This window comes from Schistocerca americana, chromosome 8, assembly GCF_021461395.2.
Source record: "Schistocerca americana isolate TAMUIC-IGC-003095 chromosome 8, iqSchAmer2.1, whole genome shotgun sequence".
Taxonomy (NCBI): Eukaryota; Metazoa; Arthropoda; class Insecta; order Orthoptera; family Acrididae; genus Schistocerca; species Schistocerca americana.
Genome location: NC_060126.1, coordinates 53,656,476 through 53,800,654, shown reverse-complemented (window position 1 = coordinate 53,800,654; position 144,179 = coordinate 53,656,476). Strand labels below are relative to the sequence as shown.

At 42.5% G+C, this 144,179-nt stretch overlaps 2 protein-coding genes and 1 non-coding gene across 5 annotated transcripts in view; 2 read left to right on the top strand and 1 right to left on the bottom strand.

The window, feature by feature from the left end:
• The window catches only part of LOC124545482 (chromodomain-helicase-DNA-binding protein 7-like), a 139,206-nt gene extending 81,549 nt beyond the window's left edge, over positions 1–57,657 (bottom strand). For 2 of the 3 annotated variants that reach the window (XM_047124414.1, XM_047124416.1), the window contains exons 1-3: positions 57,405–57,656; positions 56,998–57,264; positions 27,851–28,168 (exon numbers count right to left, since the gene is read on the bottom strand). In XM_047124414.1, the coding sequence (XP_046980370.1) occupies positions 27,851–28,168; positions 56,998–57,264; positions 57,405–57,488 (669 nt within the window). In that variant the 5' untranslated portion in view covers positions 57,489–57,656. Of the gene's footprint in view, positions 1–27,850; positions 28,169–56,997; positions 57,265–57,404 lie in introns of all 3 variants that reach the window. The other variant, XM_047124415.1, reaches the window with a different exon arrangement.
• A 15,232-nt stretch (positions 57,658–72,889) lies between these two features.
• LOC124545155 (eukaryotic translation initiation factor 4E-like) lies at positions 72,890–114,297 on the top strand. Its single transcript, XM_047123988.1, has 5 exons — positions 72,890–73,020; positions 73,225–73,394; positions 73,478–73,655; positions 99,982–100,121; positions 113,568–114,297. The coding sequence occupies exons 1-5, from the start codon at positions 72,991–72,993 to the stop codon at positions 113,680–113,682; spliced, it is 633 nt and encodes a 210-aa protein (XP_046979944.1). The 5' UTR covers positions 72,890–72,990; the 3' UTR covers positions 113,683–114,297.
• Positions 114,298–131,086: 16,789 nt separating this feature from the next.
• Trnas-uga lies at positions 131,087–131,161 on the top strand. Its single transcript has one exon. It is a non-coding gene; the product is annotated as a tRNA-Ser (tRNA).
• The last annotated feature ends 13,018 nt before the right edge of the window (positions 131,162–144,179 follow it).

Genomic DNA, 144,179 nt, shown 5'->3' with positions numbered 1-144,179 from the left:
GAATTGCAAACTGAAGTACCACAGTTGTAGACACAACAGGAGGAGTTGCTTTTGTGTGTTACTATTTGGCTTATACACGGTCCAGTCATATTAATGTGACCACCGCCATGGTTCAACATCAATGTGCAATCATCACTCGCACGTCACTCATGGTAGCACTAGTGGTGGAGAGTATATAAAGCATGTTGGAGGGATGTAGAACACAGTGCAGTCGTCATAATACATAAACGGAGCAATTTATCTGGCATCCAAAAGAGCACCATCACTGGCTTTCAGGCCAAGGGTGGAAGCATTTCCAAAACAGCTAAGTTTGCAAACTGTTCACGTGTCGCTGCAGTTAAGTATACTGTGCACGGAGAAATGGTGGTATCCAAAACAGACACCGAAGCAACTGTGGTGCATAGATGAAAGGGTTTCAACAACAGCTGCAGAGATGTGTATGGGTGAACAGATGTGCAACTGTCGAGCAACTGACTGCCCAATGAGCCAAGAGGCTACCAACAGTGTCTCCTCAATGACTGTCCAGCAAACATTGCTGCATATGAGCCTCTGCAGTCTGGTTCACACATCCATGCTGACTGCTGTTCGTTGGCAACTAAGTTTGGAATTTTCAAATCAATACCACAACTGGACACAAGAGGTGATCTTTTCAGGTGAATCAAGTTTCTGCTCCATCAGACAGATGGCTCTGTCGTGTACAGTGTGAAAGTCTGAAAGCAAGCAACCTGCAACAATCATCGGGAGTGACAGGGCCAGATGAAGGAGCATTATGTTCTGGGGAATGTTTTCATAGCATTACTTGCATGATGTCATCGTTCTGGATGGCACAGCAGATGAACACAATTATGCATCTGTCCTACATGCAGTTCGTTTTTCCTCCTCAACACAATAGCATGTATCAACAGGACAATGCGACACACAGCTCACAATGTATGTGATGGTTCGAATAGCACCAGGATGAGTTTACTGTACTCCCTTCACAACCAAACTCTATTCCTGCACGTCTTGTAGAGTTCCACATAGCAAATTATGGTTTAAGTCCAATACTACAGTTTTCTCAATGAGTAATGTGTAATCATTACGAGAGTTCAGATTTTGCATATTTTGCATATCATTTTTTTACGGTACCTTGTGTTGTTTCTTCATGAATTATGATATTTTGGAGGTACAAGGCTACTTTAATTTCAAATTTAAAATGCCACATATTTGCATATTTTTGGCATTTGAGCATATTACTGTCATATTCAGACGAAATGGTTGTAAAGATGCATATTTTTACATTTAGAGGTAATATTGAGGTTCATTTTGTTCCCTGACAACCCAAGAACCTTCCAGAATACTAGGCCAATAAATTTCCAAAATGAGATAATACATGACAAGCCATCAGAATAAAATCATTTCAGGTAAATGTGGGTAGGTTATGGAGGGAAATTATCTTATTTTGCCATTTAGGTAGTCTCTCGGATAAGGATGCTAAAGACTTGTGATGGTTCTTTGTTGTAAGATGGATTATCGGAGGAGAATCGTGCTACGGTATTTGTTGTCTGCAGTTAATGTGTGTTCACGTCGCTCACCTGATCTCTGCAATGCGCCAACTATGCTCCACTAGTTACTGTTGGCATTTCGGAATGTGAATCATTCTTGCGTGTGTTTCCGTGCTGTTCACATCGACGCTTTTCTACCTTCTTCAAATTATGAATATGCCCAGGCCAAAAACCAATAATTTATGGAAATGGATCAAAAGCGATTGTGCGTACATAACAAACGGAAAAATAATATTCTGCCAACTATGTGAAAAAGAGGTACGTTTATCTTTTCCCCCCCCCCTTTTCCAACAATATTTCCAAGAAATTAAAATAATTATTAAGTTCATTTGTAAATTTGCGTGCATGTTTTCTATGGAGGAATGGGAGGGAACAAAAAAAACCTTTAGGAATTACCTTCAGCATTCTTGCAAATCAGAAAAAAAATGTTAAATGTTATGAGGGGATCAAACTTCCAATTTTTAGAAACTTATCTGTAGTCTTAATTCACTGTTTTGAGTGACCATCTCGCGGGTACACACTGTTCTCTTACATTTTTGTACAACTGTACGTACTTACTGATATTTATTCACTTCTCCAACACTTTAGGCCAGGGTTGAGAAAAAATTTCAACTGGATCAGCATAAAAAGACAACTCAGCACCAGAACAATGTAACCAAGACAAGTTTAAAAACTTCACAGCAACCACTGATCTCTTCATTTTCGAAGCATATGGACGACAAAAATGAGTTCAATGAAGATCTTTGTGAGGCTTTAATAAAAGCAAACATCCCCTTGAACAAACTGGAGAATGAAAGATTAAGGGCCTTCTTGAAAAAAATACACAGGAAAAGATATTCCTCACGAGTCAATGCTCAGAAAGAACTATGCGGGCCCACTGTATGAAAATGTGAGGTTTTTCAGTAATTTTTTTTTAACGAAGGTATGTGAAAGTCAATGGATATAATTTGGTATATACATGGGCCAAAATAATAGTAGTTTAATTAAAAAATAAATAAATAAATTTAAATTATGTTCGAATGTTTATTTTTGTAAAATGAACATTTTTACTTGAATGTAAAGAAAACTAAATTTAAAGTGAGTGAAAAGAAAAAGACAAATGAAGAAAGGACTTTATGAGGAGACAGTCTGTCTCGAATGTTCATCACGGCAGAAAAGAAAGTAAATTTATTTTTAAAGAATATAATTTTTTTGTGCAAATTAAACAACTATTATTTTGCTCAATGTATATACATAAGAAAATAGTCAAAATATAGGTAGGTGCTAAAATGGATATAGTTTGTTTTCGTGTATGTGTCTCCTACATACTGTCCTCATGTTTATGTGTATTTTTTAAATTTAGTTTCTCTATTACAGACATTGGAGAATATTAGGAAAGGCATTTGTGATTCTCCAGTCTGGCTATCCATTGACGAAACCACTGATTCTTGCAGTCGGTATATGGTGCACGCCATAATTGGAAAACACTCTGCCAATGAGGCTGGATGAAGACACCTCATACTGTGTGAAGAAGTGGAACGAATGACACACGCCAAGATTGCATGGACAGTGCAGGAAGCAGTGTGTATGTTTTGCCAATATTGAATAGTTTAAAATAAATTATACGTAATATAAGGGTGCAGTTTTTCACATCATATCCTGAGCCAATAATTAGTTTTTCACATCATGTCCCAAGCCAATAGTAAAATAATAAAAAAAATTTGTAAAATCCTTTGATTTTCTTTCAGGCGTGCTATGGAGAAGTGAAGATCAGAAACGTGGGGAGAACGAGGTTTTGGCCATTGTGACAGATAGTGCCGCATATATGGTGAAGGCCGCAAAGTCTAGTCGGATGTTTTACCCTAAAATTATTCACCTCATGTGTCTCGCTCATGGCATCCATCGAGTCGCTGACGAGGTCAGAGCTGCACGCACTGCCAGAGGTCAACAGCTTTATATTTTCAGCAAAGAAGGTTTTCATCAAGGCATCAAGTCGAGTGAGAGCTTTCAAGACTGCTCACTCTGACTGCCCACTGCCACCTGAACCAGTCTTGACGAGGTGGGGAATGTGAATTTCAGCTGTAAACTATTATGCAGACAACCACAGAAAAGTTGAAGAGGTATGGATGAGTATGTAGTTCTGGAGAAGTTGAATAAGCAAAGAAAATGAACACAACATAGAATTCCAATATTACGCTTATTTCTCTGTACAGCAGTTTTCAGTTGAAATCGACATTCAACTAGATTACTACTTTCTTGTTCCAGGTCCTAAAGGGCTTTGAAGATGGCGAAAATTTAGCCATAACAAAAGCTATGGACACCCTGAAGAATTCCAGCATGTTACATAGCCTATCTTTCATCCGAGTGCACTTGGGTGGCCTTCCAGACCTAATTGAGAAACCTGAGACTCATAACAAGGAAGATACGAAGGCAGTGGCTCTCATTGTAGGACTCAGAACACAGAGCAAGAGTTGGCCAGGTCAGATCGGTGAGAGACTCAGAAGAAAACTGGATGCAGTTCTTCATAGAAATCTTGGTTGGCCTACGATTCAGAAGTTCGCCCAGTTACTGGAAGGAGAGAAACGCTCTGAGAATCTAGATGATTTCACATCGTCTGACGTTGCTGCTCTTAAATTTTTACCTGTAGTGTCATGTGATGTTGAACGATCATTTTCAAGATTGAAAATGTTATTACCTGACCACAGGAAAAATTTTCATGTAGAAAATACAGAAAAAATGTAGGTAGGTCAAACAAACTCTAATTTTTATAATTTACCAAACATATTGTGTACGCACCTATATTATACTTCATTTTATTCATTGAATTATAGCCATTATTGAAAATATTTAATGGTTACTCATTAATTTTCCCAAGTAAGATGTATATTTTAAAGAATTGATCTAAGAGAAGGCATAATTAAAGAATTTTAGCTGCATATTTAAAGGCATATAGTGGAAGTAAGAGCATATTTTAACTGCATATTTCGAAGAGTTTTGGTGCATATTTCATGAGTTTTAAGTGCATATCGATCCAAACACTAATTATTATTATGCTACGCTATCCAAAGGGGAAACAGAAATTCAGAATCATAAAAACAACTTTAACACAAAAGAAGAACAGTTTAAATTAGACTAGTTGTGAGCCTCAGTGCTAAATAAAGCAAGTAGGGCTAACTCTTCCACACTACATGATCGACAGCCCATGTCACCATGACACAGTGATGTTAGGAAGCAGTCTCACAGCATCATGACCCGAGTGTGGCATTGATGCATATAAAATAGTATAGCATGCTAAGAATTTTTGAATTTGAAGCTACTATCTTGAGTCTTTATTGCCACAGAGGAAATCTCCAGCACTGGGTGATGAAACATTGGACACAGAAATAGGTATCAGATAACAGCCTAATGTCCTCATAACATAAATCATCTATGATGCAAATCCAATAAAATCTCTTCAGTTTACAAGCCATGTCACTTCAAGTAAAACACTTGACTTTTCAATAACTGCCTGCACCAACATCACATTTGAAGTTACAATCATTGACTGCTAAGGCTGGCACCAGTGTTCTACTTATATAGTTGTGGAACACCGTGTCAGCCTGGCAGTCAGTGATTTTAATTCCTGATGACAATGGTGGAGGCCGCTATCGAAAGTTAGAGTGTTTTATTCAAAGTGATGATAACATAATCATGGCCAACACTTGTTTTAAAAATCATGAAAGAAGACTGTATAGGTGGGCAAGACCTGGGACACTGGAAGGTTTCGGATTGATTATACGTAGGTTGAAACTTAAATAGTGGAAACACTGCTGTGGAGACACTACGCAATGGAATCTACTATTGTCGCTGATAGCACACGTTTTTGACATACCTACCTTACCTCTGAGCAAATGGACTCGCCTGTCCCACGTCACCAGCGTGCGCACAGTCGAGGGAAACGCAGTCACTTGTGAGCGAGCGGTCCAACATAACAATGTCAATATGTTTTCGAAACAGGAACAACGTAGTTGGATCAAGACTGAATGTGGCAGATGTTGTACAGCACGTCAGTGTCATCAAGGCCTTCAAGAGGCATGCAGAGAATTGGCAGTGCCGTACACAACTGTAGAACGTTGGGTAAAAGCCTTCAACGAAGGTCTGCAAACTGTGGCAGACATGCATCGGGCAGGTTGTCCTAGCGTCTCTGAAGAAGATGTGCTTGCTGTTGCCGCGTTAGTGGACAGTGATCGACACCATACGATTTGTGAGCTCGCCCACAAAACTGCATTAGTGCATATGACTGCGCTTCGCATCCTGAAGGAACGCCTGGGCATGCAAAAAATTGCATCACGATGGGTTCCACATGACTCGATGGAAATGCGGAAATGGATGCGTTAAGACACTGCTCAGACGAACTTGGAGCGCTATGAGTGTGAAGGAGAGTCTTTCTTATGCTGTATTGTAACACTGAATGAGACATGGGCCACATCGTACGAGCCAAAACTGAAACAGCAATCCAACGAATGGTGTCATTATGGAGGGAGGAGGAGGAGGAGGAGGAGACTAGTGTTTAACGTCCCGTCGACAACGAGGTCAGTAGAGACGGAGCGCAAGCTCGGGTGAGAGAAGGATGGAGAAGGAAATCGGCCGTGCCCTTTCAAAGGAACGATCCCAGCATTTGCCTGAAGTGATTTAGGGAAATCACGGAAAACCTAAATCAGGATGGCCGGAGACGGGATTGAACTGTCGTCCTCCCGAATGCGAGTCCAGTGTGCTACCACTGCGCCACCTCGCTCGGTGTCATTATGGGTCGACGCGAAAGTCGAAAGTGCATCAGAACCCCAGTATGGTGAAAGTGATGGTGATTCTCGTGTACGACTGTGATGGTGTTACCCTAACGCATTATGTTTCTCCACGACAGACCATCAATGCACAGTGTTATTGTTTGTTTTTAGAGCATCACCTGAGACCAGCTTTGCGAAAGAAGCAGCAACACTTTCTGCACAACCCACCCATCATTTTGCACGACAAAGCGTGGGCACATACAGCGCAAGCTGTGGCTGTTCTGTACTGTCGATGGGAGTGGGAATTACTGTACCATCCACTATACTCCCTGGACTTAAGTCCTTGTGACTTTGGTTTGATTCCAAAGATGAAGGAACCACTTATTTGCATTCACTTCAGACCTGTTCCAGACATTCTCAGCATCAACAGAATAGGCTCTGCTAATGGTATACTAAGCCTTCTGCATTGCTGGTAACTACTTTGAAGGACAGTAACAGGTGCGAACATGTAACTCGTTTGTATCGGTTGTGAATAAATAGTTTCCACCATTTAAGTGTCAACCGTCATACAATGGTACGACATGGTGATTTTGAAACCAGATTTTAAACTTTAAAGTAATTTCAAAGGTAGCAATAGGCTCTGATAATAATTTATTGGTTATGAACTGCAGACTAAAACTAAAGCAATTTTAGAAAGGTAGAAAATTAAGGAGATGGTACCTGGATAAATAGAAGGAACCAGAGCTTCCCGAGGCTTTCAGAGAGAACAATAGGCAATGTTAGACTGAAACGAAAAAGGAATACAACAGAAAATGAATAGGTAACAGAGATGAAATAGGTAAGGTTTACAAAGGATCACATAGGTGAAAAAAGACAAGGCATAGTAGAATTACTTGGATACTCATGAAACATTGAATTTAATTGACAAGAGGAGAATATATAAAAATATAACAAATGAAGCAGGTACAAAGGAATAAAAACGCATAAAAATGAGATTTGTCAAAAGCGCAAAATGGCTCAGCAGGAATGGCTAGAGGACAAATGGTGGGCTGCAGAAGATTGCATAACTAGAGGAAAAATAGATGCTGTGTACTGAAATTAAAGAGACCTTTGGAGAAAAGAGAAGCAATTGTATGCAAATCAAGATCTCATATGGAGGACCAGTACTAAGCAAAGAAGGAAAAGCTGGAAGATATGAGGAAAAGCTCTGTAAGAGCTCCCTGCCGCCGTTGGATAAGCAGCTGCAGCAGCAAGTCATATACTCCTAGCTCACTCATTTGTTACATAGTTTAATTCTTAATTTCTTTGCGTGTTTTTGGTACTTGCATTGTTTAATTAATAAATTTTGGGCATATTATAGTATTTGAGAGTTGTAGCATCGCATTTTAGTACCTGAATAGTGGAAAATCGCGTAGTCTCCTTCCGCCGCCGAGCAGTGTGTCAGCAGTGCGCAAGTAGCAGCATTACTGCATTTACTAGGCAATCTTGTATTTTAATAACCGTTTAAATTTTGTGTCGATTTGTTTGCGCTCTCTGTAGATTAGTTCAGACGTTCTTTGCACAACAGTTTTTAGCATGTATAGGGACTGCAACTGCTGTGTTTGGATGCAGGCTGAGTTGGCATCCCTTCGCTCCCAGCTTCAGGCAGTGTTGGCTTCGCTCACACAGCTTGAGGCTGTTGCCAATGGGGATCACTGTGGGGGTCCAGATTGGGGTTTGTCGGGGACAGCCAGCTCGTCCCACGCATCCCCTGATCGGACTAAGACTGTGGTTGCCCGGGATACTGCCCGCATTGAGGCTGATCCCTCACCTGTGGTAGAGTGGGAGGTCGTTTCAAGGTGTGGCAGGGGGCGAAAGACATTCCGGAGGGCTGAACGGAAAGCCTCTCCAGTTTGTCTGACGAACCGGTTTCAGGCTCTGTCTCAGGCTGATACTGATCTTCGGCCTGACATGGCTGCTTGTCCTGTTCCAGAGGTTGCCCCTCAGTCTGCAAGATCCGGGCAGTCGCAGAGGGTGGGCTTACTGGTAGTTGGGAGCTCCAACGTCAGGCGCGTAATGGGGCCCCTTAGGGAAATGGCAGCAAGAGAGGGGAAGAAAACCAATGTGCACTCCGTGTGCATACCGGGGGGAGTCATTCCAGATGTGGAAAGGGTCCTTCCGGATGCCATGAAGGGTACAGGGTGCACCCATCTGCAGGTGGTCGCTCATGTCGGGACCAATGATGTGTGTCGCTATGGATTGGAGGAAATCCTCTCTGGCTTCCGGCAGCTATCTGATTTGGTGAAGACTGCCAGTCTCGCTAGCGGGATGAAAGCAGAGCTCACCATCTGCAGCATCGTCGACAGGACTGACTGCGGACCTTTGGTACAGAGCCGAGTGGAGGGTCTGAATCAGAGGCTGAGATGGTTCTGCGACCGTGTGGGCTGCAGATTCCTCGACTTGCGCCATAGGGTGGTGGGGTTTCGGGTTCCGCTGGATAGGTCAGGAGTCCACTACACGCAACAAGCGGCTACACGGGTAGCAGAGGTTGTGTGGCGTGGGTTGGGCAGTTTTTTAGGTTAAATGGCCTTGGGCAAGTACAGAAAGGGCAACAGCCTCAACGGGTGCGGGGCAAAGTCAGAACATGCGGGGACCAAGCAGCAAACAGTATTGTAACTGTAAACTGTCGAAGCTGCGTTGGTAAAGTACCGGAATTTCAAGCGCTGATAGAAAGCGCCGAAGCTGAAATTGTTATAGGTACAGAAAGCTGGCTGAAGCCAGAGATAAATTCTGCAGAAATTTTTACAAAGGTACAGACAGTGTTTAGAAAGGATAGATTGCATGCAACCGGTGGTGGAGTGTTCGTCGCTGTTAGTAGTAGTTTATCCTGTAGTGAAGTAGAAGTGGACAGTTCCTGTGAATTATTATGGGTGGAGGTTACACTCAACAACCGAGCTAGGTTAATAATTGGCTCCTTTTACCGACCTGCCGACTCAGCAGCATTAGTGGCAGAACAACTGAGAGAAAATTTGGAATACATTTTGTTGTGTCTAGACAAGACAGCCTAGACACAATGAGAGGAAGCCGAAAGGCACGTGCTACACTCACGCAGATGGGCGTGAGGTCTGAAACAAGATACAGGCGATTGTGGCGATACAAGTGAGACTCTTTAGATACATGCAATGTTACTAATGGCGCCTTGCTAGGTCGTAGCCATTGACTTAGCTGAAGGCTATTCTAACTATCTGCTCTGCAAATGAGCAAGGCTCGACAGTGTGCATCGCCAGCTACGTCGTCCGTACAACTGGGGCGAGTGCTAGTCCGTATCTCGAGACCTGCCTTGTAGTGGCGCTCGGTCTGCGATCCCTGACAGTGGCGACACGCGGGTCCGACATGTACTAATGGACCGCGGCCGATTTAAAACTACCACCTAGCAAATGTGGTGTCTGGCGGTGACACCACACATTTCACATAAATTTTCTCAGCATGTTATAGTCCTAGGTGGAGATTTCAATTTACCAGATATAGACTGGGACACTCAGATGTTTAGGACGGGTGGTAGGGACAGGGAATCGAGTGACATTATACTGAGTGCACTATCTGAAAATTACCTCGAGCAATTAAACAGAGAACGAACTCGTGGAAATAACATCTTGGACCTACTGATAACAAACAGACCCGAACTTTTCAACTCTGTATGTGCAGAACAGGGAATCAGTGATCATAAGGCCGCTGCAGCATCCCTGAATATGGAAGTTAACAGGAATATAAAAAAGGGAGGAAGGTTTATCTGTTTAGCAAGAGTAATAGAAGGCAGATTTCAGACTACCTCACAGATCAAAACGAAAATTTCTGTTCCGACACTGACAATGTTGAGTGTTTATGGAAAAAGTTCAAGGCAATTGTAAAATGCGTTTTAGACAGGTACGTGCCGAGTAAAACTGTGAGGGACGGGAAAAACCCACCGTGGTACAACAACAAAGTTAGGAAACTACTGCGAAACCAAAGAGAGCTTCACTCCAAGTTTAAACGCAGCCAAAACCTCTCAGACAAACAGAAGCTAAACGATGTCAAAGTTAGCGTAAGGAGGGCTATGCATGAAGCGTCCAGTGAATTCGAAAGTAAAATTCTATGTACCGACTTGACAGAAAATCCTAGGAAGTTCTGGTCTTACGTTAAATCAGTAAGTGGCTCGAAACAGCATATCCAGACACTCCAGGATGATCATGGCATTGAAACAGAGGATGACACGCGTAAAGCTGAAATACTAAACAACTTTTTCCAGAGCTGTTTCACAGAGGAAGACCGCACTGCAGTTCCTTCTCTAAATCCTCGCACAAACGAAAAAATGGCTGACATTGAAATAAGTGTCCAAGGAATAGAAAAGTAACTGGAATCATTCAACAGGAAAGTCCACTGGACCTGACGGGATACCAATTCGATTCTACACAGAGTATGCGAAAGAACTTGCCCCCCTTCTAACAGCCGTGTACCGCAAGTCTATAGAGGAACGGAAGGTTCCAAATGATTGGAAAAGAGCACAGGTAGTCCCAGTCTTCAAGAAGGGTCTTCGAGCAGATGCGCAAAACTATAGACCTATATCTCTGACGTCGATCTGTTGTAGAATTTTAGAACATGTTTTTTGCTCGAGTATCATGTCGTTTTTGGAAACCCAGAATCTACTATGTAGGAATCAACATGGATTCCGGAAACAGCGATCGTGTGAGACCCAACTCGCTTTATTTGTTCATGAGACCCAGAAAATATTAGATACAGGCTCCCAGGTAGATGCTATTTTTCTTGACTTCCGGAAGGCGTTCGATACAGTTCCGCACTGTCGCCTGATAAACAAAGTAAGAGCCTACGGAATATCAGACCAGCTGTGTGGCTGGATTGAAGAGTTTTTAGCAAACAGAACACAGCATGTTGTTATCAATGGAGAGACGTATACAGACGTTAAAGTAACCTCTGGCGTGCCACAGGGGAGTGTTATGGGACCACTGCTTTTCACAATATATATAAATGACCTAGTAGATAGTGTCGGAAGTTCCATGCGGCTTTTCGCGGATGATGCTGTAGTATAGAGAGAAGTTGCAGCATTAGAAAATTGTAGCGAAATGCAGGAAGATCTGCAGCAGATAGGCACTTGGTGCAGGGAGTGGCAACTGACCCTTAACATAGACAAATGTATTGCGAATACATAGAAAGAAGGATCCTTTATTGTATGATTATATGATAGCGGAACAAACACTGGTAGCAGTTACTTCTGTAAAATATCTGGGAGTATGCATGCGGAACGATTTGAAGTGGAATGATCATATAAAATTAATTGTTGGTAAGGCGGGTACCAGGTTGAGATTCATTGAGAGAGTCCTTAGAAAATGTAGTCCATCAACAAAGGAGGTGGCTTACAAAACACTCGTTCGACCTATACTTGAGTATTGCTCATCAGTGTGGGATCCGTACCAGATCGGGTTGACGGAGGAGATAGAGAAGATCCAAAGAAGAGCGGCGCATTTCGTCACAGGGTTATTTGGTAACCGTGATAGCGTTACAGAGATGTTTAACAAACTCAAGTGGCAGACTCTGCAAGAGAGGCGCTCTGCATCGCGGTGTAGCTTGCTCACCAGGTTTCGAGAGGGTGCGTTTCTGGATGAGGTATCGAATATATTGCTTCCCGCTACTTATACCTCCCGAGGAGATCACTAATGTAAAATTACAGAGATTAGAGCACGCACGGAGGCTTTCAGACAGTTGTTCTTCCCGCAAACCATACGCGACTGGAACAGGAAAGGGAGGTAATGACAGTGGCACGTAAAGTGCCCTCCGCCACACACCGTTGGGTGGCTTGCGGAGTATAAATGTAGATGTAGATGTAGAAGACAGGAAAAAACACGAGGAGAGTACTATAGAAAGAGAAGCAAAAATATGTGAAGATGAGATGGGAGATACTATACTGTGAGACGAATTTGTCAGTGCACTGAAACATTTCAGTGGAAACAAGGCTCCTTGGGTAGATAACATTCCCTCAAATTTATTGGATCCTAAGAAGATCAAACCATGACAAAATTATTCATCTGGTATGCAAGATATGTGAGAGACACAAAATAACTTCAGACTTCGGGAACAATGTAATAAATCCAATTTCAAAGAAGGTAGGTGCTGACAGGTGTGAATGTTTTTGGACAGTCGATTTAATATGTTGTGGTTGCAAAATACTGACACAAATAATATTACAAAAGAATGGAAAAAAGTGGTAGAAGCCAACCTCAAGGAAGGTCAATTTGGGTTCTGGAGAAACATATGCAATATCGACCCAACAACTTATGTTAGAAGATATGTGGTAGAAATGCATATCTATGTTCATATGCATCTGTAGATTTATTGAAGGCATTTGAGAATGTGAACTAACTACATTCTTTGAAATTTTTAACGTAGCAGGAGTAAAATACAGAGACTGTAGGATTATTATAACTTGTATAAAAACAAGGCCACAATTGTAACGTTCAAAGAACAGGAAAGAGAAGCCATAGTTGAAAAGGTACTGAGATAAGGTTGTAACCTGTTGCCAATGCTACTCAATCTGTGTATTGAATAACAAAGGAGAAATTTGGAAAGGGAATTAAAGTTCAGGAAAAAGAAATACACACTTTGCAGTTTGCCAATAAAATTTTAATTTTGTGAGATGCACCTAAGGACTTGGGAGAATAGATGAACGAAACGTATAGTGTCTTGAAAAGAGATTACAAGATGAACATTAATAAAAGTAAAACAAAGGTAATGGAATGTAAAAGCCAATCAGACAATGTGGAGCGAATTACTTTAGGAAATGAGACACTGAAAGTAGTAGAGGCGTTTTGTTATATGGGCAGCAAATTAATTCATGATGGCCGAATTAGGACAGATATAAAATGCATGCTAGGAACAGCAGTAACCGAACCCGGTAATATTGAAGTGTAAAAGTTTGTGTGATCAACATAGACTTGTAAAATAAAATGACAAAATATGATCACTGACTCATCATCAGACTTTATGTCTTCAACTGATAAAGAAGATGCTGAGTCGCAGACAGACACAACAAAAAGATTGTCACAAATAAAGCTTTTGACCAGTAAGGCTCTCGTCAAAAATAGAACACACACACACACACACACACACACACACACACACACACACGCAAATGCAAACGCAACACACACGTCTGCAGTCTCAGGCAACTGAAACCACATTGTGTTTGTGTGACTATCTATCTCTCTCTCTCTCTCTCTCTCTCTCTCTCTCTCTCTCTCTGTCTGTGAAGGCCTTGTTGACCGGAAGCTCACTTGTTTGACAGTCTTTTTTTCGTGCCTATCTGCGACTCATCATCTCCGCTATATGGTGAGTAACAACTTTCCTTTTCATAACATTGTTAAATTCCATCCTGGATTTTCCATTGTTTGATTTTCAACTGATAAAGAGGAATCCATTAACAACTAATATAAATTTAAGTGGTAGGAAGTCTTTTCTGAATGTATTTGTTTGTAGTGTCACTTTGTGTGGATGTGACACATGGACGACAGGTAACTGAGACAAGAAGAAGATAGAAGCTTTTGAAATGAGGTGCTGTAGAAATATACTGAAGATTAGATGAGTAGATTGAATAATACGAAGCGGTACTGAATCAAATTGTAAAAACAGAAATTCATGGCACAGCTTGACCAAAAGAAGTGTTCAGGTGATAAGACACATGTGAGGCAGCAAAGAATTGTCACACCGGCAATTAAGAAAGTGCGTGGGGAATAAATACTGCAGAGACCAAGGCTTGAACACAGTAAGTAGATCTGATGTACTTAGGTTGTGATAGTTATGCAGAAATAAAGAAGCTTAATTAATGTGGGGAGAAACTTCAAACCATCCCTTCAACTGAAGTCCAGAACAACATCATACACTAATCATGAACAAAGTCTTCAAACCAAAGAAAAGGCCCATTGGAATATTAACTAAAAATAGCAACTGAGTTTCCTATAGAGGCTTGTTTAAACAGCTGGGGTTCTGACTGGATAGCGTGGGTTCACCTACCACAACAAGAAAAACATCAGCAATTACCACACAAACAACAGCATTCATAATCATGGAACAAGAGTCGCATTAAACTTACATTTACCAAGAGTACACAAATAAAAGACACAATTTTTGATAAAGGAATAAAGCGTACAATAAATTGCTCAAGTAGAATAAAAAGATAACTAAAATTCAATCACTTCAAAGTCTGTTAAGAAATATTTCTTTAATAATTTATACTATGGTATTTACCCGATTATAAGATGAGGTTTTTCCCCAAATTCGTCATTCAAAAAATACAAGGTCATCTTATATTCACAGATTAAACTATTTCTGCTGAGGTAAACATTTTTACAGTATTTTAACAGATTAATGTAGGGGTCACCTTGCATTTTTAGATGAAGCTTTGGCAGCTGTGTTTTGTACAAATTTATTTTGAAGAGTTCTGAAGGGTAGAGCTTAGCAAACAATACTTTTGTTTGAATAGATTTACTGATATGCAGAAGTGCTCTATACAGTAACAACCTCGTTCTATCAAGCTTGTGACGTCTGCCTCGCAGTGCTTGTGCAACGGATGGATACAGAAACCGCAAAGTATGCACTACTGTTTAAAAGATTGACAACTTTGTGAAATACATGCGGAAACAGCATTAAATTCTATAAACTCACCCACTTTGCTGCATTTCAATAGGTTTGGAATAGAAGTTGTCATACATGTATGAGTACCATATGCATACATTTATGCGGCTTCTGAAGTAGAGGTAATGTTCAAAGGCAAAAATTTTGTCCTTCAAAAACAGTTACACAATTCTGAACCCAAGTCAGTATTTCATCTGGGTATGAAAAACCAATGATTTACGAACTGTGTCGCAAATGACAATTTGGTAGCTTTTCTGGTATTAGAATATCAGGAGAAATGTTATCAGCTTTTAATCAGCTTTAGAACAGGATTCTGACATCCAGATGGCACAAGGAAAAAAATTAACCCAGATATACATGTTTAAAAATCAAACCTATCACATTAAACTGACTGTAATTGCTCTCGCAAGAACAAATTATAACAGAAAGACCCACTGTGGAGATTGCACCAACAGACAGAACTAGATCGCAGGACGAGCAGAAGTTTGAGAATGGGATTGAATCATGATTGTAACCTTTTATTTATGTATTAGTTGCTGTTGTTAAATATGACCTGCACCCTAGAAGATATACCCATCTGTGTTTCACTGTTGCTCAAGCACAGAACTATGGAAGGCTTTAAGGGGAAACAGTAACACGAGCTTACGTGAGAAGTATAATGAGTGCAGGGAGGGGAGTTGCGAGTAGGCAGCAAATTACTTCTTGCTGCCACCCAAGTGAATTTACACTGCTTACTTCGGCTATGGTTACCATATTTAAACTGTGGTTTACCTGGATCCATTTGTACTCAGAATCGACATGACATATGACGCAATTGAATGGGAGTGTGTCAGGTGGTTTTCTACACAGCTACTGAGAGAGCAGAGGGCAAGATATATGTTTGGAAGTAAGAGACGTGGTAACATTCTCACATCAATATAGAAGTGAAATCCACTACATATTTGGAAAAAATCTGTGTTCTCAAGTCTCACCGTAACGAAAACCTCCAAAGCTGTGCTATCAGGGTGATATTATGATGATGATTAAAAATTGTGATGCCATAGACTACAGATTTTTGTTTAAATAAATCTATGATTTTTTTTTTTTACATCTCCCACGTTGCTATGAAGGAGACACACTTCTGTTTTACCTCTAGTTACAACTAGATGCCTTTTCTATTACAGGTGCGACAACCATTTTGTAATGTGCAACATTTAAGTAAACATCATAAAATATATTTAACTTAATGCAATCAGTTGTTCAAATAATTTAGTTAGCATTAATCCATCTTTCTTATCATAGTTTTAAATTGTCTATGGGACTGTAACAATATGCCGATAACAAAGAGATGCGTCTGGCCAGCAGAAATTGTCAATGCTGTTAGTGCATATTGCATGGCCAGGATATCCAAGAACCTTGTCTTCTCGAACACTTAGTTCAGGGATTTCAAAGCCCAATACCTTCAAATTATTTTGTCATTATTTCAGTTTCAACCAACATAGTCATGGCATCCTTTTGTTAAACAGGCAATGGCACAACTTCCAATATTTTCACGATAAGATTACAGGTCTTCTATCCAGTCCCACAAACTTACGCTGTTGCATAAGTAAGATGCTTCTTTATAAATGATTCTCCCATTTGAGCTAAACTCTATGCAATAACTATTTTTCAAGTCCAACCACTACACCTTTCACAAAATCATCTGGCCCTCTTTTCATGTCACCCCTTCTTAGTAAAAGAACAGATATAAACTGATGACATGCATGAGGGAGGAAGAAACAGTTATAAAGCAGAGAAAAATATGGTCAGAAAATTAATGCAAACAATTTTTTGTTTATTTTATTTATCCTACCACTATCAAAATCTAGATAATCAATAAATGGCAAACAGTCAGAATATATTAAAAATATTTTTTTTTTCAAGGAGCCTCTTAAAAAGGGGCGGGTTGGGGGGGGGGGGGGGGTTGTCTTATACTCGGGTAAATATGGTACAAAGTATTATTTAGATAACACAGAGTTCAGAATGGTAGAAATTCACATTATTTTATAATAAACAGTTATAGTTCTTCAGTAAGTTGTCACAGTTTAATGATTCATCATCATATCCCACACTGTTCCATCTTATTCAACAGCTTGGCAATTGAGGCTTCTCAACCAAGTACCGTCATTTAAATTATTCTCCTCTTTGATGCCATCTCTGAAATGTCTCCTCTACTTGAAGTCAGATTTATCTTTATACACACGTCTTGGTCGCCCTCTTACTTTTCATCTCTGAGCTTCAGACTGTACGTTAGTCTTTGTAGCCTGTGAGCAACCACATGTCGCACATGTTATTTTGTCTTTTAGTCTTACAACTTAAGCCTGCTTGCAGATTTCCTCCACGTGTTTCCAATCACGCTAAGAACACACCTCATCACAGCTGCCTGAATTATGCCAATGTCTTTACTTCTCAAGTCCATGTTTCACAACCACATATGTCAAAATGGGCATGTAATAGGTTTCCCAGATGACACTTTTACATTTGAGTGATACAGTCGTGTTCCATATTCGGTCTTTAATGATATGATAGAATTTACTACCTGCTTTAATTCTGTGAGAGATTTCTTCATCTATAGGAGCAGTACCCGAGACAACACTGCCAAGATATCCAAAATAATCTGTCATTAGTAGCTATTTTCCCACCATTTCAACATGTCCCATTGGTTACTCATACATTTACATGACCAGTGCCTCACTTTCCTCCCGGCTGAAGATGAGACCAGCTTCTGCTCAGGTGTTTATTTGATCTTGAAGGTCTTCTTTAGAGTCGGCCCACAGACGTACAGCATCAGCAAACAACATAGCATTCATTTCTTCCACCACCAATAATTTGGTGTACTTTCATTGGATCTTGTTCATTAAGGTAAGAAAAAGAAGAAGAGACAGGACTCCACCTTCCCTTAAGCCACATTGTATGATGTAGTTTTGAGTCATTTATAAGTGTGTTTTGACTGTACTGTGGGTATCTTCATACAAATTCTTAATCTTGTGCACCATGTCACCTTGCATTCCAATTTTCTTTGTGTTTCCCACACCTTTTCCCTGTTCACAGCACCAAACATTTCCTTTATATCCAAAAAGGCTAGTCACAGGTCTCAGGTGTGCTCGCAGTATTTTTCCATTAATTAAATCGCAAAAATTAAATTGTTGTTGATCTGCCCTTCCTGGTTCAATACTGTTCCACCAAAAGATTTTCTTCAATGGGGCATCTTCGCTTATGCTCTACAATTCTTTCATAAAGTTTACCCACTTGAGACATTAAAATGATACCATTATAGTTACAATATTTCTTTCTTTCACCTTTCTTTAAAACTTTGATTACTAGAGACCAGATTATATGCATTTGCGTATTTAGCTCCTTTTCACCAGTTTTTGCATATTTTAACTAAAAGCTAGTGATGATGCATATTTTCGCTCTATGTTTACAATATTTTAAAAATTTAGATGGGCGGTCTCTAGCTCGATCTAGTTTTGATGTCTCATAGATTGACCACGACCTAGAACTGCGTGCAATTGCTAACCGAGAAGCCACAGAAGAGTAACAGGAACAGGCAGAGTGTCAATGCTCCTGTGCCTGTGTCGCCAGTTAATCCCCTCTGCTGTCATACGTATGTGTCGGCAACAATTAAACCACGTGAGCTTTTAATCGCATGTCCATTGTTTCAGTTTAGCTTTTTATTTACTTGTACACATCTTAATGCGTTTACAACATGTAGTCTGTAACATGTTGTGCAACATGCCGTCCGAAAAAAGAAATGTTGTTTCGTGGATAGCTGAATATCCTGGAACATTTACAAAGGACGGAACTGTTTTACATTGTCGAGTTTGTGAGAAAAATGTTTCTTGAAAAAATAGATTCAAATAGACCGGCACGCCAAGACAAGCCTTCAAATCGCAGGAATGCAGAAGCAAAGGCAATGACAATTTCTGACAACAGCAAGTTGCAGTAGCAGGATTTTGTCCAAAGGTAACCAAAAAAGGCGGTTTACCATAGATCTTTGCGAAGCATTCACTGCAAGCAATATGCCTCTTCACAAATGTACAAACCCTATCCTCAAAGGCTTCCTGCACAAATATTGCTTAAATCAAAATATACCAGATGAATTAACATTGCGTAAAAATTACACACTGACAATTTACATAAATGTTGTGAAGAAATACGCAATGAACTCAAGGACAGCATTATCTGGACGTCAGCTATGGCCATTACATTGCAAAGTTAACTATTTGTACTTTAAAAGAAGAACCTTCTTCTTCCTATTTAGTAGCCTGCAAAGAACTCGAGAAAGTAAACCATTCTACAATCGCCAGATTTGTGAATGTGGGCACTAGAAAAATATTTCCAGAATCTTCTGCAGATGAAAGGGTGCTTGTGTTTATTTCAGATGCTGCTCCCTATATGATCAAAGCAAGAAAAGCCCTCCGAGTATTTTATCCCAATTTGATTCATGTGACATGCTTCGCTCATGGAGTACATTGCCTTGCTGGAGAAGTGTTGTGACTCGCCGATATTTCAAAGTGCCGCCGCGCAGTTACGTGCGTCCTCTACATGCGGCGCTGTCTGCCAGCCATGCAACAGCCGCGCCATCTAAGCGGCCAGGCAGCCAGCGGCCGCTAGACTTGGACTCAGTGCTGATTTGACTGTTAAAGTGTACACACATCTTACTTTGTTTACTTGATCTGTGACATACATGTATTGTGTCGTCCTAGAAATATATTTGTTCAACTTGACGTTATAACAATTGGTAATGAGGTAGTGAATTTTTCTTTTTCATCGTTGACCCACAGGTTTCCATGGTTAGTTTAGAGCAGCTATTGCAAGGTCTCACTGAACAGCAAACGCTTCTCACATCTGCGATTCGTGATTTCGTCGCGGAATCCAATGTAGGGCGTCTCTCGTCGTTGTCTCTACCTCCTTTTCCTCCTTACGACGGAAGAATGGTCTGATTACGAAAAACGTCTTTGACAGCACTTCTTGGCATTTCATGTCACGGACGACCAAACATGTAAGTCTCTGTTCCTTTCATGGATTTCACCTCAAATGTATCGGTTGTTGTTGCAGTTGGCTCCTTTGAAAGATCCTGCGTCTTTGTCGTTTGCTGAAATGTGCCCACTTCTGTTCGTATATTTTCAAAAGCATACGCATGTGATAGCCTTTCGTGTTGCCTTTTATCGTTGTCAAAAACAACCGAATCAATCCTATCGCGCTTGGGCTGCTGAACTTCACGACCTCAGTCGAAAGTGTCAATTTGTTACTGATGTTCACAAAGAATACTACACCGATTCCATGGTACGGGATGCTATTATCCGATCAGCGCCCGACATTGAAGTTAGGCAACGTGCCCTTCAGTTGGCAAATCCAACTCTAGATGAAGTCCTATCCATCGCTCAGTCTTTTGAAATTTCTCATACCGCTGGAGCGCAAATAGAGGCATGGGGTTACGTCGGGGAAGTACAACCTCTGTGCGCTCTTGACGAAGCGTGCGGCGTGTGCCCGCCGGCCAACATGGCCGCAGTACGCTCCCAAGCACAGCCTCAGCCTAACCGTAAACAAACCTCTAAACAACTGCAGCAAAACCCATGGCAACTTCCTTCATGACCACGGTGTTTTACAAAACATTACCGAGAGGATCGTCCCCAACATTGCAAAAAGAAGGGTCATGTGTCATCCATTTGCAAATCTGACCGCATACCTGACGTTCATGAATGTGATGCTGATTATGCTTCTGTGTTGTCTGTCAATGGTACTTCTTCCCTTTCAGGGAAGTTATTTCTCACTGTCCAAATCCTTGGTCGGGATGTTCGTATGCAGGTGGATACTGGTTCTGCTGCCACTATCATCAATTCTCAGACATATCTTCAGTTGGGTTCTCCAATCCTATCACCTGTCACTAGGCAATTACGGATGTACAATAAACAGAAGATTTCTCTCTTGGGACAATTTAATGCTGAGGTATCTTACAAATCCGTCGTTCGCACTGTTTCCATATCTGTGGTCCACCATAGTAACATGGAGAATCTTTTTGGTTTCGATGCCTTTCGCGTTTTTGGATTCTCCATAGATAACTCTGTCAATATCGTCCCTGATGCTATTCCTTATGCTAAATTGGATTCCTTGGCGAGGACATTTTCGTCCCCTTTTTCTCCTGGGTTAGGCCATGCAAACGACTTTTAAGTTCATATCACGCTCAAACCCACTGCTCGGCCTAAGTTTTTTTGGGCTCGGCCCATTCCTGTGGCCCTTTGTGATCGGGTCAAACGGGAGCTGGATCGTCTCACTGCTTCGGGGGTCTTGCTTCCTGTCACTTCCAGTGAGTGGTCCTCTCCTGTCGTTGTCGTTGCTAAGCCCAATGGTGATATTCGTCTCTATGGCGATTTCAAAGCCACTGTAAATGCTCAATGCCTCATCGACACTTACCCTATGCCCTGACCTGAAGAATTGTTCACTAAACTTGCTGGAGGCCAGTATTTTTCTAAACTTGGCCTGTCAGAAGCTTATCATCAACTTCCTCTCGACACTGCTTCCCGGCAGTTTCTGGTCCTTAACGTGCCTTTCGGCCTCTATCAATACCAACGATTGCCATTCGGGGTTGCCAGCACCCCCACTCTCTTTCAGCGATTCTTGGAACAATTACTGCTCCCTGTTCCTGGGTGTATAAATTACATGGACAACATTGTTGTCACTGGCTCCACCACTGAAGAACATCTTCATAATCTCCACACACTTTTTCATGTCTTACAGACTGCCGGTCTTAAGTGTAATCTTCAGAAATCAAAATTTTTTCAGGGATGTATCACGTACTTGGGGTTTCAACTCTCTCGGGACGGTATTCGTCTGCTTCAGCAAACTGTCACTGCGATTGATGCCCTTCTTCTCCCTACATCTCTTAAGGAACTGCAGGCCTTCTTGGGGAAAATAGCATACTATCACAGGTTTTTACTGTCTGCTGCTCCGGCGGCTCAGCCGTTGCATCGCCTGTTGCATAAAAACGTGCCTTTACACTGGTCCGCGTCATGCAATGCAGTTTTCTAGAAATTTAAGACTATGCTGATACAGGCCCCGTGCCTGCCTGCTTATCGATCTGGCCAACATCTTGTTCTTACCACGGACGCCTCTCAATACGGGGTCAGTGCAGTCCTTGAGCACCGTTTTTGTGATGGTTCTGAACAACCCATTGCTTATGCCTCCAAAACGCTCAAATTGAAAAAGAAGCTTTGGCCATTATTTATGCTCTTCATAAGTTTGGTGTTTTTCTCTAAGGATCCAAATTTCATCTTGTTACGGATCACAAACCACTTGTTTCCTTGTTTCATCCATCAACGTCACTTCCTGACAAGGCTGCACACCGCCTCCAGCTTTGGGCTCTTTACTTGTCTCGGTTCAATTATGAGATTCATTTCCGTCCACCTGGATGTTGCCGAGCAGCGGGTTGTGGACAGGTTCCCCATCACCGGGGACCGGCTGGCAACTGCTACGGGTTCTGATCCTACCCTCTTCAGGGTTTTAAGCTGTATTCAGAAGGTTTGGCCAGATCATCCGTCTGCTAAGACATCTGATCCGTTGCGAAACAACTACACTTTGCGTTACCGCCTCACGGCTAGGGATGGCGTTATCCTCCTTTCCATCGACAATGCTTCGCCACGTGTTGTGGTACCTGCGTCTTTGCGGGCTTCGGTCTTGCGCCTCCTTCACCAAGGGAACTGGGGTCTCTCTCGCACAAAACCTCTTTTGCGCCATCATGTGTACTGGCCCAGCATCGGCTGTCTCTCGCACAAAATCTCTGGCGCGCCGTCATGTGTACTGGCCTGGCATCAACTCTGAAATCGCACACATGGTCGCTACCTGCGGCCCTTGTGCATCACAGGCCGCCGCCCCGAAGTCATCTTCGTCACCGTGGCCTTCGCCTGAGAAGCCCTGGGAGCATATTCATGCTGACTTTGCGGGACCTTTTTTAGTTACTTATTGGTTCTCATTATTGACGCCTACTCTAACTTTCCTTTCATTGTCTGTTGCATGTCGCCTACCACGGTGGCAACCACCAATGCTCTAGCTCGCATTTTCTCTTTGGAAGTCCTTCCCTCTACTCTTGTTACTGATAATGGTCTGCAATTTGCCTCTTCCGATTTTGCAGATTTTTGTGCCCGTCATGGAGTCACACATGTCACGGCCCCTCCGTTCCATCCACAGTCAAACGGTGAGGCTGAACGACTGGTCCGCACATTTAAGGCTCAGATGAGGAAACTCCTGACTTCTTCTGCTGCTGATGATGCGCTTCTCCAATTTCTGGCTTCTTACCGTTTCACCCCCATGGGCGACCACAGCCCGGCTGAGCTCTTACATGGCCGACAGCCCCACACGCTACTTCATCTTCTGCAGCCTTCCACCTCACGGCCGCGGGTGTCTTCGCTTGGCCGGTTCACCGCCAGCGACCTTGTATGGGTACGGGGAGGATATGGCAGGCGGCCAAAATGGAGTCCTGGTCACATCTAAAACACCGTGGCCGACGCCTGTTCGAAATCCAGACAGACACGGGTGTTGCAGTGCATCATTCGGACCAGCTTCGGCCTCGTGTGCCGGCAACATCTGTTCCGGATGCTGCTATACCACCTTCGGCTCTGCCTGCCGCTAGGGATCTTGGAATCTTTCATTATTCACAACACAGTCCTCTCATCATCATATCGGTGCCAGCACAAGAACTGACGCCACCAGGAGACGTGCCCAAGCAGGAACCAGATGACCATCATCTGTCGGAGCAACTCTACTCGCCTCCTCTTCCTACGGACACCGACACATCGCCCATGTCTCCTGTTATAAGAACCGGACTTGCGCAACGGGCACATTGGTGCGTGGGGCCCCAGCAGATTCGACCCCCACGTCTCCTGTCATCTCGACTCGTTGTCATCGGGGACACTTCCGTCCGTACGGGAAGCCTCCTCCTCGAGACTTTACGGCCAGTCAGACAACACCTATGGACGTTAGCAATCTACTGGCCACCTCCATCAAGACCAGTGCAAAAAATTCAAAGGGGGGAGAAGTGTTGTGACTCGCCGATCTTTCAAAGCGCCGTCGCGCAGTTACGCGCGTCCTCTACATGCGGCGCTGATTGCCAGCCATACAGCAGCCGTGCCACCTAAGCGGCCAGGCAGCCAGCGGCCGCTAGACTTGGACTCAGTGCTGATTTGACTGTTACAGTGTACACACGTCTTCCTTTGTTTACTTGATCCGTGACTTACATGTACTGTGTCGTCCTAGAAATATATTTGTTCAACTTGATGTTATAACAAGAAGTATGTTCCACATTTGTGAATGTAAATAAACCAATTTCATCCACGAAAAAAGTGTTTCTAAAGGCTCCTGCTTGCATCAAGACCTACGAAGAAAAACTACCAAATGTGCCTTTACCTCACAAACCAGTGGTAACTCGTTGGGTTACGTGGGTCGAAGCTGTGTTGTCTTACATAGAACATTTTGAGGCCATTAGAGGGGTAGTAAAAAAACTGCGATAGTGCAGAGGCTTAGTCATTTTGCCAGTGCAAGGAAGCTTTTAATGATTCCGGTATTAAAAAAGACATTGCTGTGATTATCTCTCGTTTTTCCCATATACCTGCATGTATTAAAGAGCTTGAAACTCAAGGTTTGGTGTTGAATGAATTTATTGAGTTAATGAATAAAATTATTCTAGCAAACTCCTCATGGCCGGAGGTATTCCCAAGAAAACTGAAAGAAAAGTCTGAAAACATTTTAAACAATAATCCAGGCTTTGAACCCTTGTGCCAAATTGATAGTTTAATAATGGGATGGGTGAACTTTTACCAGAAACAATAAGTGCCAACATAGCACCCAAATTCAAACACTGCCCAGGTACCTCAGTTGATGTAGAACAGTCCTCTTCTGCTTATAAAAATGTTTTGAGTGAACGAAGACACAATCTTACTACCGAACATTTGGAACAGTACTTGGTCGTTTATGTTTATGTCAGTAGAAAAATGTAAAATAAATTGCCAATGGGGCTTTGGTCCAATAGTATTAATTAATAGTTAGTGCTGATCAAAAAAGTCATGATTGTATGCTGTTTTTTAAATAATATATTATGGGGTTTTTGAGCATGTATCTCGGCATGCGATACATCTCGAAGTTGGTCCTGTACATATCAACTGTTTCGGTGTGACTCACTCGCATTGCATCCACTTGTTACCGACAACAATAGCCAAGAAGGAACAATTCTTGAAACACGGTATGTGAGCTCATTTTGCAAATTTTTAGAAAATGATCCCAGAAAGGCCCCCTTCCTAACCTCTACCACAAAGTATTCAGAAAATGATATCAGCATTCTAAATGTATCGATTTTTCACATGATCAGCACTCTTCCTAGTAACTGACATGCACACGCATTACGCATTTTTCATGTATATTTCAAGGTTTTTATGGTGCATATAATCCGGTCTCTAGTGATCACAATGCCTATTTTGTCAGCTTATGCCTTTTCTTCTTTTCATATCTTGCAAAAGTCTATAGGTCCACTGTTTTCCAGCAACTCCCATGGTGCGGATCATTTACCCAGTTATTTTATAAACGTTATTCACCGCATTGTGGCAATTCGCCTACCCTCTTACAGTCCTGACTTGGCGACAGCAGATTATTTCCTGTTTCCAAAAGTGAAATACTTTCCCAAAGGACACCACCTGTGCCGCCAAAGAAACTTGCATGTGTGCCCTTAAGGATCTCCTGGAATCCACCTAAAAGTGCCTTTGGGCTGCAGAAAAGCTACTGGCAGTACAATGCTCGAGGGCTGTACTTCGAAGAATTTTGAGCAATACTTCAAATAAATCTATTTTTCCAAAAGTTTTCCTGAAAATTTTTAGACAAATCCTGTATTCTACACCGGTGTGTGTGTGTGTGTGTGTGTGTGTGTGTGTGTGTGTGCGCGCGCGCGCACACGCATGCACGCGTCATCTATTTTTGACAAAGGGCTTAGAGGGTGAAAGCTTATTTGTGGCAGTCTTTTCGTTGTGCCTATCGGCAACTCAGCATCTCCACAATACGGTGAGTAGCAACTTTCCTTTTCATAATATCGTCACACAGTAAGACTTCCATGTTTCTTTAATATTGTCATTATCTGCGATAAGATATCCATTTAAGTAAAAGGCTTAGCAAGTCAGCTTGCGAAAATATGAAAATTGCTTTCTCACCCAAATGAGGCCTCTGACCAAACAGTTTAATAATTCTTACTGTAAAATCCTATCACCCAGGATCTGTAATGAGAAATTCTAGCCTCTTTCCATTCTACTGAGCTGACTGGTGTGAGGTGCTGACTCAGCTTTATCAGACTGGACACAGTGACAAGATGAAGAATATTGGCCACCTTAAGTGAACAACTCTGACTTAGTCTCTGTGGCAGCTGGCCAGTGGCAGCACTTGAAGTAAACTAGTGTGTCACAGTGGCCACAACAAATCTATATTCAAAGGGATTGTCAGAATTTCTAAAGGTCTTTTCTGCTATTCCTGTAATAGTCTGGGCAATATCACATTGCAGAGACTTATTTATCTATATCTACAAACTGCTAACCACAGTGAAGTGCATGGCAGACAGTATGTCCAACTATACCAGTTATTAGGATTTGTCACATATGGATTGTGGGTAGAACAGTTTTTCACATATCTTTATCAGAGCTGCAATTAATCTAATCTTGTACTCAAAATCCCTATGCAAGTCATACGTAGGGTCTGAAGTACATTCCTTGAGTCATCATTTAAAGCCCACTCCACAAACTTTATAAATAGGCTTTCTCGGGATAGTTTATGTCCATCTTCAAGAGTCCACCAGTTCAGTTTCTTCAGCATCTGTGTGACACTCTCCCACAGGTCAAACAAACCTGTCACCATTTGTGCTGCCCTTCTCTGTATACATTCAATATCGCCTGTCAGTGCTGTTTGGTACGGATTCCATACACTTGAGCAATACTCTAGGACCGTTTGCACAATTGCTTTGTAAGCTATCTCCTTTGTATACTGATTGCATTTCTGCAGTATTCTACTAATAAAACTAAGTCTACAACCTGCTTTACCTGTGATTTAAGCTATGTGATCATTCAATTTCATATCCCTACAGAGTGCTACACACAGGTATTTGCACGAGTTAGTCCTAGGACAGTACATTTTTTTCATTCTGTGAACTTCACAATTTTACACTTCTGACCATTTAAAGCAAATTGCCAATCTTTGCACCACTTTGAAATATTATCAAGATCTGACTGAATATTTATACAGCTTCTTACAGACAGTACTTGATTACATATAACTACATCATCTGTAAAAAGTCTAAGGTTACTATTATTACTGTTAATATTATTAATAGTGTAACACTACTTTTTCTCCATTGCAATGTAAATCCACAGGAAACACTATTTCTAAAGAACAGTGACTGTAACATTGGCCTGAAAATGACAAACATGTTGCCATGTTTCCAGTAATATATAACTGAGATATTTTTAAAGACTTTTTTCAGAATGTGCTCAAAAGATATCAGAGAAATCGAAAGAACATTAAATACATTAAATAGTGTAAAAATCTGACACTGAATAACAACAATACAAATTAGGATAGAGCGTGATTCACCATATAGAGCAAGTTTTCAGCAGCAGACTGACTGAGCTATCTGACAAAGTTCTTCAAATTTATGGAAACATAAATATTCATACATGCTCAACTTACAAACACACACACACACACACACACACACACACACACACACACTTATAAATACGCCTGTCTGCCATTCGCCACTCAGCACCTCCTCTACGTCATGAATAGCAATTTACTCTGCCATATTTTTGTTAAATCTATTAGAATTGTATATATAAAAACAAGATTATAAGAATGTATACGTACAACAACAGAGACAGGTGCAGTCACAGCCTTCCGAACCACGACGATATTGTTTCCTGCATTGGGATCCTCCACCTGGTTCGGATCTATCTGTGAAGTGTCACCGGTCCCCGAAGAAGAGAGGGCATGAGGATGAGAGTGAGGGTGATGGTGCTGGTGTTGATGTTGGTGTTGGTGTTGGTGCTGTGGGGGATGCGCCTGATGTTGCTGGGCTTGTGGAGGCGGTGGTAGGGGTGGCGGAGGAAGAGGCGGCGGCTGCTGCGGCGACAGAGGCTCATGCTGCTGGTAGTGAGGCAACCAACTGGGCTTCTGGTAGTCCCTCTGTTAATATAAACAAAATTACTGCAGATGGGCTTCTTTAAGAGAACAATTAGATAAAAAGACTACGGTATGCAAGCAGTGAGAGGTAAGAAATTGGTGTCACTAAAAAAAAAAGTGTGTGATATTTTTTACCAGCACATTTTCAACTGTTCAAAGAGAGTGGGAGGAGGATGCAGGTAAAATCACATTTTACTTTATATTCAAAAATTGAATTATTTCAGAACTGTTTGCTAATTTAAACAGGAACTTAAACATCACAACACTCCAACGAAATATTTACATTTAATCTCTCGAGTGTAAGCTTATCTGTAGCCTTTCCAACATTACCTACGAATAGTTCAATTAAAACTATTAGACAGAAACGTTTCTTCTTAAAGTGTCACCCCATTCCACAAATTGAAGGCAAAATCAAATATGGAGGTATCTGCCAATTCAACAACCAAAGAAATTAATATAATCATTTGTCACTAATCCTGAATATACAAAGAGGCATCCACTTGTCCAAAACAATTAGTAGGCTGTGAAAGAGCTCACCCAGGCAGTCTCATAGTCACATACAACAGTGCATGTTCCTAGGAAATATAGAACTTTTCTCAGAAGAAAACACAGCACTTTATTAAAAAATTCCAAACTGGATGCATACTGGAGTGTATCATTTACTTTTTTCTTTTGTGTAAGTTTTTTTTCACAGTTGACCGTAAAATTATTTGGTACAGAGCACAGTTTGCAAAACAGGAAGACAGTGGATAGAAGCATAAAAAACTGATAGAATCTTTTTAAATTTTGGTATTCAAAACCACAGTTATTAGCAACATTTCTTACACTGGTAAGACATATGTGGTTAAAACATTAGGAACCCAAGGCACAAACTGATTAAACTCTTTGTTAAAATCCAACTGACTCCATATCATGCTCACTTACATTAATGAATATATTCAAACAAAAAATACACAACATTAAAAGCTGTTAATAAAAACTTTGTGTAAGACATTGCTATCTTTAAAAGGCAATAAGCATAAATACTGCTGGGGTAAATGAAAAGAAGCAAATCACTGATAACTAACTGTTTGGATCAAGCATCCCTAGTAATTCAGAGTAGCAGACACAGAAAACTGCAAATCTCATTTGTCATTATTTCACCATTAGCATTAGCTGAAGTACAGGAAAAGTCAGCAGCTTTTGCCATAGTATAAAATGAAAAATACTTGGTGGACTGATATTTGGGCACCATTCTGAGGGTCCTACCAACTACTGTAGAAGGCATGTCAGAGTGACCAGAAAGAGGTACACCACAGCTAACAAACAGATGTCGTAAATTCCTGCTCACTTTCCTCCAATTTGGGGCCACTCCTATACACAAATAGACACACAGGACTCTCTGCCTAAACAGCGTGAACACAAAAATCTGGGCTTGTAGATGGAAAGATGTGTCCAGTACTTCAGAGCTGCTTCTCTGGTTGGTGCATGTGACAATTATCACTAATCAAAACGTTAGAGGAATTTATGTGCAACTGCACCTCAATCTGACCCAGAGCTCCCAAAAGCCGTGAACAGTTCCGTATCGACGATGTATGATTTGCTTTACAAGCATATCTTGGGGATATAATCACAGAGCAGCTGAGGCTATTGCCATAGCCGACCTCTCCCCTGGCTCGTCCTATTATATTACTGCAGTACTCATTTAACATACGATGAATATGTACTTAGTGCAGTGACTGCCAGCAGTGTGTGGGAGGCATAGTGCACACTTGAGGTGGCTCTGTGACATTCTGGGGAGTAATGACAACATTACGAAAAGCATAGATTGCTAGTCACCATATAGTATAGTTTCTAAGTCACAGACAGGCACAACAAAAGACAGTCAAACAATTAAGCTTTCAGCCAATAAGGCATTCATCTGAATTAGATAAAAAAAAAAACACACACACACACACACACACACACACACGCACACGCGCACGCACGCACACGCGCGCACGCACACACACACACACACACACACATGACCACAGTCTCTGGTTGCTGAGGTCTGGTCTCAGCTGTGGTCATTTGTGTGTGTTGTCTAATTCGGATGAATGCCTTTTTGGCTGAAAGCTTACTTGTTTTATAGTCTTTTTGTTGTGCTTATCTGTGACCCAACATCTCCGCCATATGGTGAGTATCAATCTATCCTTTTCATAATATTTGAGCTCATTCACTCACGTTGCCATGAAAATGGACTAAGTTTCAACATCCCCAGTGACCAAACACTGCCCCCTCTTCTGCATCTTCATGTTGAAGAAAACTGTGGTCGGTAATTGGAGAAAACCACAGGTAAGTTCTGACTACGAAAAAGGATAGCAGAAGTGAACAAAAACCTACCATCCATTTGTTGCAGAATCTCATAACATGTTCAGAGTTGAAACTTAATGACATACATCAAACAAAATGTCATCCTTTTATTGTGTTAAACCCAACACATGCTTTTTTTCCTATATGACATCCTGAAAGCCAAGGATCAAGGCATTCACGAAGATGCAATATTTTTTGATTTTGAAATGTGTATGTCCCAGTATCACAGCAACGCTTATTGATGAAAGTATGATCAGAGGGAGTAACAAGCAAAATTTGGGACTGGCTCAAGGATTTCTTGCTTTGACTACACAGAATGTTGTGGATGGAGCCATTACAGATCTAGTAGTAACTTTCAGCATGTTCCAGGGAAGTGTGTAGAAACCCTTGCTGTTCATGCTCAACATTAACAACCTGGCAGACAATATTTATAGCAACCTCAGACTTATTGCAAACAAATGCAGTTATCGATAATCGAGTACTTCCTCAAAAAAGGTGCACAAATATTTAATCAGACATTGATAATATTTATGCCACAACTCACACACGAAAGTTTTCCAGTGGTCAGTAGTTGGTAAGCACAATACTTGGCCTCACTACTGATAACACTGTTTGTTATCAACAATCACTGAGCTGGAAACATTTTTGACCTGGATGCCTCCCCACCATTTGGATTCTCCAGCAATGATGAGGTTCATGTTGTCTCTGACACAGCTCCCTTCCAGGAACTCAATGACCTTTGTGCTGCTTCTGTGCCCATTTTCGAACCTGGTCTGGAATGTTTGTTATCAACAATCACTGAGCTGGAAACATTTTTGATCTGGGTGCCTCCCCACCTTTTGGATTCTCCAGCAATGATGAGGTTCATGTTGTCTCTGACACAGCTCCCTTCCAGGAACTCAATGACCTTTGTGCTGCTCCCGTGCCCATTTTCGAACCTGGTCTGGAATGTGTTACAGATTTCTAGGCTCATGTCTCTCTGTGTTCATGCACAGTGGTCTGTTTCTGTTGAGTATGACCAATTCCAGTCTCCTTACAGATGGCTGTTAACCTGGAACTCTATAGATTCCATGAGGCTGAGGCGACTGAACAGACAGTTAGAACAACTTGGGCCACACCGATGGAGGTGTTTTGGCAATCCAATGGCTACCTCAAGCTCTGCGGAGGCTGCAAGTCAACAATGTTTAGAAGAGCTCCTCACACAGGCTGTCAGAGGAGAATATTTTTCTGAGACAGACCTTACTGATGCATATTTGCAGATTCCGATGGGCGAGGAGTCGCAAAACATGGTGTTTTATATATAATTGCTTTGGCTTATGTAAGTACAACTGTTTGCCTTTTGGGGTCTCTTCAGCTCCAGCAATCGTTCAGATATAACCAGAGTATTTAACCATGTCCATACCCACTTGCACAAACTATCTCAGTGAATTAACTGTCACAGTTCTACATATCAAGACCACCTGCGAAACCTTTGCATCTTATTTACTACATTGTGTGATCCAGGACTGAGTGCCACTTAGACAAATGCCACATTTTCAGGAGCAATTGGAATAATTGTGTTGCTGCACAACAAAGAAGGGAGCCAGTCCATTGGCCGCAACTTCATAGCTATCAACTCTCTACCCCACCCTCTAAACTTACAGGAGCTGTGAAACTTTATGGGGAAGATGAACTATTGTTCTAAGTTTCTCCCCCACGGAGCCAATATCGTGCATCTGCAAAACCATGTACAGAAGAAAAATTTTCACAACAGGGCTGCCTGTAAGCACACTCCACGCAGCTGAAGTATATGCTGCACTTGGCACCCTGCCTTACACCACCTTTCACTTTTGCATCCACTGATCGTGGCAATGGATACCTCTCCATATGATAGGTGTAGTGTTGACGCATAGGGATGACAACGGTACTGAGTAACAGATTGCCTACACGTCAGAGATGCTAAAATCCACTCAAAATAACTACTCGTAGATAGAATAGGAAACTTTAACATTTGTCTTTGGTATTAAGAAGTTCCACATTTATATTTTCTGGACTACATCCACATTAATTACAGACCACAAACTGCTGGTGGTGATCTTTGGGCCGCACTCCCGTCTTCCAGAATGGACAGCACAATGGCTCACATGTTGGGAGATCTTCCTCAGCTCCTACAATTATACCATTCAATCAAAGCCCACAGTGCAACACATCAATGCAGACACTCTTTCTCACTTACCTGTGGGACCAGACCCAGTCTTTGACCAGCACAATATCTCATGTTTTCACGCTGACACAAGATGCAGACAAGTATTGGACAGGTTCCCCATTACAGCTTCACAAATCACTGTAGATAAGTGCTGTTGCCCAATCTAATAGTGAGTTGTGTACTATGTGCTCCCCAGGTAGCCCACACAATTTTCGAAGAACACCAATCTGGAGCTCTGGGCCAGAGTTTGCCTCTCCAGCTGTCTGTCAGTCACCAATGACAATGATCCGATCGACACTGAGACAGATACTCACCTTGCCGTCACCCCTACCACACTACAGCCCCAAGTTTTGTACCCAATCCGTCAGGGGCAGCACAGGGGAGTGTCACTGATGAAAGCCCTAGTGCAACAATCTGCTTACTTGCCAAGGTCAAACACAGAAATGGAAGCTGTGGTGCACAGCTATTCCACTTGCGCCCAGCATCAGACCATTTAAGTTAAATCTAATCTTTCATCTGTCCCAGACCCCCTTCGCCCATGAGATCACATTCATTTCAACTTTGCGGGCCCCTTTCTGGACTCTTATGTGGCTCACAGCCGTGGACACCTACTCCAGCATGGCATCCACCATTAAATACGACACCATTAACGCATTTGTCAAGATCCTCACCACTAAAGGGCTTCCTTGATCCAATGTGTTGGGCAAGAAGCCCCCAATTCACAGTGAGAGATTTCTAACAATTTTGTACCTCAAATGGTATCGAGAACCTTTGTAGTCCACTATTTCACCCATCCTCCAATGTAGAAGCAGAGTGATGATACAGACATTTAAGCAGCAAATGTTAAAAGATGTGGGAATCACCACTACCCCAGCAGTGATCACGATGTTCCTGAGCACATAATGACTGCTCCCATCCACAACTGCAGCCTGGCAGAGCTCCTCCACAGGAGGCAACCACAAACTAAGCTCAGTCTAATTGCACCACAGCCTTGGACATGGCATACCTGGCAATATCTTCCCAGCACAGCAACACGGACATACTCGTATGGAGTGAAATACACATGGACACCAGCTACAGTGGTTGCCACCTGTAGTCATCACACTTCTAGGGGTTTGGAATGCCGTCACACTGACCGACTCCATCCTTGCCTCCTGACTGCAGTGCCTCCTAGAGGTCACCCTGCCACTGAAAGCCAACCTGTGCCATTTTCATAGCCACACAGGTGTAACTTGGGACTCCAGAATGTCAGTGGTGATTTCTGTGGACACAGGCATGGTGGCTAAGATCTCCACACAGCTTCTGCAACCACAGCTTCTGAGATGGGACACCAACCATACCACTAGTTCAACTCACAAAACACCTGCCTGGATGCATCCGGCCAGAAGTGATAAGTGACCATTTCAAGGTGCAGGAGGGGGAGATCTGGCGTCCCAGTCTGGTGACTTCAAATGCACAGGGGAAAACATGGATCTCAACCAAGACCACTAGGCAGAACTGCCTAGCAATGCCATAGCCTGACCTTACCCTGCTGGAGTGTCACAGTTCTCTCACTGAAAAATTAGTGATTAGAGCAGCCCTGTTAAGTTCTGCTGTGCTGTCACTCTGCTTTCAGTGGTGTATTCGCCTTGCAATCTTATCATCAGTTGTAATGCATTGTTGTACCTCAGTTTCTGTACAGTGAACGTGGAGGATGGGGTTCTGTGCTACTGACACACAAAGGTGGTTGTTCACAAAGACTACCTTTGTGGAGTGATGATCCACAGTTACTGAATTTTGGGTCTGTCATACAGCTGGATGACATATGACCAAAGAGTAAGCATCAGAAACAAATAATGGGTGATGGCATGTAAGATTTCACACAGTTGTGACAAAGTCACTAAGGAAGTATGCGACTGTGTTGAAAAATATGTGTAGTCTGCAAAATGTTGAATAAGTCACTGAGGGAAAAGTCACTGAGGGAAAAGTCACTGAGGGAAAAGTCACTGAGGGAAAAGTCACTGAGGGAAAAGTCACTGGCTGAATGCATCAGTAAATGTGATTGATTGATTGAGAGGGTTTATGCGACCAAACGGCGAGGTCATCAAACCTGTGATTCTGAAGTTACTCACAGAAGAAAGGGGTCCATTGAAAGTGGACGTATCCAGTCAGAGGAGTCAAATTATAAAATAATGAAATTAAAACGCACACAGTAAAAGGCATAAAAAGTGAGACCAAATCTAAAAACTGGAAAAAAATCAGTCTTTCCATGGGGGGGAGGGGGGGGGGGGGTGTCATGGGGTCCCAGACCGAAAAGACATGAAGAGAGGACCCAACCACAACCACCCTACCCCTGCTCCAGAGGTAAAGCAAAGCCTTAACCATCCGTAAATCGTCTGCTAGTATTAAAATTAAGGAATCTGGAAGACTATACTTAGCATGAACAGCCAAAAGAAGGAGACATTCCACCAATATGTGGGATACTGTCAGTCTGGCTCCCCAACCAACAGGTTCGTTCCGCAACATGAAACAATGAGTGAGCCTGGTATGACCAATGAGTAGATGGCATAAAACTGTGGACCACTTCCAAGAGGAGCGGAAGGAAGAGTGCCCAACTTCAGTAGACTCCTTGATCGTGCAGAGTTTATTGCTATGAGCAGTAGTGCAGCAGATGTCATTTCACTTTTGGGCAAAGACAGATTTGGAGTAGATCTGCTTATCCACAGTTGGAATCATGAAAGGGAATGGGGACTAAGTATCTGCTTCTCTAGCCAAACAGTCAGCAGTTCATTCCCTTGGATGCTCACATGACTTGCGACCCAGAGACAACTGAGCAGGTGACAAGGCCAAGGGCAGAGTCATGGATAGCAGAGACTGAAGGGTGATGAGAGTAGCATCGCTTGATAGCCTGCAGGCTGCCTTTTGAGTTGGAACAAACTAGAACACTATGGAGAGAAACTTGAAAAACAAAATGGAGGGCTCTGTGAATGGCTAGAAGCTCTGCTGTGAGCACACTAGACATTCCCTGCAACAAATGGTGTTCTAAGCCAACAGGACTGTCTTAGAATTATCAGCGTAAAAGATGGCGGCGCCCTGGAACTTTGCAAGGATGGCATGTACAAGACACCTGAAAACCGTAGGGGCGGCAGAGGGAGTAAGTGGAGATGGAGATCCCGACAGAGGGAAGTTTGCATGCCAATCAGCAACCACGGGCATTTGTCAGGAGGGAGACACCCCTCATTTGCAAAGAGGACAGGGTACATGGTTGGTTGGTTGGTTTGTTTAAGGAGGGGAGGGGAAGGGACCAAACTGCGAGGTCATCGGTCCCTTGTTTCTGGTAAAATAATTACACAATGGAAAGAAGAAAAGAAAGGAGATGTACAGCACAATAACAGGAGAATGGAAGAACAACAGAAAGACAATCAACACTACTATGGACAAAACAGGAAAAGGAAACCACAGAGAGAAGCAAGAAACAGGTAGAAGAGATAAAAACAAGAGAGCAGATGACCATGTTTGGCCGACCACAAGAATAAAAAGGAAAAGCCAGCCACTCTGCCACAAATTAAAACATCCAGCCTGAAAGCATTAGAGTGGAGAACACAAAGGGACAAAGGACATGCGCGAAAGTTATATAGAATGATAAAACCAATCGTCACGTATAAAACGCAAAGCTAAATTAGCCGATGAGGCATTGTCAGCTAAAATTAATGGCAATGAATCTGGTAACTGAAGAGGCTGTCACAGAGCAGCCGAAGAAGGATAGCTCACCAAGATATGGGCCACTGTCAGCCAAGGGCCGCAACAACACTGAGGTGGGTCATCATGGCGCAGGAGGTAGCCATGTGTCACCCAAGTATGGCCAATGCGGAGCTGACAGAGGACCACAGAGTCCCTGCAAGTTGGCCGCATGGAAGTCTTCCACACATTCGTAGTCACACAGTTTGTTGTGCATATTGAGGTTATGCCACTCCATCTCCCAAAGCCGCAAAACATTGTGGCATAGTGCTGAACGCAGGTCAGTTGCAGAGAAGCCAATCTCCATAAGCGGTTTCCACGTAGCCTGTTTGGCCAGCCTGTCAGCAAGTTCGCTGCCTGGGAGTCCGACATGACCTGGGGTCTAGACAAACACCACTGAATGAGTGGACCAGTCCAGGGCATAGATGGACTTCTGGATGGTTGCTACCAAAGGATGACTTGAGTAGCACTGGTCGTTAGCTTGTAGGCTCCCCATGGAGTCAGTACACAGAAGAAACGACTCCCCAAGGCATGAACGGATGTGCTCAAGAGCATGAGGTATAGCCACCAGCTTGGCAGTGAAAACTCTGCAGCCATCTGACAAGGAATGCTGTACCTGCGGGGTTAACTGACTCCTTAGGGCCATGTGAAAGGTCCACCCGAGGCCACAGCCTAGGTGTACACCATGGAGGTGTACGTGAATGGACCTCAAGTATAGGCTAGGACTCCAGTTCGGAAAGAAGGAATTGGACACGAACTGCAATTGGAAGCCCTGACCTGGGCCGCCAATGTGGGAGACTGTAATTCAGATGCACAGGACAACTACAAATGTGAGTAATGTAACTAGCCAGCAGCTGTGCATGCCTAACCTGCAAATGGAGGGACTCCGGCCTCCACCAGGACGCTGGTCACTGGACTCGTCATAAAAGCTCCTGTCGCTAAGCGAATGCCACAGTGGCGCACTGGGTCAAGTAAACGTCGAACCATAAACCAGACTCCCATAGTCAATGCAGGATTAAACAAGGGCTCTGTAGAACTGCAGCAGTGTAGAGTGATCTGCACCCCAGTTGGTGCTGCTCAGGTAGCGGAGGGCATTAAGGTGCTGCCAGCACTTCCACTTAAGTTGACGAAGGTGAAGAAGCCAAGTCAATCAGGCATCGAAAACCAGTCCTAAGAATCGATATGTCTCCGCTAGAGTGAGTGGATCGTCGTCAAGGTAAGGTTCTGGTTCCGGGCGAACAGTATAATGCCGACGAAAGTGCATAATACATGACTTTGCGGCCAAAAACCGGAAACCGTGGGCTAGAGCCTATGACTGCGCCTTGTGGATGGCTCCCTGTAGGCGCCGCTCAGCAACACCAGTACTGGTGGAGCGGTATGAAATGCAGAAGTCATCTGCATACAGAGAAGGTGAGACAGACAGCCCTCCAGCTGCTGCTAGACCATTAATGGCCACTAAAAACAGAGATACACTCAATACAGAGCCCTGTGGGACCCCATTCTCCTGGATATGGGGTGATCTATGGGAGGCACCAACTTGGACACGGAAAGTATGATGCGAGAGGGAATTTTGGATAAAAATCAGGAGCAGCCTCGGAGACCCCACTTGTATAATGTGGTAAGGATATGATGTGTCGCCAGGTCGTGTCACAAGCTTTTCGTAGATCAAAAAAGATGGCGGTCGCGGCGGAAGCTGCCCTGACATGGAGCCAGTAGGCCATGTGACTCCAGGACCCACCCCAATCCCCAACACACCATACTTTCCAGCAGCTTACAAAAAATGTTGGTGAGGCTGATGGGCCGATAGCTATCCACATTAAGCGGGTTTGTGCCAGGTTTGAGCACCAGAATGATGGTGCTCTCCTGGCCATTGTGACAGAAAGACACCATCATAACAGATCCAGTTGAAGATGATGAGGATATGTCGCTTGTAGTCAGATGAGAGATGTTTAATCATCTGATTGTGGATCTGATCTGGTCCAGCAGCTGTGTCGGGGCAATGTGTAAGGGCAGTGAGGAGCTCCCACTCTGTAAATGGGGCGTTATAGGACTCACTGTGGCGTATAGTGATCGAGAGGACTTTCCCTTCCAGCCACTGTTTGAGAGGGCGAGAGGCTGGGAGGTAATTCTCTGATACATAGACTTGAGCATAGTACTCAGCAACGTGCTTGGCAATCTCGACTGCATCGGTAGATAACATGCCATTTATGTTAACACCAAGAGCACCTGTTGGGGTCTGGTACCCAAAAACACGTTTGATCCTTGCCCTGACTTGGGAAGGTGACGTATGACACCCAATGGTCAAGATGTACAGGGTGTCCGAAAAGTCTTTCCCTGATTACATAAATTGATAACTCAGGCTAGAAGTAAGATACAAATATGAAACTTGGGTCCAATTGTTTACAACTATCAAAGTTTTTTTTTTTTCTGTTTTAGGTTCAGTGTACGTAAGTAGTGGATGAGGTGCAGTGCCCAAGAAGTCATGTTAACCAATCAGGAGAAGGCACAGTGTGTCCTGTGGTACCATGAGACACGATCACCAACCACAGTGCATAGACACTTCCAGACAACATTTGGAAGGAATCCACCTGATGTCAAGAGCATTAAAGCCTGGTATGAGAAGTTCAAGATCACAGGATCGATTGCTGACCTTCCGAGGTCTGGTCGACCAAGAACCTCAGCAGACAGGGTGGAAGCTGTAAGGCAGTCTTTTCTGCAAAGTCCGAAGAAATCGGTGCACAGGGCCTCACGTGAATTACAGCTGCCAAAAAGCTCTCTCCATGACATTTTACACAAACGTTTATTGTTTCGTGCATACAAAGTGCAAATCGTTCAGGCCTTGTTGCCCAATGACAGTTACACGTCGATATGACTTTGCGGTCGAAATGCTATCATGTATTGAGGACGAAGATGGTTATCTCAGATGAATTGCCTTTTCCGACGAAGCGACCTTTTTTGTCAGTGGAGTAGTGAATCGCCATAATGTGCGCATTTGGGGTTCACAACCCCCTGGCGAGATCAAGGGGTGCACCAGAGGCAGTCCAAAGGTGAATGTTTGGTGCGCGCTATTGTACGATCGAATTATCGGGCCATTATTCTTCTCTGAGGCTACCATCACATCTGCAGTGTATCTGGACATGTTGCAACTGTATGCTGTTCCTCAGCTGCTTCAGTATCACCCCGATGTCTTGTTTCAGCAAGACGGTGCACCGCCTCATTGGGGTTTGGACGTCCGTGCCTAGCTCAATATGAACTTTCCTGGGTGATGGATTGATCGTGATGGGCCAACGGTTTGGCCTCCACGCTCTCCTGGCATAACCCCATTAGACTTCTTTTTATGGGGTTATGTCAAGCACGAGGTCTACCGATCTTGAAACCCTGCAGCAACGGATAACCACACTCGTTGAATCGATCCCTTCAGTGATGTTGGCTAATGTGTGGACGGAAATTGAATATCGCCTAGATGTGCTACGTGCTACCAAGGGCGCTCATGTGGAAGTTTACTGATGTGTGAAAAAAACTTTGATAGTTTGTAAACAATTAGACATCAGTTTCATGTTTGTATCTTACTTCTAACCTGAGTTATCAATTTATGTAATCAGGGAAAGACTTTTTAGACACCCTGTATCTCTCCCAACATTCCTGCTTCCGTCGTTTGATAAGTTGACGAACACGGGCACAGAGCCATTTAAGGACTATGAGGTGCTCCAGGGAAGGGTGCCGCTTATGCCGCTGTGTAGGTCGCCGACGCTCCTTAATTGCTTCAGCCACTTCCGGTGGCCACCAAGGAACTGCCTTTTCCCGAGGGCACCCTAAAGAGCGAGGGATCGCGTTTTCTGCCACAAAAAGGATTGTTGTAGTCACCTGTTCAACCATCACATCAATGTTCCCATGCGGGGGAGATTCAATGGTGACAGCAGAGGTGAAAGTTTCCCAGTCCGCCTTGTTTAAAGCCCATCTGGGCAGGCATCTGTGGGCCTGACACTGGGGCAGTGACAGGAAGATGGGGGAGTGGTCACTACCACACAGGTCATCATGTGTTCTCCAGTGGATAGATGGGAGAAGTCCTGGGCTGCAAACTGATAAATCAGTGACCGAGTAACTACCATGAGCCACACTGAAATGTGTGGCAGCCTCAGTATAAAGTAGGCAGAGGTCAAACTGAGACAGTGAAGTTTCGACATCTCTGCCTCGGCCAGTAAGCACAGTGCCACCCCACAAGGGGTTAAGGGCATTAAAATCTCCCAAAAGTAGGAAAAGTTTAGGGAGTTGATCAATCAGTGCAGCTAATATATTCAGGGGTACTGCACCATCTGGAGGAAGATATACATTGCAGACAGTTATTTCCTGCATCATCCTTATTCTGACAGCCACAGCTTCAAGAGGGGTTTGAAGGGGCACAGTTTCACTACAGACTGAGTTCAGGACATCAACGCAAACTCCACCTGACACTCGATTATAGTAGCTAATGTTCCTGTAATATCCCTTATAGTTGCGGAGGGCAGGTGTTCGCATTGCCAGGAACCAGGTTTCCTGGAGGGCAATGCAGAAAGCAGGTGTAAAGCTTAACAGTTGCCGTATCTCAGCCAGGCAGTGGAAAAAACTGCCTCAATTCCGCTGGAACGCCTACATCCTGTACTGGAGGATGACATCGTCATGAGATTGGGAAGGCACAGAATATTCAATGGGGCTGTTTACACCTCAGAGTCACCTGCTGCCACCGACTTATTTGTTTTGTTTTGGTTTTAGGGCGCAAAACTGCTATGGTCATTAGCGCCTGGTCCGTGACTTAGGAAACAGTAAAAACTGAAAATGGAAACCAGCAGCAATGGGAATGAAACTCAAAAAATTGGAGAAACTAAAAGCAGAAGGAAGGCTTAAAAATCCACTACAGAAAGGGGTTGGTTGTCCCCCAAAAAAAGCTTCAAATGACTGACGTCATTTCACTGGCACTAATAAACTCGAGAACGCGATCGGCCGAGCGCGTGTCATCTGCTAAAATTGACGATATATCAGGCGACAGCTGTAGACGGGCGCGTAACGGAGTAAAATAGGGGCACTCAATTAAAAGGTGTCTTACCGTCCACAGCTGAGAGCAGTGGGGCCGAGTGGGGGAGGATCGCCGCTTAAAAGATCTCGATGGCTAAAAAGACAGTGCCCTATCCGGAGTCTAGTTAAAATTACCTCCTCCCGACGAAGCGTTCAGGAAGAAGAGGTCCAAGCACAGGGAAGAGCTTTCACGTCCCGCAATTTATTATGGTGAAGTGTCGACCAATGTGCGTGCCATAAAAGAACAACATGACGACATAAAATGCTCCATAGATTGGCGAAGGGAATTGACTGAATAGCTGGCCGATGAAGAGAGACTGCAGCCTTGGCCGCAATATCGGCCGCCTCATTTCCACAGATACCAATGTGTCCTGGGAGCCAGAGGAACGCCACCAAGACGCCCCCCAGGTGGAGCAAGCGCAGACAGTCCTGAATCCGGTGGACCAGAGGGTGCACAGGGTAAAGAGCATGGAGACTGAGGAGAGGGCTGAGAGAATCTGAGCAGATAACATACTGTATCTGCTGATGGCGGCGGATGTAGTGGACAGCCTGGAGAACAGCGTAAAGCTCCGCAGTACAAACAGAACACTGGTCGGGAAGCCGAAATTGATTTGGGATGTCGCCAACAATATAGGCACTGTTCTCGAGCCATCAGTGTAAATAAATGTGGCTTCCTTCATTTGTGCACATAGAGCAGCAAATGCCCGACAATAAACAAGTGAAGGGGTACCATCCTTGGGAAATTAACAAAGGTCACGGAGCAGGCAGATCTGGGGACGGAGCCAAGGCGGTGCTGTACCCCAAGTTGTCAAGAAGGTTTTAGGAAAGCGGAAGGAAAGAGAATGGAGCAGTTGACGGAAGCGGACTTCTGGTGGTAGTAGGGAGGAGGGGCGGCCTGCATACCCTACATCAAAGGAGGTGTCGAAAAAAATGTCATGCGCTGGATTAGCAGGCATGGAAGACAGATGGCTAGCATAACGACTCAGAAGGACTGCTCGCCGATTGGACAGCGGAGGTTCAGCAGTCTCAGCATAAAGGCTTTCCACAGGGTTGGTGTAAAAAGCTCCAGACACTAAACGTAATCCACGGTGGTGGATAGAGTCGAGACGACGAAGAATAGACGGCCGAGCAGAGGAGTAAACTATGCTTCCATAGTCCAATTTCGAGCGCACTAAGGCGCGATAGAGGCGGAGAAGGACCACTCAGTCCGCTCCCCAGGAGGTACCATTCAGGACACGGAGGGTGCTGAGGAATTGCAGACAGCGAGCCGAAAGATAGGAAATGTGGGAGAACCAGCACAATTTTTTGTCAAACAAAAGACCTAAGAATTTAGCGACGTCCGAAAATGGAAGGTTGACAGGTCCTAGATGTAAGGAAGGTGGAAGAAACTCCTTACGTCGCCAAAAATTAACACAAACGGTCTTACTGGGAGAACAACGGAAGCCGGTTTCGGTGCTCCAAGAGTAGAGGCGATCGAGACATCCTTGAAGACGTCGTTCAAGAAGGCTGGTCCGTTGAGAGCTGTAGTAGATCGCAAAATCGTCCACAAAGAGGGAGCCCGAGACATCAGGAAGGAGACAATCCATAATTGGATTAATGGCAATAGCTAGCAGTACAACACTTAGCACGGAGCCCTGGGGTACCCCGTTTTCTTGGGAGAAGGTACAGGAGAGAGTAGTGTTCACCCGCACTCTAAATGTGCACTCTGCCATAAATTCGCGGAGAAAAAGGGGCAGCCGACCTCGAAAGCCCCAAGAGAACAGTGTGCGGAGGATGCCTGTCCTCCAACAGGTATCGTATGCTCTCTCCAGATCAGAAAATATTGCTACTGTTTGCCATTTCCGGAGAAAATTGTTCATGATATAAGTGGAGAGAGATACAAGATGGTCAACTGCAGAACGATGCTTTCGAAAACCGCATTGGGCAGGTGTTAAAAGACTGCGGGACTCCAGCCACCAAGCTAAACGGCAATTCACCATACGCTCCAAAACCTTACATACACTACTCGTGTAAGAAATGGGGCGATAGCTAGAGGGGAGATGTTTGTCTTTTCCAGGTTTTGGAACAGGAATGACTATAGCTTCCCGCCATCGTCTGGGAAAAGTATTGTCGGTCCAAATTCGATTATAAATGTGAAGGAGGTAACGCAGACTATGGGTTGATAAATGCAGCAACATTTGGATGTGGATACCATCCGGTCCTGGGGCGGAGGAGCGAGAAGAATAGAGTGCATGTTGGTGTTCCCGCATGGAGAAAACAGTATTATAGCTTTCGCGATTTTGAGAGAAGAAAGCAATAGGTTGCACTTCCGCTGCACGTTTCATTGGGAGAAATGCCGGCGGGTAATTTGAAGAGCTCGAAATCTCAGCAAAGTGTTTACCCAAGGAGTTAGAAATTGTGACGGGGTCCACTAACGTAGCACACGCGACGGTGAGCCCAAAGACCGGGGAGAAACTAGACGTGCCTGATAACCGTCAAATCCGACTCCAAACTTCCGAGGAGGGAGTGAAGGTATTAAATGAGCTAATAAAGAATTTCCAGCTTGCCTTCTTGCTATCGCGGATGACACGACGGCATCGTGCACAGAACTGCTTATAGCGGATACAGTTGGCCAAAGTAGGATGGTGGCGGAAAACGCGAAGAGCACGTCGCCGCTCACGTATTGCGTCACAGCATGCCTCATTCCACCAAGGAACTGGGGGGGCGCCAGGGCAATTCGGAGGTGCGTGGTATTGAACGTTCCGCAGCTGTAAGAATAACGTCGGTAATATGTGTGACCTCATCGTCGACGCTAGGAAAGTGACGGTCATCGAATGTCGCTAGAGACGAAAAAAGTGTCCAATCGGCTTGGGCAAACTTCCAGCGTCACGGGCGCATATAGGGCAGCTGAGGCTGCAGTCTAAGGACACATGGAAAGTGATCACTCGAGTGTGTATCATCAAGGGCGAACAATTCGAAGTGCCAAGCTAGCAGAACAGTACCGACCGAAAGGTCCAAATGAAAGAAATTTGTCGTGGAGGCAGACAAAAATGTAGGGACCCCAGTGTTGAGGCAAACTAGATCCGCTTGGTGGAAGACGTCTAGCAATAGTGAGCCACGTGGACAAGGATGTGGAGATCCCCAAAGCGAGTGGTGGGCATTGAAGCCCCCAACCAGTAAATAGGGGGGTGGAAGCTGACCAAGAAGATGAAGGAGATCAGCTCGTGCCATTGGTGTGGATGATGGAATGTATACAGTACAAAGAGAAAAGGTATATCCAGAAAGGGAAAGACGGACAGCGACAGCTTGGAAGGAAGTGTTTAAGTGGATTAGGTGATAATGGAGAGTACCATGGAGAAGACTCATGAGTCCTCCATGGGCTGGAGTGCCTTCAACAGAGGGGAGATCAAATCGGACGGACTGAAAATGGGGGAGAACAAAGCAGTCATGGGGACGCAGCTTTGTTTCCTTTCCTGAAGACAGAAGATGACCGGCGAGTAGGATCGTAAGAGAATCGACAATTCATTCCGATTGGCTCGAATGCCGCGGATATTCCAGTGGATAATGGACATAGGGTGAACAGAAAATGGAGGAATGTGACCAAGGTTGCCGTCAACTCAACGACTGCTCAGAGCTTGCGACCGACGGCATGGAATGGCATTCAGCCGAAGGCAGAAGATCCTGATCCATAGGTTGTTCAGGAGCAGCTCCTGCCACCAGCGATTGGCCAGTTGATCGGCCGCCAGCAGTGCGCCTCGGCGACACAGAAGACGGCCGAGGGCAATTTCCGCCAGGTGGTGCTGTAGATGAGACACGCCTTGGCGGAGAAGGAGATGAACTGGGTTTCTTATTAGCCTTCTTGGAAATATGATGTTTAGATGAAGGAGGAACCGATGGTTGTGAAGTTGGGGTACGTAAAAAATCTTCATGAGTATGCTCTTTTTTCGAAGTCTTGGTGTCTGACTTTTGGGCTCGAGATTTAGCAGAACCCGATGAAGGGTGAGCCGTAGAGTGGGCAGGCGAAAGTGGTGAGGTTGAACGGGCGATCTTTGCGCTGGCTGATCTGACAACCTTGGCACTAAAGGTGAGGTCGCAAGTCTGCATGGCCGCCTCTTTTGTTGGCCGAGGAGAAGCAAGGACAGTGCTGTATTTTCCTGTCTGAGGCACGGTGGGCTGTCGACTGGCGAATAATTTTCGAGCAGCAAAGGTCGACACCTTTTCCTTCACTCTGATTTCCTGGATGAGCTTTTCGTCCTTAAAAACGGGGGCAATCTCGAGAGGAAGCAGCGTGGTCACCCATACAGTTTATGCAGCGAGGGGATGGAGGTGGACAAGCACCCTCATGGGCATCCTTGCCACACGTAACACATTTGGCCGGATTGGAACAGGACTGGCTGGTGTGATTGAACCGCTGACACCGATAGCAACGCGTAGGGTTTGTGACATAAGGGCGAACGGAAATTATCTCATAGCCTGCTTTGATTTTGGATGGGAGTTGAACTTTGTCAAATGTCAAGAAGACAGTGCGGTTTGGAATGATGTTCGTGTCAACCCTTTTCATAACTCTATGAACAGCCGTTACGCCCTGGTCAGACAGGTAGTGCTGAATTTCGTCGTCAGACAATCCATCGAGGGAGCGTGTATAATTGACTCCATGTAAGGAATTTAAAGTACGGTGCGGATCCACCTGGACAGGGAAGGTGTGGAGAAGTGAAGTACGCAGCAATTTTTGTGCCTGGAGGGCACTGACTGTTTCTAACAACAAGGTGCCATTCCGCAATCTGGAACAAGACTTTACAGGACCTGCAATTGCGTCGACACCTTTCTGAATAATGAAAGGGTTGACCGTGGAGAAGTCGTGACCTTCATCAGACCGAGAAACAAGGAACTGTGGCAACGAGGGAAGAACTGTCGGTGGCTGAGACTCAGTGAACTTACGCTTGTGAGCAGACATAGTGGAAGGTGAGGAAACCATTGCGGAAGAATTCCCCATGATTACCGGCATCTCCGATGGCGCGCTCCTCCCTTGTGGGGGCCCTCTCTGAGGGCACTCCCGCCTTAGGTGATTATTCACACCTCAGGTCACACCTCCTGACAAACGGACGGAGGGACCAATCGGCACTTTCGGAAGGTATCAGCTCGGGTAATCACCCCTCCCTGGGCCTGGCCGTTACCAGGGGGTACATACGTGTCCTACCTGTCTACCCGGGGCGGGGAATTACGCGTGACCCCGTCACTGGCCACGCACGAAAATGCGTGGGTCGGCCTTCAGACACGCACAGGGAGGAAGAAAGAGAAAGGGAAAGGAAAGAAGAGAGGTCTCAAACACCGTAGCGGAGAAAAGGGTAAAGAGAAGAGGGAAGGAAAAGAGAAGGACAAAGGAAGGATGAAGGTGAAGAATGCGTTACATTTACGAGCGTCCGTCTCCGGATGTAGGCCACAAACCATACTCCCAGAGGGGGAGAAAGGGAAGGAAAGAGCCAGTGGTGCGGGGGGGGGGGGGGGGGGGGGGGGGGCAGGGGCGGGGGGGGGGGGGAGATGGGGGATAGGGAAGGATGTGGAAAAGGAAGGTATGCAGCCCGGAAAGGAAGGAGGGCCACATTAGCTCGGGGTCCCGTGCTCGCTACGCATGTATCCACAAAAGAGTTGTGGACCCCCTGGGGGGACCGACTCATTGCCTGAGTAGTCTATAGCCATTGTGTCTGAGGGTCCGGTGAGATCTAGGTCCTCAGCTGATGCCAGACTCTCCACCTCATCCACAGATGCAGAGCTTGTAGGTAGTGGTGGTGTGGGTGCCACCACAATTCCCTTGGGCTTGGGGATCGTCTTTTTGGATTTCTATTGCTGCTCCTTGGGTTTCCCTGGCTGGAAGGACTTCACTGATTCAGTCTCCAGGACTGAGGATGAATGTGAAGCCCTGCGACCTGCTGCTTTTGGGCTCTTCAGCCACTGACGTGTGTCATCTTTCCCACAAGCAGAAACCTGGGAAGGGAGTGACCCGAGGGACCCCTTCCTAGAGAGAGGAGTCAAAGAAGACTTACAGACTTACACTTCTACGGCGCAGAAGTGGGGACTGATATACCCGATGGTTTGGGGGAGGGGGGGGGGGTTGCTCCAGAAGTAGGTGGTGCAGGAGCAACAGGGAGGGAAGTACCCCCAACTTCAAGGGGGCAGGTGAGGTCTTCTGGCTCTGAGAGGTGACTGGGGTTAGCAGAGCTGATGGAGCTAGAACTGTTGTAGCGGCAGCATAAGACAATGTCATACGTACAGGATGTAGGCGTTCCAATTTCCTCTTAGCTTCAGTGTAGGTTGGTCGGTCCAGGATCTTGTACTCCATGATTTCCTCTCTTTCGGGAGAATCCTGCAGTCCGGCGAGCAAGGCGAATGGTGCTCTCCACAGTTGACACATATGGAAGGCAGGGCACATTGAATATTGGGATGTGATGGGCATCCACAATCTTGACATGCGACGCTGGAAGTACAGCGGGAAGACATATGGCCGAACTTCCAGCATTTAAAGCACCGATTTTGGGGGAGGGATATACAGCTTTACATCACAGCAGTAGACCATCACTTTGACCTTTTCAGGTAATGTACCACCCTCAAAGGCCAAGATGAAGGCACCAGTGGCAACCAGATTATCCCTCGGACCCCGGTGGACACGCCGAACAAAATGTACACCTCGCCGCTCTAAACTGGTGTGCAGCTTGTCGTCAGACTGCAAAAGAAAGTCTCTGTGAAAGATGATACCCTGGACCATATTTTAGCTCTTATGGGGCGTGATGGTTACAGAAACATCCTCCAGCTTGTCACAAGCTAGTAACACCCGTCACTGGGCAGAGGATGCTGTTTTGATCAAGACTGACCCAGGTCTCATTTTGGACAAGCTCTCCACCTCCACAAACTTCTCCTCTAAATGATCAACAAAAAGCTGAGGCTTCATTGTCATGAAAGATTCCCCATCAGCTCTCAAACATAAAAGGTACCGGAGCAAATACGAGCCACTGCCATCCTTAGCCCGAGGTTCCTCCCACAGTGTGGCCAGGGAGGGGAACGATTTGGGGTTTTACTTCTGTGTGTTGAATTGAGCCCGTGAACACTTAGAGACTGCTGGTGTTAGACCACCAGCAAGAGATGAAGTACTACGCTTCATCGCATGTCATCCACCCTGACGCCACCCAGTCCAAACAGGAGTGCTCCCCATCGGCGCCACCCAGCCGCAGCAAAGGCTACCTGGCAGGATGGCCATACAACGGACTGGCTACCGTGCTGGATATCAGGTGCAACCAAGCAAACAAGTCCATCATCATCGTCAGTGTAGAAAACGATACTGCATAGTTGATGGAAAAATACGCACCCAGGAGGGTGACTCGCCCAATATTTGGAGAATGAGCAGAAGTGGAGATCCACATCAATGAAGGATGCGATAGGTCTCAGCGCATGATGGACACGATGCACCATGTAAGGCGCCCTTCCCCAATTGGCTCACTCTTCGGGAAAATTTTGAAAAATGGAGGTCAAACCATACAGGGGACCATCACATAAAGGCCGAAACGTGATAGACTCCTTTTAGTCGCCTCATAAGACAGGCAGGAATACCTCAGGCCTATTATAGCCCCCAAACCCGCAGGGGGTAGGGTACCTGAGATGGTCAGGGAAATGGCGAATGGCAAATGTGTAGGAAACCAGGAATCGGCTCCATCGTATTTGTAGAGGTGGAATCCCTGCTTCTGCGAGGAGACTGTCAACAGATCTAGTGTGAAAGGCACCAACAGCCAGACGCATCACACAATGCAGAACAGGGTCAAATAGTTCAAGAGAGGAAGGAGCCAATGTACAATAAACCTGACTACCACAAACTCATCTGGACAAGACCAGAGCATGGTAAAGATGGAGAAGAGTGGTACGGTCTGCACCCCACAATGTGTGGGCCAGGAGGTGGAGAGCATTAAGCTTCCGCATGCATGTACTCTTTGGGTGGCGAACATGGAGCAGCCATGTCAGCTTTTTATCATAAATAAGACCCCAACATCTAGGAGCTGGTTGCCTAAATAAAGCTATGGATCGGAGTGTACTGTGGGTCAATGACAAAAATGCATAACCCACGTTTTGGAGGGAGAAAACTGGAAGCCATGGGCGGTGGCTCAGGCAAAGGCCCATCGGATGGCATGTTGGTGTCGGTGCTCAGCAGATGTTACAGAGTGGGAGCTGCACCAGATGCAAAAATTGTCGGCATACTGACGGGTAACCACAGGTGCAACAGAGGTTACAAGCCCACTGATGGCTATGAGAAAGAATGTGACAATTAGAACAGAACCCTGTGGGATACCATTCTCCTGGATCTGAGGAGTGCTGAGTGAAGTGCCAACTCGAACCTGGAAGAAATAGTGGGATACAAATACGTGGATAAAAATTGGAAGGGGGCTGTGAAAGTCCGAGTCTTGGAGGCATGTATGCCTTACGTAGGTCAAAGGAAAGCACGACAAGGTGCCGGCAGTTAGTAAAAGCTTGTCAGATTGCTGTTTCCCATCTAGGTAAATGGTCAGTTGGAGGAGATTGTCCTGCCCGGAAGCCACACTGATATGGGGACAAAAGGCCCCTAGATTCGAGTATCCAACATAATCTGAAGTGAACCATCCTCTCGAGCAGTTCTCAAAGAACATTCATCAGGCTAATTGGGCGGTAGCTGTCTAGAGACATTGGGTTCTTCCCGGGCTTAAGGACGGGGATAACTATACTGTCTCGTCATTGTGATAGCACCCATGAACTAAAGGCTGTTGAAGACCCTGTAGAGATGTTGCCTCTGGGGAACATTCAAGTGTTGGATAACCTGGTTGTGGATGTAATCCAGACCTGGGGCCATGTCTTGTGAAGAGGTAAGAGCCTGCAAGAATTCCCATTCAGTGAAGAATTAATTATAGGGCTCAGCGTGGCGTGGGTTGAAACAGAGGGGGTCTGTTCAACTTGGTGTGTCTGCCAGAGAAAGGTAGCAGGATAGGAGGACGACACCAATGCCGTCGCAAAGTGTGCCGTGAGGTGTTCTGTAAAGACCAGTGGATCAGTACACAGAGCACCTTGGAGGTTAAGACCCTGGACAGCTGACTGTTGCTGGCGGCCAGGAAGGCTACGAAGCTTAGACAAGGTGTATACGCGGACAAGGAAAAAAAATTCCCGGGTTTTTCCCAGTTAAAAATACACTTTCTCCCAGGTGAGTTAAGTGACACACATTCCCTCGGAACTGTAAAAGTATCAATCCTTTGAATGGTTACCCTTTTATACATGAGCGTAGAATTTCCCGGCACTTTAGAAAACGAAACTCAGGGGGAAAAAAAACACGTTTTGGGAAGATCTCCGATGTGCAGCAGCATGTACGCTCCATGTTTTCGTATTACGAAAGTATAAATTTGAATTCCACCAGAAAGCGCATGTTACTGTCTGAAGCATTGAAATTGAGATTGTGATGCAATTTTGTAAGCCAGTCATAGCTCATGACACATGATCTTGCCAGCTGATGACAGCGGGTATTCAGAGCATAGGACACATGTTGTAGTCAGCGAATAGCAACATCATTGTCAAGTAAGGTGAACGCACTAACAGCAAATGTTAATGGTTTAAATTAATAGTGTTGCTACAAGAAAAGCAAAGCTTTTACATATAATATTGGTCTCTAAGATTAATAAGCTGCAAAAGAAGCTAAGCTTTCACATATAATGTTGATCTTTTATGCGCGTGTTACCCTTAAGACATATAAAACAAATGTGTCAGTAAAATTTTTAATAACAACATAAATGTCTAATCTTCTGGGCTCAAAATTCTTCCAAATGGCTCGTCATCAAAGAGTTGATTTTTAAATGAGAGTCAAACGCTCTGATATTAAGAAATTCATCGTACATTCTGGCACATAGTTCATCTTGCGTAAAAGGAAATTTGCTTTGAAAGCAAACGCTTTTCAAATCGCTATTTTACCGTGACCTGTTAGCAACAGGTTTGTTTCATCGGTTGCCAAAGACTGTCAGATAGCAGGCGTCACCGCACTTGTGCAGCTAAGATGACGTAGGAAGCCCGTATGTTCGTACATGTAAAATATTAAAAGATCTTGCAGTAAATCATAAAAGAAACAAGACATAAGAGGATACCCCAAGAGTGCATTTTTTAAAAGTAATTCTAACAACGCTGATCATTCACAAACCCAGTCAGCCACATAGACAAACAGCAATTGGCATTCATCCGTTCGGCTTTATTCCGCTCAGTTCGTACAGCCTCATCCTCTTTTGTCTGCAGGAAAGTTTATTTCTAGATGCAACGAGGATTCCCCTGGCAGAGACATCAAGTACACTATGCATGCATTCAAAAATCAGCTGAGATTTATTCAGAAATCAATTTAGAATGTGTTAAAAAATATTCAAAAACCAACAGGGATGCGTTTAAAATCATATGAACAATCGATAGACCAACGTGCACTGGATGCTAGGTGCTTTGTGAACCAATGTTATTTTCCTCAAGAATATGAAACGAATTCCCCCCCCGCCCAACAAGATCCGGGCCCACTGCGCATGCACAAATCAGGGGCAAATTGGTCGCCAATAAAATTTTTCCGGGTAGTATCTGGTTGCTTGCCGCTAGCGCTTACTCAGCCAATGGCCACATTTCTATAGCCAAAGGTGAGAGAAGGTACAACTCATACGCGACTCAACTGTGCATGCACATAAGCCTGCTCGTAACTGATCAAACGAATCTAATGTAAACAGATGTGATGTCATGCTCATCGATGGCAATTTGTTGTTATGAAGCATTGCATAGTCTTCCTAGAGCTTTTGACACATTTTGCTGTTGGCATACACTTGTATGAGCACTGTGTTTTGTTGTTGTTGTTGTATGTGGCGCATTTCATTTGCAATCCAAGTTTTATTTTCGTTTTTTTCTATCGTTCATGTTTTATTGCTGCAATATTATTCTGCAGTAGCGGGATACAGTAATATCCTTTGTTAGAGTATCAGTTCTTACCAATCAAAATCACACAAATTTAACTGAAAACTTAAACAATGAAAAATTCCCTGAATTTGAAAAAATTCCAGGGTTTTTCCTGGTTTTCTTTTGGATGGAAAAATTCCGGGTCTCCCAGTTGTCCCCAAGGAAGGACACATGGCACTTCCAGCATTATTTTTGCTCTGCTTAATAAGGTAACGAGCCTCAGCACACAGAGACGCTTAAAAGCAAGGAGGCCGGTCTGTGGAGGGTGTCGTTTAAATCGTTGAAGCGCCTGAGGATGGTCCTGGATAGCCACTGCTACGTCCTTAGTCCACCATGGTGCTGGTCAATGATGAGAGGGACTTGTGGATAGGGTGATAGCAGTGTCAGTGGCATGAAGAGGAATGGCAAAGGCACCTTGCACGACCACATCAATGTGATCTGTCACAGAGGTGTGTGCCTGGTGGCAGCAAGGGAAGAATATAATCATTGGAAAGTGCTCACTGCCACAGACATCACCATGGGGTGATCAATGTAGGGAAGCTACAAGAGCACAGGAGCAGATCCTGAGATTGACAGCAGTAAAAGTGCCATGAGCACCACTGAAGTGGGTAGGGGAACCATCATTAAGGAAAGACAAATCGAGATCTGTAATAAGTTGGTCAGTTAGGAGACTCTTACCCACTGAAGTGGCACTCCCCCACAGTGGGTGGTGGGCACTGAAGTTCCTAACCACTAATGATTCCAACTATTGCTTCCAGGTTGGTACATAGGGGGATTCAGTCACTAATGACATCGGAGTGAACCAAAGTGCAGACCCCACTGGACGCTACCCAGGGAGCAGCATGTTCCTGACAGAATGCCTGATAACCATGAAATGTTAGAGAGTGGTCATCACTGAAGTGTGTTTCTTGAAGAGCAAGACAGAATGCAGAATAGGAGGAGACAAGACATTGTATTTCCAGTAGGCGTCGGCAGTATCCATTACAATTCCACTGGACGATTCTGTGGCGAGAATCTAGATTACGCATAAAGAAGCTGAGAGGAGATCATGCCACTCGGTCAGTGGTTGTCACCAACAAGAATGGAGTGACATCCATAAATAAAATGTTAGACTCAGGTTGCAAGGGGGGAAATGGCACCTCTGCGGGCAGGGGGAGGGGGGGGGGGGGGGGGGGAAGGATGTTACAGAGGCAAAAGTTGAAGATAGTGACAGTGGATGGAGTCTCTCATATTTTTGGCAAGCCTCAGCGTAAGACATGCAATCCAGGGACTTGTACTCTTGGATCTTCTTTTCTCTCTTGTAAGCTGAACAATGCTGCGAGTGAGGGAAGTGGCGGTCATGACAACTGACTCACACAGACGGCAGGACGCAGGGACTTCGCTCATGGAGTGGGTGTCCACAGTCAACACACAGAGGATCCACCATACAGTGGGAGGACATTTGTCCAAAACACAAGCACCAAAAGCACCTCACTGTTGGTGGGACATATGGCTTCATGTCACATCTGTAGCACATTACCTTAACCTTCTTTGGGAGGATATCCCCCTCGAAAGCCAGAATGAAGGCACTGGTACAGGTGCAGTTGTCTTTGCCGCCCTTCTGTACACGTCAAACAAAATGAACACTGTGTTGCTCCAGATTAGCGCGGAGTTCCTCTCATCATTTTGTAGGATGAGGTCTCTATGAAAAATCACTCCTTGGACCATATTCAGATTGGTGAGGAGTCATAGACACTGGGACATTGCCAAGAAGATCACACGCACAAAGAGCTGCAGATTGGGTGGCAGAAGAAGCTTTGATCAACAGGGAGACCAACCGCATCTTACGAAGAGATTCCACTTCACTTCACCAAACTTGTCCTCTATATACCACAATGGCTTTGTGGTAGTGTATGTGTCACCATCCATCCCAGTACAGACAAGGAAGCGGGGAAAGTGTTTCATCCCAAAACAGCGAGCCTGGCCCTCCTCCCTTAGTATAGCCATGGAAGGGAAGGCTGCCAGGTCATATGAAGCAGCATTCAATGATCCTTCACCATTTGAAGAGACGGCCATTGGAGAATGGCCAGATTTTTGCAGTTTGATACGCTTCATGCACCGAGCATCCACCCTGATACTACCCATTCCGAACAGGGGCTCTTCATGGGTGCCACCCAGCCACAACACGGGCCGCCTGGCATGGTGGCTGTTACCGGGAGTTCCAATGCCCCAAGGAGACAAGCAATCACTCCTTGGCATACAAGGGGCAGTAACAGCTCACGTATCAGTCGCGTGATCCCTGTGTTGTCAGGAGGCTCACTCGGATGGGTACATAACAGCCCTACCACACGTGGTTACACGTGTTTAAGACCTAGCAGGGTCTGCATCCAGTGCCTGCTAACTCATGGAATAGTATTTTGGTATAAATGGAATTGTTGTTTAGGCACACTGTATATATGGATTCAAAAATTTATGTATACTTACACAACCTGCCCTATACATATACTAATATCTGCTGATGATCACAACCTACTTCCTGTCACTAGATTTGTTTCCTATAACTAGCATTAATGTGGCATTTGCACAAGGCGTTTAAAAGTTTTACTACTGATCAGGCAAGAGACACACCTGAGAAGCCAAATACTGCAGAGTAGTTTTTGTGCTTTCACAGTGAAACACAGTTCACAGATAACACGCAAGCTGCATTGTACTGTTCTTTTGTTTCATTGTTACAGCTGGTAACTGTGAAAGATACAAATAGTTTATGTGAATGCCAGACCCAGATTTTCCTACAAAGGCTAAAATATTTGCAAATGCACAACCCACTGTATAGAACATGTAAAAAGAACCCATGCATGCAGAACTGGAATTCGTCTTTGTAATCCATTTCTATCACATTAAAGAGGTCAAAAAAGGAAATGAAATTCACAGATATGTTGTTGAAGTTTATATGAAAATGATGTGTCATTATAATGCCAATTTCTTCTGAAGTGTACTAAGAATATCTACACAGTACTAGCAGGAGTACTACCTTCAGTGTAAGTGTTTACATACAAATGTTCCTGCTCTTCCTTCTGTTTTATCTACTCCAGAAATTACAAAACTGTCAAATGGCAAATAAATATATGAATAAATTGGACAATAAAGTTAACATCTTAGCTGTTCCATTCACACTTTTAACCAGCTCTGGGATTTTTAAAACTGCAGTTAAATTCAGTACCTCACCACTGCACTTATCCCAGCAAGTGACAACCTCTTGGGTAAGCTGCACAAACTTGTAAGCAAAGGTGGTATACTCCTATCTCTAATTCTGTTACAATACTGGTAATCCCATCAGTACAATCCATATCCAAAGACATATTAGAATATTATGTGGTCTACAGATGTGTAATTCTAATTGCTGTACACAAGACACCATGATTTTATGTATGAGAACTGGAGTAGAACTACATTTCTCCCTTTCTTACCACTCAATATTATATCTACACGCCATATATGGGTTTTTCCTTGTATGTACAGAAGGATTCTTACTGCCAGAAGCAGTCAATACAGAAAAAGAATAAAGAAAACTAGTATATTTTGCAGACTTTTCTTCTGTGTTTCTGAATCAGAATTTCTTAGCCCACAAACATGACCGTTAGCACAGGTATCTGTGTAAACTAAAAGTTCTAAATTTTGTCAAATGTAAAAATGTTCTGTAAATATGTAAACTGTTTCTGATAATTACTACTGTTACACATGCTGTAAAGATATATTTCAATGATTACGTGTTTTTAAAACCTGTAAATAGACTTGCAATGTGTTTGTTTTGTCTTACCATACTGTAAACATTAAATTAAGTATGTGGAAACTGTTTGTTACATCGTCTCTTGTTTTTTATTTTCAAATACAGCTATATATAATGTGTATTATTCAGTGTACCATGAAAGAACTGGCAAAAAAGTAAGTAAATAAACTTTATGGTAGAAATGTGTATAATAATTAATTCTTTTTTAGCACAGATTAAACCTACACAAAAACACAAGCAATTTAACAACAACAAACATTACTTCCATCAAAAGAAATCGAGACAAAAACTATAAAAGGTATAGTGATCATTTAGAAAGTTATTTGCAATTTTAACTCAAAGAGCAACTCAGAAAGACAGATGGTATAAGCACAGTAAATACGTAAAACCAAGACGTTAACATAAACAGTACAGTTTGAGCAATAAGACTTCTCTAATTCAATTATAACACATATTCCAGAGCTAATATTTATATTACTCTCTTCGGTATTTATCGCACTTTGATCAGTATGATAAAATGTCAAATAAACGAACACTAAATTCACATGAATTAGCATTTGATCTAGTGAATTAATGTGGTTCAACTACTCATAAAGTTTGTTTATTTCTGTTTAAACCACATAGAACAGGTGAAACTGTTGTTTGTATTTCAAAACAAAATCTGTAGGCTATAGAAGTACTTGGCAGACTAGCAGGATAGATGTTAACTTATTGTTCGCCCTGTCTTGCTTGCACGTTAACAAATCTTACACAAATAACACGCTGTTCAGACTCACTTCATTTACGACGGTTATGTGATGATGTAAAACATGTATGATACATCGGACTTACCGGATATGGCTGTTGCAGAACCTCATAGTATCTTGGTGGTGCTACTCGACCCCCCCTTCCATTGCCTCTGAAATACCCTCGTGGGTTATATGCTGGCATTCCTCTCGGTACCGCTCCGCCTCTCCACGGTCCAGCTCTTGCCATTCTCATACCACCACCTCTCATATTAACTTGCACTCTCGGCGGCTGCCATCCATAAGGCAGTGGTAAAGAGTAGTTCCCAGGAATTTTCGGAGGTGGTCCTTCACTTTCTCCATTCTCTTCTATCTGTTGACGAGATAAACAACATACTGACAACAACATAAACATACATTAACCTCAAACAAAGACCCAAACATCAACTGATTACATTCCACACTATTTAACATTAAAAACTCCAGGAAGAATGCTATATCTCGTAATATTACCTTCCGTTTCATAACTGTGTAATTAAGGCTGCCAGGTTCGGGATACCAATAGGCAGAGTTTTCATGAGAATACGAGAGCGCCATGCGTAAAACGAAACACAACACAGAGTTACCAGACTGCTTTCCATTACTACTGACTGACTCAAGAGTGTATTGACATTTGAAGACGCTGTTTATTAGAACTGTAAAGTCGCTGGGTAGATGAAATTCATGCGATTAAACAGCAACTGGTGCGTTAAAACTGCAATAAGTGAAAAAAAAACGATAACAGCTGATACTTAAATTCGGTCACCACACATATTGTATATACGACGTAAGTCATGGTACGCCGCTAAACATGATCCTACTTGTTCACACAGTGGGTACAACAATCAACTAAGGTTGCAAGCGTCGTCGGTCCTGCTGTCGCCCTCATCACAAAAGGAAAGAACCATAATAATAAAACGTACTTAAATTATGATAATTGTCAATAATAAAAATCGAGATAAATCATAGTAACATTAAGAAGGACCAGTCACTGTACAATGCTTAATTCAACACAAAATTGTGTCCTTGTGAATGGATGAGCACAAAATTATTCAAATGGTAAACACAAACAGAGATACATACTTCTCAAACAACAGTAGTTATTTTTTGTGTGTCCACAAAAAAGTTTCAAAGTATGATCACCAGTCAACCTAACAACTAATAGACATTTTGTTACAATAAGCAGCTTTTTATCACTTTACAGCTGTCTTTGAAGAAAAAGAATTACATGGATGTCCCAAATTACACAGATCAAGTTTTTCCAAGATTGTTTCTCATTTTTCTGGAGGACTAACACAACATTGTGTTCCAGAAGAATTTTAGGAATGTCAGTACTAATGAAGATTCCTACGATCAATTTCTCCTCACTCGGCCGATGAAATTTGTCTTTCAGGTACTTGAAAGCGTCTCAATCCTTGTTCACTCCCTTTGAAAAGTTGTTCATGAGGCCGAGTCTGATATTTAAAGGCTGCAGACTAATTCTATTTCCATCTACCAGTGGAACATGCTGGACATTCATACATCTGATTCATAGTGCTTCCCTTGGAGACTAGTGTTTTCTTCTGTAGTGTTCACATTTATACCGACTGCCTTCTCATATAGGAATCAGCAGTATTTTTTGTATCCCAGCTCCATGCACAACAGTATTGCAATCACCTTGAGGTCTCCAATGATCTACCAGTTGTGTGGTATTTGCTCTTAATTGCTCCCAGAAATAATTTAATATTGTTATATATTTCCTTCATGTGATAGCATGCCACACAGGAATTGAAGGCACAAAATTCCCACTATGTAGCGACACAGCTTTCAAACTAAGCTTTGATGCGCCTATGAGTAGCATTCAGTTCTCTAGTCCCTGCATCACATTCAAAGCTTTCATCAAGCCATTCACATCATTTCATGCATTTAGGTTATTCTAATTTTTAAAGTTCTGAATGAAATCATTATCCTGTGTCCTGTACATTGACACTAAGTGTGTGGGTCTATAACATTCCGCTGTTTCAGCATATAACCTGAAATCTCAGCTTTGGTTTTTGGTAAGTCTACATCTCGAATAAAATAACTTAGACCACCATGAGTGGCTCATTTACTGAATCAGCTAGAAAGCAGAATTATCTTCTTTCTTGATTGATCTTTGTGAATAGCAGGTACTACATTGAAACAACAGTTATATGTGTGTTTGGTTGGCTCCCTCCAAATCATAAGGATACCGAAGAGCACTGAGGTTCTTTGATGAATGTTCGCAAAACGATACACAGGGAGGAAAATCAGACTGGATACAAAATAAAGACCCTTCGACTGACAAAATTTTAATTGTAAATTTCTGAAGCATTCACAACAGCGTTCCTGAATTTACACGCAACCAGAAAAATTGAGCGCTCAAATTATGCTCAGAGCTGGGAGCTGAATGAAACTCAAAATAGAAAGCACTAAAATATTTAATGAGGCATGGAATGTATATCAGAGAGACAGATGAAATGCCATGGGATGGGGAGTGTACATTGCAGTCAATGGAAATATTGGTTCTATTGAGGCCGAAATTTAATCTGGATGTGAAATTGTCTGAATGCAAGGAACCAGTGTAAGTGAACTCAAGGTAACCATCTGACATCTTTACCACCCTCCCAATTACTCTGCAACAGCTGTAGAAGCAATCAAAGAAAGTCTACGCTCAGTAACGTGGATATACCCTGACCATGCGAATATTAGTTGCAGGTGACTTTAACTGATCGAGTATAGTCAGTGGGTTCATTGCAGGTGGTACACACAGTTAGTCTTGTGAAGTAGTTGTGAATTCATTATCCGAAAAAATGTCTTGGTTAGTTCGTTCGATAACGCACACACTGTGGAAATATTTTAGACCAAACAGGCTTGACATTATCGACTGTGCCAGTGATCATGATGTCATCATCACAGCAATGGCTACTAAGGTTAGTACATCCAGCTAGAAAGCTAGGAAAGTATTTCTGCTAGAAAGATCACATAAACATTTATTAGCATCGTTTGTAGACGATGCATGGACATGATTTACCATAGTTCCAATATTATAGACATAGAGGTTCAAATGGTTCAAATGGCTCTGAGCACTACGGGACTTAACATCTGAAGTCATCAGTCCCCTAGAACTTAGAACTACTTATACCTAGCTAACCTAAGGACATCACATACATTCATGCCCAAGGCAGGATTCGAACCTGCGACCGTAGCGGCCGCGCGGTTCTAGACTGAAGCATCTAGAACCGCTCGGCCACACAGGCCTGCAGACATAGAGGAATTATAACCAAAATTTAAAATGATTGCAAATTGTGTTCTGGAGGAATATGTCTTGAGTAAATGAATTAAGGACGGGAAAGACCCATCAAATGTGTGAGTGACTCGAAGACTTCTTTAGTAATAGAACCAGATGCACTGCAATCGATGGCGAATATCCATCAGACATCATGCCTATGGAAACCGGGCTTAATGAATTTACTTTGATATTTTTAGCAATAGATGGGTAATTTTAGAATTCTTAAAATTTTGTCAAATATACTTTCTAATTTCTATTGTAACAGAGAGCAGGTTTTTCTGGCACAATACGCTAAGAAAACACAGATTGAGACATACAGCTAAAGTGACGCCACAACTAGTGGCATACTGCTGTGGCACCATGAGCTATCGTTCACATAGGATGCCACAAATTCTAGGCAGTTATTATTGTTTCCACTATGGCGCCCACTGAATGAGTATTAATGTTACAGAGCACGTTTTGGCATTAGAACCACGACAAGAGTTAAATACAAGGAAAAAGAAACCCAAATGTTGGACTCAAAATTAGATTTTGTGCAGCAATAAAATAAGGTCAACAAACACATTTATAAAAGAAAGATGGGAGCTATTTTTTCAATATCTAATCGGTCGTGAAATTAAAACTACAGTGAAAATCGTGAATCTTTGAGCAGATGTGTTACACAGTTTCCTAGCAGGGCTGTCTACCGTGTCACATCACACTTGTCTGTTCACAGTGAGCATATATACAGGGTGTTACAAAAAGGTACGGCCAAACTTTCAGGAAACATTCGTCACACACAAAGAAAGAAAATATGTTATGTGGACATGTGTCCGGAAACGCTTACTTTCCATGTTAGAGCTCATTTTATTACTTCTCTTCAAATCACATTAATCATGGAATGGAAACACACAGTAACAGAACCTACCAGCGTGACTTCAAACACGTTGTTACAGGAAATGTTCAAAATGTCCTCCGTTAGCGAGGATACATGCATCCACCCTCCGTCGTATGGAATCCCTGATGCGCTGATGCAGCCCTGGAGAATGCCATATTGTATCACAGCTGTCCACAATACGAGCACGAAGAGTCTCTAAATTTGGTACCGGGGTTGCGTAGACAAGAGCTTTCTAATGCCCCCATAAATGAAAGTCAAGAGGGTTGAGATCAAGAGAGCGTGGAGGCCATGGAATTGGTCCACCTCTACCAATCCATCGGTCACCGAATCTGTTGTTGAGAACTGTACGAACACTGTGACTGAAATGTGCAGGAGCTCCATCGTACATGAACCACATGTTGTGTCGTACTTGTAAAGGCACATGTTCTAGCATCACAGGTTAAGTATCCCGTATGAAATCATGATAACGTGCTCCATTAAGCGTAGGTGGAAGAACATGGGGCCCAATCAAGACATCACCAACAATGCCTGTCCAAACGTTCACAGAAAATCTGTGTTGATGACGTGATTGCACAATTGCGTGCGGATTCTCGTCAGCCCACACATGTTGATTGTGAAAATTTACAATTGATCACATTGGAATGAAGCCTCATCCGTAAAGAGAACATTTGCACTGAAGTGAGGATTGACACATTGTTGGATGAACCATTCGCGGAAGTGTACCCATGGAGGCCAATCAGCTGCTGATAGTGCCTGCACACGCTGTACATGGTACGGAATCAACTGGTTCTCCCGTAGCACTCTCCAAATAGTGACGTGGTCAACGTTACCTTGCACAGCAGCAACTTCTCTGACGCTGACATTAGGGTTATCGTCAACTGCACGAAGAATTGCCTCGCCCATTGCAGGTGTCCTCGTCGTTCTAGGTCTTCCCCAGTCGCGAGTCATAGGCTGGAATGTTACGTGCTCCCTAAGACGCCGATCAATTGCTTCGAGCGTCTTCCTGTCGGGACACCTTCGTTCTGGAAATCCGTCTCGATACAAACGTATCGCGCCACGGCTATTGCCCCGTGCTAATCCATACATCAAATGGGCATCTGCCAACTCCGCATTTGTAAACATTGCACTGACTGCAAACCACGTTCGTGATGAACACTAACCTGTTGATGCTACGTATTGATGTGCTTGATGCTAGTACTGTAGAGCAATGAGTCGCACGTCAACACAAGCACCGAAGTCAACATTACCCTCCTTCAATTGGGCCAACTGGCGGTGAATTGAGGAAGTACAGTACATACTGACGAAACTAAAATGAGCTCTAACATGGAAATTAAGCGTTTCCAGACACATGTCCACATAACATCTTTTCTTTATTTGTGTGTGTGGAATGTTTCCTGAAAGTTTGGCCGTACCTTTTTGTAACACCCTGTAGATGCATGGGAAACAATGTCTCCCACCAAGTGTGAAGTTCTGCTTAGAGATCTCGCCTGATTTTATACAGCCCATATTACGTAACTGTCATGTGCTTTCTTCTTCATGACAAGTCTCGACCACCCACCACTGGTATAATCAAGATGCTCCCACAGCATTTTCGATGGCAAGAGTTTGATCGCCCACCATATAGCCAGATTTGGCTCCCACATGAATAGTTGTGTATGAGGACAGCGTTTTGACACAAACACGGCTTTTATTGTATTCGTTAATGTAGGCGTTTCGATTACTTCTAATTTTCAGTTTCACAGCTGCCACATCACGCTTGCGGGCTATTTCATACATTCAGTCCACAATTTCTACAATGCTTGGTCTTTCGAAACATAATGTGTATATGGCTCACATTCTTAATTCTATATTAAGTACAGGGTGATTATAATTAAAGTTAAACTTTCGAAGCACTGTAGAAATAACACCACTGGTCAGAAAGACGTCAAATTGCAAAAGAATATTATCGGAGATGGGGGAAAACGTATGGCAGAAGAAAAATAAATAGTTGCAAAGTGTAGCAATAGATGGCGCTGTATGCATCATAATATAAAAGTGGTTGAATACAAATGAGAAATGAATCATACAACAATGCCTAAGCTGTATGTTTGATGTTATAAAGCTGTACTACTCAGTGTGCATAGGTGTACAGATGTGATACAATTAGTTAAATAGGCACCATGGCAAGGTCATATCACATCGAATGGGAAAAATCGGTTTTTAACTATCCTGAGGCAAAAACCGCATAAAAAGCATCAATCACGTCGGTTTTTAATTGTCCTGAGGCCAAAACCTGCATAAAAAGCATCAATCAGAATAATTTCTGTGTGACTGGTCAAAACGTGTTCAATATGCTATGCACCGTTTTCTGCAACAAGTTGAAATCGAGAAACAGCATGTTCCACAACCGATCAAAGTGTGTGTTCAGAATGTGCTGCAGAATGTGTGCCTTCAATGCAGGTAAATTTGCAGTGAACACAACATGTTTCAGATAGCCCCGCATCCACATGTCACACGGATTAAGATCAGGTGATCGGGATGGCCAGGCTGCAGAGAAATGGAGGCTGATAATTCTAGCATTTCCGAAATGGCGCTTCAGGAACTGCTTAACTGAGATTGCAATATGCAGAGGTGTGCCATCTTGCATAAATAATGATCCCAACGACATATCCACGCTATTGGAGAGCTGGAATGACGTGGTTGCACAAAACATACTCATAGGGCTTACCAGTGATGGTACATTTAACAGGACTGGAAGCACCTGTTTCTTCGAAAAAATATGGCCTATAAATAATGGCGTAAACCCGCACCACACTGTGGTACTGGTTGATTAGCGTGTGGATTTTCCGTTGCCCATACTCAACAATTTTGTGTATTGACGTATCATGTCAGAGGCAAGTGGGATTCGTCTGTCCAAAACATCTTTCACAGCCAATCTTTGTCCACTTTCATGCGAGCAATTAATTCTAAAGCAAAGTTCTCTCTTGCTGCCAGGTCAACAGGAAGCAACTTGTGCACATGCGTAATTTTGAATGCATAGTGAGGAAGGATGCACTGTGCTCATGGGTACGTCCAGTGTTCGGGCAATTCTCCATGCACTACACATTTGCACACCACCACTCGTCTCCTACCGCATTGCTGTGGCCACAGCTTCCACTGACATAGAATCAATTCGTTTCCCCCCTCTACCAGGTTGCACACCAAAAGAACCAAAAGAATTTTCTCCAGACTCACAGCAGTCATCAGACCAATGCCTTTTTTGAAACCCTTCAGTATCCGACACTTATGCAGAGCGACGTGTGCAAATTCACCGCTCTTGCAATACAGGTTTACAAACAGAACGCGATCCTGGATTGAGACGGTCATGGCGAACTTTGCGGACGCGAAAGGAAGAAAAGCCATGTACCCAGCGTGTTTATATCAACTTCAATGGGTCGTGTGCATGACAGGTATTTTCATTTATGTATTCTTACACATACAGCGCTACCAATTGATCAATTTTCACACTATTTTTTTTCTTCTGCCATACGTTTTCCCCCTTCTCCAATAATATTCCGTCGCAATTTGACGTCATTCTGATGAGTGGAGTTATTTCTACAGGGTTTTGAAAGTTAAACTTTAATCACCCTGTATATTCATCACAAACTCTTTCGAGAGTATGGGATTTTTTTGTTTGTAAATTTTATGAACGAACTTGCACACACACACGCACATAGAATATTACTGTTATTACAATAATCCCAACGTAATCTTGATGTTTCTAAATATGGCCACCAGGGACCAGAGAGTAGTCGTGGAAAACTAGCATCATCACAACATATGACCAAGTTGAACTTTCTCTGGCATCACGAATGTGATGGTCACTTGAGTCTTGCTACTGAAAATTGGGCGTTCATGAATGGAACTATGGAGCATCTGTCATGTGCCACTAGCTGTAGTAACTAAATGCATGTATGGACAGTTGCATATGTGAACCAGCTTAAATACAGATTTCCACATGCGACTAAAGTGATACCATGGCAAGTATTATGATGGCTGATATGGCAGTGGTATCATGTGCTGCTGTTTCCATACACTTCTGTCAAAATTCTCTTGACATTGTTTGGACAGCCAATGGAGTTGTGATTCAGACAGTGACATTAAAATGGAGTCAGTATACAATAAAAAGAAGAGAAAGCACAGATGTAGGAAATGGTTTTTGCATAGAAGTAACACAGGGTCAACAAACACATTTACAAACGAAGTAGGGGTTTGGAGGCCAATCTGACTGGGTGTTATCGGTTGCCAAAATAACCTCTACATACCATATCTTACATTTGCGGACGACCTGTCGATACTAACAGAGGATGAGCAGACTGCAGTAAAACAGCTGTAAATGCTCTAAGAATGTGCAGAGAAAGTAAGTTTACAAATTTCATTTGAGAAAACTCAATCATTTTGTTCAAAAGCAGAAATTGCAAGCCTGAAAACAAAATATGGTAAAATTAAGAGGGTCCCATGCTTTAAATACCCTGGAGAATTCATTGAACCGACAGGTATTGAAAAAAATCTCACAGCAACATTACCTCCAAAACATTAAAAAAGTATCAGTGTTAACGCAAAACCCCTAAAACAAAAAATCAATGTCAAGAGGGACAAAAATTAATTCGACACTACAATATCGCCATAAACCCAACAATCCTCTACACAAGTGAAACACTAACCCTTAACAGAAAACAACTTGAAGACATCAAAAAACAAGTGAGGAAGGTCACCATGAAAATTCTAGAAGGTTGACATTCCCAAAATGGTTATAGGCTACAATCAGTTAAAACAACAGAAAAGTTTTCAAACATCGAAACTTATATTAGGAAAAGGTGAATGAAATTCTTTGGCATCTCAAACGACTATCAGAAAAACGATTGAAGAAGAGCGTAATAGATTATGTAACTTCACTTAAGAATTTCACACCTTGGCTAGATGAAATTCGAAAGGACCTAAATAATGCAAACATAAGAGCAGCTGACATTCTAGAAAGAGACACCTTCAGACGCAAACCAGATAAATGGGAAGTTATATCACAGCAACCAAAAGAAAAACACTACAGACCAAAGCAGTCGGATGACTGTAAACAAGCCTTTTTGGAAAGAAGGAAAGCTCATTGGAAGAACAACAAGAACTGAAAGGAAAATTGATCGAGTTATTTGCTTAATGTCATCTATTTCTGGGATTATTCGCCAATAATATAAACTCTCTCTCTCTCTCTCTCTCTCTCTCTCTCTCTCACACACACACACACACACACACACACACACACACATAGATTCGACGTTCTTGTGTGATGTGCTGAATACTGAGCCATGAAGGTTCATTTAAAGCTTATATTTTCGCTCCTGTGTCGCAAATTAGTCAGAGATGACGAATTATTAAAGCTATCCTACACCTAATTTTTGAATTATGTTTTCTGAATATGCACAGAAGGATACTGTATTATAGAATGCGATTTGATATTCAAGTTTCTTCATTCTAAACTAAGTCAAAATGTATTTACATTGCCACCAGTAACCTTGTCACCTCCTGTCTCAAATTCACTGCATTTATATTACTGAACATACTGCCAGTACTGCATTAATTTTCATAATTTATAGAATAAAGTGCACTGTTCTGAAACTACAAATTTCCTTTCACTAATTATTCAATAGTACTTGCTTATTCAAATGCAAATCTTACCCATATCTCAGGTAACAAAAATATCATATACTTTCACAACATAAATGAACCATTGTATGCTGAAAATCGCAAAAGCAAAACTCGTAACTATCAGCAATATTGGTTGTAGAAAGGTGATGTTATATTTTTGTCTTTGCTATCATCCAAAATAAATACACACATATCATATTGCTATGATATTTTTTTCAAAATACGTCAGATTATGTGCCAAAAAATCTACCACCACAACTCCAGTTATCAAAAGAATTATAAGTCAATATATACTAACTAATGCTGCATCAGTTTCTGTCAACAGTTCAAACTTCACCATTAGAAAAAGGGAGAGCATTTCATCTGGAGAGTTACCCGGTCGATGGAAGTTTTTGTGAGTGTGTAGGAACCACCAATGACGTAGTGGAAATGTACAGTGGACATTGTTGGTTTCCCTATGACAAATGTCAAGTCATAAATGTTTATTCTTTATTTACTTGCTGGAGAAACTTCCATTTGGTTGCACTTGACTTCAGCTATTTTTGAAACTTGATTTGCAAAATAAAGAGTTAGATCAACCTGAAGTTTTATCTGTAGTTCGTATAATAGTCGCATTAGCTGAAGTGCTTATCCTGAAAACTTATGGTAAACAAGAAATGGTATGCACAGGTGGTCGAGATAATTGAGTCCAGATGCTTAACAGAAGATCGAGGAGATGCAAATAGCAGACTGTGAAGACAAGGTACAAAAGTAAGTTGAGGAACGTAAATTGATATTAGAGGTGCAGACTATTCCAACAACAAGTGCACACTCACCAGTAGATGAAAAAAAAGCAGCAGATGAAAACATGGGCACCACACTTCAGACCAGAAAACCAGAACTCTGCTTCATAATGATTGAACTCACTTTTGTCCAGAAGAGATCATCGACGAGCACACGAATTTCGCAAGGACAATGAGTACACTTTATGCCAGAGCAGCAGCCATGGGAGAGGACGTGATACTACAACCTGCAGCACAGTGACCGTACACAATGTTAAAAAAATTCTTAATCAGCAGAATGTGTAAACCATTGAGTCAACACATACGACTAGTGCACAAGGAAGAACAAATAAGAGATAGGTCGCCATCAGAATATTGTAGATGTCTTCGAGGGATGGGTATACCAGATGCAACACAAAGCACATTTGGCTGGCTCAGTTGTGAGACATGGTAAAAGCAGCAGTTGTAAACTGTGCGACAGAGGACATGTGCCCTTGGACAGTTTACATGCAATGTGCATGGCAATAATTAAAGAGGAAGACACATCACAGGTGGTGGCAGGAATACAGAAAGCTGAACAAACAGGTGTCGCTAAACAATTCCAAGAGCTTGCTCAGCAAGTAACATAATGGCACGAGCTGTGTTTACAGCAGGTGTCACAGTTGTTGCAAGATTAGAAGAGTGTGCACAGTGAGAATTATATGAGTAGAAAGAGAGTCGAAGCTAACTGTGGATGTTAACATTGATGTATGTGTTGGCACCATCCGCGTTTTGAGGCTAGAGATATGAGGTGTTAGAAGCCGTATATGTACCTAAATGGCAGCATCGACCAGCAGTAAGTGCAGGAGGCCGCGACATTCGAAGAAAGTTCATAGAACAGAGAAGTGGGGAAACATGGACTACTGAAGGATGAGTAAAGTTAAACATTTTCGTGTCCTTTCCAGAAGGTTGCATGTCAGAGTCGTTTAATCAAACTGCTCTTACGTAGTGCATTCTGGATCGTATGTCAGTGCACTAGCTTTCACAGACTATCAGGACGTCAATAAGATTACATTATTGCGATTAATTGGAGAAAATAAATCAGCTAAAGTTACTCATAGTATGTGACAGAGATGGAGTTAGCATTCGAGCATAGCAGCTGCTGAACTTTCATTCCTTCAGAGGTTTCAGAAACAATATTAGGTGCAGATTTTGTTTGTGTCATGAAAATCGTAATAGACATCAATGGCGCACAGATTAAAAGAAATCATGAGATTGAAACTTACCTGAACAACAAACATAAATATGGAGCAGTGCCACATGCCGTAAAGTCTAACAAGGTGATAAGTGTGCCTGCAGTGATTCACAAGACTGTGCATCACGTCTACACCCCTCCCAGACAATCAGTCTATCTATGTCCTCTCATGTTAATATCTGATTGGTTCATAGCACCAAAACCAATATTCGAGGAATCACTGATGGCAAATGTCATATGTACATCTGGCTCATGAAGGTCATTTGGAGATTATGATGGGTTGAATGCAAGTACCATACCCGACTATTACCAAGTACCTAACATTCGCGCCTTCACTAAGGAGTTAGCAGGGCGAATAGCTTCAGCATCACTGACTGTAAAAAAAGCTTATCACCAGATACTGGTAGTGGAAGAGCTATATCTAAGGCATCAGTTACAACGCCATATGGTTTATCTGAGTGTGTCCGAATGTCTTTTGGATTGAAAAATGCACTGCAAATGTGGCAACGAATTATAAATGATGCACTTACGAGGGCTGAAAGGATGTTTTGCCTATATTGACGGCATATTGATGTTATCGGTGTCAGAAAACTTTCATGAGAAGTAATTGTCTGCTGTGTTTGAATGTATCAAGAAGTATGGCACAATAGTACATGATGCAAAATGCACACTGCAGAGACAGCAGGTGACATTTTTGGGTTATGAAGTGTCAGACGGAATACACCCACTCGGGAATAAGATAGCGATAATGGACGAGATGACCCGACCAGTGGCTCACCAGCAGCTTTAAAGATCCCTGGGTGCACTCAGTTTCTGTCGACAACATCTGCTAAAAGCACATTAACAGAAGTCTTTGAAATTGCCCATTGCTGTGAAATATGGACACAGACAGGACAGTTTGACATGTAAAGGCAAACTTACGAAAAGTGATGTTAATAGCTCACCTGGTACCACAGGCACCCCTATTAATAATACTAGACGAGCCAGCCAGCAAGCATTGGGAGCAGCATCACATCAACATGTATACAGGCAATAGCAGCCTTTGTTTTTTACATATGGGGGGCGCGCTGGGCATGTGCCCCGGCCTTGTGGCGCCACCTGCGTTGCCACCCGTACCGCTCCCACCAGTCAGCCCGCACGCTAATCGTCTGTTTCTCTCGTCAGTCAACTCGACTGAATCAAGTAGGTACACTTCCCTATGTAGCACGCGCATCTACGTCATCATATTTTTTATGTTTCTGCCTGGCACTTAGATAGCTAACACATACCTATGAGAAAAGTCGTGGCCATTCTAGTGATCTCGATACGTTAGACTGTCTGGCATTTTTTCGAGAAAAGTCGCGAATATTCTATTATTTTCTTGTACAGAGAGACTTCGATATGTGGCGTTATAAGTACTGACTATTCGCCAAATAGGAAGCTAGTTTACATTCAGAAGTAGAAATATTAAGACTGAAGAGTTAATAAGTAATAAGTCCTAGTTGTAGCAAGTGCAAGTGTAAAGATTGGTCAAGAGTGAGAGTGACCAGTTGATTGTGAAGTATTAATAATAGTACCGGTAATTCATAGTAGTTTCTCAGTAAAAACATTGTTACAAGACTCATAACAATATTTTTACTAATAACATAACAATAGTTTCCTATACCTAACTCGTAATACTAATTAGGTATGGGAAACTATTGATGCATATATCTCTGGTAACAGTGACTTTCGAGAAGGTTCCTATTGTTACTGTATAGGCCCTCTATCGAATGCACTAGAAAGAAACGGAATCGACAGTAAAAGTTCCACATACATAAATTGCCGCATGACGTCATCATTGGAACTCTCCCTCATATCATAAGATGGCATTGTCTTGTATATGTGTATAATCAGTTTAAATAAAACTTTCTTAAACTTTGCACGTGACTTGATTATTTTTTATTATGGTAAAAGTAAAGATAGCTCAAGTAATTTTTAGCTCTGCCTCCTTTTGGTTTTTCTGTATCTGGCACTGGCCTGACAATAAAAAACACAAGAGGTGACAGCCCCAGGAAGGAGCACACTAAGAGGATGATCATGACTGGGAAGGCACCGTTCTTAGAGAAGTGCTGTAGGGCAGGCTGGGTAAAAAAAGACAAGTACCCATATGTGCCTAGATCTTTGCTCTACAAGTGGGAAGGGGGGGGGGGGGGGAGTGGGAGGCATTGTAGGAACCACCACCAATATAGTGGAAGCGTACAGTCGATATTGGTGGTTCCTCCATGACAAATGTCAAGCCATAATATGATTCTTTTTTTTTGTCATAGAGAGTTCCATTTGTTTATGCTTGACTTCAGCTGTCACCATAATTTGATTTTCGAAATAAAGAGTTAGATCAATCCAAAGTTTTATCTGTCCGAACCACGAACGACCGCGGTTTGCGCATGTCGTGGCCCCGCCGGGGATTGCATTGTTGACGATTCAAAGCGACAGTTGCAGCATGCTCTCTGCTCGAAGAAACCATATATCCTCCAGATTACATCTCTTGCTAAACCATATATCCTCAAGATTATATCTCTTGCTTACTTACGCAGAGTTCACCACTTACCACTACTATCTGCGATGACAACTCGCAACAAATGGCATCGAAATTCACTAAACAACTCACAACGATCACGTTTAATGCTCACAATAGCTACGGCATTCACAGAAAAACTTATTATGATAAGAAGTTTGGCCCGATACAAGAATATCAATGTACGAGACTGTGTGGTTTATGAAAGCTCAAAGTCTTCTCTCCTTCCACGAAATAACAATAAATGAGAATTACTTTACACCAATCCTCACAAAACAATCAGCATTCCTCATGAAGGAAGATACTTGTCAGCACACCCTAGAACTAACCAAATAAGTGAGTTATATTGTCATCATGATCTGCAGAAATATCTGCGTTGATGATTGATGTCTTTTTATACTAACATTTGTGAATAAATGAGTAATTCCATTTGTTTTCACTTCATGTCGTTAGACGATATGTAATACTGTGTTACTTCGTGCAGTTCCTTCCGCTGGTGCTTCTTATTTTGTTTGCGAATTGATCAGTTGTTGGCTCTCTTGCATGATGCTTTATGTAGCGATTAAGTAATCACACTATTACTCTAAATGACTTATATTTATCAGTCAAAAATCAATTACAACTGTGGGTAGTAATAAACAAGGAGTAATCAAATATTCCAAAGAGCGAACATAACATACAAGCGGTCTCTATCCCAAACTATAAAAAAATCACTTTGCAGGTTTCCTTTCTAGTAGAGAGCCCGAAAAGTTAATTAACCTTCACATAACGACTAACAAACTCCCTTAAGTATTTCTCAGGTTCAGTCACAGAAATGTTTTGTTTTGAAATGCAAAATAAATGGTTCAGTCTGGTATATAAGCTGCCAGTTACTAACTAACGAAATGTTATTGCTAGCCTTGTCGCTCCAGTTTTGCAAGCAGAAAATCTGAAATTTCACTGTGGCCTCCGTATGAAATATGCTGGCAAAACGCTGTCGTAACTTTGTATTTCTTGAACCTTTTTTATTTAGGTACTTCTTTACCTACAGTCACCTTTTCTTTTTCCGTAGCCTTTTCATCACAGTAAACACAACACAAGCTCCCAAGTAAAGAAGGAGATCCATAGCAGACTATTTGCGCAATGAGGCAACGTGTGGATACGCGAACGCCCATGGGTACATGGTTTTTTTCCACAAATTTTTGTTCATGTCCTTTGCTTCCCTTGCGTCTGCCATTGAGCACGAATAAAGAGCCACCGTGTGGCCGCACCTTTATATGAACAATTAATGATACAAAAATGAACAGAGAAATGCGAGAAATTCACTGTAGCGTTGGAACGTTTTGCGTAGTAGGTGATGTTGACAGATTTTAATTTTAATTTGAATATTGAGTCGTAGAAGCAATATCCATGTTTTATTTACGAGATGTTAAACCCTAATCTTCCTTCTATTGTCCATATTGTAGAGAGTCATTAATACTATGGTGAATAATTTTACTTTTCATGACATAGGATACCCGTTTAACAGCTTGAATATAGAATTTTATCACCACTTCTGCCATTTAGAGGTGTAGTTTAGAGATTGAGAAAGTGACTCGATTATCCCATATGTAGTTGTTGACCAGTGATGAGTTTTGAGATGGCTTCATGGAAAGTAAGTGTCGATTTGACCACTAGATGGCTCTGTGACAATTCGGTCAAATAATGGTGGTTCGTCTCTTGTGACATGGCTGAGAATAAAGTCGATGGTATGGAGGTAAGGTGAAATGCATGTAGTTTCAGTTGTGTGTGGTGATGGTGACTGCTGTTTGTAATTGTGCAGCAATATTTTAATACAAATGTTTTGTATACAAGCTTGTTATGCAGTACGGGCATGCAGCATGTGGCCGGCTGTTCAACCTGGGTTGCGAAAATGGAACACTTGTGTTGAATAACGTTCCCCCTTTTTTTTTTTTATTAGGATACGGACAAGAAAGAAGATGGTGTTAATGATGTATCACCAGAACTCTCTATTAAACACCCGTTGCAAAACACATGGACTCTGTGGTATTTAGATAACGACAAACAGAAGAGCTGGGAGGAAAATCAGAAAGAAGTAACAAGCTTTCAGACAGCGGAGGACTTCTGGAGGTATTATCACACATCAGAATAAGCAATTGTGTTATTCATCAGTGCGAACACGATGTTACAATCATCAAATTTTCCATCTACAGTTTATACAATCATATTAAAGCAGCAAGTGAACTACGACAAGGCTGCGATTACTCGTTATTCAAGAAGGGTATTCGACCAATGTGGGAAGATGAAGTGAATAAAAGGGGTGGGCGTTGGTTGATTAACTTGGAGAAGAAACAGAGAGCTAGTGATCTAGATAACTTCTGGCTGGAAATAGTAAGTAAAACTGATAAATGTCAAGAGGTATGTTTAACTATAGTGTTATGAACCATATGTGAAAACTGCTTAATATGGAAAAACAGTTGTAGACTGTCCTATTGTACGTGTGGATTAGATATCCAATTGATGTATGTTATAACTGTTTTTGGGGTCCATATTGTATTGTAAATGGGTTTCCATTTCTTTGACTGTGCTGAGTGGTCCATTCAGTGTACTGGACCAATGCTTGTAATTTGTTTGAGAGTGGAAAGTTCTCCCAATATCTATTTACTGTGTTAAAATGGAACGGGCGTGCTCTGAAGCTCCTTTAAAATGTATTTGTGAAGGTGCATTCACATGATTCCACATTTCTATTTAACTTTGCGCATGAGCTTAAATTTCAAACAGCACTGCAATGCATGTGGAAAAGCTGCTTAAAAATACATTTGTGAAAGACTGTCCACCCCATGCGTTATTGATTAAACATTTCAGGTAAGATGCTCTGAGCATCAATTATTATATAACAGCCGGCCGCTGTGGCAGAGTGGTTCTAGGTGATTCAGTCTGGAACCGCGCTGCTGCTATTATTGCGGGTTCGAATCCTGCCTCGGGCATGGATGTGTGTCATGTCCTTAAGTTAGGTTTAAATAGTTCTCAGATGTTAAGTCCCATAGTGCTCAGAGCAATTTGAACCATATTGGATAAAAGGTCTCCTGTCTTGTCACTGCAAAGAATAAGTTTAGTTTTGAAGGAGGGGAAACAGAGAAGTAGTAGCATGAAAGTTTATGAGAAGTGCATGTGAAAATTGTGGGTGAATATTCATTTTATGGTGACCTAATAGCACAGCAGTTGAGGAACCTGACATCTGAACTAAAGAAAAGAAAAAGTAGGTGGAAATCCTCAACAAACTACTAGAAATTGAAGTGAAGTGTGTAAAATAGAGGGAAACATTCCACGCGGGAAAAATATATTTAAAAACAAAGATGATGTGACTTACCATACGAAAGCGCTGGCAGGTCGATAGAAACACAATTTTTTTTTTTATTTATTAAAAAAAAATTGTCGCATCATGTTTCTTTTATATGCAATGAAAGTCAATTAATATTCACTCAATCGCTAAGAATATCTCTTTACTATTTCTCAGTTTGAAGCATAATAGTTTAAATGCTTTGTTTTGAAGAGTGAAAGAAATATCTGAAACTGGTAGTTACGTCACTGGTTGCCAACTGATGGATTGTTATTTCCAGCCTTATCATTGCAGTTTTCTAAGGCCTTATGAAATTTATGAACAAAATGTTACTGTCACATTGTATTTTTTTCTACCTATGCTGTTTACATATGGTGCTGTTTTACCTGTAGTTACCTTGTAGTTCTTTTTCTGTCACCTTTCATTGCAGTAAACACAGTACAAATTGCTAAACAAAGAAATGGATGCATAGCAAACTTCTTGGAACAGTGGTGTAATGTGTGCACACAAGAACACACATGCCTAAATATGTTCTTCCAACTAATTTTTGCAAGTGTGCTTTTGTTCCTGTGTATCAGTGGCTGCACAAGAGAAAAGGGGCATTGTGTGCACATACCTTAACGAAGAGATCTCTTCATTTACGTATGTCCTCAAACTACCAGTAACGTTGGGCACCCACACAAAGGCATTTTTTTATTCATGTGCACACATTAAAAATGCACTGTTTGTATTAGTTCATGTGTGAAGTGATATTGGCAGGCAAATATCCATAATAGGACATCATGGACTATAGACGATGACTAGGTAGCACAGATGCAGACACACACCCACACAAAATTGTGAGTGAGACAAAAAAACGTTAAAACCTTGAATGAATTGTGTACTTGGAGGTATATTTTGACATAACAGTAGAAAACTAAAGCAGAAAATTGTAATGGCAAGACATGTTTAAAAGTTTAGTAAGAAACAGAGAGAGACAACACTTGTGGCTATCTAATAATCTGAAGTACTAGCAAGATAGTATTAATGAAGTTAGTGAATAAGGGATAAAAGAAGTTATATAAACTATGTAGTAATCAATATATTTTGCATGGCATTTCCAAAATTGAAGTGGTACTATGGAAACAGGATGTTGATGCCAAAGAAGCTGTTTTATTTAATGTAGGTTTCTTTTTATGAATGGGACCTACGATTCACTTGTGGCAACTGTATATTATGCTGAATTTAAATAACTAGTGACTTTGAGAAGGAAAAACTGTGGCTCTGTTTGTGTGCAAATTTGTGTATAAGTTATAAATCCTGATAGTTTTTAGTATTCTAAGTATTTTGGAGTAGTGTATCAGCAAAATGGAGTGTTTTGTTCTTTGTTTTAATATATATGATCAATTTTAGTGGGTTGTTGCAGCTAAGTGGAAATACAGTAATTTAGTCAGAAGTGGAGGAGTGGCCGAGGGGATTGGCCCTTAGTGGAGAGATGTGTATTTGGATGTTTTGTCACATATCTGTTGTAGACGTTTAGTAAGATAGGACCCAACACATATGGCTGTCTAATAAATGCTCTCCATCACCCACCATTAGGTGGATTGTAAAGTAAGGTGTAGATATATATGTTAAGAGGCCAACTGTGAGTGGTTACTGTTGAATGCTACCATGCTGGGTCAACGGAATGGTCAGAGTCCACCTGTCTGCTTTGACTCGTGATGTAATGGTATTGTGGTGTGTAAAATCAATATGGTGTGCAGTTTTGAGTTGGTTCGGTTTGTAGATGTCTTGTTGTTGTATTTGATGGTGCCCTATGGTGGTGGATGTGCTTAGTTTAACGTGTGGTATTTAGTTCATTTGAGTTTTGGCGTGCTAATGTGGTTTTGAATTTAGGTCATTGGTGTGGTAGTGTGGGCTGTGGGAATGTTTTCAGTGATATATTGGCCATTTTTATATGTATGTGGTGTGTTTGTTAGGTCTGATAAGTTTGGTGTTTGTTGTGCAGTAAGAAGTGGAATTTCTTAAACTGATTTTTTGTTGGGCATGGATGAAGTTCATTAGTGTGTCATTATATTCTGAGATGTGTCATGATATGATGTCTATCTACAGTTTCTGCAGATGTTTGATCTTATCGCTGTATATGTTAGATGTTATGTTTGCGGCAACAACATGACATTGATGACAGTCCTGGCGGCTCGTACCAGGCACACACATATGTGGAACTGTCCGATTTTACGAGAATCATGAAATCTTACACATCCACAGCCCTCATTCTTTTGTCCAAAGAGGAAATTGAAGAATTCTGTGAGCTGAAAATAGAAAGGTCCAGACAAACTACTCCTGTGAAAGGAATTCTGAAGACACATTTTGGACTCAAAAGTGATGGGCAAACTCGTATTGCATGCACTTTAAAGAGCAAGGAAGAAGAAATTTCGTTTGTTTGGCCAACACCTGAGAAACAGCAGGATGATAATCAGATTCACAACCTGAAATGGGGGGTGTTTGTGGTGTGTGCTTATGACGATGACTGGTGGATAGACACCAGTTATGAGTTTAACGAAATTGTACTGAACTTTATGCTACCACATGGACCAGCTGTTGGATATAGGTTTTCAGCTGAAGGACAGCAGCAATGTCATCAGTGCTCACTTTCTGTGCACAATGTTTTGAAGATTGTAAGTGCTCCAATTCCAATTGGTTCAACAGGAAGGCATCACTCTATATCAAAGGAAGATACTGAAGCAGTGGAACAAATTTTTAGTTCACTGCCTGGCTAATTTCAGTACAAAACAGAGTGCACAGAAGTTACATATAAACTGAAACCTTTACGTCTTTGGACAAATCATACATTTTGAAACCATTTAAAATGCTTGGAAAATAAGTCTCTTACTCATGTCTTAGAACTAAAATTATGTTAGGTTTTGATTTTTATGGGCCTGTTGTGTGATAATGTGGTAATAAAACAGGTTTCATATGTGGCAAAAATTTCAATTCTTTACAAAACCTGTTCAAAGTAAAAGTGGAATGTAGAACTATGTGGTACTAATCAACAGAAAAAAAATTAAAATTTTATGCATTAGCATTTTTGAAAAAACAATTTTTCTCTCTAAAAAGGTTCGCAGGAGAGCTTCTGTAAAGTTTGGGAGGTAGGAGACGAGATACTAGCAGAAGTAAAGCTGTGAGTACCAGGCGTGGGTTGTGCTTCGGTAGCTCAGATGGTAGAGCACTTGCCCGCGAAAGGCAAAGGTCCCGAGTTCTAGTCTCGGTCGGGCACACAGTTTTAATCTGCCAGGAAGTTTCATATCAGCGCACACTCCGCTGCAGAGTGAAAATCTCATTCTGGAATTTTTTCTATAAATTATAGAAAAGTTCGGAATGTTATAGTAAAAGAACTTCGTCAGATAAGTCCAAATGAAGGATTTCTTTCTAATCGTAAAGCAATTATCTTTCAAATAAAAAAAAAACAACAAAATATCTAGAACTATTCCAGAGATAAGCGTTTTAAATTTTTTTCTAAAATTCACACCTTCAAAATGGTATGCACAGTGTCATCTTTGGAGGGCTGTATCTCTGGGCAGAATTTTTTTTTTTGAGAGAAAAAAAAAAAATGTGTTCCTTACTTAGTCCTTCATTTAAACATCCGAGACTATGAAGGTAAGATTTTTTCCTGCCCTGCCTGAATTGATATGGACTATGCCTTTTGAATTGAGACAGTGTGTTATTTTTATTTTTGTTCGCCTTTATTGGCGTGTGTTGGTAGTGATTTTATTGTCGTCATTTTGTACACACTAGAAGTAACTGTTTCTGCCATATTGATGACATCATGGTCAAAGCAGACTGGTGGAATCAGTCACTTCTGTAATGCCAGACACTATACACTCTGAAACCACAATTAACCATTGTTAATATGAAATTGTATATATTAAAAAGCAATAATCAATGCAGCAACAAAGATACTGGTAACAGAATGTAACTCTTTGAGTTGAACACATAATGGGAGCTGCCGCAACACCTGCAGTACCTTAGTACGTATTATGATGCAGAACTGAAAGTGGCAATACCAAGTATTCCACTGAAAAACTAAGTTCAGTCAGTACATGTTTGGTATCATGACATGTGGGGTGGGGGGAGCATTTGAGGATTTCAGGACAAAGTGAGAATTGGCCATTTTGACAACAGACATGGCATTGACTGTTGAAATACTTCGGTTTGACTTTGTAATTACTGTCCTAGAGTTTTGTCTCGATTAATTTTGAAGCTTATATGTTGTGTAGCTCTTCGCAAGCAACGGGTTGTAAATTACATATTGTGGCATTTTGAAGATGACACAGATTGAGTCTACACATTGCTCTCATTAGCTGTGTGGGAACAGAACTGAATGTGAAATTACTGTCTTGTATGCTTCTAAAATTTAAATGGAATCTTAGTCTGTTGCAGTACACTTCAGAGAGAAAACGTTCCGCTGTTGATAACTTGAGCCTGCAGGAGCAAGTGTAGACCAGGCTATGATTAAAAAAAATACTGTATAAGAGGTTTTTTTTCCATTATGAAAAAGCTTTCACTTGGTGCCAAGAAACTGTCTGTCAGCTTCGCTCAAGAGTGCTATTAAAGCAATCTGAATTGTATTTTAGTGGCTATTCATGGTAACATCATAAGTGTTTGTACCTTTCCCATTACAGTTAATTGTGTAATGCTCCATACTTGTGAATGCTGCTCACCATTTACAATACATAACTAAATTGGAGGTTTTTTCATGGACTATACAGATATTAGATTTTTTTTCGGGAAAAACAGTATGTTAATTTTTTCATTTGAAATTCTCATATGTTGCAAGTACAAAATGCTATGGGCTTGTTTCCATTTAAGAACAATATTTTGATGACAGACAGCCTCTTTTTCACCCAGAAGCACACCGTTAAATAAAATGGTGGTATTAATTCAATGATTGTATGAAGTTTCTGCTCTCGAATTTGGTTGACCTGTCCTGGTTACATGAGTAGAAGAGACCTGCAGATACAGGAAGGGTTTGGATATATGTAATGAAAGGACAAATTTAGAAACCAGAGTTTAAACTGCAAAATATTTCCAGGAACAGGTTTCGATTCAAACCATAATTTATTGGTTATGTACTGCAGATTAAAAGTTAAGAAATTACAGCAAGGTCAGATATGAAGGAGATGCGTGTGTGATAAGCTGAAAGAACAATATCTTTGTTCTTTCTGTGTTCAGCCTGCACGCTTTGTGACTGAAGCCCTTTTTGTGTTTTCCCGAGACCCTCTAATCTAAAAAGCTGCTCAGTCCAAACCCTACAGCCCCTGCTACCCATGTTGCTGCCTGCTGCATGTAGGGGACTCCTGACCTATTCAGCAGAACCTGAAACCCAAACATCCTATGGTGCAAGTTGAGGAATCTGCAGCCTACATGGTCGTAGAACTGTCAGAGGTTCTGACTGAGACCCTCCACTTGGCTCTGTACCAGAGGTCCACAATCGGTCCTGTGGACTATGCTGCAAATGGTCAGCTCTGCTTTTATCTCACAAGCAAGACTGGCATACTTTACTACTTCTGTTAGCCACTTGAAACCAGAGAGAATTTCTTCCGATCCAAAGAGACACATATCATTGGTACCGATGTGAGCCATCGCCTGCAGTTGGCTGCACACTGTTCTCTTCATGGCATCCAGAATAACCCGTTCCATGACTGGAATGACTCCCCACCCCCATTGGCTTTCTTCCCCTTCCTGGCAGCCATGTCCCTAAGGGGTCCCATAATGGCCTAACATTGGAGCTCCCCACTGTCAATAATCTCACCCTCTGTGATTGCCTGGCTCTTGCAGACTGAGAGGTTTCCTCTGAAACAGGACAGGCGACGGCATCTTGCTGAGCAACAGTGTCAGCCAAAGACAGCACCTGGGACATCTATGTCAGACTAACCGGGGAGCCTTTATGTGCGGCTCCCTGGGAAGTCTTTCGCCGTCTGCTATTCCCCGGGGTGACCTCCCACTCTACCATAGGTGAAGGGTCAACCTCAGTGCGAGCAGTAACATGGCAGGACACTGGTGACGACCGATTGGAAGACTCGGACATGCTAGATGTCCGTTGGATCCCCACAGCTGACCCATAACAGTGGTGCCCATCCACTGCAGCCTCAAGCTGTGTAACCGAAGCCATCACAACCTGAAGCTGAGAGTGAAGTGTCACCAACTCTGCTCGCATCCGCACACGACAAGCACAATCCCTATCCTTACTAAAGACCTTGAAAACTAAACTACCCATATAATGGGCTATCGGCACATGCTGAGGAACTCTATTGTAGACCCTGACGAAAATGCAGGAACTACGTCTAATAAATTAGATTAATACACAGAGATTCAAAAACCTTAACTACCGAAGCACTCAGGTGAAACTAAATGATTTGCCCCTGATTAGGAACTTGTTATATGGCATAAAATCGGTTTACTTTCCAATGCAGACAAAAATACAATAACTGTGGCAGTTAGATATTAAATTAATAAGCAGAAACTCAAGAAACTAAATTATCAAAGCACACAGATGAAATTACACTATTCACTCCTGGTTAGGAACTCGTAAAAATCACAAAATCAGTTACTTTCCTGGCAGCCTTGGAGCCTTGTATCACATCATGGTGAAGTGGCCTGTCCTACCTCTGTGCTAAGCACGTTCTTCCAGATTTTTTGCGTCCAGTATAGGCAGACGTCTCACGTACATTTGAACTGATTCCCTGTTTCTGTATGAGGTTTTTATTCTTGATGTTTTAAACTACTAATGTGGCGGGAGCTGGGTGGTTTTGGTCCTGGTTCTGGTGTCTCCCACCATTGTCTCTAAGGGATCCTCGACACTATTTACTTTTCCATCTCCCTTGATGATGATCCCTCTTTTAATCTGCTTTTGTTGCTCCCCCCAGGGGGTCCACAACTCTTTCGTGGATACGTGCGTGGCGAGCACGGGGCCCCGAGCCATTGCAGCCTTCTTTCTCTCCCGGGCTGCATTTCCTTTCCCTTCCCCTCCTTTCCCCTCCATACCCCTTTCCCCTCGCCCTCTCCTCTCCCTCTATTGGTGTCCTTGCTTATGTTGGCCCCCGCTATCCTCCTGGTTCTGTTGGTTTTACACTCCGGCTTTGTTGCGTAATCATCTCCTCCTTTTGGCATTCCTTGGTCCCCCTCTGGGGTTTGACCTCCATTCCAAAATTTCTCTTCCGTAGTGTGAGCCATTTGGGGAAGAGCACCTTACCTAGTGTCTCCGACGTGTGCCCTCCTAGTACATTCCACCTTTTCTTCTACGTCGTTGTCTGATGCTAGGGTGCATAGCCAGCACGGTAGCCAGCCCGTGTGGTGGGGTCGCTATGTACCCTTTTGGTTGAGCCCCCTGAACACACAGGGATCACACTTCTGATACCTGAGCTGTGACCTCCTCATGCATGCCTTGGAGTGGTTGCTCGTCATCCTGGAGCATCGGAACTCCCGGCAATGGCCGCCGTGCCAGACGGCCCTTGCTGTGGCTGGGTGGCGCCCGTGAGGAGAGCCCCTGATCGGAGTGGGTGGTATCAGGGCGGACGCTATGCAGATGAAACGCATACGGGTCCAAACCTCTGGCCGCTCTTCTGCGGCCGTCTCTCTGCGTGGTACTGATTCCTCAAGTGCTGCTTCTCTTGCCCCTTCGACCTTCCCTTCCGTGGCTACCCCCTGGGAGGAGGGTCAGGCCCGTCGTCTAGGGGCAAAACCTTTCCCCCGTTATCTAGTTTGCACCAGGACTGATGGAGATACTTTCACCAGTGTCAAACCTTTATTCTTTGTGGAACACATTGAAGACAAGTTCGGCGAAGTGGACTCCCTGAGCAAGATGCGGTCGGGTTCATTACTGATAAAAACTGCTTCGGCTGCCCAATCTGCGGCCCTTCGTGCCTGTACCCATCTTGGCACAATTCCCGTGTCCATTACCCCTCACCAGTCTCTAAATATGGTACAAGGTGTGATTTTTCACAGAGACCTCATCCTTCAAACTGATGAGGAACTTCGGGACAATCTCGGACGGCGGGGTGTTCACTTTGTTCGGCGTGTTCAGAAGGGTCCTAAAGATAATCGTATTGATACTGGTGCCTTTATCCTGGCCTTTGAAGGGGATACCCTTCCTGAGAAAGTTAAGATTATGGTCTATCGCTGTGATGTGAAGCCGTACATCCCACCTCCTATGCGGTGTTTTAAGTGCTTGCGTTTTGGCCACATGTCTTCTCGCTGTACCCAGGACCCTCTCTGTGGTGACTGTGGACGTCCACTCCATGAGGGGAGTCCCTGTGTTCCCCCTCCTGTATGTGTAAATTGTCATGGTAGTCATTCTCCACGTTCAGCAGATTGCCCAGTCTATAAGAAAGAAAAAAAGATACAGGAGTATAAGTCTCTTGATCGTTTAAGCTACACAGAGGCCCGTAAGAAATATGCACGATTGCACCCTGTGTCCATGACATCTAGTTACGCCTTGGTTACATCTTCATCCCTTCCTCCCCCTTCCTTACCCCCGTCCCGGACCCCTCTCCTTCCCCCCCTCCCCTGCGGCTCCCACACCTTCTCCTCTGGGCGCCGCTCCCCCTCCCCAGCCGGAGAAGTGTCCCACTCCTTCGGCGTCTGCCGGTCAAGGGCGCCTCTCCCGGGATGCCCCTTCCCGGCACCTTCCAGGTCAAAGGTCTGCTGCAGCGCGGCGACCGCGAGAGCCGCGGTCTATCGGCCCCCAGGTCGCCCGGTCTCTTTCTGTTCCTGATCTTGCTGCAGCTGGCTCCATTATGCCACACAGCCCTCCTCGATCTCAGCCTGAAAAGAAGAAGAAACATAAGTCCCGGGACAAAGAGCCTCTGGTGTCACCGGAGGTCCCTTCCCCGGCTTCACAACCGGATTCTGACCTGTCGTTTATGGATGTCGCCCCCTCCTTGTCGGTGACGGGTGGGGACCCGGCGGTATGACTGGATTTAGCGTGTTCAGCCCTCATTTAAACCATCGTTCTGTGGTTCTCCAATGGAATTGTAATGGCTACTATCGTCACCTTCTGGAATTGAAATCCCTTCTTTCGTCCTACTCAGCAGCTTGTGTGGTTCTCCAGGAATCTCATTTTACTGATGCTCACTCACCGACCCTCCGTGGGTTCCGTGTTTTCTGTCGAAATCGGGTCGGACCCTTGTGGGCTTCTGGTGGCGTTTGTACGTTGGTCCGTACAGACATTGCTAGCACGTGGATTCCTCTCCAAACTACATTGGAAGCAGTTGCTGTTAGGGTCCACTTAGACTCTGCAGTCACAGTATGCAATCTTTCTCTCCCTCCTGACAGGACTCTTACACCTGCTGCCTTAACCACCCTTCTTCAGCAACTTCCTCCTCCCTTCCTCCTCCTTGGGGATTTTAATGCTCATCATCCTTTGTGGGGCAGTGCCTTTCCATCTAGACGAGGTCTTCTTATAGACCAATTTATTGCAGACCACGACCTGTGCCTTCTAAATGATGGCTCCCCTACTCATTTCAGTGCTGGTCATGGTACCTTTTCTGCCATTGATCTTTCTCTTTCTTCTCCCTCTCTCCTCCCATCATTACACTGGTCGCCACACGACGACCTTTGTGATAGTGACCATTTCCCGTTGATTATCACGCTCCCTTCCCGCTCCCCGATGGAGAGGTTACCTCGTTGGTCTTTCCACCGCGCCGATTGGCCTCTATATACTGCACAGGTCGAGTTTTCTCCCTCTTTGTCGGGTTGTATTGATGACGTCCTACGTGACGTGTCTGACGCGATTGTTCGCGCTGCTAACCTTGCTGTCCCGCGCTCATCTGGACAATTTCGTCGTCGGCAAGTCCCGTGGTGGAGTACGGCCATTGCCATTGCCATCCGTGATCGCCGTCGAGCTTTGCAACACTTTAAGAGGCACCCATCTGTAGCCAGCCTTTCTACCTTTAAGCGCCTTTGCGCTAAAGCCCGTTATTTAATCAAACAGAGCAAGCGGATATGTTGGGAACGATTCGTTTCTTCCCTTGGTTCCACTGTCCCTCTGTCACGGGTATGGGCTACACTTCGCTCTCTCCAAGGTTGCCATCGGCAGTCCACCCTCCCAGGCCTTCACCTCCCAGATGGCATTTGTACGGACCCATTAGTTCTCGCAGAACATCTTGCGACCCATTTTGCAGTGGCATCAGCGTCGGCCTCCTATCCAGCTGCTTTCCTTCATCAAAAACAGCAGGCTGAAGCTGTCACCTTATGTTTCACCACTTGTGAGTCAGAATCTTACAACGAACCTTTCACTGAATGGGAATTTCTTTCTGCTCTATCTGCTTCTCATGATACGGCTCCTGGCCCAGATTCCATTCATAACCAGCTGCTTCAACATCTCAGTGCTCCACAACGGCACCATCTTCTTCGGGTGTTTAACCGTATCTGGCTCCAGGGTGACTTCCCTTCTCAGTGGAGGGATAGCATTGTGGTTCCTGTCCTTAAGCCTGGTCAGAACCCCCTATCTGTTGACAGCTATCGGCCAATTAGTTTGACCAATGTTGGTTGTAAGTTACTTGAACGGCTGGTAGCCCGTCGGCTCACTTGGGTCCTCGAATCTCGGGATCTATTGTCCCCTTACCAGTGTGGCTTTCGAGAGGGACGATCTCCAATCGATCATTTGCTTCGCTTGGAATCCGCAGTTCGGCAGGCTTTTTCCCAGCGCCGCCATTTGGTTGCAGTGTTTTTTGACCTTCGCAAGGCCTATGACACGGCCTGGCGCCATCACATCTTACTAACCCTTCATCAGTGGGGTCTTCGGGGCCCACTCCCGATTTTTATCCGCCAGTTCCTGATCCATCGGTCATTCAGAGTTCGAGTTGGTACTGCTTTTAGTTCTCCACGGACCCAGGAGACGGGCATCCCACATGGTTCTGTGTTGAGTGTCCTTCTTATCCTCATTGCTATCGATGGACTTGTGGCCTCTGTCGGTCCCTTGGTCGCCCCTGCCCTGTATGTGGATGATTTCTGCATTTGGGTTAGTTCCTCCTCGATGCCGTCTGCAGAACGGCAGCTCCAGGTGGCTATACGGCGTGCCTCTGCATGGACCCTCTCCCACGGGTTTCAATTCTCTCCTTTAAAATCGCGGGTGGTCCACTTCTGTCGCCGTACTACGGTCCACCCTGATCCAGAGCTCTATCTCGCTGCACAAAGATTGCCTGTGGTTCCACAGTTTCGTTTCCTAGGTCTTCTTTTCGACAACAAGCTCACTTGGCTGCCCCATATCAGACTCCTGAAGGTAGGATGTTTCCGTAAACTCAATGTCCTTCGCTTCCTTGCCCACTCCTCCTGGGGTGCGGACCGTTCCCTCCTCCTCCGTCTTTATCGTGCTCTAGTTCTGTCACGTTTGGACTATGGTTGTCAAGTTTATGGTTCAGCTGCTCCTTCCACGCTGCACGTGCTGGATCCAGTCCACCATCGTGGTATCCGTTTGGCCACCGGTGCCTTCCCTACTAGCCCTGTTGATAGTCTCCTGGTTGAAGCTGGGATCCCCCCCCCCCCCTTTCTGTTCGGCAGTCCCAGCTTCTGGTGTCTTATGCCCTTACTATCCGTTCTTCTCCCGCTCATCCTTCCTATTCTATCCTATTCCCAGACCATGGACGTCGCCCGCCTGACTCCCGCCCTCGGGCGGGTTTACCGGTTGGGCTGCGCCTTGCGTCTCTTACCCGTGATTTTCGGCTTCCTTCTTTGTCCTGTCTTCCTCGCTCCCTCCCCTCCACCCCTCCTTGGTTAGTTCCTCGGCCTCGAATTCGGATGGATCTCCGCCGCGGTCCGAAAGATTCCATCCCCCCGGTGGTGTTCCGTTCCTTTTTCCGCCAAATTTTATGGGAGTTTCGGGATGCTGTTGTTTTTTACACTGATGGCTCTAAATCTGCTGATCATGTTGGGTATGCCTTCACGTCCTTTGTTGGAACGGAAAATCATCTACTGCCACCCTCATGTGGGGTGTTTACTGCGGAATTGATGGCAATTTCCCGGGCCCTTACCTTTATTAAACAATCCCAACACAACCGCGTTTTGTTATGTACGGACTCGATGAGTGGCCTTCTTGCTATTGACCGGTGTTTTTCGCGCCAGCCCTTGGTCTCTGCCATCCATGACCATCTCGCTGATCTTCACCGTGCTGCTTGTTCCATTGACTTCCTATGGGTCCCGGGCCATGTGGGTATCCCGGGTAATGAGCTCGCTGATCGTTTGGCTGGGGGAGCAGTTACTTACCCCCCGTTTTCTGTAACCCCTCCTGCAGCGGATTTACGGCTTCACATCAAATCCCATTTTGCACAGTCATGGGCCAATTCTTGGGAGGCTACTCCACTGTCTAATAAACTTCGCGCCATTAAGGTGAATCCAGGCCCATGGCGTTCTTCCTTTAGCCTCTCCCGCAAGGACTCGACCACATTGTGTCGTCTCCGCATTGGCCATACCAGGCTGACCCATGGTTTCCTTTTGCGTGATGAGCCACCCCCGCTATGTGGTTGTGGAGCCTTCCAGTCAGTGGCCCACATTTTGGTTGAATGCCCCCTTCTTTTGGCTCTGCGTGCTAAGTACAGACTCCCCCACACTTTACCTTTGATGTTGGCTGACGATTCCCGGGTGGTCTCTCTGGTTCTAGGTTTCCTCCGGGAGAGTGGTTTTTATTCTCAGTTTTAAAGTTTTTAATCTCCCTCTGGTGTTGGGGCAGGGCGGTGAGTGTTTGGGTGTCTCCCACTGTAGGCAGTGTTCAGAGATTCCCGATTCACCTCCCTGACCGGAATCCTCTTTTCTTTCCCTTTTACTCTGTTTTTACCCCTTCTTTTTAAGGCTTGGTTAGTTTTTCTATTCCCATACGTACTTTCTGCATTATAGCAGTTGTACCTTTTAAGTCACAGATGGTCTTGCCTATGCTGTTTCAGCATAGTGTTGGGTTCGTTCTCTTGCCAACTTCCCTCATTTGTTTTTACTAATGACAACGTGACTGCCCTTTTACGTTTCCCCTTTATCCGTTTTATTTTTCTGACTATCCTGAGATGTCCCGTTAGCAGAATGGAGTCTATTTGAAACAAGGGACTGATGACCTTGCTGTTTGGTCCCTTTAACCTCAAACAACCAACCAACCAACTTTTGTTGCTGTTAGATGGAGTTAGCCCCTTTTTTCTGCTGCACCATTTTTTTTCTCTTTTTGTGGTAGCATTCTGATGAATAGTAGGTGTTGTTCCTGTGTTCAACCTTTGTAGTTGATCAGGGGCAAGGGTGGTACAGCTGTAGGAGAGACTGCCCATGTAGCTTGTGAAACCCACAGTACTCACGCCTGGCCCCAGCTGCTTACACATCAGATTTTTTTCTCTCGTCTTGTGTTATTAATGTTTCTCCAACTGATGTCCATTATGTTTTCAGCCTTCTCACTTTTACTGCTATGAAACTCCAGACTTCTTCTGTAAATGTCTTTCCATGTAATTGAGTTGGCAGGGGGTTGGTTGTACATGAGAGTTCTCTCACGACAAATGAGCCCTGGGATTAGAGTCGTGCACAGTGCTAGTTTCAACTCGCCCTGCCTGTGTTTCGCGGCCTGGCCTGTACAGGCTGTGGGCCAGTCCGCCGGGCTGGGCAGTTGAGTGCAGACTGCTGGATCAGGGACAGGGAGCTGATGGGCCAGCCTGTCGACTGACCTCCCCACTGCACTGTGCGCCCTGCTTGTGGTGCAGCTGCAGCCCACTTCCTGTGCTGTGGCACATGGTGTGTCTGTTTAAAACTTCTTGAGAGAGATGGGGAAAGAGTGACTCATTCACATTTTGTTTTATGTGAGTCCTACGGAGAGTCTATTCATTACTGCAATAACTGTGGATATAAGGGACTCCTTTCTATGAGAAGGCAATGCCCTTAATTCTGCCGGATATCTGGCAGTTGTTACTAACTTCAGATGAACTACTTTTCTGTTGGGGGACTGATGACCTTGCTGTTCAGCCCGCCAACTGATGCTTTCCTGTTGCATTCTAAAATGGAACAAGGCAAAAAATGACTGTCTACATGCTTCTGTATGAGTCCTGATTTGTCCGCAGCTCGTGGTCTCGCGGTTGCGATCTCGCTTCCCGAGCACAGGGTCCGCGATTTTCACCTGCCTCGAGATGACTGGGTGTTTGTGTTGTCATCATTTCTTCTTCATTCATGCACGTGGCAAGATTGGACTGAGAAAAAAGGTTGGGAATTTGTACGGGCACTGATAACTGCGCAGTTGAGTGCCCCACAATCCAATCATCATCATCATCATCTGAGCCCTGATTTCTTTTATCTTGCCTTCACGGTACTTGTGCAGGATGTGTGCTGATGGCAGTAGCATTGTTCTGCAGTCTGCCACAAATGTCAGTTTCTCTGTAATATTTTGCAAAATGAGCATCTGTCTCCTCCAGGGATTTCCGTTTGAATTCCCAAATCATTTCCATAATACTTGTGTGTTGTTCAAAACTACCAATGACAAATTGAGCACGATACCTCTGAGTTGCTTCGACACCTTCCTTTCACCTGATCTGGTAGGGATTCAAAACATTTGAGCAGCACTCAAGAATAGTTCAGAGAAGTATTCTACATGTGGACCCCTTAAGTTGCTGCTATTTGGAGATTGCGTACACAACACGGGGCCTATCCATAACAGGAAGGCGAAATAATATATTAGTTAAACTGATAGCTAAAAATGTAAGGGGGACACCATTACCAGTGGTAGAATACCTGTGATTACAGGTATGAGAGATATGCCTTTTATGGGTTAATATCTGCGTTGAAAGAGGTTCAGGTAAATGAAGTGTTACACACAAAAGGCACTTCTTAATTAAGCTTACAATAGAGGATGGAGGGGGTTATGGATGACTTTGTCAGTTTACACGACCTAGAACATCAAAAGGAAGTTGATGTATTATGTTCGTCCGAAAACCTTATGTAATTGTGGGAATTTATATGTTAACATTGAGAAGGCCATTCCATTTCTGTAGGGGAAAATAATAGCTGTATGGGACCTGGAAGTGGCAAGATGAGATCCAAAGAAATGCCACCCATAATTGAACGTATTAAAATCCTATCGAAGCTTTTGCATCAGAGTGGCAGAGTTTGAAGTGCTTCTCAAAAACATTGGGGCTCACATTACGCTAGGTATGGAAAGTTGGTTAAGGCCTGAAATTGGCAGCAGTGAGACTGGGGGAAATCTAGCAAGGGGAGCCCATCGTAGGCCGCTCTCTGACGCAGTCGAAACTTGGTAGGTTGAAAGGCGGCCAGGAATATAGGTGTAGATGTCAACACTCGATAATTGCTGAGACAGTGTCTGTCAAAGTTTCAGCACCACTTCATCAGCCCACTTGTGGTGTAGTGTAATGGCTAAGAGCACAGTTTTGATATTTTGCACCCCATTCAAATCCATTTTTATGTTGGTTTTTTCTTGTCTTTTATTGTCACAGAAGTATGTGACATCAAAATTTTTGTGACACTGTGAAATACAGTGGAGTTATTGGTGAAAGAAATAAGCAAGACACAAAGGTATTGTACATGCAGTCTGTGGGGAAAGTTGAAAATTTGTACTGGACTGGGATTCAAACCTGGGTCTCCTGCTTACTAAACAGATGTACCATCCAGACGCAGTGGCCACTGCATCTGCATGGATACCCTAGCATGCCTCCTGTCACACCCAAATTCTCAACTTATGCCGCACACTGCTTATGTAGTGCCTTGGCTCATGGCATCTCACCATATCCTGTAAGAGTTCAACCTTGGTGTGCATCTGCGTTGAAGGGACTGTTGGCTGTCATTGCCTTAATTTTATATATATGGTGTCCTTTCAGACATCTCCGAAAGAACCACATACCCAAAAAAAAAAAAGAATTTCACATCTTATTAAAAGTGATTGTATAACATGATGTTTATGCTTCGGGACAACAGGGAAAAACCTGAGAATTTTTTCGTCTGGGAAAAACCCTGGAATGTATTAGAATTTTACTTTAGCCTGTTACTGTAGAATATAACTGCACCAATTAAACATAAGTGAGAGAATGACACCAAAATAAAACTTTAGTTGCAAGGAAAATGTGCCATTTACAACAACAAAACACAGCGCAAATGCACAAGCGTCTGTCAATAGCAAAATGTGTGACAGGCTTTAGGACAAAGACTCTACATCTACATATATACTCCGCTAGCCTCCAAGCAGTGTGTGGCGGAGGGCACTATTCGCACCAAACTATTTTCACCCCCCCCCCTCCCCCCCCTCCATTTGAAAGTTGTGGTAATAATATATGCTCTACATCCTCAGCGAAGATCGGATTTTGGAGTTTAGTGAGCAGCCCCTTCCGTTTAGCACGTTGTCTATCTGCAAGTGTGTTCGACTTCTAACTATCTATGAGATTTGTAACGCTCTTGCGATGGCTAAGCGTCCTAGTCATTAATCTTGCCGCTCTTCATTGGGCCTTCATAGTCTCTTGAATCAGACCCAACTGATAGGGGTCCCATACAGACGAACGATACTCTTAAGACTGGACGAACTAAAGTATTGTAAGCAATGTCCTTTGTTGAAGGACTGCATTGTTTTAGGATTGTACCAATAAACCACAATCTAGAGTTCGCCTTACCTGTTACTTTTGTAATCTGATCATTCCATTTGAGATCATTTCGAATAGTCACACCCAGATACTTGACGGATGTTACCGCTTCCAAAGACTGGGCATTGTACTCTTACATTAATGGGGATTTTCGCTTTGTTACATGCTGTAGGTTACACGTACTAATATTGAGAGATAACTGCCAGTCATTACACCACACATTTATTTTCTGCAAATCTTCATTAATTTGTTTACAACTTTCATGTGATACTACTTTCTTGTAGACTACAGCATCATCGGCAAAAAGTCTAATACTGCAGTCAATACCGTCAACCAGGTTGTTTATGTAAATCGTAAAAAGCAGCAGATGTATTACGCTGCTCTGGAGTACACCTGATGTTACACTTGTTTCTGTTGAAGTCTCCCCATTCAGGATGACATACTGCTCTCTGCCTGTTAGAGAACTTTCTATCCAACCTCATATGTTATTAGATAGAAGCTAAGTGTGCACTTTTTGGAGCAAGCAACAGTGCGGAACTGAGTTGAACGCCTTTTGAAAGTCGAGGAATATGGTATCAACCTGGGAGCCAGTATCTGGAACCTGTTGTATACCGTGCACAAAGAGGGCCAGCTGTGTCTCGCATGACCGCTGTTTCCTAAAACTGTGCTAGTTTCTGCAGATGAGGTTCTCATAGTCTAGAAAGGTCATTATGTCTGAACACAAAATATGTTCCATGATTCTACAACAAATTGATGTCCGTGAAATTGGCCGGTAATTTTGTGCATCCGATTTTCTACCCTTTTTATAGACTGCTATGACCTGGGCCTTCTGCCAGTCCATGGAACTTTCTGGTGTTCCAATGATCTGTGATAGATGGTGGATAAGAATGTTGCTATATTTGTAGTGCAGTCAACATAAAATCTTACGGGGATACTGTCTGGGCCAGATGCTATCCTGGCTTCTAAGGACCTTAACTGTTTTACTATCCCAGATACACTAAACACTGTGTCAGGAATCCTTGCGTTTGTTCGATAATTTAAAGGGGCAATGGTGCTGCAGTCCCCTACCATAAACGAGTTTTTGAAAGCTAGGTTTAGAATTTCGGCCTTCTGTTGATCATCATCTGTTACATTATCCATACTGTCAGCAAGCGAAGGTATTGCATTATTTGTAGCATTAGTAGATTTTACATATGACCAAAAGTTTTTGGGGTTATTTTTAGAATCTGCAGATAAAATATTGCTTTTTAATTCGTTAAAAGAATCTCTCATTGACCATTTGACAGCTGCTTTCATTTCACATAATTTCTGTTTGTCAGTGGGGAAGTGACTGTGTTTAAAAGGACTGCAAAATTCTCTGCCTTCTCAGCAACGTCCTAATATGTTTGTTGAACCAAGGTGTATCCTTCCCCTCCCCTATATTTTTGCTAGGCACATATTTCTCTAGCACGTGGTGGACAGTACTTTTAAATTCCAACCGAAGATGCTCAGTATCTTTGCGTCCCGTGGTGAATGCTTGGAGCTGACTGAGAAGATATTCATTAATGACACTTTTATTTGCTTTCCCAAACAAGAAAACTCTTCGCTTTTTTCCCAACTTCCACTGACATAGCAGTTATAGCGACATTATGGCCGCTAATACCTTCTTCTAGATTAACTGCCTCAAAAAGATCAGGTCTGTCTGTCACGAAGATATCTAATATGTTACCATCTCGAGCTGCTTTTCTAATGAATTGCTCAAGGTTGTATGTTGAGAGTGCTCTTAGAATAACTTCACATGAGTCTTTGCTTCTACCCCCTGTGATAAAAATGTAATTTTCCCTGTCAATGGATGTCAGATTAAAGTCTCTACCTATAACAAATGGATAATTTGAATATTTATTTCCTATGTACTCAAGACTTTCCCTGAAATGTTCTGCGACATTTGTTGTGGATGGTGGTGGTCTATAAAAACATCCTAATACCATGGTCACTTCTTGTCTGATTGACAGCTTTTTCGAGACTATTTCACAGTCCGATCCAGTATCGATCTCAACTGTGTTTAAACAGCTTTTAACTGCAATGAACACACCTCCTAGCCATCTTAAACATTGTCCAATCTGAGTTCAAAATTTCACGGCTATTTATGTCTGGTTTCAACCAGCATTCGGTACCTAATACAGTATTGGCATTACTACTGTTTCTTTCGGAGAGTTATTCGGGGATCTTGCTATAGACACTTTGACAATTTACTAACAGTGTTTAGTAACACCACTAACAGTATTTAGTAACAATTAACAGCTTTAGATGCATGTGACATCACAACTGTTTATATTTTTAACAGGTTACGGAAAAATATTTCAAATGGTGGTTTGAGAAGCTTTACTTTCAAAGTAAATTTCCTTTGCACAAGATGAATTGCGTTAGTGTGAGAATGTGCAATGAATTTCTTAAATCAAGTTGTGTTTGACTCTGATTCAAAATTGAACGCTTTGAGGACCAGCCAGTTAGGAAAATTTCAGGCCTAGAAGACCAGCCATTTGTGCCATTATTTAAAAGTTTACTCGTATGTTTGTGTTTGTTATATTTTAAAGTGTAAAGTATGCTAAAGAAGACCAAACTTCAAGGTTAGTTTTTCATATTTATTTTAATCGTTCCGTAGATTACAGATTATGCAGTGTCAGTGGCAAAATGTATAATTATCCTTAAAAGAAAGTGCTAGGCGAGTTCTTGAGCAATTTCACATGTAATTGGCTTTTCTTTGGAAAAATTGAAGTGCTTGATAGAACATGTAGTCGGCTATGTAACCTACGAAATGTTAGATTCATAGCAGTGAAATTTATAATCGTGCCTGTCAGAAATATTCTCCCACTGCAATTTAAGCATGCTCTTAGGATTCTGCCTAACCATACACTGAGAAAAAAAGAGCAAAAAATTTTTGACAACCAGTATTATATGTGAAAACTTAGCTCTTCTTATAGCTGTACTTTATATACATTAATTTAAACTATTTAACTTCTATTTGTGTGTTTGTGCTTAACATTGATGTTCTTGTTGGCTGATTACATCATGTGTCCTGTGCTCTGAATATCTGCTGTCATTGACTAGTGAAATCACACAATATGAACTAGGGTTGGTTGACAAAAGTGCATCACAACCTCGTTGTCAATGCTTCAGATGTCGTGGCGTATTTCGTGAAGCTCATATTTAGACATTTGTACTATGAAAATACGCATTGGTGATATTGCCGCACATCAAATATCTTTCCAAAATCCGTTGCTCTTCACTGGATTTTTTTTTTTTTTTCCTGAAGAGCCGGGAAGTTCTCCGCCAGTGTATAAAACCTTTACCATTCAAAGGATAGAGAAGTATAAGTTCTACAGCTCCAAGGGAAAGTGTGTTGACTCTTAATAAGGAAAAAAAAATTACTTTGACCTGGGGTGTTACGTATTTTCACTCAGGAAAGAGAGTATTTTTAACCGTGAAATCCAGGAATTGTTTTTTGGATCCATGTATACACCCTTTATCGTCACAAATCTTATATAACATTACCTAATTAACATAACTGAAAATTAAACACACACAATTTCTAGTTTTTCAGTTTCTGCGTTGGTATTTACTGTTACACTTCAAGAGCACTGATGCATTCATAGAAACTTCGAAGCATGGAAATCGAGACTACCGTGCCACATATGCCCCGGTCATATTTTCTAGTCATTAGGAAAACAACCTCATTGACATAGTTAATTATCTTGCAATCAGACAATACTTTTGTGGCAAAACATGTGTATTGAAGCATTTTGTCAAAAGCTGGAGCGACCGGTGAATGATGTAATTCTTTACCTGTCGGATTTACATAATGGCAATGGATTTCACCAACAAACAGCCCATTGTGTAGGGAAGGATTGCTTTGCTCATCCTAAGAGCCACTAATGTACAGAAATGGCTCCATTTTAATGCAGCATTGCAAAAATTTCTCCAAAAACTAACAACTTGTTTCCTTTGTAAGCTTTCCAGATTTTGTGCCTGATGTGTACACATCCTGATGCCCTTCCATTAATTGGTTTACATCTTGCTGGAATCAAAAGACTAAATTTGCCACTAATTTCTTGGATATGCGTGAACACGTTATGTCAGTTGTGATGATAAAATCCAGTTTTTAGTAGGATGTGAAATGCTTTTATTGTCTATAATTCATTGTATAAGGTCCAATCAAAAAGTTTGTTTCAAGGCATTGCTGCAGTGTTGCATGCAACATTGCACAATTGCGCTGCAGGCATATAAGCACTGAGAGAGATTAGTATGGCATTCTGTCTTTCCACTGTGTTTGTGGTAAATGAGGAAGCGTGAACTGTGGAGACATTTTTACCACATGCATCGAAACAGGACCTACTTCCTCTTTTTCTTTTTGTAGCTGCTGAAGGACAAACACTGATAGACATTCATTGAAGAATGTGAATTCGACAAAATGTCTGTCGAAAGCACCATTGTGGCATGGTGTGATAAGGGGTGCTACTGCTTCATGATAATGTATGTCCCTACATTGCAATGTTATTATGCAGAAGTTAAGCCAACTCGTGTGGGAGACACTTGGGCTCCTGCCCTATAGTCCTGATTTCTCCCCATGCAATTATCATGCTTTTGGTTCCTTAAAACAGAGCTTGAAGGCTTGAAAGTTCCTGTCGGATCAGGATGTGCAGCAGACAGTTACAGACTTCTTCATGCAGCAGGACACAGTGTTCTGCCAAATGGGTATCTTCAGCTTGGTGCGTCGGTGGGATTATTGCCTCAATGCTCACGGCAATTTTGCGTGATAGGCATACCTATTCTGGACTGTATGGCCTTCTAATTATCTTTCATGGAGCTACAAAAAATCTTGATGTCACATAACTTTTGTGATAACAAATGAAATGAGTGTTGGGGGTGCTGGGAAAACAGCAAAAACAACATAAGATTGAATTTCAACTTGTGGCACAAAATTTCAAAACTGTGCTATTAGCCAGAGCCTTGCCAACTCATTTGGTTTTATTCCACGTGATTGAATTGAAGAAGACTCATCAAGACTTTGACTGCTATTTTCTTGGAAGATATTGAGTGCTGGCACCTAGCCGTAACAGGAATGTCTTTGTCACCCTTCTTTCACTCTGCCAAGTGTTCACTGTACCAGAGAGTGACTTATGGCTAGTTCCCCTTGTAAGTGTATATTAAAAGGATAGGCTAGTGGGAAGTAGATGTGGATTATTTGTCACATTAGATAAACTCAAATCCCTTGACATTGAAACTGCATGCAAGATTGCTTATAATTGGATTCTTCTATCAACCACCAGACTCGCCTCCTGATGTAATGAAAAAGTTGAGAGAAAATCTAACTTCACTATTATTTTAAGTGGTGGGCATGAAAGTATTAGCTGCAAAACATTATGATGTCCCTTCTCTGAGCATTACCTAGAGCAGTAATGGAAATTTCTGAAAGGAGCAGTATGTAAAACAAGGAAAAGGCAGTCACTCACCTATATGCAGATTGACATGTGGAGCACAGAAACACGCAACAGAGAACAGCATTCACAATGGGTTTCTAGCACTAGCTATTTTTCTGATAGAAATGCAGCACCCAGGCGGCGGGAGAACAGTCGCTGTACCTGTACCGCGCGGACTGCACCGACTCGTAGGAAGCACCTGAGGGAGGAGATGGAGGGGGGAGTGTCCTGTATAAATGGCGCCGGCCCACCGCCGGTCAGTACATCAGCGCACCTGATGATGGCAACATGGTCGATTGCCGAAATATTGTGTCCTATGCACACTCATACCAGGTTGTTCACCCGAAATTTATTTCGTCAGAATTATACACATTCATACACACAACCACATAGACACCCAAACATATGGTTCTGTACCCATCATTGTTGTTGTGGCCACATGTGTGAGAGTATGCATGCACATTTGTGCTTGTGCGTGCGCGCTTGTCAGATAAAGAACTAATGCTTGATAGCTGGTTTGAATGCTGTTTTCTGTTATGTGCTTCTGCGCTTCACACTTCTATCTGCTATTGTGAGTAATGAAGTAGAACAGATTGTTCAGAAGCCCACTCATGTTGGCAGCGTCCAGGAAGTTGCTACATTGGATTAGGAGTAGTAGAAGTGGATGGGAGAGAAGTAGGTGATGTTATGGAAGCGTGTAAGTTTAACTCTGAGTCCAGATCTTGACATTAGTATCAATTAACCTGAACCAGACAAGAGATTTGGGGAGGCTAGGAAGGTTTCCTCTAGATGGCCTATAAAAAGGTTGACGTTAGGAGATTACCATGTGGGTGACCAAGGCTGTCCAACAGGTTTGTTTATCCAGCCTGAACAGCCAAAGGTGGCAGGCAGGCGCACATGTGTGTGTGTTTTGCCCGATGAAGGTTTTGGCCGAAAGCTTAATGTGTAACAATTTTTTTCATTGTGCCTGTCTATACTCAACATGTCATCTGCATGGTGAGTAATGAGCTATGGTTTCCATAATTGTTGATATTCCAACATAGATTTTTCATTGTTTGCTTTTCTTAGGTGTTTGTATTGATAAGAACATGAACTGGAAGTCACACATTAATTTTTTTAAAAGTCTAAGCTGTTGCGATATAAATATCGCATTTTGAAGATGAAAAAGTCTAAAAATTTAGTTGTTTTCTTATTTTCGTTTACTGATTTCTTATGTCGTTATATTCTGGGGTAACTCATCACTGAGTAAAACAGCACTTTGTGCACAGAAATTCGTAATGAGGAACAATTGGGCATACGAACAACAGTCTCACAGTGTGTTTATTGCTTTGCGAAGTTTGCTGTCAGCACTTTTTGAAAGGTTTAAAAATAATGTCTTCTCTCACTCTAGACCGTGACTCTTTTATCCACAGACACACTTGTTTGATTGTAGGTCACCTTAAAGCTCTTTTCGGTGTGAATTCGTGTTGGGTTTCATCCATCATCCATTTGTTCCATTCCTCTCTTGTATGCACATTAAATGGTGTAATTATTGAGACATGAAGAGGTTGGAATAACAGCAGGCTCTGTGTTTTCTTGTCACAATTTCTCTTTCACAGAATTTTTGAAATGACTGCTAAACTGATCTAGCACAAGAAGAGAACTCTTCTTCAGTAAAGCACCTTTCCTTGTCTCGCACACTCTGTTAATCCATAATTTCGCACCAGCCTCATTCATCCATTCTTCGTAATGTACGTGAACGACACCACCTGACAGTATTGCAGAAGGTTTTATCATTGTTTTGCACATGAAAATGAGGATTGGATTAAGTTTTGTATCATCCGTGTAACATTATAGGACAACAGTGTAGTGTATTTTTTTCCCTTGTGCACTTGTTTATATAGTTAGTTGTGGAACCTTTCATGGCAACAGTTCTGTTACTCAGCCCATCAAATGTCAAAGTAGTTTTGCCCATATTCGCTATTTAGCTTAGTTCCACACTGTTTTTCTTTCGATGTTGAATAATAAAGCAGTGGAAAGATAGTATTTTTTTCTTCATACTCTTGTAGCATTTTCTGAGATTTTTTTGGCTGTGGTTCGCATGATATGTTCATGACAATTCATAAATAAGTAGTACCAACCAGCTCCACCCTTAAAGTCTGTTAAGTTCCACTATAGTGCTAGCTTACAAGTGCGTATTTGAATTATTGTTGAATTCCAGTGCCAGCTGGTGTGGCCGAGCAGTTCTAAGCGCTTCGGCCTGGAACTGCGTGACCACTACAGTCGCAGGTTCGAATCCTGCCTTGGGCATGGATGTGTGTGATGTCCTTGGGTTAGTTAAGTTTAAGCAGTTCTTGACCTCAGATGTTAAGTCCCATAGTGCTCAGAGCCATGTGAATTTTTTTTTTTTTTTTTTTTTTTAATTCCAGTGCCATTGTAATGGTGTCCTTGAACAATTTCAATACAATATCTTCTAGTTTGGCCATTTTACATTCTGTTCTCTATTTGCATATTTAGTCTTCCTCATTCTTCTTTATTAGCCTACCTATGGCGAATTATTTTTTTTTTAAATTATTTTTATTTTTTTTTCCCCTGTTGGTGGAGGGCCAAAATGACGCTCAGCAGCTCCGTTTCAGTGTTATTCTGCATATGCTATTACTTTCAATTTATAGCCTTTTATTTTTTTCCATTATGAAACCACCTACTAACAAAACTATTGTACTGTTAGTGATAACACAAACCACTTTCAGTTCAAGTTAACTGGGACTGCAGACTGTAGTGACGCATCACAGACTAGACGGTGTTCTGGATTTGAATGGTGTAGCAGAAGGGAGACAACGTTAGCAAGCTTCCGGCATCAAATATATGACCATTTTGAAGACAAGCAGGAATTTTAATTTAAACACTAGACATTTTTGTATTAATGAAGAGTAGAATACATACCTGAAATTTGGGGGTAATTTTTTGTCCTCTAGCTCCCTCTATATGTGGAGGATGTATTGCAAGTTGAAAAACAGAAAAGTAAAGAAATCTCTCATGAACAAACACAACAGGTGTGTGTGTGGGAGGGGTGGGGGGTGGGGCATGCATTACTTAAATTGGCTGAAGTTTCTGTGGATTTATTTCCATACTTATTATTGTAGTCCTAGCTTTCTAATTGAAGCCTAAAATGTGTATTGTTATTACATGGAACTGAGATGTATGTACAAAAGATTTTTAAATAATATTGAACAGTAATTAACCCATAGGGTGTTGTAGCTTATATATGTGCCATATGCAAGTTTAATGCTTTTTAGATTTTGTATGCTTCTTATTAATATACTAATTCAGTTTTAAGAAGACATACATTTTTGTATTTCTGTTTATAGTTACTGTGTCTGATTGGTGAAGCATTTGATGAATACAGCAGTCAGGTCTGTGGAGCTGTTGTCAATATAAGGGCAAAAGGAGACAAGATTGGCCTTTGGACATCTGATGCTTCTAATGAACAAAGTATTATGAAAATAGGGTAGGTTTATCAAAATTTTGGTTCCTTAAACATACTTTTTAAATCTCAGAAATTTTTAATGTGTATCATTATTCAGGATGATTCACGAAGATATGCAAGTATTTTAATATGTTTTTCTGCAAGTAAAACTAACGAAAAAAGTTAATAAAAACATGTCTGCAAATGTTTGGTTACAGAGTTACTGCTAATAAAAGATTTTGCCTGAAATTTAGCAACTTCACTGATATGAAGCCATCGCAAAGCTGTACGAGGCTAAAGTAAAGCACGATTTCCATGTATTTTTGTGTATGGGGATGGATGAAAGACATAGTTTATGAGGTCAAAGTCAATACACGTGGGGGATTACTTGCTCGCATTATGAATGCAATAGATGAAATTAAGTACAACCCCGTGAAACTGAAACGACCAACGAAATCTGTTCATACACGTGCAGCTAAATACATCGAATTCTGTTGAGACATTTTTGAACATTTATTGTAAATGTATTGTGAAATTGTATGTTCACTGTACAACCTCCTTAACACTGAGCTTTGTTTCTTCAGGTTTAACATGAATTCATGTGTACTGTGGTACTAATAAAAGCTGGTACTAATAAAAGCAGATTATCTGACACATTCATACAGTTACAGTTAATGTTATTACCATCATTTTTCCAAAATTAAATTCTCTACATCTTCTGTTGAAAATTTTGTACAATTGTCTGGAATTTAGAAAACAAATTGGGCCAAGTAGTTAAGAAATTAAAAATTTTACGAAATTACTTCTTTGCTTCTCTCAATGTTCAGGAAAACTACTGCAGATAAACGTCTGGGACATGTTTTATTAGAGTCACCAGACCGATAACAACAAAATAAATGTAAATCGTGCTTTACTTTAACCTCATACAGTTTTGCAGTGGCTTCAAATATTAGCGAAGTTGCTACATTTCAGGCAAAGTCTTTTGTTAGCCGTAACTCTGTAACGAAACATTTGTGGACGTATGTTTATATGAACTTTTTTCTTTAGTTTTACTTGTAGAATAACAAATTAAAATACACTCCTGGAAATTGAAATAAGAACACCGTGAATTCATTGTCCCAGGAAGGGGAAACTTTATTGACACATTCCTGGGGTCAGATACATCACATGATCACACTGACAGAACCACAGGCACATAGACACAGGCAACAGAGCATGCACAATGTCGGCACTAGTACAGTGTACATCCACCTTTCGCAGCAATGCAGGCTGCTATTCTCCTATGGAGACGATCGTAGAGATGCTGGATGTAGTCCTGTGGAACGGCTTGCCATGCCATTTCCACCTGGCGCCTCAGCTGGACCAGCGTTCGTGCTGGACGTGCAGACCGCGTGAGACGATGCTTCATCCAGTCCCAAACATGCTCAATGGGGGACAGATCCGGAGATCTTGCTGGCCAGGGTAGTTGACTTACACCTTCTAGAGCACGTTGGGTGGCACGGGATACATGCGGACGTGCATTGTCCTGTTGGAACAGCAAGTTCCCTTGCCGGTCTAGGAATGGTAGAACGATGGGTTCGATGACGGTTTGGATGTACCGTGCACTATTCAGTGTCCCCTCGACGATCACCAGTGGTGTACGGCCAGTGTAAGAGATCGCTCCCCACACCATGATGCTGGGTGTTGGCCCTGTGTGCCTCGGTCGTATGCAGTCCTGATTGTGGCGCTCACCTGCACGGCGCCAAACACGCATACGACCATCATTGGCACCAAGGCAGAAGCGACTCTCATCGCTGAAGACGACACGTCTCCATTCGTCCCTCCATTCACGCCTGTCGCGACACCACTGGAGGCGGGCTGCACGATGTTGGGGCGTGAGCGGAAGACGGCCTAACGGTGTGTGGGACCGTAGCCCAGCTTCATGGAGACGGTTGCGAATGGTCCTCGCCGATACCCCAGGAGCAACAGTGTCCCTAATTTGCTGGGAAGTGGCGGTGCGGTCCCCTACAGCACTGCGTAGGATCCTACGGTCTTGGCGTGCATCCGTGCGTCGCTGCGGTCCGGTCCCTGGTCGACGGGCACGTGCACCTTCCGCCGACCACTGGCGACAACATCGATGTACTGTGGAGACCTCACGCCCCACGTCTTGAGCAATTCGGCGGTACGTCCACCCGGCCTCCCGCATGCACACTATACGCCCTCGCTCAAAGTCCGTCAACTGCACATACGGTTCACGTCCACGCTGTCGCGGCATGCTACCAGTGTTAAAGACTGTATGCCACGGCAAACTGGCTGACACTGACGGCGGCGGTGCACAAATGCTGCGCAGCTAGCGCCATTCGACGGCCAACACCACGGTTCCTGGTGTGTCCGCTGTGCCGTGCGTGTGATCATTGCTTGTACAGCCCTCTCGCAGTGTCCGGAGCAAGTATGGTGGGTCTGACACACCGGTGTCAATGTGTTCTTTTTTCCATTTCCAGGAGTGTATTTGCATATCTTTGTGAATCACTTTGTATATCGTAGGAGTTAGTAGTGAGTGAACTTTGTGAAGGTATGAAGCTGCGTGCTAGTTGTAATTGAAAATTGAGAGGTGAATGCTGTGTCCCATTCTTTGCAGTCTGCATGCTGGTTATTATGTTTTGTGCATAATTCTACTTTGGAGTTGAATGAACAGACTGAAATTGGGAAATACTTTGATGTGGACACTGCCATATCATTGACTTCAGTTGTAGGTTGTGATTGCATATTATGATTGTTTCATTAAATCTGATATTATTTGATCATCTTTTGTATTCAAAAGGAATTTTGGTTGCCATTGTATATGAATATGATGTAATCAGATACTTAGATTTCAGATACAAAGGAAAATAGGTGAGGTTATGCTAAGCCTTCCCTCAACCTGAAGGTTGGCTTTACTGCAACATTGTATTATGAGGAATGGTCCTATTGATGGTAGCATGCTCGTCGCCATTTCTGGCGTTTCAGCTCACTTATCCATCCAGTTATAGAAGATACAAATTGGTGGTGGCTTACAGCAGCAGCTGTCCACAAATTATTTCTGATTTACCGTATTGAAAAAATATCACCACCACTTCTGTATTGATAAAATTCATCTTAAGACAGCATGCATATTTCATCAAAACACATTTGTTTACAGGTGAAATATCCACCTGGCACAAACGTTTTTTATAGTTCTTTTTCCACTGAATCATATGTACATGACTACAGGAATATGATTCATTGGAGAAAATATGTGAAAACAAATCTTCCCAGCAGATATTTCATGTAACTTCAAATTCTAACACAAGTTTTTGCGCATCCTTTGTTATTACAGTTTTGTCACAGGGAATTATTGTTTATTCTTGGGCAACTCTCTTGTAACCCAACATAACATAACATGTGAAACTTCCTGGCAGATCAGCACACACTCAGTTGCAAAGTGAAAATATTGTGAGATGCATTTTGACAAAAGCATGCAAGGTGTCTGAGATGAATTATACCAATTTGAAACTGATAATGATACTTTTCATAAAATAAACCAAAACCAATTGGCGGTTGTTTGCTGCTGTACACTATCAGCAGATCGTATTACATAACAACCATGGTCTCAAATCTTTTTTATTTGACAATATTACAGTCTTTTTGAAGTGGACTCCAAACCCCAGAGCAGCCTGACATTTTTCATGTACACAAATCATTTATTGAGATGAAAGGAGTGATAAATGACAAAATGACAAAGAAATTGTAGGATCAATTGAGAATTGAACAGTGCATCTTTGGATTTGTGGTCAGATACCATTTACCCCCCCCCCCCCCCCCCCCCCCCCCACACACACACACACACACACACACACACACACACACACACACACACACACACAAAAAAAAAAAAAAAATCCTTCTCCACCTTGCTTATGGTGGGGAGGCTTGAGTACCCCAGCGATTCAGCAATATAGCCAATCATACCGTAAGTAAACCACAACCGAGGGGTATCTGTTATAGGGACAACAGTCTGGATGATTGACTTATATGGTCTTGAAACATCAACCAAAACTGCCTTGCCATGCTGGTACCGCGAATGGCTGAAAGCAAGGGGAAACTACATCTGTAATTTTTCCCAAGGGCATGCAGCTCTACCGTATTGTTAAATGATGATGTCATTCTCTTGGGTAAAATATTCTGGAGGTAAAATAATCCCCCCATTCAGATCTCCTTGAACAATGCCACAAGTAAATACAAAAATAATGCAACAATAGCAACTTGGAATGTAAGATCATTATACCAACCAGGCAAAGTAAATAATGTTATACAAGAAATGAAACGCCTAAAAATTAACATTTTGGGTGTAAGTGAAACAAGATGGCCTGACTCAGGAGAAATGACCATTGACAACATGAAAGTATATTACTCGGGAAATTCTGATAGCCAGCACAGGAATGGGGTAGGAATAATTTTAGATGAGTATGCTAGTAAATCTGTCAAAAGCATTTTACCAATCTCAGATAGAGTAATCAGTCTACATTTACAAACGAAACAAACAAATATTAATTTAATCCAAATCTATGCTCCAACAGCCGACAAAGACCGAGAAGAAATAGGAAAATTTTATGAAGAATTAACACAAGCAATAGGAACCTCAAAAAGCAGAGACATTATTATCATCATGGGAGATTTTAATGCCAAAATAGGTGAAGGAAGTGAAGGTGATCTTATTGGATCTTTTGGTTTAGGAACAAGAAATGAAAGAGGAGATTTACTGTCACAATTTTGCCAGGAAAACAATCTGTCTATTACAAACACATTTTTTAAACTCCCTAAACGAAGACTTTATACTTGGAAATCACCAAGAGACTGCAATGAAGAAGTTTGCAGAAATCAAATTGATTTCATACTTATAAACAAGAGGTACAAAAATTCTATTCATGGTGTGAAAACATATCCAGGAGCTGATATATTTTCTGATCATAACCTTTTAGTAGCAAAGTTCCATGTGAAACTGAAAGCCATACAAAAGAAACAAAAGAAGGACTATATAAATACAACTATTCTAAGAGACCCCTTGACTAAACAAAAGACTTCCGAAGAGATTAATAAGGAATTAGTTAGGATAAAGAATAATCAAACAGAAGACATTGATGGCAAATGGGAACTTATAAAAGACACATTAAATAATGCATGTAAAAACACAATGGCGACCAAACACGACAACATGAAAAAGAAGTGGATGACAGAGAAGATATTACAATTGATGGAACAAAGAAGAATACTTAAAAATAGAGATGAAAGTGAGTATAAAAGATTACATGCAGAAATACGAAAAGAAACACGGCGAGCAAAAGAAGAATGGTACAAGGAACAATGCTCTGAAATTGAGAGTTATGAAACAAGACATGATAGTTTCAACTTACACAAAAAAGTTAAAGATTTAGCTGGACTTAATCAAAAATTTTATGATAACATGATCGGAGAACGAGGACCAAGCATATCGAAAGAAGAAATATTACATGTTATCAACAAATCAAAGACAGGAAAAGCCCCTGGACCGGATAAGATACCAAATGACATCCTGAAACTCATAGGAATAGACCATATAGATATATTTGTACAATTGTTTAATGATATTTATAATTCGGGAATTATTCCTAGGGATTGGTTGACATCTACCTTTGTTACATTACCCAAAAAGGCTAATGCCAAAACTTGTAATGAACACCGTACAATAAGCTTAATGAGTCACACCTTAAAGATATTTCTAAAAGTTATACACCAACGAATATACAAAAAAGTAGAAGAAGGTATAAGTGAAACACAATTCGGTTTTAGAAGTTCCCTCGGTACAAGAGAAGCATTGTTTGTTTTTAACATATTAGCGCAACGATGTATGGAGGTTAACCAGCCACTATATGTGTGCTTCCTGGATTATAATAAAGCATTTGACAAAGTTCGTCATGATCATCTCATAGAATTGTTAGAAAAGAAAACACTTGATAAGAAAGACATCCGCATTATATATAACCTCTACTACAATCAAACCGCAACCGTGAAGGTAGAAAATGAGTTATCGAATGATATAGAAATAAAGAGGGGTGTGAGACAAGGTTGCGTTCTCTCACCCTTATTGTTTAATATGTATTCAGAAGACATAATCCAGGCAGCTCTATCAGATGAAATAGCTGGCATTAAAGTGAATGGGCTAAACATTAACAATGTTAGGTTTGCTGATGACACTGCACTACTAGCTGGAAACCTCAAAGATCTAAAATTACTTCTTGACAAAGTCGCAGAAAAAAGTGAAGAATTTGGCTTGACTCTTAACGTAAGCAAGACTAAGTTCATGGTGATATCTAAAACACACCAACAAGAAAATCTTACAATCAATAGGGAAAGAGTCGATCAAGTACGTAAATTTAAATATCTCGGAACAATTGTAAATGAGGAGATTGAAAGCTCAGAAGAAATTAAATCGAGAATAGGACAGGCCAGAAGTATCTTTAATAAGATGAAAAATGTATTCTGTTCGAGAGACATTTGTTTAAACACAAAAATGAGGTTGCTAAGATGCTATGTATTCTCAAAATTATTATACGGAATGGAAGCGTGGACATTGAAAAAGAAGGACATGAACAGTTTAGAAGCTTTTGAAATGTGGGCATATAGAAGAATACTTAGAATTAGTTGGGTGTCGAGGATTACTAATCAAGATGTCCTAAGAAGAATGGGAAAGGAAAAAGAATTAATTAAAACTATTAAAGTAAGGAAGCTACAATATTTAGGCCATGTTATTAGGGGAGTAAATTACAAAATATTGCAAATAATACTAGAAGGGAAAATTTGTAGGAAGAGAACGAGGGGTAGAAGACGGACATCCTGGATTGACAATTTAAAAAATTGGTACAACTGTTCAACGTCAGAACTCCTTAGATCAGCCAAATCAAGATCAGAAATTGCCATGACGACAGCCAACCTTCTTAGAGGAGACGGCACATGAAGAAGAATTCAGATCTCCGGACGGGGACTACTCAGGAGGATGTCGCCGTCAGGAGAAATAAAACTGGCGTTCTACAGATCGGTGCATGGAATGTCAGATCCCTTAATTGGGCAGGTAAGCTAGAAAATTTAAAAAGGGAATTGGATAGGTTAAAGTTAGATGTAGTGGGAGTTAGTGAAGTTCTGTGGTAGGAGGACCAGGACATCAGGTGAATACAGGGTTATAAATACAAAATCAAATAGGGCTAATGCAGGAGCAGGTTTAATAATGAGTAAAAAAATGGAAACATGGGTAAAGTTTGGTGGTACGAAAAGGAAGAGAAGGAAAAATAGTAGGTGAATATGGCCTGGGGGGCGGGGGGGGGGGGGGGGGGGGGGGGAAGGAATGAAAGAGGAATCTGCCTGATAGAATTTTGCACAGAGCATAACTTAATCATAGCTAACACTTGGTTTAAGAATCATGAAAGAAGGTTGTATACATGGGAGAGACCTGGAGACACTGGAAGGTTTCAGATTGATTACATAGTGATTAGACGGAGATTTAGGAAACAGATTTTAGATTGTAATAAATTTCCAGGGGCAGATGTGTACTCCGACCACAATTTATTGGTTACGAACTGCAGATTAAAACTGAAGAAACTGCAAAAGGCAGGATTTTAAGGAGATGGGACCTGGATAAACTGAAAGAACCAGAGGTTGTAGAGGGTTTCAGGGAAAGTATTAGGGAACGATTGACAGGACCAGGAGAAAGGAATATAGAAGAAGAATGGTTAACTTTGAGAGATGAAATAGTGAAGGCAGCAGAGGACCAAGTAGGCAAAAAGACAAAGGCTAGTAGAAATCCGTGGGTAACACAAGAGATTTGAATTTAATCAATGAAAGGAGATAATATAAGGACACAATAAATGAAGCAGGCGAAAGGGAATACAAAGCCTAAAAAATGAGATTGGCAAGAAATGCAAAATGGCTAAGCAGGAATGGCTAGAGGACAAGTGTAAGGATGTAGAAGCATACATTGCAATGCATAAGATAGATGCCGCCTACAGGAAAATAAGAGTCCTTTGGAGGAAAGAGAACCACCTGTATGAATATCAAAAGATCAGATGGAAAACCAGTCCTGAACAAAGAAGGGAAGCAGAAAGATGGAAGGAGTATATAGAGGGTCTATACAAGGGCGATGTACTTGCGCGCAGTATTATTGAAACGGAAGAGGATGGAGATGAAGATGAGATGAGAGATATCATGTTGCATGAAGACGATATTGACTGAAATACTTTCTTTCGAATTCTAAAGGTGGCAGGGGTAAAATACAGGGAGGAAAAGGCAACTTACAATTTGTACATAAACGAGAGGGCAGTTAACAAAAGTCAAGGGGCACGAAAGGGAAGCAGTGGTTGAGAAGGGAGTGAGACAGGGTTTTAGGCTATTCTCGATGTTATTCAATCTGTATATTGAGCAAGCAGTAAAGGAAACGAAAGAAAAATTTGGAGTAGGAGTTCACGTCCAGGGAGAAGAAATAAAAACTTTGAGATTTGCTGATGACATTGCATTTTTGGCACACAGAGCAAAGGACTTGGAAGAGCAGTTGAACGGAATGGACAGTATCCTGAAAGGAGGACATAAGATGAAAATCAACAAAAGCAAAATGAGGATAATGGAATGTAGTCAAATTAAATCAGGTGATGCTGAGGGAATTAGATTAGGAAATGAGACACTTATAGTAGTAGATGCTATTTGCTATTGTTATTTGGGCAGCAAAATAACTAATGATGGTCAAAGTAGAGAGAATATAAAATGCAGACTGGCAATGGCAAGAATATCATTTATGAAGAAGAGAAATTTGTTAATGTCGGGTATAGATTTAAGTGGCAGGAAGTTCTTTCTGAAAGTATTTATATGGAGTGTAGCCATGTATGGAAGTGAAACATGGGCATTAAATAGTTTATACAAGAAGAGACTAGAAGCTCTTGAAAGGGAGGGCATGAAATTGAATGGCAATTGGATTCAATTCTGAAGAAAGTGTGTACTAGTCTTCCCTCACGGGTTGATAGCAACAATGGATGATGGGAGCCAATTACAGTGAGTTGTGCTTGAGTATTCAAAGCGTATAGCGTCACATCACTGTCCAAGGGTATGCATAAATGGAATTTTCCTGAAATCAGTAATGAGCTAGGACGTGAATTTATAATGTGAAATCCATCCAGCTGCAGCATAATGGCCTGGAATGTTTTATTAATTGTGATATCTCTGGTCGTGAAAGATCATGTTTTACAGTTGGTATATTGCCTTCTAGCATGGTTGTTAGAGAGCAAGAAACCCAATAGCTGCTTTCTATTTGAGTTTAAGAAGTATTGTTTTGACCTGGACAACCTGACAGTTTTAGGGGCAGTTCTACGGGAAGTTTCCCTTTATACACAACAGCCTGTAGGGGTGTTCTTTGATATTGGAAAGTCATATGATACGATGTGGAAGCACAACATTCAGCAAGCTTCATATCTCTGGCGTTTTTGTAAAAGGTTGCCAATGTTGTTGAAATCTTGTCTTGCTGAGGAAACATTCCATTACCATATAGAAGTCATGCTCTCAATCGTTGTTACGCAGTAGATCGTTGTTGCTCAAAGGACATTTGCAAGTGGAACAGGAAAAGTCTTGACTAGTAGCAATACAAGGTACCCTCTGCCATGTCCGTATGATGGCTTGTGGAGTTTGTATGTAGATGAAAATGAAGGGAGCCTTTAAAATGTTACTTCCTTTCCAGTCTTGTAAACAACAAACTGGCACATTTAATAGACTTCTTTCTTTCTTTCTTTCTTTCTTTCTTTCTTTACTGCTTCTCCTCCTGTCTTGCATGGACAGCTTGTCAATTAACAGTTGATGCTTCCAGAGTATAGGAGGTTGGGCACAAAAGATGGTTTCAAGTTTTCAACAGATAAAAAGGTATGTGTTCATTTGAATCATATGAGTCACATTTTTAATGAGCCAAAACAGTGTTGTAATTGCACTGATTTAACCTAAAACAGTTATATATAGCACTTGTCTGGTCCTACTTATGCGGTGGGTGTACCATTTATGGTTCAGAAAGACTGTCATACCAAAGGGTGTTGGATGTAGTACACCATGCAGACATCAGACTGGCAACAGCAGCTTACAAAATTAGCCCTACCCCTAACCTCTGTGTCAAAGCTAGTGAGCTTCTATCCGACAATGGGCCCTGGCTATGCAACATGCCTTCAAATGGAAGTCAGCCAAATAATCAGTCATATGAAAACAGTAGATTCGTAGCTTTATAAATCAGTTGAACTATTCATTTATTCTTTTGAGTGAAACCAGTCCGTTGGACCAACCAAATGCAAATAGTCGATGCAGCCTGGAACATTTTAGCTCTGAGCAGAAACATTCAATCGTTTTTCATTGTTAAATCATGATTGTTGACTGCACTCTGGTATCGCCTGTGTCACTGTTATTTTCATTCCAATATTTGCTTTTTATATAACCAGGTAAAAAGTGATCCTTAAGGGTAAAATCAATGTAATAGACAGTATCTGCAAAGATTAGTCATATTGTGGAACAATAGTTAATCAAATATTTTCAAAGAAAATTAATGAATTACAAGAAATATTTCTGGTAACAAAGTACTTCTGACAAGTGACAATAGATGCTTAAAACAAAATTATTAAGACATCAATTATTGACATTTTAAACCCAACCAAAAACCCTTATTTAATGCCACAAGTAAGAAAAATTCACATTTAAGTAGATAAATTATGAAAATACTTCATTTTTAGAAATATACTTTTATTCATCCCTCCTTCAAATAACAAAGCTGTTTGTCCCTAAAAATAAAAAAGTTGGCAACCCTACTCATGGTTCATCTATAACAGAAAATAATTATGTAGTAAACAGAGTTTTGGTCGCCTGTAAGTTATTACTTTTTATTTGTTGGTGACTGGTTTCGGTCTACTACATTTCTTGGTGGTGGTAAGAATCCCTGACGTGGAGCAGACCCTGCAGTGGTCTCGGTACCGGTGTGGCTGGACCTGCTCCATGTCAGGGATTCCTACTACTACCAAGAAATGTAGGTCTGATGATGATCTCTGTAGTAAGCTGAAACCAGTCACCAACAAATAAAAAGTAACAACTTACAGGCGACAACAACTCTGTTTACTACATAATTATAACACTAATTAGGTTGCTGTTTCCTAGAACACTGATCCAGAGCATTATAACTGGAAAGATTAAAAAAAGGTGCATAAGGGGCCCATCCATTAATTACGTGAGCTCGGAATGGGAGGGAGGGGGTGGTCTGGCAAAATATCAATAAAGTCTGATGAAGTCTGAGGGAGGGAGGAACAAAAAAAATCTCACATCAGTTTTTTAGTTCTGTTTTATATAATTAAGCCCGAGCATAGACAATAGTGCCCATGAATCTTTGTCCTCTCTGAACTGATCTGAATGCTTTACATGTGTGCATGCTTGGGATTTCTGAATTTGAAACAACTGCTGCAAGTGCGTACAAGTGTCAGCTTTCATCCAGGGAGTTCTCTGCCCTTCAGGAAGAAGTCACTGCGTACCAGTCAGTCATCCTACAATGCATATAAAGCCAATGTTATGGTTTTCGGCATGATATTGTATCAGTGCATATGTTGAGCAGTGTATTGACAAGTCTAAAACACATGTGCTAGCAAGAAGTTAAATTCGTAGTTAAGCGTTTCAGCTTTTACTTTGCTATCCTCAGTTTCAGTTCCTGTCTCATTTGTTAGGGGCTGCACACTAACTTTGGTGCCATGAACAGCTTTTACATATGACCAGAATTTCTTTGTTTTTTATGAAAGAGCATTTGACAGTATTCTTCTACGGTAGGCATTGCAGTCTGTGCACATTGCTCTCTTAGCAACCAAATGGTTTCATTCAGCATCTGTATATCTATAGCACTATACTTTGTTTTACATCTATTACGCAGTGATCTCAGTCTCTTTAGAAGTTTCTTTACAGTGACTGTAGACCATGGAGGGTCCCTCCCATTATGAACTGTTGTACTGGGTACATATGTATCCAGTGCATAGTCACTTATTCTTTTAAACTTGAGCCATAATTCCTCAAGATGCTGCTACCTTGCGATGAAAGTTTCAAGTTCCCCATTGAGATATGACACTACTGATTTTCTATCTGGTTTCATTTTTGGTAATCATTGTTGCCATACACACATCACTGTCACTGATACCAGCTTCAACATCCTCAAAGAGGTCAGATCTGTTTGTTGCCATTAGCCCAATATAATTGCATTATGACTGGAATTCCGAACTATCCAATCTAGGTGCTTTTCAGAGAAGACATTCAGTAATGCTTCACAGGATGTTTTATCATGTCCACCACTAATGGAACTATGATTTTCCCAATTGATTGTTGGATGATTACAGTGTGACAAGGGAACTTACATAAAATGAACTGAAGTTTTCTCTGAAGTTTTCAATTACATCAGGAGAGGAATCGTGTGGACGTTAGAAGGCACCAGTTATCATTTTATACCCATTCTTGATACTGAGTCTGGCTCAATCAATCTCTCATGCAGCTTTGATTTCTATCTCAGTGGATTTGATTTTCTTATCTGCTGTGGCAAATATGCAACTACCATTTCCCATTTGTCCATCGTTTTGAAATATACTTAAATTTTCCCCAGAAATCTCACTGATATCAATTTCAGGTTCAAGCAGCTTTCTGTACCTAATATTATGCCAGCTTCACCACTTTTCAGGAACGCTTCACACTCTTGTCACTTCATTGCAAATGCTTCGGAAATTCACCATAAGGATTTTGATATTGTGGAATGCATTTCTTTTTGTCTTATACTTATAGGTTTTCTATAGCTGTCATCTGGATTGGATGGATAGTCGCGTAATATATATATATATATATATATATATATATATATATATAAAAAAAAAAAAACCCTAGTGTGCCCCAACACGCGCGCGCACACGCACACACACACACACACTCCCTCCCTCCCTCCCCCCCCCCCCCCCTCTCTCTCTCTCTCTCTCTCTCTCTCTCTCTCTCTCTCTCTCTCTCTCTCTCTCTCTCTCTCTCTCTCTGCCCGTCTGTCTCAGTCACACTCTCAGCTACCTGACTAGCAGCTGCTGCTGTGTCGTGCACACTTGACCCATTTAGGGGACCTTGTACAGTTCTTAACCCTGTGACACAAGTCCAGGAGGTCGCAGCCTAGGTATTTCTAATTGTGCCACATAGTGTCTTCGAGGGAAAATAGATTGAATGAGGTGCCCAGTGCTTAAATGTGTACAGTTGTAGCTAATATACTATTGTGAAACATGCTAAACATAGACTCATGCTTGGAAAACTGTTATGTGTTCCGTACTATTAACATTTCCAGTTCTTGGATGTCTGCCTTATGCACAAAAATCAAATTTGAAGACTTTGAATACATTTGGTGACAGCTACATTGCGTGTGCAGACAACTTAAAAAAAAAAACTTTTTATTTGCAGGCATAAACTTAAAGAGAGGCTGAAGATTGGTCGAAATATTACAATAAGCTACCAGAGTCACAAAGATACAATGGCAAAATCTGGATCAGCAACAAAGATCACATACTCTGTATAACATCTTCTCATGTTTAGTTTTTTCAAAAATGTGAGAATACACAAGACTGTGACAGCTGAAAATAGAACATGTGCAGCCTGAGTTTTTTTGTTTATTCTAGCTAATATTTGATTTTGTGGTGAGTTTATAAGAGAACATTGTTTAATTTTATTTATTTAAAATAACAAAATTTGTGTGTTCTGGTGGCTCACAAAGATTCGAACAATGCTGAAGAAACTGTTTTGGAATTTTGTCATTTCCTAAATTTCGAATTAGAATTGAGATACATTTGATTTTTCAACCCAGTTGTAAAGGATTTTTCATTTTTCTATGGAAAAATTGTACATAGTTACAAAGCTGAAATTTATACGTGAAATTTGTAATTATCAACAAAACAAGATATGTGAAATGTAAAAGTGATTTCAATACATATATTTCTAATCGTGTCACGTAGAGTGTCATGTGTTAATTAAAATAAACTTTGTTTCTTTGAAGTTTAAATGAAATATAAAGGTTTGTGGACGAGATTATTTGTAGTTAAGATATATCTTTTGTTATAAAGAAATCTCTGTGAACAGTGTGCTTGATTTTAACATGTTTATAAATATAATAAATTCACTTTACATTTTTCATGAAGTTTTGCTGTCTAATTGCCTTTTCCTGAAATACTCTGCTTCTTGCGTTCCCACTGTATGAAATGGTGCAGTGATTGACACACTAGACTCATTTGGGAAGACCAGGGATCAAATCGTTGTTCAGCCATCCAAAATTGGGTTTGCTGTGGTTTCACTAATTTCCATAAGGGAAAAGCTGGAATGGTTTATTTGAAATGGGCATACAGATTTCCTTCCCTAGTTAAAGTTTGCACTCTGTCAATACTTGTGGATTATCAACAATGGCTTTTGCTTTTCCACTGATGAAACCATTTGTATGAATTTCCGGCGACGCCATCAGTTCCTTCCGCTGTCTTAGGCCTGTTGCTCTTCTATTCACCGAAGCTACGAAATTTCTGGGGCTCATGCTTGATAGAAAACTTTCTTGGTCCTCCCACATGTCTCTTATGTGACTGCATGCTTTCCCCAGTATCTCGGTGTCCTACGCATTCTAAACGGTACTTCCTGGGGAGCGGGTCAGACCATCTGCCTCCATTTGTTCCAAACTTTTGTCTGTTTAAAAGTAGACTATGGGTGTTTTGTTTGTTTTTCTGCACATCTGTCCACATTACGCCATCTTAATACAATCCACTATTGTGGAATCTGTTTGGCCACTGCCGCCTTTTACAATAGCCCGGTTGAGAGTCTCTGTGCGAATTTGTCAAACTACCGGTCATACCAGTGTGATGTTCTCCTCAGCAGATACAAATGCTGTTTGCCTGTCATGCCTAATCGCACATGCTAAGTCTCCTATTTCGATGACTCCCTTGACTGCCAGTATGAGGCACGTCCCTCTTCTCTGTTACATCGTGGAGTTTGCTTTCGGCTCCTGCTTCAGCAGCTTAATGTCATGCTACCTGCCATGGTCCTGATGGGTGTGAACCCTTCACCACCTTGGCTTTGTCCGGCACCCTGTGTTCTTCTTGTACTTCATTTGCTTCCAAAGGAAACTATTTGGATTCAATCTGCGCAGTAAGTTTCTCAACCTTTGCTCACAACTGAGTGACAGCACCTTCTTGTACACTGATGGCCCTAAGACCGACCATTTTTGGTGTCTGATTCCAGAACACTGCTCAGTATTTACAGTAGATCTCTCGCACTCTTATCAGGCCACCCAGTACATCCGGCAACACAGGCTTTTTGATTGTGTCGTATGCTTTGATTCTCTTTGTGACCTTCAGAGCGTCTTGTATGTTGTACACAATCCATCTCTCAGTTCAGCGGGTCCATTCGCTTCTATTTGCTTGCTGTTGAAGGAGCCAGTGTGGTGTTCATGTGGGTTCCTGGTCTCTTTGTTCTGACGTGAAGTGAAGCTGCTGACGCAGCTACAGAGTCTGCAGCCCTCCTACCTCAGTTCACTTGCTCTTCCATCCCTTCGGATGATCTCCTTGTTGTTGTCTGTCAGCAAGTGGCGTCACTTTGGCATCACCACCGGTTTTTACTTTACAGGAACAAGCTCTGGGGAATTGAACTTCTCTCAGCAGCTCGGCCACCCTCATTTTGGCCCTCTTGTCACGAGGACATCATTTTAGCTAGGTTGCATATTGGTCATTGTCGTTTTAGCCATTGGCATTTGTTAAGTGGTGACCCCAGCCACTTTGTGGTCATTGTTGTCAACCTCTGACGGGTCACCATTTCCTGACCAAATACTCCTGTGACAGATTGCTCCTTATCAGCGTAATCTGTCACCGTCACATGACGGCAGTCCCAGGAAACACTCTGCATTTCCCGCTTACTACTGAAGAAGTCGTCTATATTGGCTCGACACAGCTGCAAAATTTCTGCGTATTCAGAATGCCGTGCTACATGCTGAAAACTGATTTTCACTCTTTCCACCATCATCTCAATTGCTATATACTGATCTTTGAATACTGGTGCCTCCACTTTTCTTGTGATTCCCGTTTCGTCATGAGGAGGTTGGCTAATGCTTCATTTTTCTCCATACAGACTTGTTTGACCACACTGGAAGTGTCTGTGTCATCTAAATACTCTGTCATATGGTGGTATATTGTTGCTGTGCAATTCCACCAACTCAACATAGATTACACTGGTCCACAGTTGTCACTATATAGTTTTTACAGAAACAAAAGTAGCTGTACTTGATTGATTTAGATGCACTCAACACAAATATTGAGATTAACATTGTGTTCTGCAGAGTTGCCACAGATTCTGGTAATCAGGGAATTTCAAACACATCAAAGGATTTGAGAAAAAAACACTGAAAAAAATCTTGTTTTTTGTCTCAGTAGATGAAATGGTTTGTTTACTGAGGTGTCGAACATCATCGCTTGCTGGATGCAGCCGAGTACATGCTCCGCTTCCCTTCTCCCTCATTACTGCTCCTTCTCTCCTTCCTACCATTCCCCTCAACCTGCAGTCAGTGCTGCCAACACTTCTTGCCGCTTGCCTAGCAGCTACCGACGAGAGGCAGAGCGGCATGAGGAGTGGTTTGTTTGGATCTGATTCTCAAAGACTGTAGATGTAGCGGTCAGAGACGGCAGTCATGTGTGCACGAGTTATGTCTGTCTGTCTGTCTGTCTGTCTGACTGACTGTGTGTGTGTGTGTGTGTGTGTGTGTGTGTGTGTGTGTGTGTGTGTGTGTGTGCTCATTTTATGACAAAAGCTATGGCTGAAAATGTAGTTGTGGGAGTGTGATCATCTTTTTTATGTGCCTGTCTGCAACTCAACAATCACATTTATGGTAAGTAGCTACCTAGCCTCATTATTATTGATTCTCAGAGTATTTGAACAAATTATCTCTTGCGTGGATTGATCCCCGTGGTCTCATTTCAACAACATGTTGCCTGTGGCTCGAGAATAGTTGGCCACACAAGTGACTTTCCACAGTGGGCCAAAACCGTAGGCAGTTTCTGTGGGTATGTTTATGGATCAGGCCTACCAATCTGAATCCATTCGGTTCCCACTAACATGCAGCCCTACCCATCAGATCTAGTCTCACCAATCTGCCTGCAGGCTGGGTCTGTTTGTGTGTGGTGTAATGCAGCAGATTTCACGGTTTATCCATGGACCCAGGACGGCAGTGCTTCTCAGCAGGCCAGAGGCCATGGGCAATGGGTTTCAGGAATTGTGACTCTCTCACCTCAAGTATGTTGTACAGTGTGGCATTTTATAGACATTTTATTTGTTCTAGTACATTTTGGCGTTTCAAAACTAGTTTATATGTTGGAGAGTATGGATGATAAGAAGAAAATTGTGTCAGTTACTAGTGATTTATACTATATGTTCTCATATATTTCTCAAAAGAAAAAATCAAAAATACGTGTAAAGTAATAGATATAACACAGTGAGTAATAACCGACAATAACGAACATAATAGAACCAACATTTTATTAATGGTCACCTACAGTGTTGGTTTATACAATTCTTCCTCACCTTATACACTCCTTTCAAGTGAGCTACTTTTTTGTGAGGCTATTTTTGAAATCAGTGAAGGTATTTTAAATCTGTCTTGCACCTACAATGAAACATGTATTTTTGTCAACAAATGTTTTGTTTTGTTGAAATAAAATAACATCAGTCGTCTTAATGAAATACACATACCATTTCGCTACCTTTCTCCATCTAACAACAGTTCATTATAAAAGATGTTGATGTTAGTACTTACGGTTTTTGCTCACATCAGGAAATGCCATCTGCTTGCAAGCATTTTTAGACGTTTCCTCATTTTCACCATCGTTTCTTGTACCGTAGCTGCAAAGACAGATCATCAACTTAAGTCTGGACTTACCCTTGATATCTCAATTTCTCAGGGAAAAATGCTAAACCTCATCTGAAAATCAGGGAAATATGAGGGAATTTCAGTTGGGGAAACTTGCGGCAACCCTGTCCTAGCTGAGGGTTACAAGTAAACAGGGTGTTTTACATTTCACAATCACAGTTGCAGGGCATTATGAGACCTACATTGTGACAGGGATTCCTCTGTCATGAGTGGGGTCAACAATTCCAGTACACTTTCGCAACACTGCTTGACACTATGGAGTTTGGTGTGCCTGCTATTTGGTGTGAACTGCAAACTGTGCATCAGATTGCTAGTTTTCTGTGGTACCTCCCTTTTTTTATCGTAACTAATACTTCATTTTTGTTTTGAGTTTATAAGAGCTCAAGAGAACATTGTTTAATATTTTTTATTTAAAAATAATGAAATTAATGTGTTCTGTTGGTGCACAAAGATTCAAACAACGCTAAAGAAAATGTTTTGGAATTTTGTTATTTTTTTAAATTTTTTATTAGAATTGAGATAAGTTTGAGTTTTCAACACAATTGTTGAAAGGGAAAGGAGTCAATGTAGCTTATGGTGAAGGATTGACAGTTGCTGTTCCCCCACATGTACCACCATCAAGCAGCAATAGCAATGATGCTGAACTGATCCATACAGTTGAAAAAGAATCACCTGCCAGGTAAACTGACACTGCATTTACACCAACAACATCATCATCATCATCATCATCATCATCATCTGGAGAACCACACAAAATCTCACAGTTGAATTCTGTGATCTGTTAGGGATTTAGATCTTCCAAAATGTGAAGCCAAAAAACTTGAGTGTCATTTCAGTACAAAAGGGTACAACAGATTCTGTAGTAACATTCATAGTTTCTTGGAAGACCTGTGCAATACATATGAACCAGACAAATGGTGACGTTTTATAGAAGGCTCAAAAAAAGACTGAGGGTGGTACCGTTACACAGTAGTAATGAAGGGCCATCTATCCCTGTCACACATGCTGTACTCCACTGTAAACTGTATTAATTACAGTAGGTATAAATGGGTGAATGTGGAGATACAAAGTCAATGTGATGCTGGTAGGTTTGCAAGGGGGTTACTCAGAAGTACCCCTGCTGCTACCCGTGTGAGTGACATGGTCGTGCAAAACAGAACCACTACACACACGAACAGCTCTGGTTCCTGGGTGAAAAACTATTGCCGAGAACTATCTGTGAATCCAAATAAAATTGTTCTCCCACCATTGCACGTTAAGTAGGGTCTCATGACAGATTTTGTTGGGGCTGTACCCAGGAATGAAGCAGCGTTTCAATATTTATGCGTTCCGTAACTCGGCACAGAGTTAATCTGAAATGGGATGTTCATTGCTCCACAGATGTGCCAGTTGTTAGGGGAACCACCTGGAATCCACTCTTAACTGCTGATCAGCTGCATGTGTGACATTGTTTTCATAACATCACAACATTGTCCTTCTGTTAATAGGAGAGCTGAAAATTACAAGGACCTTGTAGACGAACTCATTCATTCATTTAAGGTCATTGGCTGCAACGTGACCCTGAAGATTCACTTTCCTTACTCCCACCTTGAAGTGTTTCCAGAGAATTATGGTGCATTCAGTGATGAGCATGGTAAGTGGTACCACCGCGACATTTCTCCCATGGAACAGTGGGACACAGGACAGTGGACTACAGCTATGTCGGCTGATTTCTGAAAGATGCTACAGACACCACTCACAAGAAGGCAAAGAAACAGCCTGAATAAACTATGGAAGTTCAATTAATATATGTATCGTGTCAATTACAGTAGCAATATATGAGAAATGTTAAGTCTTAACATACTTGTAACCCTGAGCGAGGAGACTACAATTAAAATTTTTGTACTCAATGCATTGGAATCTATAAAGACTATCTACTTTGGTTTCTGAAAATATATATATATATATATATATATATATATATATATATATATATACACACACACACACACACACACACACCTTTTAATATGTCTGCTTGTGTCTGTATATGTGTGGATGGATATGTGGGTGTGGCGAGTGTATACCCGTCCTTTTTTCCCCATAAGGTAAGTCTTTCCGCTCCCAGGATTGGAATGACTCCTTACCCTCTCCTTTAAAACCCACATCCTTTCGTCTTTCCTTCTCCTTCCCTCTTTCCTGATGAAGCAACTGTTTGTTGCGAAAGCTTGAATTTCGTGTGTATGTTTGTGTGTGTATCGACCTGCCAGCACTTTCGTTCGGTAAGTCACATCATCTGTGTGTGTGTGTGTGTGTGTGTGTGTGTGTGTGTGTGTGTGTGTGTGTGTGTGTGTGTGTATATATATATATATATATATATATATATATATGTATATATATACACTTACCAAACAAACGCTCTGGCAGGTCGATAGACACACAAACATACACACAAAATTCAAGCTTTCGCAACAAACAGTTGCTTCATCAGGAAAGAGGGAAGGAGAGGGAAAGACGAAAGGATGTGGGTTTTAAGGGAGAGGGTAAGGAGTCATTCCAATCCCGGGAGCGGAAAGGCTTACCTTAGGGGGGAAAAAAAAGGACAGGTATACACTCGCACGCACACACATATCCATCCGCACATACACAGACACAAGCAGTCATTTGTAAAGGCAAAGAGTTTGGGCAGAGATGTCAGTCGGGCAGAAGTAAAGAGCCAAAGATGTTGTTGAAAGACAGGTGAGGTATGAGCGGCGGCAAATTGAAATTAGCGGAGGTTGAGGCCTGGCGGATAACGAGAAGAGAGGATATACTGAAGGGCAAGTTCCCATCTCCGGAGTTCTGACAGGTTGGTGTTAGTGGGAAGTATCCAGGTAACCCGGACGGTGTAACACTGTGCCAAGATGTGCTGGCCGTGCACCAAGGCATGTTTAGCCACAGGGTGTTCCTCATTACCAACAAACACTGTCTGCCTGTGTCCATTCATGCGAATGGACAGTTTGTTGCTGGTCATTCCCAAATAGAAAGCTTCACAGTGTAGGCAGGTCAGTTGGTAAATCATGTGGGTGCTCTCACACGTGGCTCTGCCTTTGATCGTGTACACCTTCCGGGTTACAGGACTGAAGTAGGTGGTGGTGGGTGGGTGCATGGGACAGGTTTTACACCGAGGGCGGTTACAAGGGTAGGAGCCAGAGAGTAGGGAAGGTGGTTTGGGGATTTCATAGGGATGAACTAAGACGTTACGAAGGTTATTGGACGGCGGAAAGACACTCTTGGTGGAGTGGGGAGGATTTCATGAAGGATGGATCTCATTTCAGGGCAGGATTTGAGGAAGTCGTATCCCTGCTGGAGAGCCACATTCAGTCTGATCCAGTCCCGGAAAGTATCCTGTCACAAGTGGGGCACTTTTGTGTTTCTTCTGTGGGAGGTTCTGGATTTGAGAGGATGAGGAAGTGGCTCTGGTTATTTGCTTCTGTACCAGGTCGGGAGGGTAGTTGCGGGATGCGAAAGCTGTTGTCAGGTTGTTGGTGTAATGGTTCAGGGATTCCGGACTGGAGCAGATTCGTTTGCCACGAAGACCTAGGCTGTAGGGAAGGGACCGTTTGATGTGGAATGGGTGGCAGCTGTCTAATGGAGGTACTGTTGCTTGTTGGTGTGTTTGATGTGGACAGACGTGTGAAGCTGGCCATTGGACAGATGGAGGTCAGCGTCAAGGAAAGTGGCATGGGATTTGGAGTAGGACCAGGTGAATCTGATGGAACCAAAGGTGTTGAGGTTGGAGAGGAAATTCTGGACTTCTTCTTCACTGTGAGTCCAGATCATGAAGATGTCATCAATGAATCTGTACCAAACTTTGGGTTGGCAGGCCTGGGTGACCAAGAAGGCTTCCTCTAAGCGACCCATGAATAGGTTGGCGTACGAGGGGGCCATCCTGGTACCCATGGCTGTTCCCTTTAATTGTTGGTATGTCTGGCCTTCAAAAGTGAAGAAGTTGTGGGTGAGGATGAAGCTGGCTAAGGTAATGAGGAGAGAGGTTTTAGGTAGGGTGGCAGGTGATCGGCGTGAAAGGAAGTGCTCCATCGCAGCGAGGCCCTGGACGTGCGGAATATTTGTGTATAAAGAAGTGGCATCAATGGTTACAAGGATGGTTTCCGGGGGTAACAGACTGGGTAAGGATTCCAGGCATTCGAGAAAGTGGTTGGTGTCTTTGATGAAGGATGGGAGACTGCATGTAATGGGTTGAAGGTGTTGATCTACGTAGGCAGAAATACGTTCTGTGGGGGCTTGGGAACCAGCTACAATGGGACGGCCGGGATGACTGGGTTTGTGAATTTTAGGAAGAAGGTAGGGGTGCGGGGTGTCGGTGGGGTCAGGAGATTGATGGAGTCAGGTGAAAGCCTTGCATCTCAATCCTCCTTAAAAAACCTTAATGCTACTCCCATTATCACCTCTGCTGAAGCCCAGGCTATCCGTGATCTGAAGGCTGACCGATCCATCGTCATTCTCCCGGCGGACAAGGGTTCCACGACCGTGGTACTTGTTCATCGGGAGTATGTGGCTGAGGGACTACGTCAGCTTTCTGACAACACCACATACAAAGTTTGCCAAGGTAACCCCACTCCCGATGTCCAGGCGGAGCTTCAAGGAATCCTCAGAACCTTAGGCCCCATGCAAAACCTTTCACCTGACTCCATCAACCTCCTGACCCCACCGACACCCCGCACCCCTAACTGCTACCTTCTTCCTAAAATCCACAAACCCAATCATCCCGGCCGCCCCATTGTAGCTGGTTACCAAGCCCCCACAGAACGTATCTCTGCCTACGTAGATCAACACCTTCAACCCATTACATGCAGTCTCCCATCCTTCATCAAAGACACCAACTACTTTCTTGAACGCCTGGAATCCTTACCCAATGTGTTACCCCCGGAAACCATCCTTGTAACCATTGATGCCACTTCCTTATACACAAATATTCGGCACGTCCAGGGCCTCGCTGCGATGGAGCATTTCCTTTCACGCCGATCACCTGCCACCCTACCTAAAACCTCTTTCCTCATCACCTTAGCCAGCTTCATCCTCACCCACAACTTCTTCACTTTTGAAGGCCAGACATACCAACAATTAAAGGGAACAGCCATGGGTACCAGGATGGCCCCCTCGTACGCCAACCTATTCATGGGTCGCTTAGAGGAAGCCTTCTTGGTTACCCAGGCCTGCCAACCCAAAGTTTGGTACAGCTTTATTGATGACATCTTCATGATCTGGACTCACAGTGAAGAAGAACTCCAGAATTTCCTCTCCAACCTCAACTCCTTTGGTTCCATCAGATTCACCTGGTCCTACTCCAAATCCCATGCCACTTTCCTTGACGTTGACCTCCACCTGTCCAATGGTCAGCTTCACACGTCCGTCCACATCAAACCCACCAACAAGCAATAGTACCTCCATTATGACAGCTGCCACCCATTCCACATCAAACGGTCCCTTCCCTACAGCCTAGGTCTTCGTGGCAAACGAATGTGCTCCAGTCCGGAATCCCTGAACCATTGCACCAACAACCTGACAACAGCTTTCGCATCCCGCAACTACCCTCCTGACCTGGTACAGAAGCAAATAACCAGAGCCACTTCCTCATCCCCTCAAACCCAGAATCCCCCAAAGAAGAACCACTAAAGTGCCCCACTTGTGACAGGATACTTTTCGGGACTGGACCAGACTCTGAATGTGGCTCTCCAGCAGGGATACGACTTCCTCAAATCCTGCCCTGAAATGAGATCCATCCTTCATGAAATCCTCCCCACTCCACCAAGAGTGTCTTTCCGCCGTCCACCTAACCTTCGTAACCTGTTAGTTCATCCCTATGAAATCCCCAAACCACCTTCCCTACCCTCTGGCTCCTATCCTTGTAACCGCCCCCGGTGTAAAACCTGTCCCATGCACCCTCCCACCACCACCTACTCCAGTCCTGTAACCCGGAAGGTGTACACGATCAAAGCCAGAGCCACATGTGAAAGCACCCACGTGATTTACCAACTGACCTGCCTACACTGTGATGCATTCTATGTGGGAATGACCAGCAACAAACTGTCCATTCGCATGAATGGACACAGGCAGACAGTGTTTGTTGGTAATGAGGATCACCCTGTGGCTAAACTTGCCTTGGTGCTCGGCCAGCACATCTTGGCACAGTGTTACACCGTCCGGGTTATCTGGATACTTCCCACCAACACCAACCTATCCGAACTCCGGAGATGGGAACTTGCTCTTCAATATATCCTCTCTTCCCGTTACCCACCAGGCCTCAATCTCCGCTAATTTCAAGTTGCCGCCACTCATACCTCACCTGTCATTCAACATCATCTTTGCCTCTGCACTTCCGCCTTGACTGACATCCCTGTCCAAACTCTTTGTCTTTAAATATGTCTGCTTGTGTCTGTATATGTGTGGATGGATATGTGTGTGTGTGTGTGCGAGTGTATACCCGTCCTTTTTTCCCCCTGAGGTAAGTCTTTCCGCTCCCGGGATTGGAATGACTCCTTACCCTTTCCCTTAAAACCCACATCCTTTCGTCTTTCCCTCTCCTTCCCTCTTTCCTGATGAGGCAACAGTTTGTTGCGAAAGCTTGAATTTTGTGTGTATGTTTGTGTTTGTTTGTGTGTCTGTCGACCTGCCAGCACTTTCATTTGGTAAGCCACATCATCTTTGTTTTTAGATATATATTTCCTACGTGGAATGTTTCCCTCTATTATAACATATGTTGTTGAATGTATATCCACCACCATGGGCCTGTGTTATTGCAGCATTATTTCCCTGCAAATGAGTTACCCTATTATACTCTGTTTTATTAGTGGGTTTCACCATTTTGTTTTGGGTCTTCTAGTGGCACGCTATGGTATTGTCATGCACTGTAATTTCAATGTGTACCATGACTGAAAGTTCAATATGGCTTATTTTGACTAGTGGTTTTTTTTTGTATTATTTCTGGTTATTTAGTTTTTAACTGCATTATTTTTGTGACCTCCAGTTTGGTGGAACCAAGATTCAAGATATTCTGAATAATTTTTCATGCTGTTGAAATGTTTTTTGGAAAGATCAGTTACTTTCCTACTATACAGTTAAGACTAAATGCACATTGATGTGTTGAACTGAATTGAATTTTATTTGATCCTGTAGGGTTACATGATGAACAGCAAAAATACATGTAATATGGGACACGTCAAAAACAGAAAACATTCATTGTCATGTACTTCAACCACTTTTCTTATGTTCTAACATCATTGACTAGAAGTAACAATATATATGAATATAATGTGATAAGTACTGTTCAACACTGTAAAATTTCTTTTCCATCAACTAGTCTTTAAGGTTCTTTGAAAAGTTAGTGTCATCTACTCTGTCATACAGGGTTTTAGGCACGCTTTCTAATAATTTGATACCTGAATAATGAGGTTCTTCTTCAAGCATTGACAGCCAGTGGCATATGCTTCATATATCATTCTTCCTCCGTGTGCTGTGAGCGTGTACACTAGCATTTGTAATACATTCTGCGCTATCTTTTGTGATGTATATTATTGTTTTATATACAGGATGTGTCAGGAGGAATGTCATATAATTTGTGAGTTGATTCTACACATGAAAATAAACAAAAAGGTCCCATGAACATGTGTCCGATTTTCGAATGTTACGGATCCATGAATGATTTTAAAGACAAGTGTGAATATTGCTTACTGAAATGCTGTGTAGGTCCTATGGTGGACAGAGTAATGGTGGGGCAGATGACTGATCCGACCTACAAGAGGTGTTCAAAAAGCCTCCACCCACCTCACTGCACTTGTCAATGCATTGCAGGGTGTGTTTGTGTTGCATATTGAACTTCATTTCGGCGGGCTTTCATCCAGCTTTGGTGATGCAACTGACAAGTTCTTCATAGTGTACACATGCCCCTTTAACCAGCCCTATAAAGAGAATTCTAAGGGGTTAGTTCAGGAGACCTGGCAGGCCAATTAATTAGTCTGCCACAGCAAATCCTCCATTGAGGGAATGTGTTGTTCAGATACTGGGATTCTTATTTGGTACAGTGAATCAATGACCCATCATGTTACAGGTACATATGCCATTGTTGCTGTGACGTCATGCCTTCTAAAAGTGCAGGTAGGTCTGATGATGACATGATTATTAGAGATGATCACCAAATAGCTTCTTATAATAAGTGATTTATGGCAGATTGTTTCAGCTTGATTGCCATTTTCAGGTACCTGAAATTACAATTTTAGTGAGAACATGTATGAATGTGAATGTCATTTATATTAAAGCAGGTGTATTGTTCTCACATCTAGATTGATGTGACATCAATATTACATCATTAGGGGACTATCTTATAATTGTCACTTTTAATACAATGGTAAATTGTGTTGAAAATGAAATGTTAGTTACAATGTGACAGTAGTTGGACAGTTCCACTCTTATGACTATATATGTTTACAAAGATTGTGCAAATGAGCAGTGACATTATTTTACTAATTAAAATTTGTTATGATTGTCTTTGGTTGTAGCATATGTTGCTACTAATTTATCAATTTTAATTGTGTTCTAAAAGTTCAATAAAGTTTATGAGGTAGTACTTCTGTCTAAATTCTGTATGTTTGTTTAATATTTCGTGTTGATAATTTCTCGTGGACATACGGATTTCTAATTCTTCAAGAATGTTCATTGCAAAACTTTTTGATATTCTGTGCAGAATCTGGAGTGCATTTTTGATCGTATCAGCAGTGTGATTTTGATTTTTCAAGTGTAGAAAGAAGCTCGATGGATTATACTTGTTCTGTGTAATATGTTCTTTATGCCTCGTGTTAAAATTTCTTCCTGTTCGGCCAGTGTAAGAGCTATTACAGCTGTTACATGTGATTTTATATATCCCTGGGTTATCATATTTTGATGTTCTAGTAGTGGTGGAACATAATTTTATGGAAAGATTGTTATTGATTCAAAAGGCAAGTTCAATATTTGTGACTTTAAAAAGTGCATTAAATCTGTTGGACATTCTACCAAGGTAGACTGCTAGTATGTATCTTATTTTCTGTGTCAGTTACGTTTCTTGAGGTAGGCATATCTCACTATGTGTTGTGTTCTGTTTTGGTAGTTTATTTTTGTAGTATAATTTTGTGATTCTGTTGGGGTCAAAATCATTTGTATAGGCTATATAATGAAGTGTGTCAAGTTCTTTTTGAATTTCTGGTTTTTCTAATGGTATGTTGTTTAATCTATTAATCCATGAGTGGAAAAATGCTAGTTTGTGAACCATCGAATTACAGTAATTGACGTTTATAATATTGTCAGAAGTGGTAGTCTTTCTATACGTATCAAATGTGTGGTGATTATTATTTTTGCTAATTGTGAGGTCTAATTAGTTAATGGTATTGTCTTCCTCTATTTCCACAGTGGATTTCATTTTAGGATGTAATTGGTTGAGTTTTTGATGGATATTTTCAATATCTGCGTGGCTGACATCCACCAACATGAGGCCATCATCTACATACCTAAAATAGTATACAATTTGGTCGAGAGTAGGCCAATCTGAGTTAAAGAATTTCCCTTCCAGAGAATTTATGAAAATATCAGCTAATGTGTGTACTACACTATTACCCATGGCTACTCCATCTGCTTGGGTATAAATTTTGTTGTTAAATTCAAAATAACTTTGTGATAGTGCTGTTTTCTAAAGAGTTATAATATCAGGTGTTCCAGTTATGGATTTTTCTGATGTTGTAACAAGTTACATTTTATTATTTGGATACTTTTCTGTACTGGCACATTGCTTTATAGATTAGTGACATCAAATGAAATAAATTTACCATTAGGTGGGATTTGTGTCTTCTGTATATCTTGCCAGATTACCTGAATTTTTGATCTGTATTTTTTGTTGAAAGTATAAAGTTTTGTTATTAGTGTATTTAGTTTTATCTTATGAAATATGATGGGCTATTTATACTCTTAATCACAGGCTGAATCGGAACCGTCAGTTTATGTGCCTTTGGTCAGGCTCATAATTTTAGTGTAGTTGAATTCATTACCGTGCGTGGTTTTTTTTTCCATGTTCAGTGAAAATGGTATTACTGTTTTTAGTGGCTTTCTTTATTTTAGCTGCAAATCTGTTGCTAGGGTTGCAAGTTATTGTTATATTCAAAGAATGATATGACCTCATCTACATAGTCATTTTTGTTAAGTATGACCATATTATTCCCTTCATCAACTTTTAATGTTATAGCATTACTCAATAGCAGTTTATGGTTTATGTTATTCAAAATTTTCTGTTCTGTCTTGGGTTGGTATTTGTATGCATTCTGGCTGCGTAATTTCTTGTCTATGTTTGTTACATTGACTGTTATTTCATTTTGTCTTCTGTATGAGAGATTCGCAAAATCTATTGCAACTTCAGCAGTGGCTATCAAGTGCTTTACAGAATTTTCCTGTAGTGTTGGGGCAATGTTTTATTTCAGACCTTTTGTAAGGAGATTTGTTGTGTTATCTGTAAATACTATATTTGTGAAATTATCTAAATGTGGGTAAACTAAAAATCATATTCATATTCAGAATGAGATTTTCACTCTGCAGCGGAGTGTGCGCTGATATGAAACTTCCTGGCAGATTAAAACTGTGTGCCCGACCGAGACTCAAACTCGGGACCTTTGCCTTTCGCGGGCAAGTGCTCTACCAACTGAGCTACCGAAGCACAACTCACGCCCGGTACTCACAGCTTTACTTCCGCCAGTACCTCGTCTCCTACCTTCCAAACTTTACAGAAGATCTCCTGCGAACCTTGCAGAACTAGCACTCCTGAAAGAAAGGATATTGCGGAGACATGGCTTAGCCACAGCCTGGGGGATGTTTCCAGAATGAGATTTTCACTCTGCAGCGGAGTGTGCGCTGATATGAAACTTCCTGGCAGATTAAAACTGTGTGCCCGACCGAGACTCGAACTCGAGACCTTTGCCTTTCGCGGGCAAGTGCTCTACCAACTGAGCTACCGAAGCACGACTCACGCCCGGTACTCACAGTTTTACTTCCGCCAGTACCTCGTCTCCTACCTTCCAAACTTTACAGAAGCTCTCCTGCGAACCTTGCAGAACTAGCACTCCTGAAAGAAAGGATATTGCGGAGACATGGCTTAGCCACAGCCTGGGGGATGTTTCCAGAATGAGATTTTCACTCTGCAGCGGAGTGTGCGCTGATATGAAACTTCCTGGCAGATTAAAACTGTGTGCCCAACCGAGACTCGAACTCGGGACCTTTGCCTTTCGCGGGCAAGTGCTCTACCAACTGAGCTACCGAAGCACGACTCACGCCCGGTACTCACAGCTTTACTTCCGCCAGTACCTCGTCTCCTACCTTCCAAACTTTACAGAAGCTCTCCTGCGAACCTTGCAGAACTAGCACTCCTGAAAGAAAGGATATTGCGGAGACATGGCTTAGCCACAGCCTGGGGGATGTTTCCAGAATGAGATTTCCACTCTGCAGCGGAGTGTGCGCTGATATGAAACTTCCTGGCAGATTAAAACTGTGTGCCCGACCGAGACTCGAACTCGGGACCTTTGCCTTTCGCGGGCAAGTGCTCTACCAACTGAGCTACCGAAGCACGACTCACGCCCGGTACTCACAGCTTTACTTCCGCCAGTACCTCGTCTCCTACCTTCCAAACTTTACAGAAGCTCTCCTGCGAACCTTGCAGAACTAGCACTCCTGAAAGAAAGGATATTGCGGAGACATGGCTTAGCCACAGCTGGGGGATGTTTCCAGAATGAGATTTTCACTCTGCAGCGGAGTGTGCGCTGATATGAAACTTCCTGGCAGATTAAAACTGTGTGCCCGACCGAGACTCGAACTCGGGACCTTTGCCTTTCGCGGGCAAGTGCTCTACCAACTGAGCTACCGAAGCACGACTCACGCCCGGTACTCACAGCTTTACTTCCGCCAGTACCTCGTCTCCTACCTTCCAAACTTTACAGAAGCTCTCCTGCGAACCTTGCAGAACTAGCACTCCTGAAAGAAAGGATATTGCGGAGACATGGCTTAGCCACAGCCTGGGGGATGTTTCCAGAATGAGATTTTCACTCTGCAGCGGAGTGTGCGCTGATATGAAACTTCCTGGCAGATTAAAACTGTGTGCCCGACCGAGACTCGAACTCGGGACCTTTGCCTTTCGCGGGCAAGTGCTCTACCAACTGAGCTACCGAAGCACGACTCATGCCCAGTACTCACAGCTTTACTTCCGCCAGTACCTCGTCTCCTACCTTCCAAACTTTACAGAAGCTCTCCTGCGAACCTTGCAGAACTAGCACTCCTGAAAGAAAGGATATTGCGGAGACATGGCTTAGCCACAGCCTGGGGGATGTTTCCAGAATGAGAATTTCACTCTGCAGCGGAGTGTGCGCTGATATGAAACTTCCTGGCAGATTAAAACTGTGTGCCCGACCGAGACTCGAACTCGGGACCTTTGCCTTTCGCGGGCAAGTGCTCTACCAACTGAGCTACCGAAGCACGACTCACGCCCGGTACTCACAGCTTTACTTCCGCCAGTACCTCGTCTCCTACCTTCCAAACTTTACAGAAGCTCTCCTGCGAACCTTGCAGAACTAGCACTCCTGAAAGAAAGGATATTGCGGAGACATGGCTTAGCCACAGCTTCTGTAAAGTTTGGAAGGTAGGAGACGAGGTACTGGCGGAAGTAAAGCTGTGAGTACCGGGCGTGAGTCGTGCTTCGGTAGCTCAGTTGGTAGAGCACTTGCCCGCGAAAGGCAAAGGTCCCGAGTTCGAGTCTCGGTCGGGCACACAGTTTTAATCTGCCAGGAAGTTTCATATCAGCGCACACTCCGCTGCAGAGTGAAAATCTCATTCTGGAAACATCCCCCAGGCTGTGGCTAAGCCATGTCTCCGCAATATCCTTTCTTTCAGGAGTGCTAGTTCTGCAAGGTTCGCAGGAGAGCTTCTGTAAAGTTTGGAAGGTAGGAGACGAGGTACTGGCGGAAGTAAAGCTGTGAGTACCGGGCGTGAGTCGTGCTTCGGTAGCTCAGTTGGTAGAGCACTTGCCCGTGAAAGGCAAAGGTCCCGAGTTCGAGTCTCGGTCGGGCACACAGTTTTAATCTGCCAGGAAGTTTCATATCAGCGCACACTCCGCTGCAGAGTGAAAATCTTATTCTGGAAACATCCCCCAGGCTGTGGCTAAGCCATGTCTCCGCAATATCCTTTCTTTCAGGAGTGCTAGTTGTGCAAGGTTCGCAGGAGAGCTTCTGTAAAGTTTGGAAGGTAGGAGACGAGGTACTGGCGGAAGTAAAGCTGTGAGTACCGGGCGTGAGTCGTGCTTTGGTAGCTCAGTTGGTAGAGCACTTGCCCGCGAAAGGCAAAGGTCCCGAGTTCGAGTCTCGGTCGGGCACACAGTTTTAATCTGCCAGGAAGTTTCATATTCATATTCGTGTGTAGGTTGTCATATGTGATGCTGGATGTCTAGAGAAGTTTTGTGAATTTCCTGTTATGGGTATGTTGAATATGTCTCCTTGTGTTCCATTTATATATCTACGTACAAAACATGCAATATAATCAAAAGTTAAAGGCGTTACACTGTTCCTTAACTTTAGATGTGCTACATAGAGTTCCTGATATACTGTTTCTTTTCGAAGTAACCTGCACAATCTTTGTAAACAACTATCATCATAAGAGTGGAACAGTCAAACTACTGTCACATTATAATTAACATTTCACTTTCAACATATTGATATCACGTACCATCTTATTAAAACAGTGACAGTTACAAGACAGTCCACCAACTACATAATGTGGACGTCAAATCAGTCTACACGTGAGAACAGCATACCTACCTACTTTAATATAAATGACATTCACAATCATACATATTCTCACTAAAATTGTAATTGCAGGTACTTGAAAATGGCGATAAAGACGAAACAGTCTGTCGTGAATAAAGCTTACTTATAAGCATGTCGTTATCAGAAATATGTTATGCTGCTGGTCCTAAAGAAGAAAAACTGCAGGTAGGCCTTTTATCAGCAGCTGTGTGTATGCTGTGACTGTTGTGATAAATGTTGACTGCATAGGCTCGTCAATTATGAAGGCCACTCAGTACCACATCGAACCACTGTGGTATATTCACCTTTTATGATGACACATTCAAGAAATGGATTGAATAGAAGTGCATCACCCTGTCTCAATCTGTATTTCACTTCAAAATTCTTGGTTACCTCTGCTTCATACAGCACTACCACTACAGTGCATGGGTACATATTTGTATCAAACTAATCAAGTTCTTGAAGTATGTCAGATTCACTCATAATCTTGTGGAGATCAGTGTGGTTATATTTTCATATGCCTTTTTAAAGTCGATGAATGGGATATGCAGGCTCGTGTCATATTCAAAGTATTTTTCACTCAATTGTGTCATAGGAAATATTTTGTTTAATGTCAACTACCTTGTGTAAAGTTTATCTTAAATCCGCCACAATTTTACAGCACCCAGCTGGAGAATATCTTACTGGTATTAAGTGTGCTAAAAAGGGAAATACCTCTGTAGTTGCTGTAATTGGTCGTTTGGCCTTCTCTGTATATTGATGCCTTTTTCATATCTTCAGGCATTTCTTCTGTATTTCAGAGTTTATTTAGGACATGAAACAGAAGCAGTAGTTAAGAATGAAGTGAGGCAGGGTTGTAGCATACCCCTGATGTTATTCAATCTGTACACTGAGCAACCAGTAAAGGCAACCAAGGAGAAATTTGGAAAGGAAAATTAAGTTCACGGAAAAAAAAAAAAAAAAAAAATTGTGTTCACTGATGACATTGTAATTCTTTCAGAGGGGACAAGATAAGTGGAGTGGAATGGCTAGTGGTCTTCAAAAGAGGTTACAAGATATTAACGAAAGTGAACCAAGGATAATGCCGTGTACGTAAATTAAATCAGGTGATTGAGGACACTATATTAGGAAATGGGACACTGAAGGTGGTAGAGTTTAATTGTGTATAGTTTTGTACTGTAGGAAACAAGAGAGAGGATGTTGTTATGGGTGACAAGTACCCTCTTTCTACAACACAAATGCACATGTGAATTAATACGGTTCTTTATTTACATGAAGCTGCTACTTAACTTGAATAGAGTCCATGTTCATGGTACAAGCTCATCAGTAATAGTCCTCTTGCAGACAATATTGGTAATCTTGCTATACTCACAAATCTCACGCTATGTACTGTCATAGCCTGCGTTAACTACACCTGTTCTGCGAGTGGACTGACAGACACCAAACTAGAATTTCAGTTAGTGAGGCCCTCCAGTCAGCATTGGCAGCCTAAACACATGCTGTCAAGAGGGCATTGGTGGTGTGTTGCTTGTCGGTGTCTCTCTGGCCTCTCTCATGACAGGTGCGCTTGATCTCATGACAGGTGTGCTTCATCCAGCGCATACTATTGATCTTTGTGCTTCATCTTTGCCAACCGACAGCTTCCGCCAGCACATTGTTCCTCCCTGAAATGCCACACCATTGTCGGCATCCTCATGCAAATGACAAAGAGGAGGGGAGGCAGGGCGCTGGAAGTAGAGTGAGCCGGGAGCCGTGACTGTGGAGGATGGCATACTCCCGACTGTACCCCGCCATCTGGCTTGCAAGGAAACAGGAATATCCTCTGGAATACTGCTGCCAGGGCACACGTCCAGACCTGAGGGCGTGTACTGGGAAGATGGAGATGGCGGGTCCAGGTCCATATGGACGGCGAGCAGGGACAGTGGGGGCAAGGGTGCGTCGTCCATCCACTCCTCCTAGGGTGCCCTGAAATCGAGGGCAGATTGAAATCTCCACCAATTATAACTGTATAAGTGGGGTGCTTATTTGTAATGAGATTCAAGTTTTCTTTGAGCTGTTCAGCTATCATATCACCTGAGTCGGGGGTCGGTAGAAGGAGACAATTATTATTTTGGTATGGCTGTTGAGTATAACCTCTACCCATAATAATTCACAGGAACTATCCTGACCTCAAGCAAGTTTGACAATTTTGTTGATATCTTTATTAGTTTCCAAGATACAGGAATTCAAAGTTACCATACTTGTAGACATAAAAGACATACATAAAATCTAGTGTGAGGTGAAATGTTGGACTACAGACCATTTGCATACCCAACAGAAGGATTGTCTTAGTGTCACTATCTTACAGTACGGGGACAAAATAAGGATATTACACACTTACACCTACTTAAGCAAATAGGGCACATTGCATTCTTTTTGCGTTTTATGTGGTCTACATTGGGCCGTAAGGGGCTTAGGGAGGCACCATTAGTTCATGTGCAGTTTCTTAAAAAAAAACCAAAAAAGGGCTTTTACCATTTTAATAGCAAAACTGAGTGCTGGATTTGAAGGTGGCTGTGCACAGCAAATGGCTGGAATTTTTAGGATACATTCAGAAGATCCTGACCTCAAGCAAGCGTGACAATTTTGTTGATATATTTATTGGTTTCCAAGATACAGGAATTCAAAGTTACCATACTTTTAGACATAAAAGGCATACATAAAATCTGGTGTGGGGTGAAATGTTGTTTATAAAGTAACATAGCATGAAGAAATATGCTGTAAAGTGTCTCTATTATCATCAGAATGGTTTTGGGAACGTCATATTGTAGTATTGAAGCACATATTAAATTTTTGTGCACATAAAAAAATCTGGTCTGAGTTGTAAAATTAGTTGTTATTTCAATTTCACGTAAGTAAACTATCAAAATTTTGCTGACCAACACAGTTCTTTTCATATGAGCGACATGCCCTGCTGTAGCAGGGAAAAGAAGGAAACCAGCTGAAAAATTTTCCTACAGAGCACAGAAAAGGCGAATATGCTCTGACTGAAAAGTTGGGGCACCAGCTGCCTCGTTCTGCCTTCCTCAGCACCTTTAAAATTCTTCCAAAAAGTTTGGTATTCGAACACATTCACATTTTTTATTCTGAGAGTAGAGGAGACAGTCGCAAGGGGAGAGAGACGGACAAGTAATAAATACTGGATGACAGCGGACAGTGGTTGTATGTGGTATAGAAAGAGCGAAGGAGATGATGTCAGTGTGAGAAAAACACACACACACACACACACACACACACACACACACAGTGGAGCGGAACATAATTCTCAGTGACATAACAGTGCTGGAAAAAGAGTGAACGAGGCAATGCCAGTGGGAGCGGAATAGAGAGACGGAGAAAGTGGTAATGGATGAGATACAATCGTAATGAGAGAAAGAGTCCATGAAAATGACAATGAGGAAGAGAGAGATAATGACAGTAAGAAGGGACAGTGGCAGTGGGAAGGAATAAATGAGATGACAGCAGTAAGAGAAAGCAAGAGGGAGACAGTGGCAGTGAGAGAGGCACGGAGAGATACTGACAATGAGTTGGGCTGAATGAATGAATGAGTGAGTGAGTGACGATAGGTAGTGAGAGTGGATGGGTGTGAGCGATAGTTGAGCAATGGACTAGTGAGTGTGGGTGAGTTACAGTTAGAGGAGCTTGTGGGAGTGAGAGTTAAAAATAGTGTGAGTATGTTTGCATGCCAAAATGTTTGGGAAAATTTTAAAGACGCTGAGGAAGGTAGAAAGAGGCAGCTGGTACCCCTCTTTTCAGTCAGTGTTTTTTTAAGGGAGCATATTTGCATTGTTTTTGTGCTTTGATAGGGGCATTTCTCTGCTCGTAAATAATAATCCAAATTCTCCTCATTTAGGCTGATGCATTTATCTGCAGAAAATGATCTTTCTCCATCGCAAGAATACATAACTCAGGAAATTTGGGAAAGTGTAAATGTAATTCCATATTCTTTGCATTTTCAACACCAAAAATTGTTCTAGCTTCTCAGTTGAACATCTGTTTATTCCAACAACCCTGTCGGTAATAATCATTGACGTTCATTGTTTCCTGATCACTTCCTTGGCTCAAATTGAGACTGAAAGGAAAAAAGTATAAAATAACATTGGAGGGTGAAGGAAGATTAGTCGTTTGCCAAAATACAGCACAACAAAGAAACAAGATTATATCTCCGCTTATTGAGAACACTGAAATCATTGTCGAAAAAAAGGGTTTATCATTCATTATGGAAATTCCACATTTCACTGAGCAAAATAGAGGACATGCACTGCTGTGCACATAGTATAATATTATGCACTAAAGGCAGCAAAATATGATTAATATGCAGGATTAAAGTTTAAAATACGTCACACTAAGTATAAAAATTAGAATACGCAATATAAGTGAATTTACCTCCTATAAGTTCAAAATATTCAAACAGATGTGAAAAATCCCTGAGGTTTTGCAATGAGATGTCACAAATGGTATTGATCTGTTTAAAATGACTGAAATTATATCCAACATGCAAGGGTAGCCACACCTGTTAGCACACTGCTTCTGGGATTCCGGGAAGTAATAGTGAACCTTATATTAGGAGAATGTCCTGTGTTTTAATACCAATGAGACAAAACATTACATTAGAATTATAATTTGTTTGGCAATAGAGGTATCACATTGCCACATAAAGAGAGTTTTAACTGTGCATTTAAGTATTTCTTACATACTCTTAGAGTATATTTACACTATTTTAAGAAAAGCTTTTCTTGCTTAATTTTATAGACCAAATACGGTTTGTATGAAGCCCTTAAAAGAGAAAATTATATACATAAAATTAAAAAATAAATAAGTAAAGGTGTTTTCAGAATAAATGTCGTCTTTAAACAGATCGGACTACCCCCCCACACACACACACTTTTTTGACAAAATATTTGCTATGTCCTTGGCTTTGTTTCACTCTATACATGTTCCATGATGTTTGCATGGGGGAGTAAATTGTATTTGTGGGTTATAATAGTTATGACCCTACCTTTAGCCCTCTTATTGCTGACATTGTGGGTTCTAATGAAAATTATTTATTCTGCAACACACAAAAGAAGCTACCATGAATGCACACGTATATCTTCTTTTAATATCAGTTGCAGTGGAAACAATAAACAGCTAAACAAAAGATTACTTACTCCAATGTGTCTTTAAATTTTATTACAGAGTTTACATTTTATGATGTCCCTTACAGCTCCATATTACTGCCTCCCAAGTGATAACATTGAAGTATTTTTTTGGGAAGGGCGTTGTACATCCAGAACATGTAGATCATTGGGTTGGCTGATGACACACTGGAGTTTGGGTGACAGGAGCTGGTTGTTTACATGGAGCTTACATGGGCCATCAGGAATCCATATTCTTCAGCAGGAAGACTGGCTTGAGTCTGTCGCTGGACAATGAGATGTTTCAGTAACAAAGTGTTTTTAGAGCGTGAATGTACTAGATATGGTCCATCGTAGGTAGGTTCTAGAGAGTTTCTCTGTACATCGTTTCTTACAAATACATGTGAAAGGGTCACAAGTTCAGGCAGATGAAGACAGATGTTGTGGCATGATGTCGAGCATTAACTGGTTTAAGTGACACCGTGTGCTGCTTCAAGTTGAAACTTAATGTTGGAATGTCACACTCTATTGTAGGATCAAAGGAATTGACTGGAAGCCTAGTTATATTGCCCTAAGTCATTTCTGCACTGGCAGTGTTACATTGTAAAATTATGTAAGTATGGGGGCCCATTAAAATTGTTGGTGTCAACCCAGTCATTTGAAAGTAATGCTCTTAATACTGGCTTGACACTGTGATGCCTTTCGATGCTGGATGGTAAGCAGTGGTATTAATGTGGTGTATACCTAGGGTCTTTGTTAGGCGAGTGAATGCTTGACACTTAGACAGCCACCATCTGTTGGCGTTGACAAGTTTCGGGATTCAAAAACGGGCAGTACTTGATAATGAAATGCTTGCTACATTTTCTGCAGAGGTGTCCTGTGGCCAATGTGTAAACCTGTCGATCATTGTTAAGAAGGACGTGAATCCTTGAGAGCAAGGTAATGGTTCCCTACTTCAGTATGTGTATGCGAGAAGCAACGTCAACTTAACAGAAAGCTCCACAAGCATTGGTTATATATTTTGAAATTTTTCCTTGTTTATAGCAAACACTTTTTTACCAACAGCTTTATGTCCTGTTTCAGTGAAGGCCAAATGAAGGCTGTCAAAACAAGTCTATTGAGCTTTGATGCCATGGTGAACCGAGTCCCATAGTGCATGGAAGACTTGTCAACAAGATGGAGGAACATATGGCCTGTGTTTACCTTTATAATTGTCACAAAGGCTCTCTGATCCATCAGATAACAGTATTGTTACAAACACTAAGGAACCAGAGTCTGAATTCTTCACTTTGGCCAGTTCTGGGACCTCGCTTTGTGTGTCTTTGCAATATCTTTATCTGAAATGCTGGCTGGTAACATGATGTTAGCAACTCTGTAACATGTATCAGCAGGAATGTTCTATCCTCCGGGAAGGTATTGAAATCTGTGATGTACCGACAGAAATTACAGATGCCGCAATTGCATGGGTTTTTTCTTTCTCTGGGTGCTGTTTAAAGGCAAATGTTAGTGGCTTGTAGTCCATGAATACTGTGAATTCTATGCCTGCCAAAAGATAATGAAAATGTTTTACTGCCAAATATGCTACCAACAATTCACGGTTGTAGGTACTATAATTGTGTTATGTGTTATTGAGAGATCTGGGGGAAAACGCACATGGTTCAGATATTCCTTCTAGCAGCTGGTATAAAGAAGCACCTATAGCATAGACCGAAGCATCAGCTATCAAAACTACAGGAAAAATCTATTGAGGGATGAGCAAGCTGAGCTAGTTAACTTCCTGAATGATTTACCCACTTCACCAGTCCATGTAATGGTGACTAATCTCCCTCTTGTTATATCCGCACAAGATGACAAAGGTTGTTGGATTTGTGCAGTATGGGGTAGTATACATATTCAGAAATTTACCTTCCTAAAGAACGACATTCTTTTACTACTGTTTTAGGATGATGGAAGTCACAGATTATTTTCACTTTCTCATCTAATGGTGAAATTCCTTGATGTGCCATATGCTAACCCAAGAATGATACATCTTTTTTCTCGAAAAATGCATTTTTCCACATTAATGTTATGATGATATTTATCTAGCCATTGAAGAAGCTGTTGCAGAGGTGTTATATGTTCTTCATCTGATGCTGAAGCAATAAAAATATCACCTAAATAGTAATACACAAAAGGCAAATCATTCAAGATGCTATGAATAAATCGCTATAATTCTGTGTTGCATTGCTTAGGCTAAATGGCATCAACATTCAAAAATTGCAAATGGTGTGACAACAGGTGTTTTAGGCACATCTTCTGGCGCAACAGTAATGTGTTGATAAGCTTGTATAAAGTCAATTTTAGATGTTATCTTTCTGTTGGAGAGTTGACAGTTGAAATCTTGTAAATATGGTGTTGGAGAGCTGTTTGGCACTGTAACAACATTTAAAGCTCTATATCTCCACAGGGATGCCAGGTTTCATCTTTCTTTGGAACAAGGTGGAGAGGATTAAGCCAGCATCTTATAGAAAGACATCTGTCAAGATTGATCATCTCGTGAAATTCATTTTGCTTGCGCTAGTTTTTCTAGAGATAAGATCCAGCTCACACTTGCACTGGAGGTACTGTCGTGACTATGTTGCACATTAATTCCAGGAAAATCATAATTAGGAATGGATTCCTCTTACATGTTAGTACCAAGTTTAGTTTTCATTGGCAAAAAAAGTCTCCAATTTCTTCACAGGGTTTACAATATAATTCACACAAATTCACAAGGATGACTTTGAGGATTGAAGTTGCCTGTGTATTGGGAACTGTCAATTGAATATCGATCTGTGTGATGGATGGAACCTCGGAATGTCAAGTCTATTCCTAGACTCGATCTCTGGATTCAATAAACGCGTGAAATTCACTACAAACCAACAACAGCAGCCTGACATACATTACATATATGTCTACTGTAGGTATTTCCAGTACACTTGATTCTTTTTCCTTTTGCTTAGGAAAATTATGTTGGACACGTGTGTTATTAAAAAGTCCCTTAACAACTAGTTCAAAAATTTTTATTCTGGGTCCAACACAAACACGCATAGATGAACATGAACTCAAGACAAAATTGTCCATGTCAATGGTGGGATTTGAACCTTCAATCTCTGAAAAAGTGGCCTACATGGGCTGCAGCCACGCAGGTGTATTGGAACACTTAAAGTGGCAAGTCTGTCACCACTACTGCTTCTTTTGATAGCAGCATGTTTACTTCCTCCCTAGACATCAGCATAAGAGTGGCAAGCAGAAACAACATTGCAGACAGTCAGTTGTGTTCGATACAGAGTTGTTGCTGCAAAAAAGGCAAGTTTACGGTTAGATATGCCAGCAGAATGTATGGCATGCCATCCAATACTGCAAAGACATAGTGGAAGAATTATATTGAAAGAGGCACTACCAGCATAATTCCTGGCTCAGGTACTGAAGAGACTGGGCACACAGCAGGAGGACACACGAGTGTGTGTGTAAGAGCTGACAGCTTCCCTTCCTAATCATGAAGCAATTGTGGCGAGAGACCAACCTCTCCAGTTCCTGTGACACAGTTCGCTGAGGGGTGTGGGAAGCTGGACAGCATGCATGAAGATATGCTGTAAAACAGGAACACAGTGAAGTGTTTGCAGGGCTTCATCTGAATGCAATATGAGAAAACATAGTTTTCACAGATGAGAAGGTGTTTTCCACGAGCAATGATGGCTCAAGAATAGTTCACCAATCGCAAGGCACAAGACATTGCGAAGAATATATAGCGATTGAAAGAAGTGGTCTGCTATCGGTTTCCTGCAGGGATTGGATTTCTGTGAGAGGAGCAGGAATGCTTGATAGAATTGAGGGAACCCTTAACAGCAGGCAGTACATCCACATATTGAAGACTGGGATGCTGCCTTCAGTGTGAATGGTATATAGTAGAGGAGAATTCATGCTACAGGAAGACCATTCGCCTGTGCATAAGTCAGCATTCATTCAGCAGCAGCTGTCCAACATGGACGTTAACATTATGGATTGGCCACCACAAGCTGCTGCTATGTGGGCGGAGGTAGCACGAACACTGTCAAGAGAAATGGCCACAAAACCAACCAGTTATAACTAACACCCTTTGGGACTGCATACTTGAAGCCTGGAAAGAAGTTGCCTCTTCTGGCAGTTACGTCCAGTGCTTCATTGATTCCGTGCCAAGATGTATGATTGATGGGAGATCTGGACAAAATATTAGAGCACTGATAGCATTTTTTTCTTGTTTTTCTGCTCAATTTTCTGTCAGTGAGAGTGAGTGGATGATGACTTGGTGACAGAAAAATAAAGATGTGTTATGTCTGTTGTGACAGTGCCACAACATTCAAAAGTGCCGCTACGTTAGTACGCGAACATGGCGATAGAGGTGCTCCGTAGCTCGGCCGAGCGCGGGAGCTCCACCTGGCTATGAACGGCGCCGGCCGCATGTCACGGCACGGCAGTCGAATGACAGATACGGAGTTAGTAACATGTAACCCGCTAGTGTTTCTACTTTTGTATATCCACGCAATTTATTAGTGATTAAAGGTTATAACACTTTTTGGCGACAAGGATGGGATATTTTTTTCCTGCGTTGTGGAATTGTGTGTTCGTGTCGGGGCAGACATGGAACAGCTTATGCAAGCGCTTACTGAACAACAAACACAGCTGACGGCTGCTATTCAGGCGTTGTCGACGTCGCTTACTCATCGTCTGTCTTCCTCTTCTCCGCCTCCGTTTCCTCCTTATGACGAGGCCGCTGAAGACTGGGAGGATTATGAGAAGCGTTTGCGGCAACACTTCTTGGCTTTCGGCGTTGTCGACGCTCCTATGTGTAAGTCGTTATTTCTCTCTTGGATTTCCCCACGGATCTATCAGCTGCTATCTCAGTTAGCCCCTCTGCGGGAACCTGCCTCTCTGTCCTTCCAAGAAATGTGTGACTTATTGTCTAACTATTACCGAAAAAACACCCATGTCGTTGCCGCCCGCGTGGCATTCTACCGGTGTCGTAAACAGCCCCATCAATCTTACCGGGCTTGGGCGGCGGAACTACACGGTCTGAGTCGGAAATGTCAGTTTGTCACGGACACTCATCATGAGTCTTACGCTAATTCAATGGTTCGGGACGCTATTTTACGGCTTGCTCCTGATAAAGAAGTTCGGCAACGTGCCTTACAATTGCCAAACCCGTTGTTGTCGGAAGTTCTCAGCATCGCTCAATCGTTTGAAGTGTCTCACGCTGCTGGTGCGCAAATAGACGCGTGGTGTGACGTAGGCGCTGTACAAACCACTTTCGACGCGGACAATTTGCCTGTTTCACAGGGAAACGACGATGTGGCGGCGGTGCACTCGCGTCAACGACGTCGCGTTGGGCCGCCACGCTCGCAGCGAAAACAGCAACCACAGAAGCAGGTTCGTTCCGCCCTTCCTTCTTGTCCACGTTGTTTCGTACAGCATGACAGAGCCGCGTGTCCAAAACGTTGGGCCACGTGTAATTCATGTAGGAAAAAAGGCCACATTGCTTCTGTGTGTCAGTCCCCTACAGTTCCTGTCGACGAGGACGAGGCATCGGACATGGATGTTAACTGTGTGCTTTCTCAAACGAATAAGTTGTTTGCTACTGTTCGTGTTCTGGATAAAGACATTCGCATGCAAGTGGACACTGGCTCTGCAGTACCTCTCATTAATTCTCGCACGTATTTGGAGTTGGGCTCCCCTCCCTTGTCTCCAGTTACGCGAAATCTACGAACTTATAATAAGCAGAAAATTCCTATCGTTGGCCAGTTTGATGCTTCCACTGCCTACAAGTCTGTTGTTAGGCCCCTCACGTTTTATGTGGTGGATCATGCGGGCACTGAAAACCTGTTCGGTTATGATGCTTTCCAGTTGTTCGGGTTCTCCATTGATGATGATGTGCACCTCATATCTGAGGACATTCCATATCAACAGCTGGATGGCTTGTGTTCTGAATTCTCGTCCGTGTTCTCTGCTGGTCTGGGTCGTGCCAAGGATTTTGAAGCCCACATTACTCTTAAACCTACGGCTCGCCCTAAGTTTTTCCGGGCACGCCCTATTCCGATGGCATTGCGTGCACCTGTCAAAGCTGAGATAGACAGGTTAACAGCTTCGGGGATTCTGCTTCCTGTTACCTCCAGCGAATGGGCATCGCCCATCGTGGTGGTTTCTAAACCAAACGGGAGTCTGCGATTGTGTGGTGATTTTAAAGCCACTGTCAACGCTCAAAGCCTCATTGACACTTATCCTCTTCCCCGTCCTGAGGAGTTATTTACCAAGCTCGCTGGGGGCCAGTTCTTTTCCAAACTTGACTTATCGGAGGCGTACCATCAGTTGCCGTTGGATGCATCTTCCAAGGAATTTCTCGTCATCAACACTCCTTGTGGGTTGTATCAGTACCAGCGATTACCATTTGGCGTCGCTAGCGCGCCAGCCATTTTTCAGCGGTTTTTGGAACAGCTCACGGCTTCCGTTCCCGGCTGCATCAACTACCTGGATGACATTGTTGTCACGGGGGCCTCCACTGAGGAGCACCTTCGCAATTTGCGTTCACTGTTTCGGGTTCTGCATTCAGCTGGGTTGAAGTGCAATCTGAACAAGTCACAGTTCTTCCAACCCTCCGTTGTGTATCTTGGTTTCCACTTGTCCCGTGAGGGTATACGTCCTCTACGACAGCACGTTGCGGCCATTACCGCTCTACCCCGGCCGTCTACGGTCAAAGAACTTCAGGCGTTTCTAGGCAAGGTTGTTTATTATCACAAATTCATTCCCTCCGCGGCAGCGGTGGCTCATCCTCTGCATCAGCTGTTACGCAAAAACGTTCCTTTCTGTTGGTCCGCCGAGTGTGAGCAGGCTTTTGTCCGCCTTAAGGCTCATTTGCAGTCGGCGCCTTGTCTTGCCACATTCCGTCCAGGTCAGCACTTGGTTCTGGCGACTGACACGTCACAGTATGGCCTAGGGGCTGTTCTCGCCCATCGGTATGAGGATGGGTCGGAATGACCCATCGCCTACGCTTCCAAGACCCTCAACGATGCCCAACGGCGTTACTCTCAAATCGAAAAGGAGGCGCTCGCTATCATTTATGCTCTAAAAAAGTTCAGTGTTT

Bases quoted from the DNA above. Each gene is read 5' to 3' on its own strand.
- LOC124545155 (XM_047123988.1), top strand. From the start codon at position 72,991: ATGGCTGAGAATAAAGTCGATGGTATGGAG. The intron at 73,395-73,477 runs GTATTATCACAC...TTCCATCTACAG, and splicing joins ACAGCGGAGGACTTCTGGAG to TTTATACAATCATATTAAAG. The intron at 100,122-113,567 runs GTAGGTTTATCA...TTTTATTTGCAG, and splicing joins CAAAGTATTATGAAAATAGG to GCATAAACTTAAAGAGAGGC.